The 144179-nt window shown below is 41.1% G+C and overlaps 4 protein-coding genes and 1 long non-coding RNA gene across 6 annotated transcripts; 4 read left to right on the plus strand and 1 right to left on the minus strand.

The window, feature by feature from the left end:
* The first annotated feature begins 10445 nt into the window (after positions 1–10445).
* Positions 10446–23712, plus strand: LOC134100451 (myosin heavy chain, fast skeletal muscle-like). The gene is made up of 40 exons (XM_062553648.1): positions 10446–10465; positions 10849–10890; positions 11835–12050; positions 12153–12296; positions 12892–13048; positions 13132–13159; positions 13300–13423; positions 13509–13601; positions 13922–13985; positions 14080–14178; positions 14258–14361; positions 14441–14579; positions 14975–15093; positions 15250–15399; positions 15502–15672; positions 15761–16061; positions 16172–16242; positions 16332–16419; positions 16504–16621; positions 16713–16836; positions 16943–17079; positions 18296–18551; positions 18658–18900; positions 18985–19161; positions 19240–19385; positions 19501–19591; positions 19670–20059; positions 20157–20402; positions 20493–20689; positions 20805–20988; positions 21076–21241; positions 21482–21606; positions 21696–22004; positions 22158–22361; positions 22462–22587; positions 22682–22852; positions 22958–23062; positions 23146–23241; positions 23370–23501; positions 23594–23712. The coding sequence occupies exons 3-40, from the start codon at positions 11847–11849 to the stop codon at positions 23612–23614; spliced, it is 5820 nt and encodes a 1939-aa protein (XP_062409632.1). The 5' UTR covers positions 10446–10465; positions 10849–10890; positions 11835–11846; the 3' UTR covers positions 23615–23712.
* Positions 23713–23854: 142 nt separating this feature from the next.
* LOC134100458 (uncharacterized) lies at positions 23855–101001 on the minus strand. 2 transcript variants are annotated; one of them, XR_009941275.1, is made up of 3 exons: positions 100945–101001; positions 98697–98808; positions 23855–24009 (listed from the first exon to the last, which is right to left on the minus strand). It is a non-coding gene; the product is annotated as an uncharacterized LOC134100458 (long non-coding RNA). The 2 variants fall into 2 exon arrangements; XR_009941274.1 differs by lacking the exon at positions 23855–24009 and adding an exon at positions 74192–74319.
* LOC134100452 (myosin heavy chain, fast skeletal muscle-like) lies at positions 32559–43286 on the plus strand. The gene is made up of 38 exons (XM_062553649.1): positions 32559–32767; positions 32875–33013; positions 33610–33766; positions 33850–33877; positions 34018–34135; positions 34221–34319; positions 34646–34709; positions 34804–34902; positions 34982–35085; positions 35165–35303; positions 35745–35863; positions 36020–36169; positions 36272–36442; positions 36531–36831; positions 36942–37012; positions 37102–37189; positions 37274–37391; positions 37491–37614; positions 37714–37850; positions 37998–38253; positions 38365–38607; positions 38708–38884; positions 38969–39114; positions 39219–39309; positions 39395–39784; positions 39883–40128; positions 40237–40433; positions 40549–40732; positions 40820–40985; positions 41103–41227; positions 41317–41625; positions 41763–41966; positions 42062–42187; positions 42282–42452; positions 42553–42657; positions 42734–42829; positions 42953–43084; positions 43179–43286. The coding sequence occupies exons 1-38, from the start codon at positions 32559–32561 to the stop codon at positions 43197–43199; spliced, it is 5820 nt and encodes a 1939-aa protein (XP_062409633.1). The 3' UTR covers positions 43200–43286.
* On the plus strand, positions 56137–72862 carry LOC134100457 (myosin heavy chain, fast skeletal muscle-like). Its single transcript, XM_062553653.1, has 40 exons — positions 56137–56185; positions 56556–56597; positions 57221–57436; positions 57539–57682; positions 57763–57919; positions 58003–58030; positions 58170–58293; positions 58379–58477; positions 58820–58883; positions 58978–59076; positions 63797–63900; positions 63975–64113; positions 64536–64654; positions 64811–64960; positions 65063–65233; positions 65322–65622; positions 65733–65803; positions 65885–65972; positions 66057–66174; positions 66271–66394; positions 66502–66638; positions 66928–67183; positions 67290–67532; positions 67621–67797; positions 67876–68021; positions 68137–68227; positions 68306–68695; positions 68794–69039; positions 69130–69326; positions 69436–69619; positions 69707–69872; positions 69976–70100; positions 70190–70498; positions 71319–71522; positions 71623–71748; positions 71856–72026; positions 72141–72245; positions 72317–72412; positions 72535–72666; positions 72756–72862. Exons 3-40 carry the CDS (start codon positions 57233–57235, stop codon positions 72774–72776), a joined length of 5826 nt encoding a protein of 1941 aa, XP_062409637.1. The 5' UTR covers positions 56137–56185; positions 56556–56597; positions 57221–57232; the 3' UTR covers positions 72777–72862.
* Positions 101002–103483: 2482 nt separating the features above from the next.
* On the plus strand, positions 103484–118598 carry LOC134100456 (myosin heavy chain, fast skeletal muscle-like). Its single transcript, XM_062553652.1, has 38 exons — positions 103484–103684; positions 103811–103954; positions 104042–104198; positions 104296–104323; positions 104450–104567; positions 104653–104745; positions 105083–105146; positions 105237–105335; positions 105420–105523; positions 105613–105751; positions 108131–108249; positions 108373–108522; positions 108621–108791; positions 108877–109177; positions 109288–109358; positions 109447–109534; positions 109620–109737; positions 109837–109960; positions 112880–113016; positions 113312–113567; positions 113670–113912; positions 113995–114171; positions 114255–114400; positions 114512–114602; positions 114681–115070; positions 115168–115413; positions 115504–115700; positions 115816–115999; positions 116087–116252; positions 116338–116462; positions 116544–116852; positions 117004–117207; positions 117356–117481; positions 117588–117758; positions 117859–117963; positions 118043–118138; positions 118260–118391; positions 118475–118598. Exons 1-38 carry the CDS (start codon positions 103496–103498, stop codon positions 118493–118495), a joined length of 5799 nt encoding a protein of 1932 aa, XP_062409636.1. The 5' UTR covers positions 103484–103495; the 3' UTR covers positions 118496–118598.
* The last annotated feature ends 25581 nt before the right edge of the window (positions 118599–144179 follow it).

A 144179-nucleotide genomic window follows, 5' to 3' on the forward strand; every position in this document is an offset into this window, starting at 1 on the left:
TTATAACGCATCCTTGCCGGAGCGGGGCTATGGACTATCCAAGTACTTTCTTAAGGCCGGTCCCGTAGCCACTTTGTATTTGTGCTGCCTATCATTGTGGCGTGATGTATGTACTATGTTCAGCTTGCCTGTGCGCTAGGGGGCAGCAGAGGGAGATCTCTATGTACTGGGAGATAGACAGATATGAGTTTACCCGGCTGCATCTTTATTGTTTATATACAAAAACCCAACACGACATGGTGTCAGAAGTGGTGTCTGAGTGAAAGGACAGGGACATTTTATGAGAAGAAAGCATAAAGTTCGGTGGAGAAGCTCAAGCCAAGCAGACTTAGCCAGCATGTCGCAACGAGGACAGCAAGCTGCCGAGCCGCATGCATGGGCAGGAACTGAACGCCCCTCCACAGGCTTCTGCTAAAGCAGCAGCAACGTTCTCAATAAACCCGCCAGAATCCTTCGACTTTTCGAAACCACATGACTGGGAAAAGTGGATAAGACGGTTTGAGCGCTTCAGAGTGGCTACCCAGCTAGCACGCACACGTTGAATCAACGTTGACATTGGTTGATATTAGTTGACAGCGTTGAAGGTTGAACTGCGACATTGATTACCCTGTAATTTAACGTTGAAGCCATGACTGGTTGTTTGCAACTAGTAGCGTTTTTCAAAAACACAACAATTGGGTTTTACTAAGTGTAACCCTACCTTACACCTGCATTTTTTTGTAAGACAAGGATTCCCCCCTATGACAAGAGCTATTTCCACGTTGAAAACATGGTTGATTCCACGATGCAACTAGCAGCGATTTTTTAAAAAGCAAGAATTCAGGTTTTTCATTAAGTGCTATGCCTGCGTTATACCTACATTGTTTCTAAGACATTCCTCTCGCGGCCTATGACAAGAGATTATTTACAACGATGAAATGCAATAACGTCACTCCACGACTGTTACTGCAGCGGCGAAAGGGTAATGCAACAATTTTTATTTTATTAATTGGCTGCTATGTGCACACACTCATGATAAGAGGGAGACACAAACACGCGCACAGGCCGGGGAAACAGAGAGAGCCGTTCAACAAGGGGACGATATCGGCGCTAGCCTACAATATAATCAGCATGGCACAGCTGTTCCAACAACATACAGTGAAACCTGCTACTCACCCATTACAAACTCACTCCTCTGAGTATTTAGCCTAGCTCAGCAAAGTTATTCACGATTTAATTGAAATCCAGCTTCCTAGTAAACGATTAGATGAACACAAGCGCTATCTGAGGTAAACATTTTCAGTCTCGAGTCTCGAATGACAGGATATAGCTAAGATAGGCTACACTTCCCAACTCCAATTGTTCCTTTTTAAATTTTGAAAATACAAATAAACAACAAACATATTAAGTTGCGGTTTTTTTTGTATATCCCCCTTTTATTTTTGTTTCACCAACTTTTCTTTTGGAAAGATCTAACGGGACCACTCCGTGGAAATGGACATCGGCGCTCCTGAGCGATGACTTGTTTAGAGGCAGGATCGTAGTAGGCATTGGAGACATTTCACAGAAAATGCAGATGGAGAGCAGGTTGGATCTGGCAAAAGCCATTAATATGGTCAGACAAGCAGCGGATATTAAAGGCAACAAACCGATTTGAGAGGAGATGCTGCTAGCCTACTAAACTACAGTGGATGTAGTGCACACTAAGAGAGCAAAACAGCAAGCATGGAAAAATAAAAGACAGCCAGCTAAACAGTACAAAGACAAGCACGAGGCACAATCAGGAGCAGAGCAAAAGTCATGCCCTAAATGTGGTAAGTCACATGCCAAATTCCAGTGCCCAGCTAAGAATGCAGACTGCCACAATTGTGGGAAGAGAGGGCATTCATTATGTGTGCTCAAGTCTACTAAAAGTGTGAGTGCTGTCATGGAAGATGATGATAAATTATATTCCTGGGAACCGTTGATGCAGGTGAACATGCGTGGACTGTAGATTTACAAGTAAGGCACACTAAAGTGAGGTTCAAGATCGATACGGGGGCCGACGTTACTGTCATACCAGAGCAGGTGTACAGACAGATATGCAGAGGCACCTCATACAACCTCACCCCAGGTAACAAAGCACTGTTTGGGCCAGGCTGTGAACCTCTATCGGTAGTGGGTGTAGTCAGAGAAATTCTCAAAAGTGGTGATAAACGCACCACAAAGGACATTTATGTTGTGAAGCACCTGAACACAGCTCTGCTGAGTAGACCTGCATCAGTTAACCTCAGACTCGTAGTCAGAGAAATTCTCAAAAGTGGTGATAAACGCACCACAAAGGACATTTATGTTGTGAAGCACCTGAACACAGCTCTGCTGAGTAGACCTGCATCAGTTAACCTCAGACTCATAGCCAGAGTTGATAGCATATAGACATGGACCATTTAAAACAGCAATACCCTAAGCTGTGTGGTGGGTTAGGTTTAGTTCAGCAGCAGTACACAATTAAGCTAAGACCAGATGCAAAGCCAGTGTCTTTGAAAGTGCCCCGCCGTGTCCCACTGCCCATGATGGGAAAAATAAAGCAGGAACTCCAGCGCATGGAGCAGCTAGGAGTCATCAGCTGGATCGAGCAGCCAACAGAGTGGTGCTCTGGCATGGTGGTCGCGCCAAAAAAATCTAAGGACGAAATACGGATCTGCGTAGACCTCTCTCCCCTCAACGAAGCGGTGTGCAGGGAGAAGTTTATCCTCCCATCTGTAGACCAGACGCTAGGCATGCTGTCTGGTGCTAAAATATTTTCAAAACTTGATACCAACATGGGGTTTTGGCAAATCCCTTTATCAAAAGACTGTGCCCATTACACCACTTTCATAACCCCATTCGGGCGCTACTTCTTTAATCGTTTACCATTTGGTATTGCTTCAGGTCCCGAACATTTTCAGAACCGGATGGTCACGGAAGTGACAGAAGGCTTAGAAGGAGTCGTCTGCCGCATGGATGACATCCTTATATGGGGTTCCACACAGGCAGAGCACGACACATGGGTGGATGCGGTTCTGCAGAGGGCACAGGCTGCTGGCATCACACTGAACACAGCCAAGTGTAAGTTCAACAAGACCAAGGTCAGGTTCCTCGGATACATAACCTCAGCCGATGGGATAAGCCCAGATCCAGAGAAAACACGTGCCGTACGAGAGATGGATCCGCCACACAACATCAGTGAGCTCAGGAGCTTTCTGGGCATGGTGAATCAACTAGGCAAAATTTTGCCCAACCTAGCCCGAAAAAACCACTCCGGTCCTGCAGTTGTATGACCCTAACAAAGAACTGAAAATCTCAGCCGATGCCTTGTCGTATGGGCTAGGTGGTGTACTTTTGCAGTAAAGCCAGGGGACCTGGGCGCCGGTGGTATATGCGTCCAGGGTGCTCACAAACACGCTATGCGCAAGTGGAGAAAGAAGCATTGGCCCTGACCTGGGCATGCGAAAGGTTCAGTGACTTCATCATAGGTATCCATTTTGAGCTGGAGACGGACCACAAACCCCTTGTGAGCCTGCTGGGTGGACAAGCGCTGGATTCCCTCCCACCTAGAATACAGAGATTCAGGATGAGGCTCATGAGATACAGTACATGTACACCATAAAGCACGTCCACACTCTGTGTTGGCGACAAAGTGCTGTCTAGACAACCTGAGTTCGCACATGACGCCCATAATGGAGAGGGAGAGAGAGAGAGAGAGAGAGAGATGGTGCGTGAGTGCCCGAAGAGTATCCAAGACAGAGAGCACTGGGTTGACTGGGCTGTTTCACTATATCAACCGATACGTTTTCAGTGTAGGCGGGCTTTTATCTCTTTTCTCCCGAACTAAATTAATCAGTTCAGTGTACAGTATATGGAACAGTAGCGTCATGGCAGAGTCGGTGCCCCTCAAAAAGTAACATTTAAGACTACACAAAAGTGTACCCTTGTCTCATAAGAGTAAAACATAATGATAGTCTTGCACACTGCACTGTTTGTAACAGTGACTTAAACCGTAAGTTTGGCGGAAAATGAAAATAAAGCTATTTTCTGAATGAAAATACATCAACTAAGCCGTGGAGGAAGTAATTTTCGCTCATCACGCAGTACAGAGCTAGCACTGGCAGGACCTACAGCCCAAAATCGCAAACAGTGGGTCAGCATTGGGCGTTCAGCCATGCGCTTTCAAAATCGCATTTTTAAACCACTAACATTGCTCAAAACAGCGGCAAACCTCGTCAGCAGCTTGCTCTAGGTGTCTACACATAAAACGAAGCACCAATCAGTCTGTACACTTTGGAATAGTCAGTATACACGTAGAATCAATTCGAGACCCCAATTCCATCTGAAGCACAGAAATGTCTCGCGAGATCTCACACGGAAGCACGGGACCTATTCCTACAGGTAGTCAAAATCGCATTTTTAAACCACTAACATTGCTCAAAACAGCGCCAAACCTCGTCAGAAGCTTGCTCTAGGTGTCTACACATAAAACGAAGCACCAACAACTTGGCTCATGAACCTGACGTTTATAAAAGAAAACTGTTATGAATATAACCCCTTCCAGCTCCTCACGAAGGAAAGTCCACGACCTCTCGTGTGAGATCTCGCGAGACATGTCTGTGCTTCAGATGGGGTGTTGCGGTCTCGAATTGATTCTACGTGTATACTGACTATTCCAAAGTTTACAGACTGATTGGTGCTTCGTTTTATGTGTAGACACCTAGAGCAAGCTACTGATGAGGTTTGGCGCTGTTTTGAGCACTGTTAGTGGTTTAAAAATGCGATTTTGAAAGCGTGTGGCTCCAATCCCCATCCACACCCACTGTTTGCGATTTTGGGCTGTCGGTCCTGCCCGTGCTAGCTCTGTACTGCGTGATGAGCGAAAATTACTTCCTCCACGGCTTAGTTGATGTATTTTCATTCAGAAAATAGCTTTATTTTCAATTTCCGCCAAACTTACACTTTAATGAGCACTGACGGAACTGACGTATCTTTGCCGCCAAAGTGTCTCAACGTTAACTCTATGGGATTTTTTTTAACTCTTTTATCGTAAATATCTCAAAAAGTATAAAGTTTATACATTTGAAAAATACATTCCTCATGACGTTGAATGACGTCAAACGGTTCAGTGGTTCTATTTTTTTTTTTTTTACATATACTTTTTTATTTTGTCAAAGGAAACATACATGTCCAAATAATAATAATGAGTAATAATAATCATAATGATAATTATAGTTTTAAAAAAAAAGACAAATAATAATTACAATTACAAAAAGGAAAAAGTGACAAATACAACCTTCGTGTATGTGTACAAGCGTGAAAATAAATAAATAAATAAATATATATATATAAATAAATAATAATAAAATAAAAAAAAACTTTCACTCACTCACTCACTCACTCTCATAGTCGCTCTCACACTCTCTCTCACACTCACTCTCACACTCACTCACACTCACACTCACTCTCACACTCACTCTCACTCACACTCAAACAATAAACAAAATACCAAAATACCAAAATACCAGCTTTGTTACCTCTATATCAGCAACTATATCAGATCATTTACCCCCCCTCACCCCCTCCCCATTCCCCCCTCTTTCCCTCCCCATTCCCTTTCCTTCATTCAATATATCTCACCAAGTTCTACTCTACTTATCTGATAAAGTTCCCATCTTTTCTCAAAAACATTATCCTTATTGACTATATTATGGGTTACCTTCTCCATTTCGTACATTTCTGCTACACTCTCCAACCATTTGCCTATCCTAGGTGGTTCAAGTTTTTTCCAATTTTTGGTTATTTGCTTAAGAGCTGTTATTCTCAAGACCCAGAAGATGTATAAATGTTCTTTTTCCAATGTTTGGGGCCGAAAGCCTAGCAGTATGTTGTGTTCCTTTATAGCACCCACTTTTTTCAATATTTAATAAGAAGAACAGGGATAACAGTACATTGCAAAGTGAGTTGGCAAAACCGGTTTCTATTTTTATGTTGAGGCGGCAGGGGGCTTAGTTTACAAAGTAACTAAGTACACACACACACACATCAACAGATTCACACGCACAGATAAACACACATCCACAGATTTCACACACGAACACACACACATTCACACACAAATATTAATATAACAGATATTGTACAAATCGGAGATACAGGAAAGCGTAATTTGTTTTTTGGTGGAGAGAATGTGCAGAACTGAGTGGCGGTCATATTGTGTAGTAATGTGTACCGCTATGCGGTGCGTCTAGTTACATGAGTAACTGGCTCGGATATTGCAATGGAACTTCACTGAAAGTGAAATTCAGCGAATAAGGAGCGATTAAGTTAGCAGATGCTTCTAAGGCTTAGTTCACACTGGCAGTCGAAATTTGATTTTTTGCTTATCTGGATTGTATCTAGCTTGAATTTTGGGTACTGAATGAATTTTGGGTTCTGAACGGCACAAAACCGCATGAAATGCAAAAACCAACGTCAGACTCAATTCATCATTTTATGGTGAAACATGGAAAACTGTTTCACCATAAAATTATGAATTGAGTCTGACGTTGGTTTTTGTTTTGCTGGTAGCCCTGGCGCACGCGCTGAATCAATCAATCAACCTCGTGACGAGGTATTTGCGCCGCAGCTACGCATAATAAGTTGGAAAATATAAAAAATAAATCCACTTTCATCCATGTCAACTTGGTTGTGTACAACTCTACACAGCAAATTCTGGTCTTTGGAATAAACTCTCTGGGAGTTTATATCAACTACATTTAAGTGTACATGTGAGACCATCGAATGTACTCTAGGGAGATGTTAAAGTAACTCTTTTCCGGGAGTTGGTTTTAAACTCTTTTTTGGAGTTAAAACTGAACACTTGTAGGTGTTAAAATACAACTCTCACCTGGAGTTAATTTTAGTGTGAACTCTTTCATGGTGTTACCGGTTAGGGTTAGGGATTTATTTAACACTTTTCAGAGTTAATAATTAAAAACACAAATAAAGTTTTAGGTGAAAATGACTACAGAAAACATTCATTATTTATTTCAATATTCATCTTTATTTTAAATTCAGAGGCTATATTCCAGTGTGTGCATGACTGATATGGAAGAAGCGTTCTGTCCAAGACTATAGAAGCTGGAAAACTTTTGAAGTTCCTGTGGCCAGAAGATATGGCTGAGGGTTTCCTTCACATGAGGTGATCCTCCAGGCTCTGGCAGGACTGAAACACAAAGACAAAGATCTACATAAGTCATTGATGTTGCATGAACCACAACGTTCACTGTCATCCAGAAAGACTCAGTTTCACATAGTGAGAGATAACTTCACAACACATGGACGTAAAGAACAATTTCAAACACTACTGCTGGTTAGCTAGGGAAAAGCTAGGTTTTCTTTTAGGTCTATGTGAAAAAGTTAGGTTTAAGGCGACAGTGTTTCCGCCATTTACGTTACAATGTTTCACGTGAGACTGACAGTAGCCTTACCGTGTCATCTCGTCGTGATTCCCTCATGGGTCCCCTTCTCGCATCCGTTACGGTCCTTGCCGTGTCGAGTCAACTAAGGAAACAACAAAGGTACTGTTCAGTACATTGATACGACAAGAAACTGCGTAGGCTAATGTTAACTTAAATACACAAAGACATCAGTAATGACGAGTATGATCACGCATGGTATGACAAGTCTGGGGGCTAGCTGGCAACTAAAAAAGAAAGTTCGGCAGCTTCAGCAGCTAGCTGCTAGCAAGTTTGGCCATCACAGTCTGACAAAATTACAAATGTAGGCTACCATTACATCCTGTTATCATCTTAAAGTCTTGCACAGCCTAATATAACATTCAAAGTAAAAGTATGGTAGGCTATTAACATTAGAAGTAGTAGTAAGAAGTAAAATCACACTTTTACCTGGCTCGAGTCACGGTGAAGTCCAAGTGTGCTGAGCAGAGCACGGTGACAAAGCTGTAAACTCAGGTGTAGTGTTGAATCAGGCTCCTCACAGTCCTCAACACCCAATAAATGAACACCTACATATTACACCACCAAAGAGTTACCCTGAACACAAGCTGTAGTTAAATGTAGAGAATAAACTCCCACAATCTAACACTTTAACACTTTTTTGTTTAACTACAGATTTTTGAACTCCAGAAATTTGCTGTGTACCTAATGAATCCAGGTGTGTGTAATTTATATCGGATCTGAGCATTGCACGCCAAGATCGGATATGATCGGATGTGATCACTTGCAATATTCAATGAGAACAGTCAGTCAGAGAGATCAGGTTCTGATCGGATATGCAAGACATCCAATTTCGACTGCCAGTGTGAACTAAGCCTAAATGTTTCACTTTGCTTCACATTGGGGTTTTGTCAGTATGTATTTTTTTTACTTATAACACATTTGACTGATCAGTGGTGCCTTCAAACTACACTGAACATAATACATAGTCTTATAATAAATACTGTATGACAGCATGGTGTTTCAACTATGGAGCTGAAGGCTGGTTACATATTTGGAGAGCCACCAGTCAAAACACCCTAATAGGCCTAAGCCAATAAGGTTAGTCGTAAAGGTTAACAATTTATAAAGTGTCACAAGGTTAAGGAAGTACAGTATACAGAATAAATTACTGCTTCTTATGGCTTGTGATACGTTTCAATTTAGTGTCAATTTATTTAACATATCTAGACAGTATCTAGACAGAGTACAAGAAATGTGTCAGGATCTGGACCAGTATGAGTGGCTTTCTGCCTCCCTGGTGACCATTTTGTTTGTGTTTTTTCCTCTTTTCCCATGTGCTCTGTGTTCACCTGTCTGTCGTCTGTCCTTGTCTCCGCCCTTTTCCTTATGGTCTGCACTTCTTGTCTTGTTAGTTTCCCCAAAGATCCTAAAGGCGTAGCAAGATACGTCGTCGTAGTTCATGTCTATGGGCGCAAAACGGGGATCACTTCCTCTGCATAAAGAGGCGCGTCATTGCGTGTCAGACATATTCATGGGTTTCATCAGGTCCCTTTCCACAGGTGTACAAAATCAAGCACTCGATTATCAATGCTTGATGATGTTCCAAAATAATCTTGCTGCTCTTTCAAGCCCTCTACATTTATTAGTTCTAATATGGAAGTAACACACAAAGCATACATTTCAAGGAATTGAATAAAAACATCAGTGGAATAAGGAAATATGTCGCTGCTCTCATTAAGTTACCCCAGCGCCATCTGATCGTCGTTAGCACAAATCAGGATTTGGTTCAGCTGGCTAATGTGTTGTCAAGGTAGAGCGTACGTACAGTAGCAACCGGCCAACATAAGCGGAATAAACAAGAGGGGCACACCTGATATAAAGTCGATTTTCTCCAGACGGGAATGCTCAAAAATGCTAAAAAGGTACCTGAAGTGGTCAAAAGGGGTTGAGGGTCATGAAACTGTGCCCAAAATTCACATTCCTAACTCAAGAGAATGGAGATTTTAGCATATAGTTGAAATTCTGATCTATGTCCATAGACTTCAATGGAACAGTTGCTGCCTCTGCTCTGCATAAAGGGGGATTTTGACCCCCCCTCTTGCGATTCGGGTTCCAGGAAGTGGCTTCTCATGAAGTATCTTGCTCCGCCCCTTAATGATCTTTGGTTTCCCTCCATTTTCTTCTCCCACATGTTCCCCGTTATGGTCTTGTTGGTTTCGTCCAGTCCTCTGTTATTCTGTTAATTAGACTGTGTATTTGAACCCCCATGTAAGTCTGTAGTGTTATAGTTTGGAGTTAATAAATCTGTCTGTCTGTGGTACTGAGTCTTGCACTTGGGTCCTATATCAAGTTCCTGACAAAATGTCACTGAATACCAGTCATTAAAAAGCTCTGCACTTCACTTTTGGAATACTGCCCTAAGATTCACTAGTTCGACCAGGGCCAAAGCACTTGACACAAGACACATGCCATGTGTACGCATGAATGCTTGGATGGCATAAATAGAGTACAGCACATTAATACCTGAAGGACATATTAATTACAAATTTATTTCAGGGAGCTTACAAATTAAAGGGAAACAACATTTAGTACAAACCACACCTTGCCCATAAAAAGCATAAAGGCATAGATGAACAGACTTATGAAGCAGGCCTTTTGGGGCATTACCCTTTAATTAAAACATAGGATAACAATTGCACTTGTATCACGCTACTATGAAATGATACACCAACTGTTCCATACCAGAGATACATTTTTATGGACATATTGCTCAATGTTCCCATAACATTAATTCCCCATTTTACCACAATGAGCATCTCCAGATATCAAATGGTGTTGCAACTTTTCAAATCCTAAAATTAAGCCACCTATTTTACTGTTATGTGTGACAGGTTGAGGTGATGTTTAAATAGATCCTAACACATAAATCAAAGACATCTTGCCTTATTAGAGCTCTGCTTAGTTGACAGAATACGGTCAATATAAGGACCTACTGGGAGTAGAGGACTGCAAGAGAGGCCAGGGGGTTCCAGTGCACAGTAAGTTATCCCGTGCTTTCACAGACAGGCAGACAGGAGGTGGGCCCTGTAGAGATTGTGTCATGGCAGACTGCATCTCTTCATCTACATTAATTACCTCCGCCAAGGAAGTTATGTTTTCATCGGGGTTTGTTTGTCTGTCTGTTTGTTTGTTTGTTTGTTCGCAAGATGACTAAAATAGTTATGGATGGATTTCAATGACATTTGTAGGAAAGTTCTGAAAAGACCCAAGGAAGAAACTATTACATTTTGGGAGTGATCCATATCACTGTCTGGATCCAGGAGACGGTTATGTTTTTCGCTTGGCGGAGGTCTGCACTCTCTGAGTGCTTTTCTAGTTTCTATACTGAAATACTTGACTTTGTATGTCTTACCAATTTTAGATACTCAACTGAGGAAAATTCATCTGGTGTTGAGAGAAAAAGGTAGGGCACTACATCTGATTTGTCTGAACAGCTAAACAATTAAAACAACCTTACTTGCCTTGTAGTGAACTAAATGTCTCGGAAGGCAATGATTGATTATTGGTATGAACGTTGACAAAGGTGTAGCTCCATCCAAAATCTTATTTGTCAAGAAATATTCAATCTTTGCAGCAGCTTCTGTCCAATATGCCTACACCATCAGCTATCAATTGTGCCTAGTTAGGATTGTAATGTTGACAAAAATCTTGAGAATGGAAGCTTATATTTAAACATCCCTACCCATAATTCACTGATATCTAAAAAAATCTTCAACTGGGAAATGGGAAAACTTGGAAAAGTTCCATCATCGTCAATTAATATGCTCAAAAATCAATTCAGTAGTTTTATAGATATTATAGATATCCATTCCATTATTATAGATATCATACGACTGCAGTGTTTCCCACAGAATTTAATTATATTTGTGGTGGTAGTGTGTTTGTGCGCAAATTTTAAACAAATTTGCGCAATGTACTTATGATGCTAACTGGATTTAATTGCGATTTAGCCAGTCGTCAACAACAGTAAACAACAACAATCCTTGCTGGATTTTTAAAAATGTATTCTTTAAACGTGCATGCATGTTTGTTGAGGAACAGAGAGGCTGCACAAAGGTGTGCAAAGCTTACAATGAAAGGAGTTCATCTAGTTTAAGTAGTACAACATAAAATCATTGTGTGGTGGTCAGTGTTGATATTGTGGTGGGCCGCCACAAATAAGTCAATGTATGGGAAACACTGGACTGTGTTGTATTTTGCTTTTGAATAAACTATACAGTCTGAGCACCCAATATACATTGATAAGCTCCATATGGAGGCCTGGCAAACAACTATGCTGTGCAAGTCTGATTGTTTAAAGTGTTTTATGTTGAAACTGTCTGCTCTTCATGTTTATGATCAATGCAGTAACCAGCAACCATGGGTGACGGTGAAATGGCCGCGTTTGGCTCTGCTGCCATCTACCTTCGTAAGCCTGAGAAGGAGAGACTTGAGGCCCAAACCAAGCCCTTTGATGCAAAGAGTGCTTGCTATGTCTGTGACAAAGAGGACTTGTACGTCAAGGGTACAATCAAAAAGAAGGACGGTGGCAAAGCCACTGTTGAAGTGCTTGAAACCAAGGAGGTACTTAAGAGAGGATGTTATAATTACTCTGGTGATAAAATGTAATTTTCATATTAAGTTTTAGCATACATCTCTTAAAGCTGTTTTTCACATTGGTTTTAGGAAAGGACAGTGAAGGAAGATGAAGTCTTCCCCATGAATCCTCCCAAGTTCGACAAAATTGAGGACATGGCCATGATGACCCATCTCAATGAAGCCTCTGTCCTGTATAACCTCAAAGAGCGTTATGCAGCATGGATGATCTACGTAAGCATTACACTTTTGACCAAATTAAGAAAAGAAAAGAAAAGAAAAAATATAGCTGCAAGCAGCAATGGGGGGTCTTGCAGTACAATCACAGAAATGGCATTGCAACTTTCATGGCAACTGGACAAAGAATGGCTGAGATATCAGCTTACTTCCTTTATTACAGTGCCTCTAAAGGCCAAATGACACCACTTTCCTCAAGATCTAATATACGGTTCAAATATTAATGCGCATCGATGTACAGTAGTACCAAGTTTGACACATTGGTGGCACTAGAGCACTCGAGGTTCAGACATGAAACTTGGTCCAATGAATCATGCGAATGTTCCCAGTCAGTGTGCCAAATTTCACAACTTTTTACCAGATGGTTTTATGGGCTGCCATAGACTGTACAGTATTATAGACTGCTATGGCAGCCCATAAAACTCTGTGGCAGAAGTATAATAATAGGAAGAATACTAGCAAAAACAATATGGTTCTGCAGCTTTCCTGCTAGAACCCCCAAAATAATAGGAATGCATAAAAAAAACAATGAAAAAAAAAAATGAAAATGAAAAGCTTAGAAACCAACCTTCTTTATTTCTCCATAATCTAGACCTACTCTGGGCTTTTCTGTGTCACTGTGAACCCCTACAAGTGGCTCCCAGTATACGATCAAGAAGTGGTGAATGCCTACAGAGGCAAGAAGCGCGTAGAGGCCCCACCCCACATCTTCTCTGTCTCTGACAACGCATATCAGTTCATGCTCCAAGGTATGCTTTCAATTTTAAAGCCAACACTGAAAAATACATTACCTATTTGATCCATTCATGTACATCTCTATTTTGCCCCACAGACAGGGAGAATCAGTCTGTCCTGATCACGTAAGTGTCAAAGTATCCCTTATAACTTTTTACAGGTTTTAATAAAGGGCTAAACTTTGCATAGCGTATACAGTACACTCTTCTGGTACACTTTGTAATTGTAATTGTGAGAAAATTGCCATATCTTCTGTTCAATACAGCGGAGAATCTGGTGCTGGCAAGACTGTAAACACCAAGCGTGTCATCCAGTACTTTGCAACAATTGCAGTGTCTAGTGGGAAGAAGGGAGCAGCAGATGCTCCACCAGCTCAGGGAAAAATTAAGGCAGGGGCCCCTTGCATATTTATAGGCTAATTATCATATAGCACCAGACATGAACTTCAATAACAATATATCTATGGACTTGCAGGGCTCTCTTGAAGACCAGATTATTGCTGCCAACCCACTGCTGGAGTCTTATGGTAACGCTAAGACTGTGAGGAATGACAATTCTTCACGTTTCGTAAGTTTAGTCTCTTTTTGTTGTTTTTAGACAAAATGAACATCTTAGAGCTTTTCTTTTAACAAAACACACTAAAACGTTATCTTATATCTATTAGTATTTTTTTTAACCATTCTCTGGCTTTCTACTTTCTACTCTACACTATCATATTTTACTTTTTGTATCAGTAAAGTCAGTATTCATTTTTACTCTTAGGTCTATTACTGAATATTTAAATATGTTTTTAATACTACTACTATTTTTTAGTAACTTGTAAGCTGCATTGGTTAACAGCTTCAGCTAAATAAAGACATGTCATTTCAAAATGTAATCTCAAACAGGGTAAATTCATCAGAATTCACTTTGGCACATCTGGGAAACTGGCTAGGGCTGATATCGAGACTTGTAAGTATAATGAAATAATTCATCTGTTTAAAGAAATATTTAATTATTGCCTTAAATGTATCAAATGAAAATGCATCCTTTCCTGCTTAACAAGATCTACTGGAGAAGTCTAGAGTGACATTCCAGCTTCCTGATGAGAGAGGCTACCACATCTTCTACCAGATGATGACTAACCACAAGCCTGAGCTCATAGGTAAGGTTAATATTTTCAACCAACATTCAAAAATCAATACATGTCATTCTGAATTCATAATATAATTTGACCCCTACAGAAATGTCCCTCATCACAACCAACCCCTATGACTTCCCAATGTGCAGTCAGGGTCAAATTACTGTGGCCAGCATTGATGACAAAGAGGAACTGGATGCCACAGATGTAAGTCTTCCACATAAGTATTTCCCCCCTTTGATTTCTTGAAAAAGCTCCAAAATAATCAAACAATTTATCATTTCAGGATGCCATTGATATCCTGGGTTTCAGCGGAGAGGAGAAAGTGACCATTTACAAGCTGACTGGTGCTGTGCTACATCATGGCAACATGAAATTCAGGCAAAAGCAGCGTGAGGAGCAGGCTGAGCCTGATGGCACTGAGGGTAAGTTACACTAATGGACCATTCACTTCTAGTAATAACTAAAGGGTACTCTACTCTCTAAAGGGTCACTGCTACTGTACACCATGCCCTAAAATGAAATACCGCCATGTGATTATATCAACATGGATATTCATGTATATTCATATTCTAAATGTCCTTCTGGATTAAGAAAAGATCAATCTTCATTTAAAGACAAACATTTACAAAACAATGGTCACTCTGATACCTTTATTTTTGTGAGACTTGTCTATCTAAGACAAATGTTCTGATTTAGGGAGAGGAGATTTAGGTGAACAAACTTGTTCCATAAGTTGTCCCAAATTTGTTTGGAGTGTGGAGTATGAAATTGGTTGCTACAAATGTCAAAATGCTACACTTTGGCACTTTTTTTTTAGATGCTGACAAAGTCGCTTACCTTCTGGGCCTGAACTCCGCTGACATGCTGAAAGCTTTGTGCTACCCAAGAGTGAAAGTTGGAAATGAGTTTGTCACCAAGGGTCAGACTGTGCCACAGGTATTATTCTAGTCACTAAGAGCTTCACAAGATCACAAACCACTTGGCAGAGTTTGGACAGAATTGCTGATAGTGAAATTACCTGTTTTTATCATATAAGCATTTTAGTTTTAGGTTTGAATATAGCATGACCGTTGTTTGAATATTCTGTTTCAGGTCAATAACTCAGTTTCGGCCTTGTCCAAGTCCATCTATGAGAGGATGTTCTTGTGGATGGTCATCCGTATCAACCAGATGTTGGACACTAAACAGTCAAGCCAGTTCTTTATCGGTGTGCTGGATATTGCTGGCTTTGAGATTTTCGATGTGAGTGTTATTCACCAATTCAATAGTTGTTCACCAACTATTTATTTCCAGTGACTCATGTTGTAATATTCTCCAATTATGTATGACATTTCTCCTACATAGTACAACAGCATGGAGCAGCTGTGCATCAACTTCACCAATGAGAAACTGCAACAGTTCTTCAACCACCACATGTTCGTTCTGGAGCAAGAGGAGTACAAGAAAGAGGGCATTGAATGGGAGTTCATTGACTTTGGCATGGACTTGGCTGCTTGCATTGAACTCATTGAGAAGGTCAGTTTCAATGAATCAAATGAGTCAAGCACTAGATTTGTGTCGTTTTATAATTCCTACTTTTAAAACTAAGCTCATTTTCCAACAGCCAATGGGAATCTTTGCCATCCTTGAAGAGGAGTGCATGTTCCCCAAGGCCTCTGACACCACTTTCAAGAACAAGCTGTATGACCAGCATCTTGGCAAGAATAAGGCCTTTGAGAAGCCGAGGCCCAAAAAAGGCTGTGCTGAGGCCCACTTCTCTCTGGTGCACTATGCCGGCACCGTGGACTACAATGTCACTGGATGGCTGGACAAGAACAAGGATCCACTGAACGATTCTGTTATTCAGCTGTACCAGAAGTCGGGAGTGAAACTCCTGCCTGTCTTGTACCCACCTGTCGTTGAGGGTAACAAAAGCTATATAAAGTATAAAAGCTAATATAGGAATATCCAGTCTATAAATTTTCTGTGCATTTAACTCAACTGTGGAAATTTTCACTTGTCTGTATGTCAACAGAGGCTGGTGGCGCTAAGAAGGGTGGTAAGAAGAAGGGTGGCTCCATGCAGACTGTGTCATCACAGTTCAGGGTATGCATTACATCAATAACACACATGAGGAGAGTTGAGAGTTGAAGGAGAGTTGAGTGTATGAGTGCACCTCATTCTTATCTCTACAGGAGAACTTGGGCAAACTGATGACCAACTTGAGGAGCACCCATCCCCACTTTGTGCGTTGTCTGATTCCAAATGAAATTAAGAAACCAGGTAGAGAGCTTGGCTGAAATTATACAATATATTGTTCTAAACCTGATATTTTCCTTGGAAATACACACCTCTCTATTTTAACAGGTCTTATGCAGAACTTTCTGGTCATCCACCAGCTCAGGTGCAATGGTGTACTTGAGGGTATCAGAATCTGCAGAAAGGGTTTCCCAAGCAGAATCCTATATGCCGACTTCAAGCAGAGGTGAACTGAGAAAGCCAATAATGTATTACACATGTTCAATACTTCTGGAGAAAAGTAATAACATTTATGTACCGGTATTTATTCTGTCTAGATACAAAGTGCTGAATGCCAGTGTGATCCCTGAAGGTCAATTCATTGATAACAAGAAGGCTTCTGAGAAGCTCTTGGGATCCATTGATGTTGATCACACCCAGTACAAGTTTGGACACACAAAGGTAGAGAGATTTCATTCTATTTCTTATCTGCTTACCATGAGTACAAACAAGAGCTAAGGTTTTTCTGTGAGAAATGTATGCTTATAGTTTATCCTTTATCTCTCAGGTGTTCTTCAAAGCTGGTCTGCTGGGTACCCTTGAGGAGCTGCGAGATGAGAAACTGGCTTCCCTGGTCACAATGACTCAGGCTCTCTGTCGTGCATACCTGATGAGGAGGGAGTTTGTGAAGATGATGGAAAGGAGGTACTCTTTTTTTTATTGTTACAAGGACTCAGAAGTATGAAAGATTGATATGTTATTAATGGTGTAACATGTATAGTCTTATTACACTTGCTACCCATTTCATGTAATTATAGTCCTGCATAAAAGGTTTAAGGCGAGACACGGCAGGTGAAAACATTGGATTTTTTAGCATCAGTCAATTTCGAGATTTTGTGCTAGTTTGCTACCTTAGCATGTATTCTACCACCCTACTACAACAACAAAGTCCGATTTGCACATTTAGGTGTTTATTTCACGAACTTTTGTGTGCTCGCGCCTATGTATTTCTCCACATTTTCTCAAAAGTTCCCATGCTAAAGTGTCATGTACTCCCGCGAACGTGATCCAAATCATATCGTGTGTGACTTCGTTTGAAAGCCCTATTTGTCCTGCATGACGCTATGCAATCCAAATATGGGCATTTCCTTTGTATTAGCAACCAATCGCGAAAGTTCAAAGACGAGTCTAAGCTGAGAACGCATTTCATTGGCTGTGTTTCAAGGCTGTTTTCTCAAAACAAGTTTTTCCCCACACGCCATGCAAAGGATCTCCACTTCTGCAGCACCTACATACACCAAACTTTCCAGTCTTATTCCTAACTATATTTGGAAGATATTTACAGAGGGATTTGTTGATATAGTATTCTTGGCATGATTTACATGACTTTTTATGCCTAAAATTAGGGCGAAAATCCACTTTTTAAGCCAACTGGCAGTATTTTCTGATTTTCTGGAAAACAAAAGAAGATATTCATAATCCCCTCTGTAAATGTTTTTTTATTTGATATATTAACACAACAAAAAAATAATTTTCAACCTGGCTTTTTCCAATGGTCAGATCCTTCGCATCAAAATATATGCAAATTAGCGCATATTTAATGAGATATAGCCTAATTAGCATATTTAAACATTAAATTAAAGAAAACTTGTAATACATTTTTTTCTCCTATTTATGTGAGTATTCAACTGGTAAAGTTTCATGAAGATATCTTTAAGTTTAAAATTTTCCCCTATTCACCTGTAGTGTCTCGCCTTAAGATACATTTCACCACATTTTTTGTGTAGGACTACAAGGAATTGTTACAGAAGTCTGAAAGATTGATATGTTATGAATAATATAACTTGTATAGTATTATTACACTTACTACCCATAGTATATAGAAGGTTTAAAGATACATTTCACCACCTCTCTTGTGTAGGGAGGCTATCTACACCGTCCAGTACAATATCCGCTCATTCATGAATGTCAAGACTTGGCCATGGATGAAGGTTTACTACAAGATCAAGCCTTTGCTGAAGAGTGCTGAAACTGAAAAGGAGCTGGCCAGCCTGAAGGAGGGCTATGAGAAAATCAAGGTGGACTTTGCAAAGGTAGAGGCCAGGAAGAAGGAGCTGGAGGAGAAGATGGTGTCTTTGGTGCAAGAGAGGAATGACCTGGCGCTGCAAGTGTCATCTGTAAGTGTATATTGTACCATTTCAATATTCACAATCATACCACAACCCAGTCTCAGCATTGTGTTTTCAATACAAATCCAGTGCTTTTATCTTATATTTACAATAGGGAAATGAGGGTCTCAATGATGCTGAGGAAAGGTGTGAGGGTCTTATCAAAAGCAAGATCCAACTCGAGGCCAAGCTCAAAGAGACAACTGAGAGACTGGAGGATGAAGAGGAAATCAATGCTGAGCTGACTGCCAAGAAGAGGAAACTGGAGGATGAGTGCTCTGAGCTCAAAAAGGATATTGATGATCTGGAGCTGACTTTGGCCAAAGTGGAGAAGGAGAAACATGCCACCGAGAACAAGGTCTGGATGTCTAAAAGACAGATGTGTGTCGGAAATAAATATCTAAGTTACACTGTTTACTGATACAAAACTATCTATATGCAGGTAAAGAACCTAACTGAAGAGATGGCCTCTCAGGATGAGTCCATCGCTAAGCTAACAAAGGAGAAGAAAGCCCTCCAAGAGGCCCACCAGCAGACACTTGATGATCTTCAAGCAGAGGAAGACAAAGTCAACACTCTGACCAAATCCAAGACTAAGCTTGAACAGCAAGTGGATGATGTAAGTTCTTAATAAACAGGAGTTCTACATTTTATTATATCATATCCCACAATCTCACCTCAAACTTCAAATTGTCAGCTTGAGGGTTCCCTGGAGCAAGAAAAGAAGCTCCGTATGGACCTTGAGAGAGCCAAGAGAAAGCTTGAGGGTGATCTGAAGCTGGCCCAGGAGAACATCATGGATCTGGAGAACGACAAGCAGCAGTCTGATGAAAAGATAAAGAAGTAATGCAGGGTTCCACTGAGCAACACTATTTATGCAAAAGGAATATTAATCAGAATACGACTACACACTTTTGTAAGCATTCACTGTCAATTATTTTACTTTACTGTGGCACAGGAAGGAGTTTGAAACAAGCCAACTTCTTAGCAAGATTGAGGACGAACAATCATTGGGTGCTCAGCTCCAGAAGAAGATCAAGGAGCTTCAGGTTTAATTATTCTCTAGCAAATCAAAATCTGAGCTTTTTTGCAATTTTCTGTTTTAGCAATATTCTTTTAATCAATAGGCCCGTATTGAGGAACTGGAGGAAGAGATTGAGGCTGAGCGTGCAGCTCGTGCCAAGGTTGAGAAGCAGAGAGCTGATCTCTCCAGGGAACTTGAGGAGATCAGTGAAAGGCTTGAGGAGGCTGGTGGTGCCACTGCTGCTCAAATTGAGATGAACAAGAAGCGTGAGGCTGAGTTCCAGAAGTTGCGACGTGACCTTGAGGAGTCCACCCTGCAGCATGAAGCCACTGCAGCAGCTCTCCGCAAGAAGCAGGCTGACAGCGTAGCAGAGCTGGGAGAGCAGATCGACAACCTCCAGCGTGTCAAGCAGAAGCTTGAGAAAGAGAAGAGTGAATACAAGATGGAAATTGATGATCTCGCCAGCAACATGGAGGCTGTTGCTAAAGCTAAGGTTGGTGAAATGTTAACCCTCATGTTTTCTTTTAAACAAACCAAATTATACAATGATTTGATTAATTTTTACAACGAATGGACATTTTCATAAACAGGGAAATCTGGAGAAGATGTGCCGCACCCTAGAGGACCAGCTCAGTGAAACCAAGTCTAAGAGTGATGAGGGTGCCCGTCAGGTCAATGACCTCAGCGCTCAGAGAGCAAGGCTTCAGACTGAAAATGGTGAGCTTGGCCGCCAGGTAGAGGAGAAAGATGCTCTTGTGTCTCAGCTGACCAGGAGCAAGCAGGCCTTCACTCAGCAAATTGAGGAGCTGAAGAGACTGAATGAAGAAGAAGTAAAGGTACGGTCACCTATGCATGAAAAGAAGAAATTGGATTACATAGATCACATTATGTGAAAGGCTTTAACACTCTCACTTGTTAACAAATAGGCCAAGAATGCCCTGGCCCATGCTGTTCAGTCTGCACGCCATGACTGCGATCTCCTGAGGGAGCAGTTTGAGGAAGAGCAGGAAGCAAAGGCTGAACTGCAGCGTGGCATGTCCAAGGCCAACAGCGAGGTTGCTCAGTGGAGGACCAAGTATGAAACTGATGCCATCCAGCGCACTGAGGAGCTTGAGGAGTCCAAGTATGTGCTAAAGATGCTAACAAGTCAATTTTGATGTTGATGTTGTCCATGTTGTTGCATTTTCTTGAGGAAAACCCCTTATGTCACTCTGACATCAATCTGTTGCTATTTTCAGAAAAAAGCTTGCCCAGCGTCTGCAGGAGGCTGAGGAGCAAATTGAGGCTGTCAACTCCAAATGTGCCTCTCTGGATAAGACCAAGCAGAGACTCCAAGGTGAGGTTGAGGACCTCATGATTGATGTGGAGAGAGCCAATGGTCTAGCTGCTAACCTTGACAAGAAGCAAAGAAACTTTGATAAGGTATTATCTCCACAACATTATTCACATGTGTAATGTAGGTAAAAGCTTAGTAAGTAAAAGCCTCACAACAAAAACTGTGTCTAAAAGGTCCTGGCAGAATGGAAGCAGAAGTACGAGGAGGGTCAGGCTGAGCTGGAGGGTGCTCAGAAAGAGGCTCGTTCGCTCAGCACTGAGCTGTTCAAGATGAAGAACTCTTATGAGGAGTCTCTTGACCACCTTGAGACCCTGAAGAGGGAGAACAAGAATTTGCAACGTGAGTCAATATAACCCAATACATATCCAAATGAAAAATATTTTAAAACAAAATATTTAATCAATTGGTTTGACATGGCAAAAACGTAATGTTTTTAGTCTTGAATTTAAACAACAAAAATAAACCTCATAATCCACATGTATAAAACAAGCTAAATCTATCTAAAGAACAAGCAAAGTACATAGAATGCAGTAAAGTGCTAGATAATATGTTTACTGTAATGTAACTGCAAAATTGCAGAGGAGATCTCTGACCTAACTGAACAGCTTGGTGAGACTGGAAAGAGCATCCATGAGCTGGAGAAGGCCAAGAAAACGGTTGAGACTGAGAAGTCCGAGATCCAAACAGCCCTGGAAGAAGCTGAGGTAGAAATTCAAACAGGCTTTCCTACACAGTGAGAAACAGAAATTATGATGTCGTTTTATATTTTGAATTCATTATTTTCTTTGTTAAGGGAACTCTTGAGCATGAGGAGTCCAAGATTCTTCGTGTCCAACTTGAACTGAACCAGATCAAGGGTGAGGTTGACAGGAAGCTCGCAGAGAAAGATGAGGAGATGGAGCAGATCAAGAGGAACGCCTTGAGGGTTACCGACTCCATGCAGAGCACTCTGGACTCTGAGGTCAGGAGCAGGAATGATGCCCTGAGAATCAAGAAGAAGATGGAGGGAGACCTCAATGAGATGGAGATTCAGCTGAGCCATGCTAACCGCCAAGCTGCTGAGTCCCAGAAACAACTGAGAAATGTGCAGGGTCAACTCAAGGTCAGTTATAGAATAATGTAGTGTAAAGGTACTATGGGATCCATTCTAACCGCCATCAGTATTCAATTGATACTACAAGTATCTCCATAAATAAATCCAAACTGTCTATTGGTCGCATGAGATCTCTCTTGTCATTCCATGTTTTTCTATTAGGATGCCCAACTGCACCTTGATGATGCAGTAAGAGGACAGGAAGATGGGAAGGAGCAGGTTGCCATGGTGGAGCGCAGAAACACCCTGATGGTGGCTGAGATTGAGGAGCTCAGAGTTGCCCTGGAGCAGACAGAGAGAGGCCGCAAAGTGGCTGAACAGGAGCTGGTTGATGCCAGTGAGCGTGTTGGCCTCCTGCACTCTCAGGTGGAGATATATTTTTACCTCGCATAAAATGATCCTTTCCATCGTACTTTCAAAAGATTGTTCAGCATTTAACATTCAACAAATTATTTCTTAATTATAGAACACAAGTCTGATTAACACCAAGAAGAAGCTTGAGTCTGACTTGGTTCAAGTCCAAAGTGAGGTTGATGACATCGTCCAGGAGGCTAGAAATGCTGAGGACAAGGCCAAGAAAGCCATCACTGATGTAAGCAGTGACATTTGTCTCTTAATTAATCCCTAATGTATCAAATATGTGAACATATGAGAACATATCCTTAAACAATCATTCTTCCATTTAGGCTGCCATGATGGCAGAGGAGCTGAAGAAGGAGCAGGACACTAGTTCTCATCTGGAGAGGATGAAGAAGAACCTGGAGGTCACTGTGAAAGATCTGCAGCATCGCCTGGATGAGGCTGAGAATCTGGCCATGAAGGGTGGCAAGAAACAGCTCCAGAAACTGGAGTCAAGGGTGAGTGGCTAAACTTTGGTGAGATGAAAATTGTTGTTGCACAGAATTTAGTGAATGAAATGAAGTTTTTGTTTGTGAATGAATGAAAATGTTGCTGATGTGAAGGTTCGCGAGCTGGAGGGTGAGGTTGAGAATGAACAACGGCGTGGTGTTGATGCTGTCAAGGGAGTCCGTAAATACGAGAGGAGGGTGAAGGAACTCACCTACCAGGTACAAACTTTCTTTAACTACTATTGAAATACATTTAACTTGTGGAGTACAATGATTGACAGATTCTTTTCTTTTCTTTTCAGACTGAGGAGGACAAGAAGAATGTCAACAGACTGCAGGACCTGGTTGACAAGCTGCAGCTGAAGGTCAAAGCCTACAAGAGGCAGGCTGAGGAAGCTGTAAGCAGTCTCTTATATTGCCTACATGGCCAACTATCTTGCTTTTGATATTAATAAAAAAAGAAAAAGAAAGGTTTGCTTTAGAACTAAAGCCTCTGTACTCATCAAACATATTTGCGCATTATTAGGAGGAGCAAGCCAACTCCCACCTGTCCAAGTTCAGGAAGGTTCAGCATGAGCTAGAGGAGGCTGAGGAGCGTGCTGACATTGCTGAATCCCAGGTCAACAAGATGAGAGCAAAGAGCCGTGATTCTGGGAAGGTAAAACTAATTTACCGCATCTCAATTTATCATTATAAGCCATCATATGTTCATATTCAATTTCATTTAATTCCTCCATTTCTTTTTCTTAGGGCAAGGAGGCTGCAGAGTAAATCCTGTGAAGTCTTCTGACCAGTCACTCATTTGGATTAATATTCTGATTACTGTGCCCATTCTGTAACTCCTACATAATAAAAGTTTCTTCAGAATATATGAGTACAATCTTTTTTAATCAGAATCAGAATTAATTGTGATCAGAATTTGCGTCATATTTTGATCTCCATATTTACATTTACAATCACTATGGAGTAATTGCTCCAACTCCCAACTCAAACTCACGTTTAAAACTGTGTTAAACTCCAAACTAGCGACAGAGCAATTGCCCTTTTAAGATGTCCTGGTGCTGGTTCTGGTCTAAGCAGCTTAGGAGGCGGCTGGGGCTCTGGGCAGGTGGTCTGGGACTGGGACTGGGACTGAAGCCATCCTCCTCTTCCTCCCAAAAAAGCTCCTAGGGCATCAAATAAATGTGTAGATCAGAATAAAACTTAAAACACTTGCCTGCTGGGTCCATAATTTAGGCCAGTCTTTCTCTAACGTCTCTGTAGGCTTTCCAACAAGACAAGTCAAGTTTATTTATATTGCGCATTTCATACACAGAGGTCATTCAATGTGCTTTACACAAACAAAAAACGAACAGTAATGGCAGATTAAAGCATAGGTGGGCAAGAACAAATAGAAAAAAAAATGAAACATAAAATGAAAGCATAAATGAAGGTAAAGTCATTTAACAATAAAGACTAATTAACAAGAAAACATAAAGGACTTAAAGTGGAATAATTAAAAGACAGATGCACGTCTGTTCTTAACAGATAGACAAGACCTTCACAGCCTTCTACAAGCCAGGGCAGGACAGGGTTGTTCATGAGCTAAAGTAGCATCGTACCCAGGTGATTTAGCAAAGATAACTTTTGTAGAAATTATCCACATTAATAGGGTAGCCTAATGATGATGTCAGAAGGGAATTCATGTAGGTCTACAGTAATCTGAAAACCAAGATTAATAGGAACAACACTGGCCTCTAAGTATACTTTCACTAAAGCCAATTCAATAACTAGGCATGACTGTGGCTAAATGTGCTTTAAAAACATTGGAAATGTCAAGTCAATTTGAATAAAATGCAAATAATGTTGAAATATATCATGAAATAGTCTAAGCTACTTTTTGTGGAGATCTGGAGTCTGGAATCTGAATCTGCCTTCACCTTATCCAGTGTAGATCTATTAATGAAATTAAATCAGTCAGTCAGTCAGTCAGTCAATCAATTGTCTTGAATATAACATTACAAGGAGGAGCAAGAATTATATTAATTGCCACACTTCACCCCAATTATAGCTATGGCAAACAATGATGAACAGAGAGACATCTGCACAGCGTTTTACATTCATGCCTGGAGTGATTTGGAATAGTGGACTGCCCCACATTCCATTCCTTTTCTAGCCTGACCAGCCAGACCCACATCAAGATGTAGGGTCTTGGAAATCACAGAATGCAGGGCTCAATCGGAGGGCTGGGATAAACAGTTGTCTTCCAAATTCCTACTCCACGCAATAGGATAGCGCTAAACGAATCATCTTCTTGTTTTCAAGTAGCAGGATGCTTAATGGTCCCAACTTCTTGTCGCAACTTCTGGTTGCAGGTCAGTTGTCATTATGTTAAGCCCGCCTACTGACTCTTTACACGATGTGATTGGTCCAGCCCTTGTTGAAAATGGCAAGCTCCCAAGTCAACAGAGAGTTGCTAGACTACCCCGTAGTAGATTTGCTGCAGCTAGTGCAGGGGTCGGCAACCTGCGGCTCTTTAGCGCCCGCCTGGTGGCTCCCTGGAGCGTCTTCAAAAATGTATGAAAGTGAATGGGGGGATATATTTTTCGTTTTAATACGATTTCTGTAGGAGGACAAACATTCTTAACGTTTTCCCATGCTGTAAAAATGTGCATAATGCATATTAAATTTCAACATTTCTATCAACGAAGATTTGATAGCCTGCAAGCTGCGACACAAGTTTCAGGGCGGCGCCGTGACAGGCAGGTGGCTGTTGTAAACTTATGGTTGTAAACAAACCGGCGAGCGTGTCACCATGGGCCATGGATCCCAAAGGGAAAAAGAGAAAGATAGCCGATGAGAACAGAGGATTTAAGGCAGAATGGACCGAATGGACCGAATCTGCTTTCATTGCCAATGCGGAAGGATTGCCTGCATGTTTGCTTTGTAATGAGAAGTTGTCGAACAACAAAAAGAGTAGGCTAATTTGGAAAGACATTTCAGGGAAGGCATGCTACTCTTGTAGCTGACTACCCAGTTGAGAGAAAAAGTGCGATTGTAGTAATTCGGAGAAATTTTGTTGCAACTCGAGAGATAATGCGTGGAAAACCGTTCACGGATGGTAATTAGGCCTACATGAAGTTAAACTTAAAGCACCAAATATAGTAGCGGAGGAGTCATGTGATGTGTCATTCTCTCCAGGATGCGCTGCAGGGAAAAACATGTAATCATGAATGCTCATTATGTATTTGTAGCCTACTTGGTCATTTTGATAGTAGGCTAATATAGCTAATACACTTACAGCCTGTGTTGCCTTCATAAGGCTTATATAAGGCTTTTAATTTTTTGCGGCTCCAGACAGATGTTTTTTTGTTTATTTTTGTCCAATATGGCTCTTTGAACATTTTGGGTTGCCGACCCCTGAGCTAGTGGCATCTAGATTTCTAGGCTACCGGAAACGGGCTTCCATGAGCGACAGAGCAATTGCCCCATTGGCTGCAGCTCTTATCCTTATTTGCATGCTTCTTCTGTTCTCAGGCTTGTGCCCCAGAAATAATTTAAAGTTTGACATCAACAAGGATGTTGTCTAATTGCCACCAGAAGAGATGAGGAACAAGGAGAGAGGAGAAATTATTGATATGTGAGGATGCAGTGATGCATCCTACAAATAAGTGTTTACAGTCAAGTTGCAGTGAAAATTCCCCTCCCATTCCTTCACGTCTGTCAACTTTCGGTTTAAACAATTTGGTAATGATTCTGAATTTAAAAAAAAAAAAAAATCATATTCAAATGCATTTAGCAAGATAATGATGGTCAATAGGCTTAATGAAATTACAATTATTCAAATTAAATAAGTGTTTTGATTACTGTATTTACAGTAGTCCTTAATTCTGTACACTGCATAACAATGCCCACCTAGGTGATGGTGCCCTGCCATTATATTTACGTCTCTTGTTTGATATGCAAGTGAGCAGGGCATTCTCATTTCATCTGTCTGTCCTTGATTCCTCTTTTCTCATTAGGCTGTCCCTCCTTGTTTCCTACACAATATTAATTAGAGGAGGGAGGGGCTAAGATATAAGAAAGGAAAGAAGGAAGTGAGAAAGGGAATGAGGATGTACAACGGCGTATTAGGGCCACGTATATATATTTTTTTCAGGGGTGGGGGGGCAATATTCCGAGAAAAAAGTGGCAAATTTGCGAAAAAAAAAAGTGGCAGATTTGCCACTTTATAAAGTCGGAAATTTGCGGATCAAATGGGAAGCTAGGCTATAAGCCAGGCAGGGTTTTTGTGTTTAATTGGTCGAATTCATCTCGAATTCCTAGCGAATTGTATAGCCTACTTTTAATGCATTTGTTCGGGGTTAATTTCTTCCTTTTATTGTGTGCTCAAAATTACCCTTGGAAGAGGAGTTGGGAAGGAGACTCTAACCCAGCTGTGTGTCTCAAGTTTGTGTAGCGCCGAGGCTGTAGGCTAGCCCCCTTGTCGGACTGCTCTGTCTGTTTCCCCTGTCGTGTGTGTGTGTGTGTGTGTGTGTGTGTGTGTGTGTGTGTGTGTGTGTGTGTGTGTGTGCGCGTGTGCGCGTGTGCGCGCGCGAGAGTTGTGTGATTGACGAGTGGACAAGGGATTGACTGATTTAGCAGTGAGTTTATTGTTTTTCGGGTGGACACCTCTTGCTGCCCCGTGTAGGCTAGCCTAGCATGTACAACGTCAGGAAAATAAATGACCCGAGTTTGGAATGACATGTCAGTCTCCCCATCTCCTATAACCTCCCATCCCTACAATATTTTCCAGTAAACTATCAAAAAGAGAATACAATCAGCTGTGTCGGCGTCACGCCTTTTTGCAAGCGAGCGATCACAACGCAGGGCAGAAACCACCGGTTACACTGTTACACACAGACTTTATAATGTGGCAAATCTTCGACCTTATAAAGTGGCAAATTTGCGTCTTTACAAAGTGGCAAATTTGCGACTTTATAAAACTTTGTGAAGTGGCAAATTTGCAACTTTTTCTCTCAATATTGCCCCCCCCACCTCTGGAAAAAAAAGTATACGTGGCCCTAATACGCCGTCGTAAGGATGTACAGTGAAAAGCATTTTTTACAAAATTACAAAAGTACAGACAGGGAAACTAGGCAGGACAGGAAAAAACCCTCATGCACTCTGTAAAATGATTCCTATGCATGATATGTTTGAGCAATAGTTCTATTATGTTTAGAAAATTAGTATTATTATTGAATTGTAAGAAATACTTTATGTAATTCAGATATTGCCCATATTTTGTGTTTTTAGTTGTGATTTGAAGTGATGAATCCATATAATGTCCGGAGCAAAATACAATAACTGCTGTCCATGACAAGGAGTTTTGTGCTTCTGATTTACTTCTCTTGTATCATGACTGCCGTTAGCGTAGCTAGCGTAGGGGTCATATAGTTGTTGTCAAAGGGTTTTTTTTTTATTTATTTTTTTATTCTTTTCGATTCCCGGGACATCGTAACACCGGGGTTCATGAAACTTGGTGGGCATGTAGCCCCAGGAGACTTTTACATAGACATTTTGTTTCGTCCCCGGGGGCCTCTCCACCCCAACCCCAGTTTTTCCTAACTACCTGAACCGTGGCACCAAGGATGACGAAATGTTTATGGTATGTTGGTCTCAAGAGCCCGCATCAACTTAGCTTATAACCATTTGTGAAGTCATTTGTGATTTGCACCCCCATGGTAAAAAATGAAAATGCCAGATAATATTGCTTTAATCGCCCCTATATTCAGATGAGAACTGCACCAAATTTCATGTGTATGATTAACCTGACACCCTTTTGGAGTATGCCACGTTTTGTGGAATTTCATCCATGGGGGGCTATAATAAATGTATTTATGTACAATAGTGAATGGTCCCCCCGCCACGTGGCTGTTCTACACGGAGGCCTAGGGTGGCCCGTGCGTGCCCCTGTAGCTATTCCCTGGCCACCCCAATGGCCACCCCTTGCTTACCAAATAAAACAATTATGTATTTATTACGATTTTACACGTGAACGTCAAAAGTGGAACTAATGCAACTACGTTCTACGAAAAACACTGCAGCCTGGCTGCCTCTGGTGTGCGGCGCTGGCGCTGCTCAGTGTATGAGAGATCAGATCAGAGAGAAGAAGACTAACGAAGAAGACGGAGCTATGATCTCTCATATTGCAGTAAGCAGAACGATTTCATCTCTTACGTGACTTGTTGTTCTTGTATGTAACTGTGTTACCATCAGACTGATAATAAATGAAGTTGGCAAATGTCTGATCTCATTATGTTTAGAAACGTAACCAAGCAAACTCATCCAAGCAGATGCGAATAGGCCTACAATGTCATAACTTGCGTTGCAATGCGATAACAAATAGCCTCAACATTTGTTCTATCTGCCTGTTAAGGAGGGATGGTTAGGAAACAAAATGTAATGCCTGCCCCTACGTTTTCTTCTTCTTTTTTCTTCTCCCAAAAGTAACATTTAAGACCCATCTCATTTCAGACTACACGAAAGATACCCTTAAGAGTAAAAAATACTTGTTTTGTTTGTAACAGTGACTTTAGCATTGTCCATGGTGGATTATTGAATGATTGCAAAATAGGCCTACTTATTGAGGTGAGTTAAACAAGTGTAATTTCATTTGCATATTATTCAGGCCGATACTAGATGGCTAAATGGCTATACAGTAGAAGGATACACGAAAAGCCCAAACAACCAAAATCTTCATATTTTATTACCAGAGTTTCTATCTATAGGCCTCCCTTATTTGGTATAGACTCACATTATTGAACAAACATATGCTATTCATCTGTATTTCAGTATCTCAGTAGGTTAAAGTATTTTTAGATACCTCCCTGAAATTACTTTTTGCAGGTTGTGATGTCTTCTTTATTGTTGACGTTACTGTTAAAATAGCGATTCCAATAAAGTGAGTATTGGCCAAACCGGTTCCCATTTTTATGTTGAGGCGGCAGGGGGCTTAGTTTGAAAAGTAACAAAGTAGGCCTACGCACACACACATCAACAAGGGTTCTTGTCAGTACTTATTTTACAACTTATTTTTTACTTCTAACACTTTGACTCATCAGTGGTGCCTTCAAACTACACTGAACATAATAGCCTACACAGTCGTAGGCTACTCGTATAATAAATATGACAGCACGGTGTTTCAACTATGGAGCTGAAGGCTGGTTACACACATTTAGAGAGCCACCAATCAAAACACCTTAATAGGCCAACATGGTTAGCCAAGATAAGGTTTACACTCGGAGGTCCGGGGGCCTTTCAGAAACTTTGAGGCAGTTTGCTGGCACATATGGTTATAGAAGACCTCGACAATAATGATATGAGTGTAAAAGGGGTGTTAGTTTTTAATTGTAATTTAGTGTAAACACAACTATATAAAAAACGATTTTCAGAGGTCCTCAAGCCTTGTAAAAACACTATAAATAGATATACCCATATTAGTTAGCATAATTAGTTATTAGACTATAAATATATATATATATATATATATATATATATAAAATACCCAACACTTATGAAGTTCGAACATTGAAAACAAAGGTGTTTGCTACATAAAATTAAGAAGAACATTGGAACATTGGAAAAAAGTCAGACTAAATTAAGTGGCTCTTTCAAATGCCAATTAAGTTGGATTGGCTTTATGAATGGGCCTATTGCAGGCGACAGGACTGAAAATCCTAGGATTTTCTTTTGTTGTTTTTACAAAGCGTCATCGATACATTTTCTTTTAAAATATGGAACTTAAATGTTTCTAGGACAAGTACTCACAGAGATTCAGGTGTGTGTTTGGAACAGTTTTCAAACCCCCGGGGAGAGTTAACAGCTATTTATTAAGTGTCACAAGGTAAAGGAAGAATACATAATAAATCATTGCTTCTTATGACTTGTGATACCTTCTTTAAACCTTCCATTTCTTTACTATGTCTATGTTGTACTTGTGATGCATCTAGAGAGCTTAGAAGAAATGTCACTGAACACCAGTCATAAACTGCTGTGCACTTCACTTTTGGAATGCTGCCCTAAAATTTATTAGTTCTACCAGTGCCAACACTTGTGTTACATGCCATGTAGAGTATATGCATCAATGCATGGTTGGCATAAATAGAATACAGCCCATTAGTACTTGAAGGACATATTAATTACATGTTTTCAGGGAGCCTACAAATCAAAGGGAAACAACATTTAGTACTCACATTTTAAAACACACAAGAAAGCCCTTGGCCATAAAAACACAAATACTTAGATGAACAGACTTTATCAGGCATTATCCTTTAATTACGATATATCATAACACTTGCATTTGTAGTACACTACTATGAAAGTAGAATGTACAGGCCAACTGTTTTATACTAGAAAAAATATGTATGGGCAACATAGCTCAATGTTCCCCTTCCAGAAATGTCTGATTCCAGTCTTTTTTCTACTCAATTAAAAATAGCCACTGATTTTACCACAATAAGCATCTCCAGATAGCAAATGCTGTTGCAACTTTAAAATCCTATTTCCTAATATATTCCATTAATCAATTGTTTGAAATGCACACAAAATAATTTCACAAATTGATTGACAAAAATGGTACAACATATATTAATTATGGCCCTCACTTTGAGGTAAGCTTTTTATGGTCGTGTGACAGGTTGAGGTGATGTTTAAATAGATCCAAACACATAAATCAAACACATCTTTCCTTATTAGAGCTCTGCTTAGTTGACAGAATACCGCCAATATAAGGACCTGCTGGGAGTATTAGAGGGCTGCAAGAGAGACCAGGGGGTTCCAGTGCACAGTAAGTCAATCCGTGCTTTCATAGACTGGCAGGAGGTGGGTCCTGTAGAGAAGGTCTCATGACAGACTGCATCTCTTCATCTCTAAAGCATGGAACTAAGCATGAACTGATACAATCGTGTATTTACATTATTACATTCATTTATATACTAAAATACTTCTCTTTGTATGTTTTATCATTTTTAGATACTCAACTGTGGAAAATTCATCTGGTATTGGGAGGAAAAGGTAAGGTACTACATCTGATTGATCTGAACAGCTAAACAATTAATACAAGCTTAATTGCCTTCAAGTAAACTAAATATCATGGAAGGCAATTACTGATTATTGGTATGAATGTTGACAAAGGTGTAGCTCCATCCAATACCTTATTTGTATAGAAATAATGTGCCTTGTTAGGCCTCTAATGTCACCAAATATCTTCAAAATGGAAGCTTACGTTTAGACATCCCCACTCGCCACCATAATTCAGTGATATCTTACTACAAAACCTTCAACAGGGAAATGGGAAAATTGGGAAAAGTTCCATCATTGTCAATTAATGTGCTCATAAATCACTTCAGTAGTTTGGATATTTGTGAATATTCAATGTGTTCTAGTATGATTGGGGATGGGATTAGATTTCAGGACAATAATTTACTATTTACTATTACTATTTAGATACAGTATCATATGACAGTTGTATTTTACTTTTGAATGAATTATACAGTTTGAGTACCCTACTGGATGTACATTGATAAGCTCCATATATGGAGGTCTGGCAAACAACTGTTTTTCAATGTTTTGTCCCTTAATGACTACCAAGGACTTTATTTGCAGTACTGTGTCTGTACATTATTATTATTTAAAGTGTTTTATGTTGAAACTGTCTGCTCTTCAACGTTTATGATTAATGCAGTAACCTGCAACCATGGGGGACGGTGAAATGGCCGCGTTTGGCTCTGCTGCCATCTACCTTCGTAAGCCTGAGAAGGAGAGACTTGAGGCCCAAACCAAGCCCTTTGATGCAAAGAGTGCTTGCTATGTCTGTGACAAAGAGGACTTGTACGTCAAGGGTACAATCAAAAAGAAGGAAGGTGGCAAAGCCACTGTTGAAATACTTGAAACCAAGGAGGTACTGTAGAAAGGATGTGAAAATTACTCTGGTGATCAAATGTTATTTTCATAGAAAGATTCTTTCATACATCTCTTTGTTAAAGCTGTTTTCTACATTGGTTTCAGGAAAGGGAAGTGAAGGAAGATGAAGTCTTCCCCATGAATCCTCCCAAGTTCGACAAAATTGAGGACATGGCCATGATGACCCATCTCAATGAAGCCTCTGTCCTGTATAACCTCAAAGAGCGTTATGCAGCATGGATGATCTACGTAAGCATTACACTTTTGACCAAATTAAGAAAAGAAAAGAAAAGAAAAATATAGCTGCAAGCAGCAATGGGGGGTCTTGCAGTACAATCACAGAAATGGCATTGCAACTTTCATGGCAACTGGACAAAGAATGGCTGAGATATCAGCTTACTTCCTTTATTACAGTGCCTCTAAAGGCCAAATGACACCACTTTCCTCAAGATCTAATATACGGTTCAAATATTAATGCGCATCGATGTGCAGTAGTACCAAGTTTGACACATTGGTGGCACTAGAGCACTCGAGGTTCAGACATGAAACTTGGTCCAATGAATCATGGGAATGTTCCCAGTCAGTGTACCAAATTTCACAACTTTTTACCAGATGGTTTTATGGGCTGCCATAGACTGTATTATAGACTGCTATGGCAGCCCATAAAACTCTGTAGCAGAAGTATAATAATAATAATAATAGGAAGAATACTAGCAAAAACAATATGGTTCTGCAGCTTCGCTGCTAGACCCCCCAAAATAATAGGAATGCATAAAAAAAACAATGAAAAAAAAATGAAAATGAAAAGCTTAGAAACCAATCTTCTTTATTTCTCCATAATCTAGACCTACTCTGGGCTTTTCTGTGTCACTGTGAACCCCTACAAGTGGCTCCCAGTATACGATCAAGAAGTGGTGAATGCCTACAGAGGCAAGAAGCGCGTAGAGGCCCCACCCCACATCTTCTCTGTCTCTGACAACGCATATCAGTTCATGCTCCAAGGTATGCTTTCAATTTTAAAGCCAACACTGAAAAATACATTACCTATTTGATCCATTCATGTACATCTCTATTTTGCCCCACAGACAGGGAGAATCAGTCTGTCCTGATCACGTAAGTGTCAAAGTATCCCTTTTAACTTTTTACAGGTTTTAATAAAGGGCTAAACTTTGCATAGCGTATACAGTATACTCTTCTGGTACACTTTGTAATTGTAATTGTGAGAAAATTGCCATATCTTCTGTTCAATACAGCGGAGAATCTGGTGCTGGCAAGACTGTGAACACCAAGCGTGTCATCCAGTACTTTGCAACAATTGCAGTGTCTAGTGGGAAGAAGGGAGCAGCAGATGCTCCAGCAGCTCAGGGAAAAATTAAGGCAGGGGCCCCTTGCATATTTATAGGCTAATTATCATATAGCACCAGACATGAACTTCAATAACAATATATCTATGGACTTGCAGGGCTCTCTTGAAGACCAGATTATTGCTGCCAACCCACTGCTTGAGTCTTATGGTAATGCTAAGACTGTGAGGAATGACAACTCTTCACGTTTCGTAAGTTTAGTCTCTTTTTGTTGATTTTAGACAGAATGAACATCTTAGAGCTTTTCTTTTAACAAAACACACTAAAACGTTATCTTATATCTATTAGTATATATTTTTTAACCATTCTCTGGCTTTCTACTTTCTACTCTACACTATCATATTTTACTTTTTGTATCAGTAAAGTCAGTATTCATTTTTACTCTTAGGTCTATTACTGAATATTTTTATATTTTTGTAATACTTGAATATTTTCCTCATTTGTAACTTGTAACCTGCATTGGTTAACAGCTTCAGCTAAATAAATACATGTCATTTCAATATGTAATCTCAAACAGGGTAAATTCATCAGAATTCACTTTGGCACAACTGGGAAACTGGCTAGGGCTGATATCGAGACTTGTAAGTATAATGAAATAATTCATCTGTTTAAAGAAATATTTAAATATTGCCTTAAATGTATCAAATGAAAATGCATCCTTTCATGCTTAACAAGATCTACTGGAGAAGTCTAGAGTGACATTCCAGCTTCCTGATGAGAGAGGCTACCACATCTTCTACCAGATGATGACCAACCACAAGCCTGAGCTCATAGGTAAGGTTAATATTTTCAACCAACATTCAAAAATCAATACATCTCATTCTGAATTCATAATATAATTTGACCCCTACAGAAATGTCCCTCATCACAACCAACCCCTATGACTTCCCAATGTGCAGTCAGGGTCAGATTACTGTGGCCAGCATTGATGACAAAGAGGAACTGGATGCCACAGATGTAAGTCTTCCACATAAGTATTTCCCCCCTTTGATTTCTTGAAAAAGCTCCAAAATAATCAAACAATTTATCATTTCAGGATGCCATTGATATCCTGGGTTTCAGCGGAGAGGAGAAAGTGACCATTTACAAGCTGACTGGTGCTGTGCTACATCATGGCAACATGAAATTCAGGCAAAAACAGCGTGAGGAGCAGGCTGAGCCTGATGGCACTGAGGGTAAGTTACACTAATGGATCAGTCACTTCTAGTAATAACTAAAGGGTACTCTACTCTTATTTATTTATCCATTCACTCATTCATTTTTGACTGATTCTCAAGCAGAACCATTGTCACTGCTACTGTACACCATGCCCAAAAATGAAATACCGCCATGTGATTATCAACATGGATATTCATGTATATTCATATTCTAAATGTCCTTCTGGATTAAGAAAAGATCAATCTTCATTTAAAGACAAACATTTACAAAACAATGGTCACTCTGATACCTTTATTTTTGTGAGACTTGTCTATCTAAGACAAATGTTCTGATTTAGGGAGAGGAGATTTAGGTGAACAAACTTGTTCCATAAGTTGTCCCAAATTTGTTTGGAGTGTGGAGTATGAAATTGGTTGCTACAAATGTCAAAATGCTACACTTTGGCACTTTTTTTTTAGATGCTGACAAAGTCGCTTACCTTCTGGGCCTGAACTCCGCTGACATGCTGAAAGCTTTGTGCTACCCAAGAGTGAAAGTTGGAAATGAGTTTGTCACCAAGGGTCAGACTGTGCCACAGGTATTATTCTAGTCACTACGAGCTTCACAAGATCACAAACCACTTGGCAGAGTTTGGACAGAATTGCTGATAGTGAAATTACCTGTTTTTATCATATAAGCATTTTAGTTTTAGGTTTGAATATAGCATGACCGTTGTTTGAATATTCTGTTTCAGGTCAATAACTCAGTTTCGGCCTTGTCCAAGTCCATCTATGAGAGGATGTTCTTGTGGATGGTCATCCGTATCAACCAGATGTTAGACACTAAACAGTCAAGCCAGTTCTTTATCGGTGTGCTGGATATTGCTGGCTTTGAGATTTTCGATGTGAGTGTTATTCACCAATTCAATAGTTGTTCACCAACTATTTATTTCTAGTGACTCATGTTGTAATATTCTCCAATTATGTATGACATTTCTCCTACATAGTTCAACAGCATGGAACAGCTGTGCATCAACTTCACCAATGAGAAACTGCAACAGTTCTTCAACCACCACATGTTCGTTCTGGAGCAAGAGGAGTACAAGAAAGAGGGCATTGAATGGGAGTTCATTGACTTTGGCATGGACTTGGCTGCTTGCATTGAACTCATTGAGAAGGTCAGTTTCAATGAATCAAATGAGTCAAGCACTAGATTTGTGTCGTTTTATAATTCCTACTTTTAAAACTAAGCTCATTTTCCAACAGCCAATGGGAATCTTTGCCATCCTTGAAGAGGAGTGCATGTTCCCCAAGGCCTCTGACACCACTTTCAAGAACAAGCTGTATGACCAGCATCTTGGCAAGAATAGGGCCTTTGAGAAGCCGAGGCCCAAAAAAGGCTGTGCTGAGGCCCACTTCTCTCTGGTGCACTATGCCGGCACTGTGGACTACAATGTCGGTGGCTGGCTGGACAAGAACAAGGATCCACTGAACGATTCTGTTATTCAGCTGTACCAGAAGTCGGGAGTGAAACTCCTGCCTGTCTTGTACCCACCTGTCGTTGAGGGTAACAAAAGCTATATAAAGTATAAAAGCTAATATAGGAATATCCAGTCTATAAACTTTCAGTGCATTTAACTCAACTGTGGAATTTTTCACTTGTCTGTATGTCAACAGAGGCTGGTGGCGCTAAGAAGGGTGGTAAGAAGAAGGGTGGCTCCATGCAGACTGTGTCATCACAGTTCAGGGTATGCATTACATCAATAACACACATGAGGAGAGTTGAGAGTTGAAGGAGAGTTGAGTGTATGATTGCACCTCATTCTTATCTCTACAGGAGAACTTGGGCAAACTGATGACCAACTTGAGGAGCACCCATCCCCACTTTGTGCGTTGTCTGATTCCAAATGAAATTAAGAAACCAGGTAGAGAGCTTGGCTGAAATTATACAATATATTGTTCTAAACCTGATATTTTCCTTGAAAATACACACCATTCTATTTTAACAGGTCTTATGCAGAACTTCCTGGTCATCCACCAGCTCAGGTGCAATGGTGTGCTTGAGGGTATCAGAATCTGCAGAAAGGGTTTCCCAAGCAGAATCATATATGCTGACTTCAAGCAGAGGTGAACCGCGAAAGCAAATAATGTATTACACATGTTCAATACTACATTTAGAGAGGAGAAAAGTAATAATGTATATGTACCTGTATTTATTCTGTCTAGATACAAAGTGCTGAATGCCAGTGTGATCCCTGACGGTCAATTCATTGATAACAAGAAGGCTTCTGAGAAGCTCTTGGGATCCATTGATGTTGATCACACCCAGTACAAGTTTGGGCACACAAAGGTAGAGGGGTTTTATTTTATCTGCTTACCATGACTACAAACAAGAGCTAAGGTTTTTCTGTGAGAAATATATGCTTATAGTTTATCCTTTATCTCTCAGGTGTTCTTCAAAGCTGGTCTGCTGGGTACCCTTGAGGAGCTGCGAGATGAGAAACTGGCTTCCCTGGTCACAATGACTCAGGCTCTCTGTCGTGCATACCTGATGAGGAGGGAGTTTGTGAAGATGATGGAAAGGAGGTACTTTCTCTTTTTTATTGTTACAAAGACTCAGAAGTCTGAAAGATTGATATGTTATGAATAATATAACTTGTATAGTCTTATTACACTTACTACCCATAGTATATAAAAGGTTTAAAGATACATTTCACCACTTCTCTTGTGTAGGGAGGCTATCTACACCGTCCAGTACAATATCCGCTCATTCATGAATGTCAAGACTTGGCCATGGATGAAGGTTTACTACAAGATCAAGCCTTTGCTGAAGAGTGCTGAAACTGAAAAGGAGCTGGCCAGCCTGAAGGAGAACTATGAGAAACTCCAGGTGGACTATGGAAAGGTAGCGGCGAGGAAGAAGGAGCTGGAGGAGAAGATGGTTTCTCTGGTGCAAGAGAGGAATGACCTGGCGCTGCAAGTGTCATCTGTAAGTGTATATTGTCCCATTTCAATATTCACAATCATAACATACCACTCCCCAGTCTCAGCATTATGTTTTCAATACAAATTCACTGTTTTTATCTTGTATTTACAATAGGGAAACGAGGGTCTCAATGATGCTGAGGAAAGGTGTGAGGGTCTTATCAAAAGCAAGATCCAACTTGAGGCCAAGCTCAAAGAGACAACTGAGAGACTGGAGGATGAAGAGGAAATCAATGCTGAGCTGACTGCCAAGAGGAGGAAACTGGAGGATGAGTGCTCTGAGCTCAAAAAGGATATTGATGATCTGGAGCTGACTTTGGCCAAAGTGGAGAAGGAGAAACATGCCACCGAGAACAAGGTTTGGATTTCTAAAGGACAGATTCTAGTGTGTCGAAAAATCTAAAATAAAATATCGAAGTTACACTAGTGTTTACTGATGCAAAACTATCTATATGCAGGTCAAGAACCTAACTGAAGAGATGGCCTCTCAGGATGAGTCCATTGCTAAGCTAACTAAGGAGAAGAAGGCCCTACAAGAGGCCCACCAGCAGACTCTTGATGATCTTCAAGCAGAGGAAGACAAAGTCAATACTCTGACGAAATCCAAGACTAAGCTTGAACAGCAAGTCGATGATGTAAGTTCTTAATAAGAGTCCACAAACAAAAATCCACATTTCATGCCATATCCCACACACTCACCTCAAATTTCAAATTGGCAGCTTGAGGGTTCCCTGGAGCAAGAAAAGAAGCTCCGTATGGACCTTGAGAGAGCCAAGAGAAAGCTTGAGGGTGATCTGAAGCTGGCCCAGGAGAACATCATGGATCTGGAGAATGACAAGCAGCAGTCTGAGGAGAAGATAAAGAAGTAATGCAGGACTCTGAGCAACACTGAGCAACCTTTTAATCGCGATACTACTAAACACTTCTGTAAGCATTCACTGACAATTCTTGTATTTTACTGTGACACAGAAAGGAGTTTGAAACAAGCCAACTTCTTAGCAAGATTGAGGATGAACAATCATTGGGTGCTCAGCTACAGAAGAAGATCAAGGAGCTTCAGGTTTAATTATTCTCAGCTAAATAAAAATTTGAGCTTTTTTGCAGTTTTTTGCAGTCTGTCTTACCAATACACTTTTCCCCAATAGGCCCGCATTGAGGAACTGGAGGAAGAGATTGAGGCCGAGCGTGCAGCTCGTGCCAAGGTTGAGAAGCAGAGAGCTGATCTCTCTAGGGAACTTGAAGAGATTAGTGAAAGGCTTGAGGAAGCTGGTGGTGCCACTGCTGCTCAGATTGAGATGAACAAAAAGCGTGAGGCTGAGTTCCAGAAGCTGCGACGTGACCTTGAGGAGTCCACCCTGCAGCATGAAGCCACTGCTGCAGCTCTCCGCAAGAAGCAGGCTGACAGCGTCGCTGAGCTGGGAGAGCAGATCGACAACCTCCAGCGTGTCAAGCAGAAGCTTGAGAAAGAGAAGAGTGAATACAAGATGGAAATTGATGATCTCGCCAGTAACATGGAGGCTGTTGCTAAAGCTAAGGTTGGTAAAATGTTAACCCTCATGTTATCTTTTAAACAAACCAAATTATACAATGATTTGAATATATTTAAACTACGAATGGACATTTTCATAAACAGGGAAATCTGGAGAAGATGTGCCGCACCCTAGAGGACCAGCTCAGTGAAACCAAGTCCAAGAGTGATGAGGGTGCCCGTCAGGTCAATGACCTCAGTGCTCAGAGAGCAAGACTTCAGACTGAAAATGGTGAGCTTGGCCGCCAGGTGGAGGAGAAAGATGCTCTTGTGTCTCAGCTGACCAGGAGCAAGCAGGCCTTCACTCAGCAAATTGAGGAGCTGAAGAGACTGACTGAAGAGGAAGTAAAGGTACGCACCTATGCAGGTCACCTATGCATGAACAAAAGAAATCGGATTACATACTGTAGATAACAATATGTAAAAGGCTTTAACACCTTCACCCTCACCAACAAATAGGCCAAGAATGCCCTGGCCCATGCTGTTCAGTCTGCACGCCATGACTGCGACCTCCTGAGGGAGCAGTTTGAGGAAGAGCAGGAAGCAAAGGCTGAGCTGCAGCGTGGCATGTCCAAGGCCAACAGCGAGGTTGCTCAGTGGAGGACCAAGTATGAAACTGATGCCATCCAGCGCACTGAGGAGCTTGAGGAGTCCAAGTATGTGCTACAGATGCTAAAAAGTCCATTTTGATGTTGATGTTGTCCATGTTGTTACTTTATCTTGAAGAAAACCCATTATGTTCTTCTGACATAAGTCTGTTGCTATTTTCAGAAAAAAGCTTGCCCAGCGTCTGCAGGAGGCTGAGGAGCAAATTGAGGCTATCAACTCCAAATGTGCTTCTCTGGATAAGACCAAGCAGAGACTCCAGGGTGAGGTTGAGGACCTCATGATTGATGTGGAGAGAGCCAATGGTCTTGCTGCTAACCTTGACAAGAAGCAAAGAAACTTTGACAAGGTATTATCTCCGCAACATTATTCACATGTGAAATGTAGGTAAAAGCTTAGTAAGTACAAGCCTCACAACAAAAACTGTGTCTAAAAGGTCCTGGCAGAATGGAAGCAGAAGTTCGAGGAGGGTCAGGCAGAGTTGGAGGGTGCTCAAAAAGAGGCTCGTACTCTCAGCACTGAGCTGTTCAAGATGAAGAACTCCTATGAGGAGTCTCTTGACCACCTGGAGACCTTGAAGAGGGAGAACAAGAATTTGCAACGTGAGTCAAATAAACCCAAAATCCATATCCCAATCAAAAATATATTTTAAAAATATATATATAATATATATATAATATTGTTTATACTGTAATGTCCTGCAATATCCATATTTGCAGAGGAGATCTCCGACCTGACTGAGCAGCTTGGTGAGACTGGAAAGAGCATCCATGAGCTGGAGAAGGCCAAGAAGACTGTAGAAACTGAAAAGTCTGAAATCCAGACAGCCCTGGAGGAGGCGGAGGTAGAAATTGAGACGAGCTCTGCTACACAATGAAAAACTGAATTGGTGATGTTGTTTTCTGTTTTAAATTCATTATTTTCTTTGTTTAGGGAACTCTTGAGCATGAGGAGTCCAAGATTCTTCGTGTCCAACTTGAACTCAACCAGATCAAGGGTGAGGTTGACAGGAAGCTTGCAGAGAAGGATGAGGAGATGGAACAGATCAAGAGGAACGCCCAGAGGGTGACTGAAACCATGCAGAGCACTCTGGACTCTGAGGTCAGGAGCAGGAATGATGCCCTGAGAATCAAGAAGAAGATGGAGGGAGACCTCAATGAGATGGAGATTCAGCTGAGCCATGCTAACCGCCAAGCTGCTGAGTCCCAGAAACAACTGAGAAATGTGCAGGGTCAACTCAAGGTCAGTTAGAGAAAAATGTAGTGTAAAGGTACTATGGGATCTATTCTAACCGCCATCACTATTCAAGTATCTCCATAAAAAATCCAACTGTCTATTGGTAGCATGACATCTCTTGTCATTCCATGTTTTTCTATTAGGATGCCCAACTGCACCTTGATGATGCTGTAAGAGGACAGGAAGATGGGAAGGAGCAGGTTGCCATGGTGGAGCGCAGAAACACGCTGATGGTGGCTGAGATTGAGGAGCTCAGAGCTGCCCTGGAGCAGACAGAGAGAGGCCGCAAAGTGGCTGAACAGGAGCTGGTTGATGCCAGTGAGCGTGTTGGCCTCCTGCACTCTCAGGTGGAGATAAATCTTTACCTCACATAAAATAATCCATCATACTTTCAAATGATTGTTCAGAATTTTACATTCAACAAATTATTTCTTAATTATAGAACACAAGTCTGATTAACACCAAGAAGAAGCTTGAGGGCGACTTGGTTCAAGTCCAAAGTGAGGTTGATGACATCGTCCAGGAGGCTAGAAATGCTGAGGACAAGGCCAAGAAAGCCATCACTGATGTAAGCAGTGACATTTGTCTCTTAATTAATCTCTAATGTATCAAATATGTGAACATATGAGAACATATCCTTAAACAATCATTCTTCCATTCAGGCTGCCATGATGGCAGAGGAGCTGAAGAAGGAGCAGGACACCAGTTCTCATCTGGAGAGGATGAAGAAGAACCTGGAGGTCACTGTGAAGGATCTGCAGCACCGCCTGGATGAGGCTGAGAATCTTGCCATGAAGGGTGGCAAGAAACAACTCCAGAAACTGGAGTCAAGGGTGAGTGGCTAAAGTTGGGTGTGATGAAAATTGTTGTTGTATAGAATTTAGTGAATAAAGTGAAGACTTCGTTTGAAATGAAAATGTTGCTGATGTGAAGGTTCGTGAGCTGGAGGGTGAGGTTGAAAATGAACAACGGCGTGGTGTTGATGCTGTCAAGGGAGTCCGTAAATACGAGAGGAGGGTGAAGGAACTCACCTACCAGGTACAAACTTTCTTTAACTACTATTGAAATACATTCAACTTGAGTACAATGATTGACGGATTGTTTTTCTTTCTAGACTGAGGAGGACAAGAAAAATGTCACCAGACTGCAGGACCTGGTTGACAAGCTGCAGCTGAAGGTCAAAGCCTACAAGAGGCAGGCTGAGGAAGCTGTAAGCAGTCTCTTATACTGGCCTACATGGCCAAATATTTTGCTTTTGATATTAATAAATAATGATAGGTTTGCTTTAGAACTAAAGCCTCTGTACTCATCAAACATATTTGCGCATTATTAGGAGGAGCAAGCCAACTCCCACCTGTCCAAGTTCAGGAAGGTTCAGCATGAGCTGGAGGAGGCTGAGGAACGTGCTGACATTGCTGAATCCCAGGTCAACAAGTTGAGAGCAAAGAGCCGTGACTCTGGGAAGGTAAATCTAATGTACCATATCTCAATTTATCATAAGCCATCATACCGTATGTTTATACTCAATTTCATTTCTTTCCTCTATTTCTTCTTCTTAGGGCAAGGAGGCTGCAGAGTAAATCCTGTGAAGTCTTCTGACCAGTCACTCATTTGGATTAATATTCTGATTACTGTGCCCATTCTGTATGTCCTACATAATAAAATGTTCTTCAGAATATATGAGTACAATCTTTTTAATCAGAATCAGAATTAATTGTGATCAGAATTTGCGTCATATTTTGATCTCCATATTTACATTTACAATCACTATGGAGTAATTGCTCCAACTTCCAACTCAAACGTTCACGTTTAAAACTTTGTTAAACTCCAAACTAGCGACAGAGCAATTGCCCCTTTAAGATGTAAGCATAGGTGGGCAAAAAGTAATGAAAAAAGAATAATAAAACACAAAAAGAAATCATCAATCAAGGTAAAGTCATTTAACAATAAAGACTAATTAACAAGAAAACATAAAGGACTTAAGGTGGAATAATTAAAAGACAGATGCACGTCTGTTTTTAACAGATAGACAAGACCTTCACAGCCTTCTACAAGCCAGGGCAGGACAGGGTTGTTCATGAGCTAAAGTTGCATCGTACCCAGGTGATTTAGCAAAGATAACTTTTGTAGAAATTATCCACATTAATAGGGTGGCCTAATGATGATGTCAGAAGGGAATTCATGTAGGTCTACAGTAATCTGAAAAGCAAGATTAATAGGAAGATTAATTACTGTGGCTAAATGTGCTTTTAAAACGTTTATTTTAATAAAATGTAAATAATGTTGAAATATATCATGAACTAGATGTACCGCAAAGTGTGTGCATGTGTGCGCTTGCTTTTGTGTATGCTTCTCTGTCTGTGAGTGTGTGTGTGTGTGTCTGCTTGTTTGTCTGCTTGTGTGTGTGTTTTATGTGTCTCTATGTGTAGGCTATATGTTCACTATGTTCACTGCTGTCACTGTCACTCCAATATCAGATCACACACACGCACACACACATACATGCAGGCACACTCTCTCTCACACACACACACACACACACACACACACACACACACAGGCACACACGACTCAACCAGCCGGAGCGTTCGGCGACAGTGGACTTTGAGCTACTTGTGGAGACTCTAAGAGCAAACTGTGAATTAGCCTACCAGTGGACTCTACGAGCTAACTGGATTACCTGTGGAGTGTGGACTCTACGAGCTAACTGTGGATTACCTGTGGACCCTACAAAGCTATCTGGGGATTAGCCAACTGTGGACTCTGCGAGCGTGTGGTCACGGCGAGCTAACTGGATTATTGTGGACACTTATGGATACGTACGTTCAGTCTTATAACGCATCCTTGCCGGAGCGGGGCTATGGACTATCCAAGTACTTTCTTAAGGCCGGTCCCGTAGCCACTTTGTATTTGTGCTGCCTATCCTTGTGGTGTGATCGATGTACTATGTTCAGCTTGCCTGTGCGCTAGGGGGCAGCAGAGGGAGATCTCGATGCACTGGGAGATAGACAGACATGAGTTTCCCCGGCTGCATCTTTATTGGTTATATACAAGAACCCAACACGACATGGTGTCAGAAGTGGTGACTGAGTGAAAAGATAGGGACATTTTATGAGAAGAAAGCATAAATTTCGGTGGAGAAGCTCAAGCCAAGCAGACTTAGCCAGCATGTTGCAACGAGGACAGCAAGCTGCCGAGCCGCATGGGCAGGAACCGAACGCCCCTCCACAGGCTTCTGCTAAAGCAGCAGCAACGTTCTCAATAATCCCGTCCAGAATCCTTCGACTTTTCGAAACCACATGACTGGGAAAAGTGGATAAGACGGTTTGAGCGCTTTAGAGTGGCTACCCAGCTAGCATGCACACGTTGAATCAACGTTGACATTGGTTGACATTAGTTGACAGCGCTGAAGGTTGAACTGCGACCCGGTAATTTAACTTTGAAGCCACGACTGGTTGTTTGCAACTAGTAGCGTTTTTCAATAACACAACAATTGGGGTTTACTAAGTGTAACCCTACCTTACACCTGCATTTCTTTGTAAGACATGGATTCCCCCCTATGACAAGAGCTATTTCCACGTTGAAAACATGGTTGGTTCCACATTGCAACTAGCAGCGATTTAAAAAAAAGCAAGAATTCAGGTTTTTCATTAAGTGTTATGCCTGCGTTATACCTACATTGTTTCTAAGACATTCCTCTCACATCCTATGACAAGAGATTATTTACAACGATGAAATGCAATAAAGTCAGTCCACGACTGTTACTGCAGCAGCGAAATGGTAATGCAACAATTTTGATTTTATTAATTGGCTGCACACACTCATGATAGGAGGGAGACACAAACACGCGCACAGGCCGGGGAAACAGAGAGAGCCGTTCAACACGGGGACTATATCAGGGCTAGCCTACAATATAATCAGCATGGCACAGCTGTTCCAACAACAGACAGTGAAACCTGCTACTCAACCATTACAAACTCACTCCTCTGAGTATTTAGCCTAGCTCAGCAAAGTTATTCACGATACTTCCTAGCAAACGATTAGATGAAAGTACGCTACAAAAAAAAACTATAAAGTCACCATGACCGATACAGTATACGGAAAAAAGGCCGATATATACTGTAACAGTCATTGGTGGAATTAAACTTACGGTACGATAAGTGTACCACTCCGTGGAAATGGACATCGGCGCTCCTGAGCGATGACTTGTTTAGAGACAGGATCGTAGTAGGCATTAGAGACATTTCACAGAAAATGCAGATGGAGAGCAGGTTGGATCTGGCAAAAGCCATTAATATGGTCAGACAAGCAGCGGATATTAAACGGCAACAAACCGATTTGAGAGGAGATGCTGCTAGCCTACTGAAACTAGTGGATGCAGTGCACAGCACACTAAGAAAGCAAAACAGCAAGCATGGAAAAATAAAAGACAGCCAGCTAAACAGTACAAAGACAAGCACGAGGCACTATCAGGAGCAGAGCAAAAGTCATGCCCTAAATGTCACATGCCAAATTCCAGTGCCCAGCTAAGACAGCAGACTGCCACTTGATGGGAAAAATAAAGCAGGAACTCCAGCGCATGGAGCAGCTAGGAGTCATCAGCTGGATCGAGCAGCCAACAGAGTGGTGCTCTGGCATGGTGGTCGCGCCAAAGAAATCTAAGTACGACGAAATACGGATCTGCGTAGACCTCTCTCCCCTCAACGAAGCGGTGTGCAGGGAGTTTATCCTCCCATCTGTGGACCAGACGCTAGGCATGCTGTCTGGTGCTAAAATATTTTCATGGGCCACCTCACAACCCTCCTCCCATGGCACAGTCAGTTCAACCAGGGTTATCTTCTGATCCCTGGTTGACCACAGCACTATGTCTGGTCAGAGGGTTGTTTTCACCACCCCACTGTAGCCTCCTCCCAAGATCCACCCTCATCTCCCAGGAGCTTGTGACATGAAGAAGGCTGGGTCTTTTCCTTTTGGTGGTCTGCACGGGCCTAGCTCCTTTCTTAAGGAAGGTGATGGCTCTCTGTGCGGTTGTGTGGGCTGGTCTCTTCTTGACCCTCTCCCGCTCAATGGTGTCAGCCAATGAGAGGAGTGCTTTGTCGTAGCGCCACCTATACCGCCCCTGGGTTAAGGATGTTTTGCACCCAGACAGTATATGGGCCAAGGTCCCCCTCTGACTGCACAGCTTACAAAGCGGATCCTCTCTTAGCCCCTATATGTGCAGATGTACTGGGGAGGGGAGGGTGTCATAAACAGACCGCAAGAGGAAGGAGATGCGATAGGGCTCCAGGCGCCACAGATCCCTCCATGTGACTTTGCGCCTGGGCAAATCCCATTTTGTCCAGGCCCCCTGGGAACCTTGCTTCACCGCTTTGGCTACTCGCTTCTCCTCCTCCCTACTCCTCACTTCCGCCTGCACCATGCCTCGCCTGGTTCTTGTGTTTGCACCTCTCCAGGTTTGGAAGGACCTCATAAGGATTAAACCTAAATGGTGCAACTGGCATGTCTATCAGGTTGGACTTCACTTAAAGCCTACCTTACATTGACAAACTTGGCAAAGATTTGGAAAATATTTTTTAAAGACTGCAGTCTCAGACCCTCTCACATCTAAAGACAATTCATTGAGTTTCTAGTCACAGTCTAGTCACAGGCCAGTCTCAGATTAGGATTTTGCAAAGACTGTGTGGGTCACTATTTACAAGACTGCTACTAGATTCCTTCAAATTATTTCCATCGTGCACTAGGCTACACGTCATCATCAACTGGGGCCGGTTGCACCAACTGGTCTTTACTAAGTCTGGTCCTAACTTAAATTGGTCTTTGTTAAAGGGATATTCCGCCATTTTTGGAAATACGCTCATTTTCCACCTTCCCTCGGGCAAAACAATCGATATTTACCTTGTTCCCGTTCATCCAGCCATTCTGTGAGTCTGGCGATACAACTTTTAGCTTCAGCCTAGCATAGATCATTGAATCGGATTAGACCATTAGCTTCTCGCCTGCTAGCTTCATGTTTAAAAGTGACTAAGATTTCTGGTAATTTTCCCATTTAAAACGTGTCTCCTCTCAAGTTAGAAAGTGCAATAAGACCAACTGAAAATGAAACCTGGCGTTTTTCTAGGCTGATTTGACATGGAACTACACTCTCATCTGGCGTAATAATCAAGGCAACTTGCAGCTACTGGCACTACTATTGCTTGTTGTCTATGGGGACTATTTTCAGATGCTGCATAAGATATCACTGCGCCTATGGTACGTTTGCAAGTTGCCTTGATTATTACGCCAGATGAGAGTGTAGTTCCATGTCAAATCAGCCTAGAAAAACGCCAGGTTTCATTTTCAGTTGGTCTTATTGCACTTTCTAACTTGAGAGGAGACACGTTTTAAATGGGAAAATTACCAGAAATCTTAGTCACTTTTAAACATGAAGCTAGCAGGCGAGAAGCTAATGGTCTAATCCGATTCAATGATCTATGCTAGGCTGAAGCTAAAAGTTGTATCGCCAGACTCACAGAATGGCTGGATGAACGGGAACAAGGTAAATATCGATTGTTTTGCTCGAGGGGAGGTGGAAAATGAGCGTATTTCCAAAAATGGCGGAATATCCCTTTAAGACCAGTCTTTAGACTTCAAAGGAACTCATATGATAGCCTACTCATATCATTTACTCAAGTCATTTTTTCGCGTTTCTGCAGCATTGTTTCATGTGTGACATCCCTATCAGATATAGAGTTGTTCTGCCACGTAGAATAAGACTAATAATTTATAAGAAATGAAGTAACAAATAATAATATAAGCTACAGCTGTCGCCTATTTTGCCCCTTCCTGTTTCGTGTTGGAGTGAGGTCACTATTGGTTTTTAATGTTCACGTCACTATTTGCATGAGCCACGACTGAAAAGACTTCCAATAATATCAAACATGTTTGATATTGTCGTAACGGCAAAACTAGATAAAGACTGACTCCGACGGACTTAAAACCGCTAAGATTGGCACCTTACACTAAACGATTTAAGGCTGGCTTACATTGTACGATTTTGGCTGGATCTCGGCTCACAGGATGCTGTCGGGGGGTAAGTCAGTGCTGATGCACAACGTTGCTGACAGGGAACCCATATAACTTTGTGTCTTAAAACCCGAACTATCCCTTTAAGACTGCGTGGCTAGACCCGGCGTAAGCCCTGTTGATGCAACCGGCCCTCAACATTAGTCGGGAGCTAATAACGTTAAGTTTTATTGTCGTTAGCTAAATATAGTGCTAAGCCTACGTTGACGTTAGGTTTGATTGTCTTTAACGATTGATAACATCACCTAGAGCTAACCGGTTATTGTAACGATAAGCAAATCAAGATAGGAGTAGGCTACTGTAGGAGACAAGACAATAAAGTTCTGTGGCATGGTTTCAACGTTAGATTACTTCTTAGTCACTAGTGTTACAGCCAGAAAGGGTTAAGCGGAGCATATTACAGCTTAATGAGCACTGACGTAACTGACGTATCTTTGCCGCCAAAGCGTCTCAACGTTAACTCTATGGGATTTTTTTAACTCTTTTATCGTAAATATCTCAAAAAGTATAAAGTTTACACATTTGAAAGATACATTACAAGACCTTTGTAGGAGTGTTTGAATGACGTCAAACGGTTCAGTGGTTCTAGAGCCTCTGATCGTTGATTTTGGTCGGAAGAATAATAATAATAAATATAGCTGCAAGCAGCAATGAGGGGGCCAAGCAGTAGGCAGGAGTAACCACGGCAACTTGACGCTGTTAGCTCAATGCTGCAATAAGAGATATGGCCGTAAGCCATCAGAGCAAGTTTCATGGCTAACACATCCTAAGTTCCAAGCCAACTTGCATTTCACCTCAATTTTCTTGAGTGTCCTCCTGATGGGGTCACGAGTACCAAGTTTGGTTTTGATGCGTGGAAGGGTTGCTGAAATATGAGCCCACTTCCTGTTTGGCAACTTCGCCACAAATTTCGATTGGCTGTTATGGGCGAACGGTAATACTTCTGAAGACAAAAAGCAATACGTTGGTGAGGCATAGTCTGAGGATGCTCTGTGTGAAGTTTTGTTGCGCTAGAGGGTTCGAGGTGCCGACATAAAATTTGGTGACATGAATCATGGGACTGTCCCTATTCAGTGTGCCAAATGTAACAACTTTTTACCAGTCGGTTCTATGGGCTGCCATTGACTCCCATGGCGGAAGTGTAATAAGAAGAAAGCTAACAAACACAATGAGTGCCTTCTAGGGGTGTCATGATTTTCCAAATCTTTGATTCAATTTAATTTTCAATTGTAAAGCCACGATTCGGTTCGATTTTCGATCTTTTTTATTAATGCATTCCGTATGTCATTACTATTTATTTATTCATTTATTTTTGCCCTTTTCCTATTCTGTTTCGGGGGGCTTTTATTTTGAAACCGTTCCAAACGTGAGGTTGTAAACAAAAGAAACATTAAACATAGACATGTGAGCAATGAGCATAGTGAAATTAAGCAACACAAAATGATAACTTGAATGTTTGTGCACACTCTGAAGAGGCACAAGGTTAGTGTTCATGGAATAAGTACTTATCAATGTGCATTTTAAGCCTTAAAGTCATTTTGGACTGTAGGCTAACTAGATCATCTTTTTACTTGCTAGTTGAGAAGGCGAAATTGGTGCTAGGCTAACTGACGTGAATAAACGCAAAAATACTTCCACACCCGTGATTTCAGAGTAACAAGAGGGCCTTCTATTTAAAGAGACCCTATGCAACTTTTTCATAAAATCGCTTAGAAATCGTTGTTTTGCTTGACTGACCGGTTCTATCGAAAACAGTAACATTTCCTCCCGCCCCCAGTGTCCCTATCCGCTATTGCAACCTTGCAGTTTGTTCAGGAGGCGATCGCTCCTTGTTTACATCTGGAAGGCTGAGATGCGTAAGGAACAAGAAGAACCACGCTTGTAATTTATATATTTATATATAGCCTATATATGTATAAACGCTAAAGCTGTCGGGGAAGCTCTGCAGAGAAATATGCAAGCATGAAACGACCGAAAATGAAAAACGAAACCGAAACCGGATATGAAATCGCCAATCCTGCATAGTTTCTCTTTAATTTCGGTCAGTTGATGTGCATTTTTTAACTACCTTCAGCCTAAAATTAGAGGAGTGTTGATGCTGCAGCTAAACACGTGTGTGGTTTTGTGTCTTGGGCATACATGCTGGACGTGACATTGGGGGTGTGGCTGCATCGTCGATTCTACTTTTGAGTTCGAAGTTCGAGATTGAGATGTAATTTCGATTTAAAATCGAAATCGTGACACCCTTTCGTAGCTTCGCTGCTTGGCCCCCAATTTTAAGAAGAACAGGGATAACAGTACATTGCATTTACAGTAAAGTGAGTTGGCAAAACCGGTTTCCATTTTCATGTTGAGGCGGCAGGGGGCTTAGTTTACAAAGTAACTAAGTACGCACACACACATCAACAGATTCACACACACAGATAAACACACATCCACAGATTCCACACATGAACACACACACACACACATGCACATTCACACACACAGACACACACACAGTTTTATACAAGCAAACTCACACATGCACACACAAATATTAATACAACAGATATTGTACAAATCGGAGATACAGGAAAGTTGACAAGCGTATTTTTTTTTGGTGAGAGAATGTGCAGAACTGAGCGGTGGTCATATTGTGTAGTAATGTGTACCGCTATGCGGTGCATCTAGTTCCATGAGTAACTGGCTCGGATATTGCAATTGAAAGTCAGCAAATAAGGAGCGATTAAGTTAGCAGATGCTTCTAAATGTTTCACTTTGCTTCACATTGGGGTCTTGTCAGTACGTATTTTTTTACTTATAACACATTTGACTGATCAGTGGTGCCTTCAAACTACACTGAACATAATACATAGTCTTATAATAAATATGACAACATGGTGTTTCAACTATGGAGCTGAAGGCTGGTTAGTGGTTACACATATTTGGAGAGCCACCAGTCAAAACACCCTAATAGGCCTAAGCCAATATGGTTAGTAGTAAAGGTTAACAATTTATAAAGTGTCACAAGGTTATGGAAGTACAGTATACAGAAGAAATTATTGCTTCTTATGACTTGTGATACCTACATTTAAGTGTCAATTTATTTAACATATCTAGACAGTATCTAGACAGAGTACAAGAAATGTGTCAGGATCTGGACCAGTATGAGTGGCTTTCTGCCTCCCTGGTGACTATTTTGTATATCGTTTTTTTTTTTTTGCTTTTCCCATGTGCTCTGTGTTCACCTGTCTGTCGTCTGTCCTTGTCTCTGCCCTTTTCCTTATATGGTCTGCACTTCCTGTCTTGTTAGTTTCCCTCCATTTTCTTCTCCCACGTGTTCCCCATTATAGTCTTGTTGGTTTCGTCCAGTCCTCTGTTATTCTGTTAAAGAGGAACTATGCAGGATTGGCAATTTCATCTCTGGTTTCGGTTTCGTTTTTCGCTCGTTTTATGCTTGCATATTTCTCTGCAGAGCTTCCCCGACAGCTTTAGCGTGTATATTTATACATATACTGTATAGGCTAGACATATATATATAAATTGCAAGCGTGGTTCTTCTTGTTCCTTACGCGTCTCAGACTTCCAGATGTAAACAAGGGGTGATCGTCTCCTGCAGAAACTGCAAGGTTGCAATAGGGCAGGGGTGGCCAACCAGTCTAGCATGAAGAGCCAAAAAAAAATCCACAAAACTCAAAAGAGCCGCACAACAAAAAAGGTGTCCATACTACAACAGCACAACATTAGGCCTACAGTTATAGCTCCTTTGTTTTTCATTTAAAGTAAGACACTTGGCAGATGCTCAATGATCATTGAAAAATGATCAGTAGCAAGCAACAAAGATCAGACACTCATCAAATTCCCCCTCACTGAATGACTTATTACCATGAGCAATGCTCCAACAACTGATAATGCAATGTGACCGTCAAGTGCAGTTAACTTTTAAAAAGAAAATAAACAAAAAGAAAACGAGTGACTGACGTCTATAGCCATTACCTTGTAGCCTACTTGCAAAAGTATGTAGGAAATGTTCTTTATGAATCAGTGGCATACCAAGTACCAAACTAATGTGTAGGCTAGAAACATATCACCTCCGCAAATGAGGTTATGCTTTCAATGGGGTTTGTCTGTTAAGCAAGATTAAGCGGAGGCGCGAGATGTTAAGCAGGATGCGCGAGGCAGAGGTTTGCGATCTCGGAGTGCTTTTGTTTTGATTACTTTGACATATTAACCAGAGGGGTTATGCTACAAAACGATATCAACCTCCTTTTCAATGGCACGTGTTCCTTCTACTTACGATTAGCTTCAGGGTATTCCTGATTGCAACAATAGCATTAAACCTGGCTGAGAATAAACACATCTGCTTCTTTTTGGCAAATTCCTATCCATATCATGACGGTAAATTTATTATTGTTATCTACTAATACTTACTTTTGGCAATAGGCTACTATCAAATTCTGAAAATAATTTTTATTTACCAGAAAGAAAGGCTATTTCAAAAATAAAAAGTTTAAGTACGAGGAGAAGTGAGAACATCAGTTGAGCAGCCGCGAGCCGCACGAGAGGAGGCAAAGAGCCGCATGTGGCTCGCGAGCCGCGGGTTGGCCACCGCTGCAATAGGGACACCGGGGGCGAGAGGAAATATTACCGTTTTCGATAAAACTGGTCAGTCAAGCAAAACAACGATTTCTGAGCGATTTTAGGACTATGAAAAAGTTGCATGGGTCTCTTTAACTAGATGTACCGCAAAGCGATACACAATATGACCGCCGCTCAGTCCTGCACATTCTCTCCACAAATATCAATCATGCTTTCGTTTCCATCGCCTACTCCATCCCCTACTGCAACTTTTATGTATGTAAATGAGTGTGTGCATGTGTGCGCTTGCTTATGTGTATGAGTGCTTCTCTGTCTATGAGTGTGTGTGTGTGTGTGTGTGTCTGCTTGTGTGTGTGTTTTATGTGTCTCTATGTGTATATGTTCACTGTGTTCTCTGCCGTCACTGTCACTCCAATATCAGATCTCACACACACACACACACACACATACACACATGCGCACGCGTGCACACACACACACACACACACACACACACACACACACACACACACACACACACACACACACACACAGGCACACACTCACACACACGCACATACCCACACACACACACACACACACACAGGCATACACAGGCACACACACAGATACACCAACAGAGAGAGAGAGAGAAAGAGAGAACACACACAGAATACACACAGATAACACAGAACACACACAGACAGAGAGAGATAGGAAGAAAGAGAACACACACAGAATACACACAGAACATGCACATTCACACATATACACACATGCAAACACACACAAGGGCACACAGAAATGCACCCACCCACCCACACACACAACCACCCACCCACCCACGCACACACACACACACACACACACACACACACACACACACACACACACACACACACACACACACACACACAGGCTATAGTACATCACACACACACTCACTTCTCAGCTATGGTGGTCCATCTACTGGCCGATGGGTATACAGTCCTGAATGTACACATAAATCCATTTATTGTGTAGCCCCCCATGAATGAGGGTGTCAGGTTAATCATACACATGGAATTTGGTGCAGTTCATAACATCTCATCTGAAGATATGGGCAATTAAAGCAATATTACATTGCATTTTCAATTTTTACCGTGGGGGTGCAAATCACAAATGACTGGTTATAAGCTAAGTTGATGCAAGCTCTTGAGACCAACATACCATAAACATTTTGTCATCCTCGGCGCCACGGTTCAGGTAGTTGTGTGGAGAAAAACTGTCATTTTTGGGCTTCGGGCGGGGGTGGAGTGACCCCTGGGGCCGAAACGATTTTTTTCCATAGAAGTCTACAGGGGCTACATGCCCACCAAGTTTCATGTGCTCCGGTGTTACGGTGTCCCGGGAATCGTTGACGAAAAATTCAGGATCGATGACGGGAAAAAAGAATAATAATAATAAAAAAAACTTTGACAACAACTATACAACAACATAATTAGTCTGTGTATTTGAACCCCCCTGTTCCTCTGTCCTTTGTCAGTAGGTCTCTTTGTTTGCGCATGTTGGTTTGTAAGTCTGTAGTGTGTAGTTTGGAGTTAATAAATCTGTCTGTCTGTGGTACTGAGTCTTGCGCTTGGGTCCTATATCAAGTTCCTGACAAAATGTCACTGAACACCAGTCATAAAAAAGCTCTGCATTTCACTTTTGGAATACTGCCCTAAAATTTGACTGATCGGTGGTGCCTTCAAACTACACTGAACATAATACATAGTCTTATAATAAATATGACAGCATGGTGTTTCAACTATGATGCTGAAGGCTGGTTACACATATTTGGAGAGCCACCAGTCAAAACACCCTAGGCCAGTATAGTTAGCAGTACAGGTTAACAATGTATAAAGTGTCACAAGGTTATGGAAGTACAGTATACAGAAGAAATTATTGCTTCTTATGAGTTGTGATACCTACATTTAAGTGTCAATTTATTTACCATGTCTATCTCGACAGAGTGCAAGAAATGTGTCAGGATCTGGACCAGTCTGAGTGGCTTTCTGCCTCCCTGGTGACTATCTACTTTTTTTTTGCTTTTCCCATGTGCTCTATGTTCACCTGAAGAGAGAGAGAGATGCCGCACACTCCGAGTTATAAGTACATTTTTTTCCTATATCAAGTTCCTGACAAAATGTCACTGAGCACCAGTCATAACACAACTCTGCACTTCACTTTTGGAAAACTGCCCTAAAATTCACTAGTTCTACCAGGGCCAAAACACTTGACACAAGACACATGCCATGTGTTCGCATGAATGCTTGGATGGCATAAATAGAGTACAGCACATTCATGCCTGAAGGACATATTAATTACACATTTATTTCAGGGAGCTTACACATTAAAGGGAAACAACATTTAGTACAAACCACACCTTGGCCATAAAAAGCATAAAGGCATAGATGAACAGACTTATGGAGCAGGCCTTTTGGGGCATTACCCTTTAATTAGGATATAGGATAACAATTGCACTTGTATCACGCTACTATGAAATGATACACCAACTGTTCCATACCAGAGATACATTTTTATGGACACATTGCTCAATGTTCCCATAACATTCATTTCCCATTTTACCACAGTGAGCATCTCCAGATATCAAATAACTTTTCAAATCCTAAAATTAAAAATGAATTGGTTAAAATACACACAAAATCTTTTTGCAAATTGATTGAAAAAAATTGCACCACTTATGGCCCTCACTTTGAGTAAGCCACCTATTTTACTGTTATGTGTTGAGGTGATGTTTAAATAGATCCTAACACATCAATCAAAGACATCTTGCCTTATTAGAGCTCTGCTTAGTTGACAGAATACAGCCAATATAAGGACCTAGAGGACTGCAAGAGAGGCCAGGGGGTTCCAGTGCACAGTAAGCTATCCCGTGCTTTCACAGACAGGCAGACAGGAGGTGGGTCCTGTAGAGATTGTGTCATGGCAGACTGCATCTCTTCATCTACTTTAATTACTTACGCCAACGAGGTTATGTTTTCATCGGGGTTTGTCTGTCTGTCTGTCTGTCTGTTTATTTGCTTGTTTGCTTGTTTGTTTGTTTGTTTGCAAGATAACTGAAAAAGTTATGGATGGATTTTGATAACATTTTCAGGAAAGGTCTCTAAAATGACCCAAGGAAGAAACTATCACATTTTGGGAGTGATCCATATCACCGTCTGGATCCAGGAGACGATTATGTTTTTCGCTTGGCGAAGGTCTGCACTCTCGAAGTGCTTTTCTAGTTTCTATACTAAAATACTTGACTTTGTATGTCTTACCATTTTTAGATACTCAACTGAGAAAAATTCATCTGGTCTTGGGAGAAAAAGGTAGGGCACTACATCTGATTTGTCTGAACAGCTAAACAATTAAAACAACCTTACTTGCCTTCTAGTAAACTAAATGTCTCGGAAGGCAATTACTGATTATTGTTATGAACGTTGACAAAGGTGTAGCTCCATCCAAAATCTTATTTGTCAAGAAATATTCAATCTTTGCAGCAGATTCTGTCCAATATGCCTACACCATCAGCTATCTACTGTGCCTAGTTAGGATTGTAATGTTGACAAAAATCTTGAGAATGGAAGCTTATATTTAAACATCCCTACCCTCCACCATTATTCAGTGATATCTAAAAAACCTTCAACTGGGTCACTTCAATCACTTTAGTAGTTTGTATGGTATGCTTTGGATATTTGTGAATATTCAATGTGTATTAGTATGGGATTAGATTTACTAATGTTACTAATTTTAGAGTAAATTGGTTCCATTATTATAGATATCATACGACTGTGTTGTATTTTGCTTTTGAATAAACTATACAGTCTGAGCACCCAATGTACATTGATAAGCTCCATATGGAGGCCTGGCAAACAACTATGCTGTGCAAGTCTGATTGTTTAAAGTGTTTTATGTTGAAACTGTCTGCTCTTCATGTTTATGATCAATGCAGTAACCAGCAATCATGGGTGACGGTGAAATGGCCGTCTTTGGCTCTGCTGCCATCTACCTTCGTAAGCCTGAGAAGGAGAGAATTGAGGCCCAAACCAAGCCCTTTGATGCAAAGAGTGCTTGCTATGTCTGTGACAAAGAGGACTTGTACGTCAAGGGTACAATCAAAAAGAAGGACGGTGGCAAAGCCACTGTTGAAGTGCTTGAAACCAAGGAGGTACTTAAGAGAGGATGTTATAATTACTCTGGTGATAAAATGTAATTTTCATATTAAGTTTTAGCATACATCTCTTAAAGCTGTTTTTTACATTGGTTTTAGGAAAGGACAGTGAAGGAAGATGAAGTCTTCCCCATGAATCCTCCCAAGTTCGACAAAATTGAGGACATGGCCATGATGACCCACCTCAATGAAGCCTCTGTCCTGTATAACCTCAAAGAGCGTTATGCAGCATGGATGATCTACGTAAGCATTGCACTTTTGACCAAATTAAGAAAATAAAAAAACATTTGAAAAACTAACAACTAATCTTTCCTTCATTCTAGACCTACTCTGGACTTTTCTGTGTCACTGTGAACCCCTACAAGTGGCTCCCAGTATACGACGCAGAAGTGGTGAATGCCTACAGAGGCAAGAAGCGCGTAGAGGCCCCACCCCACATCTTCTCTGTCTCTGACAACGCATATCAGTTCATGCTCCAAGGTATGCTTTCAATTTTAAAGCCAACACTGAAAAATACATTACCTATTTGATCCATTCATGTACATCTCTATTTTGCCCCACAGACAGGGAGAATCAGTCTGTCCTGATCACGTACGTGTCAAAGTATCCCTTATAACTTTTTACAGGTTTTAATAAAGGGCTAAACTTTGCATAGCTTATACAGTATACTCTTCTGGTACACTTTGTAATTGTAAATTACAAATATTGCAATATCTTCTGTTCAATACAGCGGAGAATCTGGTGCTGGCAAGACTGTAAACACCAAGCGTGTCATCCAGTACTTTGCAACAATTGCAGTGTCTGGTGGGAAGAAGGGAGCAGCAGCAGATGCTCCACCAGCCAGTGCTGGAAAAATAAAGGCAGGGGCCCCTTGCATATTTATAGGCTAATTATCATATAGCACCAGACATGAACTTCAATAACAATATATCTATGGACTTGCAGGGCTCTCTTGAAGACCAGATTATTGCTGCCAACCCACTGCTGGAGTCTTATGGTAATGCTAAGACTGTGAGGAATGACAACTCTTCACGTTTCGTAAGTTTAGTCTCTTGTCAAAACGCCTACCTCTATTTTGTTGTTTTTAGACAGAATGAACATCTTAGAGCTTTTCTTTTAACAAAACACACTAAAACTTTATTTTATATCTAATATTTTTTTTTAACCATTCTCTGGTTTTCTACTTTCTGCTCTACACTATCATATTTTCCTTTTTGTATCAGTAAAGGCAGTATTCATTTTTACTCTTAGGTCTATTACTGAATATTTTGATATTTCTTTAATACTTTAATAGTTTCCTCATTTGTAACTTGTAACCTGCATTGGTTAACAGCTTCAGCTAAACAAATACATGTCATTTCAAAATGTAATCTCAAACAGGGTAAATTCATCAGAATTCACTTTGGCACATCTGGGAAACTGGCTAGGGCTGATATCGAGACTTGTAAGTATAATGAAATAATTCATCTGTTTAAAGAAATATTTAATTATTGCCTTAAATGTGTCAAATGAAAATGCATCCTTTCCTGCTTAACAAGATCTACTGGAGAAGTCTAGAGTGACATTCCAGCTTCCTGATGAGAGAGGCTACCACATCTTCTACCAGATGATGACTAACCACAAGCCTGAGCTCATAGGTAAGGTTAATATTTTCAACCAACATTCAAAAATCAATACATGTATGTCATTCTGAATTCATAATTGTAGATGTGTTGAATCATGCACTTGACAATAGTAGTAGAAGCGAGGTAACTTTATTCAAACACACCCGTAGCTCTTCCTGACTGGAAACCTTCTACCCACAATTCCCGTAGACCCCTTAACGTCATCTCCTGCACATAGGATTTGGGGATGGTTGCCAGGTCAACCATCAACATAATCTACATCCCCCTTCTTAAAGACAGAGAACAGTCAAAAGAATCTACTTCATAACTATGGTTAGAATAGCTAACTCCTTATACTTTTAACAGGTCATATCTACTATAAGCAGGATGCATGGCAGTGCATAAGCATACAACGTACAGCCTCAATAGAGGTAGAACATTCACATTTACATTGGCTGACATCTTCACTACCTTTTTTTTTTTTTTTTTTTTTTTTTTTTTTTTTAGAACAACCAAAAGGAACCGCAGGCCGCTCGGAGGGGTACAGCCTATAACCAAGAAATATCAATAAAACTCATGTGTGGTAGGGGGAAAAAAAAACAGTCCATGTTTAGGCCTATGTAGTGTAGTCTTTGTAAAGAGAATTGGGCTTTGACCATCTCCCTGAACGGGTGATGACAGATTCTTGTGGCTGTGCCGCCGCCGGCTGGATGATATCAGGCTGGGGTTCTGGTGTCGGTTCGGAAGCAGTAGACGGTGGTGCCTCATCTGTCGTGGGATGGATGTAGGTCTCAGGTGTCTGTAGCAGGTGGCGTCTGTTTCTCACATACGTGCCATCTCCAGCCTGGACTTGATAACTGTTGGGCTGTTGTGCTCTCCCTAGCACTGTTCCTAGCCTGTCATATCCCCTGGTAGTCTGCATTCTTACCGTTTGTCCTGCTTGCAATGGCACGAGTGGTCGTGCTGACTTGTCATAGTATGCCTTTCCCTTCTGTCTAGCATGAGATAGGGCTGTGTGTATCTGTGTCTCCACCTTGGGCACATACATGGCCTTGGTCATGGGGATGAGTGTCTTGGTGCGTCTGGAAAGCAGCCGCTGCGCTGGTGACGGCAGCCCATCTCTTGGGGTGTTCCGTAGGTTGAGCAGTGCTGCATAAACGTCTGTGCTATCACGTGTGCATTTCTCGAGCAGGTGTTTGGCTGAGCGCACAGCCCTCTCAGCCAACCCATTTGACTGGGGGTAGTGGGGACTGCTGGTGACATGGCCGAAGTCCCATGCGCTGGCAAATTCTTGGAACTCCTTACTTGTGAATGTTGTGGCATTATCAGTCATAAGTTGCTGAGGTGCTCCATGGGTAGCAAAGTGGCGTTTCAATCTGGTTATGATGGTTGCACTGGTTGTGTTGGGGAGCTGGTCTATTTCGTACCAGCCAGAGTACGAGTCAACCAGCACAAGATGTTCTCTCCCGCCCCATTCGAAGATATCTGCTGCCGTGAGAGCCCATGGCAGGTCAGGTATGTCGTGCAGCTGTAGGGGCTCTTTTGTTTGATGTGGTCGAAGGGCATTGCATGGGGCACACCTAGAGACTTCATTTTCAATGTCCTGGTAGACACTGGGCCAAAACATGGTTTCTCTGGCCCTACGCTTTGTCGCCTCAAGGCCCGGGTGACCTTGATGCAGCTGTTTGACGTAATAGTGTTGCAGTGAATGGGGAATGATGAAACGCTGACCACGGAGCAGCAGGTTGTTGTGAGCTGTGAGTTCGTCTCTCATGGGATAGAACTGCCTCAAGTCATGTGACAATGCCTTTGATGAGTCAGGCCAGCCAGTTGTAATGACATCTAATAAACGCCTGCACAGAGGGTCTGCCAATGTCTCGCGTCTGAGCTCCTCAATTCTCTTTGATGAGAGTACCTCCACTGTCATGACATCATATTCCTCATCCATTTCGGCCTGGTCAGTGGAGGGCAGGAATGCACGGGAGAGTGCATCTGCAACGTACAGCTCTTTCCCTTTTTTATAGATGACATTGAGATTGTAGCGCTGTAGTTTAAGCATCATCCTTTGAAGACGTGCAGATGCTAGGTGTAACGGTTTTCGCAAGATAGTGATGAGAGGCTGATGATCAGTCTCAACAGTCACAGGCCGGCCATATATGTAGTCATGGAATTTCTGACAGGCATAGACAAGGGCAAGTAGTTCCTTCTCAATTTGTGCGTAGCGGGACTCAGTCTCTGTGAGGGCCCTGGAGGCGAACGCCACTGGCCCGCCATTCTGTAGACAGACGGCACCCAGGCCATGCTGAGAAGCGTCAGCAGACAGTACGACTGGGAGGTGGACATCAAAGTACTGGAGCACAGGAGGGCTGGAAAGGAGTTCCTTAAGCTTAGTGAAAGCCGCAGTGTGGTGTTCTTGCCAATTCCAGTCCACATCCTGAAGCAAGAGTTGACGTAAGGGCGCCGTGACTTCACTGTAGCCCGGTATAAACTTGGAAAGGTAATTCGTCATGCCCAGAAATCTTTGGATGCCATGTTTGTCCTCTGGGGGAGCCATCAGGCGCACTGCAGCAGTCTTGGCAGGGTCCGGTTTGATGCCTTGGTCAGTGAGCAGGTGACCTACGTATGAGACCGCTGACACTCGGAAGCGGCACTTGTCAGGGTTTAGTTTGAGGTTGATTGCTCGTATTCTGTCCATTACCTGGCGGAGGCGCACATCATGCTCTTCCCTAGTGCGGCCCCAGACCAAGATGTCATCGACCACAATTGCACAAGGTAGCCCTTCAAAAAGTTGCTCCATGCACCTCTGGAAGACCTCACTGCCCGTGGATATTCCATAGGGCATGCGGAGGAAGGCATAGCGACCCACTGGGGTCATAAAGGTGGTCAGCTTTGATGACTCCTCACTAAGTGGTACTTGCCAGAAGCCACACTTTGCGTCGAGGATGCTGAACACTTTGGCCCCTGGCATGTCAGCAATCACCTGGTCTACAGTTTTCATTGGATGGTGTGGCCGGAGGAGAGCTCTGTTGAGATGGACAGGGTCAATGCACAGTCTTATGCTACCATCCTTCTTGCATGCGGCCACCATTGCAGACACCCACTCAGTGGGCTCCTGAACAGGCTTTATGACTCCTAACTTATTCATTCTGTTGAGCTCGTCGATAATTTTGTCTTTCATGGCTAACGGCACCCGTCTGGTGGCACATATTGTGGGGTGCACAGAGTTATCCAAGCGCATGTGATACACCACAGGTAGTTTGCCAACAGTGGCACAATCAAACAGATCTTTATATTCTGTGAGCTCTCGGGCCTCCTGTTGGAGAGTGTGCACATTGGGTCCGAGATGCACAAAGCCTAGCCTGACGCTATCAATGAGACCCAATAAAGGCTTCACATTGCTGTCTACAACATGGAACTGCAGTGTCCCACACGTGAAGTTCACATTAGTGATGCCCATGGTTCTGATGACCTCACCACCATAAGCTACGAGATTAACTATATGGCTATTGTCAATGTGGGCATTTTGGTCAATGTCTAGGAGAGTAACTTTGGATAATACATTACACCGGGCTCCTGTGTCAATCTTCACTCTCAGTTGCTTGGCAGTGTGAGATGTTGACAAGACAGTGAATATTTCATCTCTCTCAGCTGATGTCTCCACACTTTCACAGTAGAATAAATCAGTTGGCTCATGTGCAAACTGTGTCTCGAGCGCACTAATTTTGTGCATGTGTTCCGCCCTGCGATGAGCAGGTGATCCACTTGATTGTGGTGGTCCTGGTCCTGATCTATAGGAGGTGCGTGGTTTGCCTGATCTGCAACATTTCGCAAAGTGATTCCATTTGCCACAAGCATTGCAGCGCTTGTTGAAGGCTGGGCAGCTGCTGCGGTCAGATGTGTGTCGCCCACTGCAGTTAGTGCAGGGGTTTTGTTGTACTGCACACACTTCTTCCTTCTGTGGTTCTTTACTGCTGGCCCCTTGTTTTAGTTCTTTGTTGCCTTTCTCTGATTGCTCATGTAACATGCACAATTCAATGGCTGAGTCTAAAGTCAGTTTCTTCTCTTTTAATAACTGTGCACGCATGCTGTCATTTTGAACGCCACATACTAACCGATCTCTAATCAGTTCATCATGCAACGTGCCAAATTCACACTTCTTCGCGAGCGTTTTTAACGAGGCTACGTATGACTGAATAGTCTCGTGTGGCCTTTGATTCGTTGTATTGAATGCGTGTCTGTCCATGATAACATTCTTTACGGGCAGGCAAATCTCTTCAAATTTATTTACCAGTATTTCGGAGTTTTCCGCATCTTCCTCTCTCTCAAAAGTGAAGGTGTCGTATTTATCTTGAGCATCGGGACCAGCGAGGTTGAGGAATGTGTATGCTTTCACTTTCTCACTCGCCGCTGACAAACCGGCGTTGCAATATATGTGCCACTCACGTTTAAACTTCACCCAGTTGTCGGCAATGTTTTCGTTGAAGATGAGGGGGTCAATTCGGCGAAGTCCTTGCGTCATTTTGAATACAGGCTGTCTTCTGACACCATGTAGATGTGTTGAATCATGCACTTGACAATAGTAGTAGAAGCGAGGTAACTTTATTCAAACACACCCGTAGCTCTTCCTGACTGGAAACCTTCTACCCACAATTCCCGTAGACCCCTTAACGTCATCTCCTGCACATAGGATTTGGGGATGGTTGCCAGGTCAACCATCAACATAATCTACAATAATATAATTTGACCCCTACAGAAATGTCCCTCATCACAACCAACCCCTATGACTTCCCAATGTGCAGTCAGGGTCAGATTACTGTGGCCAGCATTGATGACAAAGAGGAACTGGATGCCACAGATGTAAGTCTTCCACATAAGTATTTCCCCCCTTTGATTTCTTGAAAAAGCTCCAAAATAATCAAAAATCATTTCAGGATGCCATTGATATCCTGGGTTTCAGCGGAGAGGAGAAAGTGACCATTTACAAGCTGACTGGTGCTGTGCTACATCATGGCAACATGAAATTCAAGCAAAAGCAGCGTGAGGAGCAGGCTGAGCCTGATGGCACTGAGGGTAAGTTACACTAATGGACCAGTCACTTCTAGTAATAACTAAAGGGTACTCTACTCTTATTTATTTATCCATTCACTCATTCTTTTTTGACTGATTCTCAAGCAGAACCATTGTCACTGCTACTGTACACCATGCCCAAAAATGAAATACCGCCATATGATTATATCAACATGGATATTCATGTATATTCATATTAAGAGACTATTTATCTTCATTTAAAGACAAACATTTACAAAACAATGGTCACTCTGATACCTTTATTTTTGTGAGACTTGTCTATCTAAGACAAATGTTCTGATTTAGGGAGAGGAGATTTAGGTGAACAAACTTGTTTAATAAGTTGTCCCGAATTTGTTTGGAGTATGGAGTATGAAATTGGTTGCTACAAATGTCAAAATGCTACACTTTGGTACTTTTTTTAGATGCTGACAAAGTCGCTTACCTTCTGGGCCTGAACTCCGCTGACATGCTGAAAGCTTTGTGCTACCCAAGAGTGAAAGTTGGAAATGAGTTTGTCACCAAGGGTCAGACTGTGCCACAGGTATTATTCTAGTCACTAAGAGCTTCACAAGATCACAAACCACTTGGCAGAGTTTGGACAGAATTGCTGATAGTGAAATTACCTGTTTTTATCATAGAAGCATTTTAGTTTTAGGTTTGAATATAGCATGACCGTTGTTTGAATATTCTGTTTCAGGTCAATAACTCAGTTTCGGCCTTGTCCAAGTCCATCTATGAGAGGATGTTCTTGTGGATGGTCATCCGTATCAACCAGATGTTGGACACTAAACAGCCAAGCCAGTTCTTTATCGGTGTGCTGGATATTGCTGGCTTTGAGATTTTCGATGTGAGTGTTATTCACCAATTCAATAGTTGTTCACCAACTATTTATTTCTAGTGACTCATGTTGTAATATTCTCCAATTATGTATGACATTTCTCCTACATAGTACAACAGCATGGAGCAGCTGTGCATCAACTTCACCAATGAGAAACTGCAACAGTTCTTCAACCACCACATGTTCGTTCTGGAGCAAGAGGAGTACAAGAAAGAGGGCATTGAATGGGAGTTCATTGACTTTGGCATGGACTTGGCTGCTTGCATTGAACTCATTGAGAAGGTCAGTTTCAATGAATCAAATGAGTCAAGCACTAGATTTGTGTCGTTTTATAATTCCTACTTTTAAAACTAGCCTCATTTTCCAACAGCCAATGGGAGTCTTTGCCATCCTTGAAGAGGAGTGCATGTTCCCCAAGGCCTCTGACACCACTTTCAAGAACAAGCTGTATGACCAGCATCTTGGCAAGAATAGGGCCTTTGAGAAGCCCAAGCCCAAAAAAGGCTGTGCTGAGGCCCACTTCTCTCTGGTGCACTATGCCGGCACTGTGGACTACAATGTCACTGGATGGCTGGACAAGAACAAGGATCCACTGAACGATTCTGTTATTCAGCTGTACCAGAAGTCGGGAGTGAAACTCCTGCCTGTCTTGTACCCACCTGTCGTTGAGGGTAACAAAAGCTATATAAAGTATAAAAGCTAATATAGGAATATCCAGTCTATAAACTTTCTGTGCATTTAACTCAACTGTGGAATTTTTCACTTGTCTGTATGTCAACAGAGACTGGTGGCGCTAAGAAGGGTGGTAAGAAGAAGGGTGGCTCCATGCAGACTGTGTCATCACAGTTCAGGGTATGCATTACATCAATAACACACATGAAACATCTTTAGGAGAGTTGAGTGTATGATTGCACCTCATTCTTATCTCTACAGGAGAACTTGGGCAAACTGATGACCAACTTGAGGAGCACCCATCCCCACTTTGTGCGTTGTCTGATTCCAAATGAAATTAAGAAACCAGGTAGAGAGCTTGGCTGAAATTATACAATATATAGTTCTAAACCTGATATTTTCCTTGAAAATACACACCTCTCTATTTTAACAGGTCTTATGCAGAACTTTCTGGTCATCCACCAGCTCAGGTGCAATGGTGTACTTGAGGGTATCAGAATCTGCAGAAAGGGTTTCCCAAGCAGAATCCTATATGCTGACTTCAAACAGAGGTGAACTGAGAAAGCCAATAATGTATTACACATGTTCAATACTACTGGAGAAAAGTAATAACATTTACTGTATGCACCTGTATTTATTCTGTCTAGATACAAAGTGCTGAATGCCAGTGTGATCCCTGAGGGTCAATTCATTGATAACAAGAAGGCTTCTGAGAAGCTCTTGGGATCCATTGATGTTGATCACACCCAGTACAAGTTTGGACACACAAAGGTAGAGAGATTTCATTCTATTTCTTATCTGCTTACCATGAGTACAAACAAGAGCTAAGGTTTTTTCTGTGTGAAATGTATGCTTATAAATTGTCCTTTATTTCTCAGGTGTTCTTCAAAGCTGGTCTGCTGGGTACCCTTGAGGAGCTTCGAGATGAGAAACTGTCTTCCCTGGTCACAATGACTCAGGCTCTCTGCCGTGCATACCTGATGAGGAGGGAGTTTGTGAAGATGATGGAAAGGAGGTACTTTCTCTTTTTTTAAAGACTCAGAAGTATGAAAGATTGATCAGTTATGAATGGTATAACATGTATATTCCTATTACACTTGCTACCCATTTCATGTAATCATAGTCCTACATAGAAGGTTTAAGATACGTTTCACCACCTTTTTTGTGTAGAACTACAAGGAATTGTTACAGAAGTCTGAAAGATTGATATGATATGAATAGTATAACTTGTATAGTCTTATTACACTTACTACCCATAGTATATAGAAGGTTTAAAGATACATTTCACCACCTCTCTTGTGTAGGGAGGCTATCTACACCGTCCAGTACAATATCCGCTCATTCATGAATGTCAAGACTTGGCCATGGATGAAGGTTTACTACAAGATCAAGCCTTTGCTGAAGAGTGCTGAAACTGAAAAGGAGCTGGCCAACCTGAAGGAGGGCTATGAGAAAATCAAGGTGGACTTTGCAAAGGTAGAGGCCAGGAAGAAGGAGCTGGAGGAGAAGATGGTGGCTCTGGTGCAAGAGAGGAATGACCTGGCGCTGCAAGTGGCATCTGTAAGTGTATATTGTACCATTTCAATATTCACAATCATACCACAACCCAGTCTCAGCATTGTGTTTTCAATACAAATCCAGTGCTTTTATCTTATATTTACAATAGGGAAGTGAGGGTCTCAATGATGCTGAGGAAAGGTGTGAGGGTCTTATCAAAAGCAAGATCCAACTCGAGGCCAAAGTCAAAGAGACAACTGAGAGACTGGAGGATGAAGAGGAAATCAATGCTGAGCTGACTGCCAAGAAGAGGAAACTGGAGGATGAGTGCTCTGAGCTCAAAAAGGATATTGATGATCTGGAGCTGACTTTGGCCAAAGTGGAGAAGGAGAAACATGCCACTGAGAACAAGGTTTGGATGTCTAAAGGACAGATACTAGTGTGTCGGAAATAAATGTCTAAGTTACACTGTTTACTGATACAAAACTATCTATGTGCAGGTCAAGAACCTAACTGAAGAGATGGCCTCTCAGGATGAGTCCATCGCTAAGCTAACAAAGGAGAAGAAAGCCCTCCAAGAGGCCCACCAGCAGTCACTTGATGATCTTCAAGCAGAGGAAGACAAAGTCAACACTCTGACCAAATCCAAGACTAAGCTTGAACAGCAAGTGGACGATGTAAGTTCTTAATAAACAGGAGTTCTACATTGTATTATATCATATCCCACGATCTCACCTCAAACTTCAAATTGGCAGCTTGAGGGTTCCCTGGAGCAAGAAAAGAAGCTCCGTATGGACCTTGAGAGAGCCAAGAGAAAGCTTGAGGGTGATCTGAAGCTGGCCCAGGAGAACATCATGGATCTGGAGAACGACAAGCAGCAGTCTGATGAGAAGATAAAGAAGTAATGCTGGGTTCCACTGAGCAACACTATTTATGCAAAAGGAATATTAATCAGAATACGACTATACACTTTTGTAAGCATTCACTGTCAATTATTTTACTTTACTGTGGCACAGGAAGGAGTTTGAAACAAGCCAACTTCTTAGCAAGATTGAGGACGAACAATCATTGGGTGCTCAGCTCCAGAAGAAGATCAAGGAGCTTCAGGTTTAATTATTCTCTAGCAAATCAAAATCTGAGCTTTTTTGCAATTTTCTGTTTTAGCAATATTCTTTTAATCAATAGGCCCGTATTGAGGAACTGGAGGAAGAGATTGAGGCTGAGCGTGCAGCTCGTGCCAAGGTTGAGAAGCAGAGAGCTGATCTCTCCAGGGAACTTGAGGAGATCAGTGAAAGGCTTGAGGAGGCTGGTGGTGCCACTGCTGCTCAAATTGAGATGAACAAGAAGCGTGAGGCTGAGTTCCAGAAGTTGCGTCGTGACCTTGAGGAGTCCACCCTGCAGCATGAAGCCACTGCAGCAGCTCTCCGTAAGAAGCAGGCTGACAGCGTAGCAGAGCTGGGAGAGCAGATCGACAACCTCCAGCGTGTCAAGCAGAAGCTTGAGAAAGAGAAGAGTGAATACAAGATGGAAATTGATGATCTCGCCAGTAACATGGAGGCTGTTGCTAAAGCTAAGGTTGGTAAAATGTTAACCCTCATGTTATCTTTTAAACAAACCAAATTATACAATGATTTGATTACATTTTTACTACGAATGGACATTTTCATAAACAGGGAAATCTGGAGAAGATGTGCCGCACCCTAGAGGACCAGCTCAGTGAAACCAAGTCCAAGAGTGATGAGGGTGCCCGTCAGGTCAATGACCTCAGTGCTCAGAGAGCAAGACTTCAGACTGAAAATGGTGAGCTTGGCCGCCAGGTTGAGGAGAAAGATGCTCTTGTGTCTCAGCTGACCAGGAGCAAGCAGGCCTTCACTCAGCAAATTGAGGAGCTGAAGAGACTGATAGAAGAAGAAATAAAGGTACGGTCACCTATGCATGAAAAGAAGAAATTGGATTACATAGATCACATTATGTGAAAGGCTTTAACACCCTCACTTGTTAACAAATAGGCCAAGAATGCCCTGGCCCATGCTGTTCAGTCTGCACGCCATGACTGCGACCTCCTGAGGGAGCAGTTTGAGGAAGAGCAGGAAGCAAAGGCTGAACTGCAGCGTGGCATGTCCAAGGCCAACAGCGAGGTTGCTCAGTGGAGGACCAAGTATGAAACTGATGCCATCCAGCGCACTGAGGAGCTTGAGGAGTCCAAGTATGTGCTAAAGATGCTAACAAGTCAATTTTGATGTTGATTTTCATTATCATTTTCTTGAGGAAAACCCCATTATGTACCTCTGACATCAATCTGTTGCTATTTTCAGAAAAAAGCTTGCTCAGCGTCTGCAGGAGGCTGAGGAGCAAATTGAGGCTGTTAACTCCAAATGTGCCTCTCTGGATAAGACCAAGCAGAGACTCCAGGGTGAGGTTGAGGACCTCATGATTGATGTGGAGAGAGCCAATGGTCTAGCTGCTAACCTTGACAAGAAGCAAAGAAACTTTGATAAGGTATTATCTCCACAACATTATTCACATGTGGAATGTAGGTAAAAGCTTAGGAAGTATAAGCCTCACAACAAAAACTGTGTCTAAAAGGTCCTGGCAGAATGGAAGCAGAAGTACGAGGAGGGTCAGGCAGAGTTGGAGGGTGCTCAGAAAGAGGCTCGCTCTCTCAGCACTGAGCTGTTCAAGATGAAGAACTCCTATGAGGAGTCTCTTGACCACCTGGAGACCTTGAAGAGGGAGAACAAGAATTTGCAACGTGAGTCGAATCAGCCCAAAATCCATATCCCATTCAAAAATGTTTGTTTAAAAATCCAGATAAAATTGTTTACTGTAATATCCTGCAATATGCATATTTGCAGAGGAGATCTCCGACCTGACTGAGCAGCTTGGTGAGACTGGAAAGAGCATCCATGAGCTGGAGAAGGCCAAGAAGACTGTAGAAACTGAAAAGTCTGAAATCCAGACAGCCCTGGAGGAGGCGGAGGTAGAAATTGAGACGAGCTTTGCTACACAATGAAAACCTAAAATGGTGATGATGTTTTATATTTTAAATTCATTATTTTCTTTGTATAGGGAACTCTTGAGCATGAGGAGTCCAAGATTCTTCGTGTCCAACTTGAACTGAACCAGATCAAGGGTGAGGTTGACCGGAAGCTCGCAGAGAAAGATGAGGAGATGGAGCAGATCAAGAGGAATGCCCTGAGGATTACCGACTCCATGCAGAGTACTCTGGACTCTGAGGTCAGGAGCAGGAATGATGCCCTGAGAATCAAGAAGAAGATGGAGGGAGACCTCAATGAGATGGAGATTCAGCTGAGCCATTCTAACCGCCAAGCTGCTGAGTCCACGAAACAACTAAGAAATGTGCAGGGTCAACTCAAGGTCAGTTAAGGCTTAAACACACCAACCCGATAATTGGCCGTCGGGGGCGGTTGGGGACTCGAGTCTGTCTGATGTGTCCTGTGCTGTCGCCAGTCGTCATGGGCGTCGGGGTTAATTTTGGCCAGTTTTGGCTGACTTGACATGTAGAGTTGGCCAGTGGCCGTCGGCCTCAACTACCAATCTGATTGGTTGAGTCCTAACCCTTCGAAACATCTAGGTAGCAGAGGACTTCATTTAAACTAACCATTAGCCCTACGTTCAGCAATGTAAGTTTCGAAGTTTCGACCTAGGTTTCTGAACGTGTGTTATTTTACGCTATTTCCCATTCACTTTTCGTTTACCAAGTGAGTGTTTTGTTGGCATCACACACGAGCAATGGCAATAAAATAATACACACTTATATTTAATATTTAATTTAATCATAATTATATTTATATTTTCTTATTGCTTAATCAGAAAAGTTCGAAAACTAGTTCCGCAAATCCTGCATGATATCTACTCAGCTGACTCTGAAGCCTGCAGTTATGGGTAATGTATCACAATTTGTGCATGCGCATAACGTACAATCGGCGTCGGCGTCGCTTCGGTGTGTGCAGTGGCACTTTTTTTGACCGACCAGGGGAGACGAGAGCCTGACTGATGGTCCGACTGCTTTTCTGCCAACAGTCGGCCCGTCGGGTTGGTGTGTTTAGGCCTTTAGAGAATAATATAGTGTAAAGGTACTATGGGATCTATTCTAATCGCCATTAGTATTCAATTGATACTACAAGAAATCCAAACTGTGTAGCATATCTCTTGTCATTCCATGTACTTCTATTAGGATGCCCAACTGCACCTTGATGATGCTGTAAGAGGACAGGAAGACATGAAGGAGCAGGTTGCCATGGTGGAGCGCAGAAACACCCTGATGGTGGCTGAGATTGAGGAGCTCAGAGTTGCACTGGAGCAGACAGAGAGAGGCCGCAAAGTGGCTGAACAGGAGCTGGTTGATGCCAGTGAGCGTGTTGGCCTCCTGCACTCTCAGGTGGAGATATATTTTAATCTCACATAAAATAATCCTTTCCATTGTACTTTCAAAAGATTGTTCAGCATTTAACATTCAACAAATTATTCCTTAATTATAGAACACAAGTCTGATTAACACCAAGAAGAAGCTCGAGTCTGACTTGGTTCAAGTCCAAAGTGAGGTTGATGACATCGTCCAGGAGGCTAGAAATGCTGAGGATAAGGCCAAGAAAGCCATCACTGATGTAAGCAGTGATATTTGTCTCTTAATTAATCTCTAATGTATCAAATATGTGAACATAAAGGAAGTTAGTATGGGAACATATTCTTAAACAAACATTCTACCATTCAGGCTGCCATGATGGCAGAGGAGCTGAAGAAGGAGCAGGACACCAGTTCTCATCTGGAGAGGATGAAGAAGAACCTGGAGGTCACTGTGAAGGATCTGCAGCACCGCCTGGATGAGGCTGAGAATCTGGCCATGAAGGGTGGCAAAAAACAACTCCAGAAACTGGAGTCAAGGGTGAGTGGCTAAACTTGGGTCAGATGAAAATTGTTGTTGCACAGAATTTAGTGAATAACATTTCTAAATTTCATTCTTTGTTTGTGAATGAATGAAAATGTTGCTGATGTGAAGGTTCGCGAGCTGGAGGGTGAGGTTGAGAATGAACAACGACGTGGTGTTGATGCTGTCAAGGGAGTCCGTAAATACGAGAGGAGGGTGAAGGAACTCACCTACCAGGTACACACATTCTTTAACTACTATTGAAATACATTTAACTTGTGGAGTACATTGATTGATTTTCTTTTCAGACTGAGGAGGACAAGAAGAATGTCAACAGACTGCAGGACCTGGTTGACAAGTTGCAGCTGAAGGTCAAAGCCTACAAGAGGCAGGCTGAGGAAGCTGTAAGCGGTCTCTTATATTGCCTATATGGCCAGATGTTTTGCCTGGCATATTACAAAAAAAATATAGGTTTGCTTTAGATCTAAAGCCTCTGTACTCATTAAACATATTTGCGCATTATTAGGAGGAGCAAGCCAACTCCCACCTGTCCAAGTTCAGGAAGGTTCAGCATGAGCTAGAGGAGGCTGAGGAGCGTGCTGATATTGCTGAATCCCAGGTCAACAAGATGAGAGCAAAGAGCCGTGATTCTGGGAAGGTAAATCTAATTTACCATATCTCAATTTATCATAAGCCATCATATGTTCATACTCAATTTAATTTCCTTCCTCTATTTCTTTTTCTTAGGGCAAGGAGGCTGCAGAGTAAATCCTGTGAAGTCTTCTGACGATTTGGATTAATATTCTGATTACTGTGCCCTGTCAGTCACTCCTACATAATAAAAGTCTCTGCAGAATATATGAGTACATTGTTTTTTAATCAGAATCAGAATTAATTGTTATCAGAATTTGCAACATAGATAGATAGATAGATACAGTAGATAGATAGATAGATAGATAGATACTTTATTGATCCCCAAGGGGAAATTCAAGGTCCCAGCAGCTTAAGACACCACACACAACATACACCACAATGTAAACAGGATGATCAACAACAACAGCAAATCAACATGACTAATAAGAACAGTAAAATACTACATACTAAGATAAAGATGTGCATGAATGTACTAAGGATTTGTACTGTGATCCAGTATGAGGTGTGTGTCAAGTGCAAATAACAGTGCAAGGTTAAAGTCAAGTGACCAGCAATATACATGTACAAATGTACATGTAAGTATGGACAATCAAAAATGTAAGCATACTGTAGTAATATAACAGTTCTAGTATAAATATATGGACAAATAAGATAATAAATGACGTACAGTAGTCATACAAGAATAATAGCAGCAGTGCAAGGATAAGTCAGATAGGGGTAAAGGCATCAGCCATTGGTCAAGTATGAAGTTAAAAATATATGGACAAAATAAGAGACATAGTAATATGATAAGAGTAAGAGTTGTAGCAGCAGTGCAAGGATAAGTTTAAGTTTGATAGGATGAAGGTATCAGCCATTGGGGATGAAGGGAGGGGTTGTGCATATGAACAAATGTAGCCAGTAAAGCCAGTAAACATTGTCAACAGTACACAGTATTGTACAGAAATGCCATGCAGGTGTATAAGTGAGGATGAAGGTGCCTATGCAGAGAAGTCCAATGCCATGGTCTTGTTCACCCTGGGGGGAGGGGAGGAGGAGACGTGCTGCACTGAGAGTGAGAGGGGAGGTGTGAATTGAGCAGTTAAGCTAGCAAGAGCAGTGTCCAGGGGTGGTGGGACAGGCCATGTCCATTGAAGCTGGAACAGGGCAGTCAAACCTGTTGTAGAAGTGGTTTAACTGGTTTGCCCATTCCAGATCTCTCTCCACAGAGCTGCTACTCTTCCTCAGGCCAGTGATGGTCTTCATTGCATCCCAGACCTCGTTCATATTCTTCTCCTGCAGCTTCTGTTCCACCTTCTTCATGTAATCCTCCTTGGCCTCTTTTTGTTAGGCAGTGAGTTCACGTTCCCATCAACATCGATGGAACTGCAGGCTTAAATCTCCACTTCTTCGGCCTTATTTTGAGTCTTGCTCTACAGCCTCGAAAGCACCACAATTCCTCAGGGATATTAGCGTGAACATCACCGGCATGTTTTCGTAGTGCGAGCAGCTGTTTCTTTGTGTAAACAAGTTTGCTATCGCCCGAACAATGGTCAACTGGTCTAAACAGCTTAGGAGGCGGCTGGGGTTCTGGGCAGGTGGTCTGGGACTGGGACTGGAGCCAGAGCCAGTTGTCCTCACTGGTCTCAACATCCTTCTCTTCCTCCCAAAAAAGCTCCTAGGGCATCAAATAAATGTGTAGATCAGAATAAAACTTAAAACAATTGCCTGCTGGGCCCATGATTTAGGTCAGTCTTTCTGTAATGTCTCTGCAGGCTTTGCAACAAGACAAGTCAAGTCAAGTCAAGTTTATATACAGTACCCTCCAGAATTATTGGCACCCTTGGTAAAGTTGACTAAAAACAGGTATAAAAATAATCTTTTGGTGATTTATTGCACTCCCAAAAATGAAAACCATGAGGTAAAATCCATCCTGGAAGGGAAGCAACTTTATTCTAAGAAAAAGGAAAAATAAAGAAATAAATATTTTAAACAAAAAGACATTGCTCACCATGGAAGCCCTGAACCGCAAGTGAAGAATTTTTTTTTTTGAAATGCTATCTTGTTATTTCGAGATCATATCTCGCTATTTCAAGATATTATCTCATAATTTCGAGATAATACACATATGTAAAAAAAAATAAGATTTTCTTTTTTTTTCCTTCAGATATTATCTCGTTATTTCGAGATAATATCTCGTAATTACGAGATACTATCTTGTTATTTCGAGATAACACACTAAGTTAAAAAAAAAAAAAAATTGACCTTCAGATATTATCTCGTTATTTCGAGATACTAAGTCGTTATTTCGAGATATTATCTTGTTATTTCGAGATATTATCTCATTATTTTGAGATGTTACTTTTATCTTGAAATAACGAGATATTATCTCGAAATAACGAGATAATATCTTGAAATAACGAGATAATATCTTGAAATAACGACTTAGTATCTCGAAATAACGAGATAATATCTGAAAGTAAAAAAAAATATATATATATTTTTTTTTTATTCCCTAAGTGTGTTATCTCGAAATAACGAGATAGTATCTCGTAATTACAAGATATTATCTCGAAATAACAAGATGATATCTGAAGGAAAAAAAAAAAGAAAATCTTATTTTTTTTACATATGTGTATTAACTCGAAATTATGAGATATTATCTTGAAATAACGAGATATTATCTCGAAATAACAAGATAGCATCTCAATTTTTTTCTTCTTCACTTGCGGTTCAGGGCTTCCGTAGCTCACAATTATTGGCACCCCTGAAAAACTTAATGTACAAAATCTAACAGAAGCATTTTCCTATCTAATTGCAACTTATTTAAGTAAATCAGAGTGTCTGTAAACTTTCATATGTAGTAATGACATTTTTTTTCATGGGAATAAAATCACTCAGAGGCTAAATCCTCTAGTCATTGGTCAACATTGGAAAGACAAGAGAATACACTAAATTTAAATACAAAGAAAGTGTGTTGACATGTATTTTATATGTCTATGGAAACTAGGTATTTTGATGAAAATGGCTATACAGTATTTACACTTAAAATAATGATTTAAAAGGTTCCAATCATCTGGAAATGTGACAAACATGCTTGGACAAAAACCCATGGTTATCTTGCCTCCATGTACGGTATGGAAGATGGTATGATAGGCAGAACATTCTATAAGAACCACTGTTGGAGAGTTACAAACAAAGCTATCATCTTGGGGTCACCAAGTCCCCCAAATAATCTTCAAAAGTGACCTCACTGCTAATAAAACCAGTCCAGTCATTTAAAGGGATATTCCGCCATTTTTGGAAATACGCTCATTTTCCACCTTCCCTCGAGCAAAACAATCGATATTTACCTTGTTCCCGTTCATCCAGCCATTCTGTGAGTCTGGCGATACAACTTTTAGCTTCAGCCTAGCATAGATCATTGAATCGGATTAGACCATTAGCTTCTCGCCTGCTAGCTTCATGTTTAAAAGTGACTAAGATTTCTGGTAATTTTTCCATTTAAAACGTGTCTCCTCTCAAGTTAGAAAGTGCAATAAGACCAACTGAAAATGAAACCTGGCATTTTTCTAGGCTGATTTGACATGGAACTACACTCTCATCTGGCGTAATAATCAAGGCAACTTGCAGCTACTGGCACTACTACTGCTTGTTGTCTATGGGGACTATTTTCAGATGCTGCGTAAGATATCACTGCGCCTATGGTACGTTTGCAAGTTGCCTTGATTATTACGCCAGATGAGAGTGTAGTTCCATGTCAAATCAGCCTAGAAAAACGCCAGGTTTCATTTTCAGTTGGTCTTATTGCACTTTCTAACTTGAGAGGAGACACGTTTTAAATGGAAAAATTACCAGAAATCTTAGTCACTTTTAAACATGAAGCTAGCAGGCGAGAAGCTAATGGTCTAATCCGATTCAATGATCTATGCTAGGCTGAAGCTAAAAGTTGTATCGCCAGACTCACAGAATGGCTGGATGAACGGGAACAAGGTAATTATCGATTGTTTTGCTCGAGGGGAGGTGGAAAATGAGCGTATTTCCAAAAATGGCGGAATATCCCTTTAAGTAACAGTGAAAATGGCAGGAGTTACTGAATGATACCATGTCATTGTCTGGGAATGTGGTCTATTGTCAGATGAAATTAAAATGGCGCTCTTTGGCTAAAAACACTTTAGGTGTGTTTGGTGTACATAGAAGAATGACTATACTGAAAAGAATCCCAAGCCTAATGAGAATTATGGTGGAGGATCTGTGCGGTTGTGGGTCTGTTTTAATTCCCAAAGGCCTTGGGAACCTAATTAAGGTGCATGGCATCTCTGTCAAGGCCCTAAAAGTTGGTCATGATTGGATCATTCATCTACCCTGGAGATCCAGAGTTCTCGCGAAAGCACAATTTGAGTTGTGTCCGTAAGATACTCTGGCAATGAACAATGATGCACGTTACTTTTACCGCAGGAATCTGTGGTAACCAAAAAAGGAGTGGGCGAGCTAAACTGATGACGACAGCGCTAAAACTTTAGTTTTTGGTCGTAGTGTTATCCAATTGCGTTGAAGTCCAGAATCAGTCAGAGTAAACATTGGTCGTAGTGTTATCCAATTGCGTGCAGTGAGATTTTCAAATGCATGCTTGGTGCCGCCCCTCGAGTTAGGCCATTTTCATTATTCGTGGCCAGACCCTTAATCTGACGCTCACGCTTTCAGCATTAACCTCGCGCTCTCACACACAGGCAAGAAATGTCACTCCAAATCCATTCTTCTTTTTCTTCAATCTGTTTGTTATCAGTTGGTGACTATGTAGCGATTACCGGTGAAATGGTAAACCATAATAATAATGTTGACTATAACAATTACCGTGTTCATTTCAAATATTATTATTATCACGGTTGATAAATACGTGTGGAAACTGTGTTATTCTCCCAGCTTCACTCGAGCCTGTATTTGACATAGGCCTGGTGGACTTATTAGTGGAGTTATTTCGGATGGGTAAGAAGGCATCGTGACAAACGGTGGCGGTGGCAATACAATGCGTTACGTTTGTATCGGTTTGTATGAGTCGGATGATGGGGGTGCGCGAGTCATGTCAGAATGTAGGAGGGGGTGCGCAGGGAAAACAGTTTGGGAACCGCTGGTCTAAATGATGGATTTAACCACGATTCGGTGTAGGCTACACCTGCTTTAAAAAGGCGGAACATTTTCATCGCAAATGTGCGCTGTATCATATACAGTACCCTCCAGAATTATTGGCACCCTTGGTAAAAGTTGACTAAAAATAGGTATAAAAAATAATCTTTAGGTGATTTATTGTACTCCCACAATGAAAACAATGAGGAAAAATATACCCTGCAAGGCAAGCAAATTTATTCTGAGAAAAAGGAAAATCTCATAAAGAAATAAATATTTTTAACAAAAACAGCTTGCTCACAATTATTGGCACCCCTGAAACATATTATGTACAACATTTAACAGGAGCATTTTCCTATGTACGTAAATGCAACGTTTTAAAGTAAATCAGAGTGTCTGTGAACTTTCAGAAGTAGTTTGTGACGTTCTTTTTCACTATGGTATGAAAATGAAGTCACTCAGAGGCTAAATCCTCTAGTCATTTTTCAACATTGGAGAGACAAGAGAATACACTAAATTGAAATAAAAAGAAATTGTGTTGACATTTGTAAGTAAGAGAATGTCTATGGAAACTAGGTATTTTGTTGAAAATGCCTATATTTCCAGTTAAAATGATGACTAAAAGGTTCTAATCATCTGGAAATGTGGCAAACATGCTTGGACAAAGACCCATGGCTATTTTGCTCCCACGCACAGTATGGAGGATGGTATGATAGGCAAAAAAATCCATAAGAACCACTGTTGAGAGTTACAGACAAAGCTATCATCTTGGGGTCACCAAGTCCCCCCCAAAAATCTTCAAAAGTGACCTCACTGCTAATAGATTATTTAGACAGCATGTCAGGTTAAAGCCAGTAAAGTCATTTAATGAACAATGTAAATGGCAGGAGTTACTGAATGGTACCATGACATGTCTGGGAGTGTGGTCTATTGTCAGATGAAAATAAAATGATGCTCTTTTGCTAAAAACACTTAAGGTGTCTTTGGCGTACATAGAAGAATGACTATACTAAAAAGAACCCCATGCCTAATCAGAATTATGGTGGAGGGGCTGTGCTATTGTGGGGCTGTTTTAATTCCCAAAGGCCTTGGGAACCTAATTAAGGTGCATGGCATCATGAACACCAAGAAAAACCTGAACATTTTCAAAGGAAATCAAACAATCTCTGCCAAGGCCCTAAAAGTTGGTCATGATTGGATCATTCATCAGGTCAATGAACCAAAACAAATGCACAGATCAAAACAAATATGGTTTACTGAACACAAAATCAAGCTTCAGACATTGCCATAGCAGTCCCCTGATCTAAACTCCATAGAAAAACAGTGGGATGAGTCAACGAGAAGAATGCACAATTGTGGACCTAGCAATCTGGACGATCTGGGGAGGTTTTGTAAAGATGAATGGTCTTAAATCCCTTACTTTGTATTCTCAATCTTTATGGGGTGTCAGAGAAGAATATTACATGCTGTTTTATTGACAAAGGGAGGTTTAAGAAGGTATTACAAGTAGGGGTGCCAATAATTGTGAGTGACGTGTTTTTATTAAAAACATTTATTTCTTTATGAGATTTTCCTTTTTCTCAGAATAAATTTGCTTCCCTTGCAGGTGTGTATTTTTCCTCATTGTTTTCATTATGGGAGTACAATAAATCACCTAAAGATAATTTTTTAGACCTATTTTTAGTCAACTTTTACCAAGGGTGCCAATAATTATGGAGGGTACTGTAGCCTAGCCACTCTGCGTCTTTTTATGTAGGGCCTAGGCTACGTTCACATTAGATCCATTCCACTAACGTTATCAGGAGAATACCGTAACATTTTATTTTGAGCACTGGTTGTCACTCATTGGATATAACAGATATACCAAACTCCAAGACAAGTCAGAGTAAGTTAAGCACCCAGCCAATTAAATATGACCAAGGAAAAGGTGAACAGGTATCTCACAATGCCATGCCACGGTAGGCTACCTAAATCATAGAGGTTAACATTGCTGGACACTCATCTTTTCTATTACACCAGAAATATTTGTCTTTAGCTTTGTCAGTTTTTTTAACATTCATGTTATTTAATGAAAACATGTATCCTTGAACTATGCGTGACTATTTTTCTAAAACCGAATGAAGCCTACGTACGGTACTTCTTAAAGTGATAGGCACTCAATTAGACCTACACACCACTCCTGTAATATCATTAAAGACAAGTGTAATCAATATGAAGTATTCAAATTACTGAATATTTTAAAGGAATAGTGTGGTATTTTACACTTTAAGCCCGTTTTCTGTATTGCCTAGCATGAAAACGAGTGTTTGACACCGAAAGCTCGACGATTGAGCCTGTTTGTGGAATTAGGCAGCTTAGAATGGAGCTCTGTATGGCTTAACATTGCTCGCTTTGTGCATGGTCTATTCTGTCCTTAAAACACCCCCAAATGTTCGTTTTAAAAGTGTGCAGCTCACGGAGTGGTTACTGGTCTTCAACGATTCAACTTCAACTTCTATGGCAAGTTTAGCAGTGACATTCAAATTCTGTTGTGTTATATTAGGCACACAGGGTTGTGAGGTATCTGAAAAAGTACTTCCGGGATTTCGCAAATCCCTGATAAAAGATGATAGGAGATATATTTCGCTGCTAAACTTGCTATAGAAGATCGTTGAAGACCTAACCACTCGGTGAGCTGCACATTTTTTTAAAACAAACGTTTAGGGGAGTTTTAAGGCTTAAAGTGTAAGATACCGAATTATTCCTTTAAGCTATATGTAATTATGCAGATCCTAAAATGCTATAAATTGTTAAAGAGACCCTATGCAACTTTTTCATAGTCATAAAATCGCTCAGAAATCGTTGTTTTGCTTGACTGACCAGTTTCATCGAAAACAGTAATATTTCCTAACGCCCCCAGTGTCCCTATCCGCTTTTGCAACCTTGCAGTTTCTACAGGAGACGATCGCTCCTTGTTTACATCTGGAAGTCTGAGACGCGTAAGGAACAAGAAGAATCACGCTTGCAATTTATATATTTATATATAGCCTATATATGTATACACGCTAAAGCTATCGGGGAAGCTCTGCAGAGAAATATGCAAGCATAAAACGAACGAGAACGAAAACGAAAACGAAACCAGATATGAAATCGCCAATCCTGCATAGTTCCTCTTTAACAAAATGTATACACATTCTGAATTCAAAATATGAAATAGAAACAAGACAAGCCATTTTCTGTGTGTGTGGAGGGTTTGAGCAGAGACTAGGATTGCCATTGCTGTGAATGATCATATCCTGCTTAAGGCAATAAGGTTTTCAAGGAAATGTCATAGTGCTCCTAAATTTTTTTCTGTGCTCCTAGTGAAAAAGCTAAGCGTACAGCCCTGGATAAAAGTGTTTGCTAAATGAATAAATCTAAGTATAAAGGTTCTAGAATTAGCCATGCGGTGCATGTATGCACACTGTCAGCCAGGACAGCCAGGAAATCTGTGCGCTGATACTTAATAACAGATATCCTCCTGCGACTTTTGAAATGACCTTATATGGGGAAGGGTCTTAGTGATATAGTTACAATTTGGCAAACAGCTCTGCTGCCAGCCACCTTAACATGTGCAAAGGAGACAGCTTTATCATCGAAGGGGTGAGTAAATGAAATGTATTTTGAAATGTCTCTAATTATTATACACTTGCATGCACACAAGTGAAAAGTAAGTAGTAGATGGGATAGTTTGATAGGTACTTAAGATAGGCTAAAGATCAAGTTAAAAATGTATTGAACTATCTAACCCAGTAATGATCTTATAGTCTTAATATGGGATGATATGATAAAGTCTTGTTTAAATTGTTAACTTTCAAACTTGGCAATCTTGGTCGCTAAATGTCCATTCTTTATTTTAACAACATACTGTTTCTTTTATTTTTAGGCCACCATTAAGATGCTGCTTTGTACATTTGTGTTGTTCTTTGGGCCATAAAACATACCCCAGCAAGAGTGAACAATGGCTTGGTTTGGTCAGGCGCACATCGGAAACAGGAAAATTACAAAAAGACAGCTCAATTATGTGAAGCATTCAATGCGAATCTAAGGGGAACATTATTCTAAAATAGCAGGATCTATTTATAATGATTTAAGTGGGAATAGGATACTGTCAGTAGCAAATGCTTACAGTATGAGTTAGGATTGAGGATTGAAAGCTGGCTGTAACACTGTCAATCAATAATTTATGAACTGCTGACAACATGACAAGGAGAGAAGCTGTTAGGCTCACAGCACTGGGAATACCTCACCACATCACAGACTTAATTGTGGTCTTAAGTCATTAGCTCTTACACACAGTTGCTCAGAAAAGAAAATGTGTTATATAACCAGGGTTTCACCATACTTACCATACATACATTGTTTATTCCCTATACTGGACTGTTTGAACCTTCTGATACTACAAATGACTATACTCTACTGTAACTGACCCTAGGCAGAAGGGTTGGGCCCTTGAGTTGTGGATCTGTCTGAGGGTTCTTCCTAGCCTGGCAAGCCAAACTACACAGAAATGTATAGTCTGGGGTTGACCATTCACAGAGTTGAAGCCTGTGGGTGGGATGAACAGTTGTCTTTCAAACTGCCTCTGCACGTAATAGGCCAGCATTTGTGACCAATCGTAGCCGGTCGGCAAAACGGCAAAAACATCCTTCTTTAAAACGAATGACTTGAGTGCTTCTTTCTGCTTAAACTTCAGAGAAAAGCCCAAGTCTAACTCTTCCAAAGCCGATTCAAACGAGCGCGCTTCGTTAGCCTCATCCATCTTTTGTTTTTGGCGACATTTATTTTGACTGTCACACTCAAAGTGTGAACTTATCAAGAAAGAGGCAAATAAATGTTACACAGCTCTGCAACAGGTATAGGACAATGATAGACTTAGCAGCCTTAAAGGAGTCCTAGAATTCAAAACCACATTCACCCTGTTTCTGTTGAATTTAGGCTGCGAGCAGTGTCCAAAGGACAACACCAAAGACTTTACCGCGTCCCCCGCCTGCTTTCGTATGCAAATTGGGAAATAGAAACAGCCGTGTTGAAATGCTCCAATCTGAACAGAGCTCAGATAACACGTAATAGGCGCCCATCCCCCTTTAGATACACCCCCTCTCATTTGCATACCTTCGATTAATAATTCTTGTTAAACTGCTCTTACGATGCTAGTATCTAGATATGTGGTCTATGGCAGAGACGTTGTAATGCTAGCGTTATTACAGCTAACTTTGGAGAGTTACTATACTAAGAAATGTACTGATAAAACTTACCAATCTAACACATTCATTCTGTTGGGGAATCTGCTGCACTTCATCTTCGTCAGAACCTTCTTCTGACTCGGTTTATACATGTACGGCTGTATTCCTTATTTAAATCCATTGTTGATAGCTTTATCAAAGACTTTGGCTTTATTTATGGTTATGGTTATGGTTATGGTTATGGTTATTTAGCAGACGCCTTTGTCCAAAGCGACATACAGATAAATAACAATACAAATTAAATTAACAATGAACAATTATAAAATAGGGAGACTAGCAACATTATCAATAAAAACAATCATTTAAGCACTAACCTAATGAGAAATAAAACAATGAAATGAGAATAGCAATCAAATAAGTCACTCAGTTAATTATATATAGTACATATATATATATAGTTAGTTTTAACAACGATAACATCACAGGTTTCTTTGAACAATGACATCACAGGTTTCTTTAAACAACAACATAACATGTTTGTTTAAACAACAGCATCATAACATGCTTCTTATTATTTTATTTTTTTTTAAAAAACACGTTTATTTAGCACAGAAGCACAACATACTTATTTATTTACCAGCAGTAAACGTAGTTTCACTTTGCTCTAGCTTCAGACCGGTGGATTGAGCCAATCAACTTTCAGGACATATCGGCCAACAGACCAATCAGCGCGCATCTCATTTGAATATTCATGAACTTGCTGAGTGGGCGGGAAAAACAAACTGTTTCATTGCAAGGCTTATTTATGACCTTGTATTAGGCGATCTAGCAGTGCTCCTGGGGCGTTTTCAGCCCCACAAATTTACATATGACATTATTTAGGCTCAAAGATCAATTTGTAATGGTCAAAAAATGCGTTCTATGACTCCTTTAACGTTAACTTGGAAAATCAAGGAGAAACAGCAAATCAACAGTGAACAAAAACTAGCAGGTAGAACGTTTAAAATCTAATTGTCGGAGTCAGCGCTGTTGTGTTTGAAAGACAAGTTAGAGCCGCCAAGACCCGCCTTACGTTGCGTCTGATTTGTTTATATTGCGTGATGCCTTCTATGGTTGGTGAGATTTAGGCACAAAGGACTGATGGATTCGTTATTGCTGTCAGTCAATCAGAGCTCGAACTACGGCAAGGCAATGACCAAAGTTTATCATCATGAAAAAAAATATATAGTGCACTGAATGGGGAAATATTTTGCGTGAGAAATGACTTGGCAGCCCTGGTTGTGCGATACGGTCTCAAACCCAACTCGTCGAACGAGGACGCATGGTCCAGCCCCCTGGCGTCTTATCGGAAGCCGAAGGTGAGGGCTCATGGACTCCGTACACAGATAGAGCGTTCTGATTGGCTCGGCTGAACTCGATCCTGGCGCAGGTTTGTCCTCAACGGTGCGACCCTAGACCATCCCGCCAGGCAAAAATATTTTTGGCCGCTAGGGTGCGTCTAGATTTCTAGGCTAGGTTCTTCCTATATGTATCTCCAATTCTAGGGAGTTTTTCCTTGACCCTGTTACTCATGGGCTCTCTTTGAATGTTTAACACTCTGTAAAGCGCCATGAGACATGTGTAATGTTTTGGCGCTCTATAAAAAAGTAAAATTAAATTGAAATTGAAATTGTTATCCAGGGATATTTATAGGGGCCAATTCTGTCATAATCAGATGCCAACTGAATGAAACATTGTTAAATATTACTGGGGCGAAGCTTTGTAGGCACCCATTGTGTTTCTATATGGCACACTGTTTTAGCTCATTGTAAAATTTGGCACACTGATTGGGGACAGTACCATAATTAATTAAAGAGTCACTTCACCCCATAACTCCACCCACTTCACATTTCTGAAAAAGGCTTTCAAAATGGGCAGGACGTCCTGAAATTTGGAAGGGAGTGCAGCCCTGCTGCAGCCAATCAACCATGGTGATTTCGTGTCAATCTGGGAATGAGTGCTACAGACATCACAGGTAGGCTAAGCAGGGCAGCAGGTGTTGGGGCGTTTCACTCCTAATTTGTAACGACCCGGTGACGTAGTGTTGAACGAAAAGTGCAGGACAACGTCAGCATTCCAATAGTATTTTGGACCAACATGCCATGGCATGTTTCAACCTGTAGAAGGCGCGGAGAGCAATATCTCCAATACAAAATCATACGAAATGTTACTTTTGTCGAGAAACACGATTTTTGTCAATATTAACCCTGGTAATAGTATAGTTCACCACTTATAAGTATTTTCAATCAATCAACAGTTACCGTTTAAACAACCACCAACATGCCAACAAGTTGGACGTGCATTCACGCATGTAACGTTTGACCCATATACCCAAACAAAAATGAGGTATCATTGGAATCCTTGAAACAAGTATCAAACCCAAACTTAACATTTGGACTTTACACCCCATAAGTAGGATGCTCATGAAATGTGTTGACCTTTGACCTCTTATTAGCAAATTAGCAATAACATTGGCAAAAATTCCTTCTGGCTTGGAACTGTTTGGATTTAAAACTAGGGATGTCTGTTAATACTGTGGGAGATTTTAAGTCTGAAACATGCAAACTTGTGACATCACCGGATTCCATATTGGATTCAAAAACTCATGACTAAATCTACACGAATCTCACAAAAATTGTGTTTTTTTGCAGCCAAATCTAAAACTATTCCAACATAACAACCAGTCAAAATCATATCAAACAGGAAGTGAGCTCATATCTCAGCAATCCTTTCATGCATCATAACCACACTTGAAACATGAACTTATGACCCCACTAGGAGGACACTGAAATCTGGTTACCTCTGACCTCTAGGGCTTGCTGAAATTAGCAGACATGAAACTTGCAGTGACTGCTTAGTGATGGTGAATACTGTCATTAATGGTAACTACTGTCTTGAGGGGAGCTGCTCAACAGCTGTAACTACAAGTACTATGTGGTGCTAGTGCTAAATAGTATTACCAGTGCATAATATGTTTCCAATGTTCCATCCTTTACTCCTCTTTGCAAAGCATAGTCTTGCATTCTTTACCGGCCTTAGTTAAACAATGACAATGCAATAAAACATACACAGTCTCGCTGGTGTGAAGTGCTTGAACAGCAAACAAAATATAAAAATCATATGGAACTATGAGTCAATGAAACGCATATCTCCAAAGAGATATGTCTTTTGACCACTGCTTTTTAAGTTGCATGGCTGATTCTCTTGTTAGCGACTTGCTATGTCTATGCTGTATGGCTGTGCAAGATATTACAAGTTTGTTCACCTTCAAATTGGCTTCATAAAGATTATATTAAAAATTATAGTGTGATTAACCATTTTTATTGTGTACATTGTAATGAGTGCACAATTCTCAAATGATACATAATGTCTTAATCATGACCAATGAATCATTACCAATGTGTAGGTTGGCACCATGCATGGCAGCCTCCGCCATCGGTGTGTGTGTGTGTGTGTGTGTGTGTGTGTGTGTGTGTGTGTGTGTGTGTGTGTGTGTGTGTGTGTGTGTGTGTGTGTGTGAATGGGTGAATGTGTGGCATGTGCTTTGAATGCTTGGAGGATGCTTGGAGTCTATTTACCATTCACCATTAATAACAATAAATGATTTGTGTAAAAATGCATGTGTTCTAAACACCCCCACACACTGAATCAATTACTCACTCACTCATATTACTACAAGATCACACAATTGTCATATATACCACCAAGCACTAGTGTATGCATACCATGAAACTGATGAGTGCCATGAAGCACAATGGAGCAAGCCATTTTTTACATGTTTCAGTTACGCACTTTTCAGATTTGTGTATTCCCGTATTCCCGCTTCTGTCACACCCACAGCACACAAGTTCAAAATCGTGGCCATATGAAAGACATGATTTATTTAAAACAGAACCAGACTGATCCACCACCTCGTTAAATTAAGCTGATATAAAAACGTGGAACATGGACTTTGACATTGACCTTCTGAAAGCATTGAAAGTGACCATAAGTAAGCACGCCTATGTTTAATGTTTGTTCTGTTTACAACCTTGTGGTTGAAACGGTTTCAAAATAAAAGTGCTTTCAAAGTAAAAGCTCTCAAAAAAGAATAAGAAAAGGCCAAAAAAAAGGAAAAGTAAGTAAATAACATAAGGTATGCATTAATAATAATACTGTATGAAAAAGGCATGACCCCTCAATTTTATACATTTTCGTAACGTTTCTGAACCACAATAAATGGAAAAAAATATACATGCTGAAATGATCAAAAGTCATTGTAGTGGCATTGGGGTGGGGGTAGGGTGGGGGGTTAGTTGGGAGAGGCAGGGTAAGTGGGGAGCACCAAGGGACACCCAGGATGGCTTCAAACTACAAGGAACATAGTACATAATCTCATAATAAATGTGACAGCATGGTGTTTCAACTATGGAGCTGAAGGCTAGTTGCACATATTTGGAGAGCCACCTATCAAAACACTGTAATAGGCCAACATGGTTAGCCTAGAAAGGGTTAACAACTATCTATATAGTGTCACATGGTTGAGGAAGAAATTATAGCTCCTTGTAAGCTTCAATTTCTTTACTGTGATGTCTATGTTGTACTTTTGGTTATGCGGTGTGTCCAGGCAGAGAACATACAAGCAATCTGTCACTGAACACCAGTCATAAAACTCCTGTGCACTTCACTTTTGGAATGCTGCCGTAAAATTTACTAGTTCTACCAGTGACACATGCCATATATATGCATGAATGTGTGGTGGCCATAAATAGAGTGTAGCACTTTAATATCTGAAGGACAGATTAGTTACAGGCAATTTATTTCAGAGAGCCTGTAAATCAAAGGGAACAACATTTAGCAAACTGGTATTTACAAACCACACAAACATTAAAAACAGACAAGCCTTTGGCCATAGAAGCAAACTACATACAGCGCCCTCCACAATTATTGGCACCCCTGGTTAAGATACGTTAAAAGCCTTAAAATAAATACATTTTTTATTGTAGAAGCATACTCTCACACTGAAAATTGTAGAAAAATGTAACCTTCAACTCAAGAGAATTTTAAGGTGGGAAAAAAATCCCTGACTGAGAAATAATTATTCTTCATAAAATCACCTGTTCCACAATTATTGGCACCCCTAACAATTCCTAGGAAATAAATGTAATTTAAGTATTTCTGTCATTTCTACAGTAGTTTACAAAGTCAATCAGAGTATGTAGGAACATTTAATTAGTAATTATTAACATTCTGTTTCCCTGGGCTATAAATATGACGTGTGCAGGGATTAAAGCAAAAAAAAATCCTGAGCCTGAACTTTTTTAGACTCGCGCATGCGACTCTATACGACACTATGTTGGTCGATCGATTGGAAACCGGTTTACTTTTTGGAGTGTTTGCACACGACACAGGCCTTGTTTGTGATGTTGGACCCCAAGAAAGGCCAATAGGTGGCAATAGTAGTCCAACACACTACAATATGCTACATGTAGCATTTAGGATGTCTTTTTATATCAAGTTTTGCTGCTAATCTTTGTCTTTGACAGGTTACAAATTGACCTACAATCATAAGGTGTCATGTTGTCAGGATATGTGAAATTGGAAGGCAGGCATTTGAAGAATAAGATTTAGTTGCAACCATTTAAGTTAAGGTATTCAAAAAAAGACAATGATTCTCTTTCTAAAGAGTAATAACAGTGTTTCCCACAGATTAGAAGGCAATGTGTGGTGGTCGCCTCATGTCTGACTTTTTATCACTTGGTTTTCACATAATGTGAATTTATTTATTTAATGATTTTAACAAGATGTAAAGCATGCGCACACACACACTCACACACACACACGTGTAATTATTTATACATTCTGTATACTGACATTTCTGATATTCATAACAGCAAACTTTATGCAGCTTATAGCCTGCTATTCATATTACAACTCCACCTCTTAAATTCAGCTGTTTGATTGAAGCCTCAAAATATTGTAAACAAAGTAGGGGAGAGCAGGGTCAATTGAAACACTTTTCAGTTTAACGTCTTTTTCAAGACAGGTGAAAGGGATACAAATAATGTTGTCATATGATCAACAACTCATATGTGTCCTCTCTTAGTTACCAGTATAATTTCATATACACCTTGAGTGATCGCGTTGTTTTTTAACTTTGAACGTAAGTTGTCATTTGTTTCAATTGACCCGCCCTGTCGGGTCAATTGAAACACATGTGCGGGACGAATGAAACAGCATATTGTAAACAGAAACCATTCACTTTACTCTAGTTTTTATGAAACATACCTAACAACATACTTCTGTACTTGTCATGGCTAAAATTTCACCTGATTCTTCAAAATATAAGTAGGTCAAAAAATGTATTTTCCCATGTGCGTCAATGTCGAGATACGCGTTTCGATTAAACTCACATTTCTTCATTTTATACCATGCTGATGACTACATTTCCATCTAATTTACTTATTTCCCGTTGTAAGCCTTGTTGAGGGATTCACAATTGATCTTCCTCTTTTATTTTGAAACATTTTTTTTTTTTTGCATTGATAGTTCGGGACGATTGCAACAACTGTTTCAATCGTCCCGACAGTGCTAACTAACACTTAAACATATTTTGCTTCTAAACCTCAAAATGCTGACATTTAACACTTTCAGACATGTTTAAGTAATGATTCATCTCTCGTATGGTCATGTGATCATTGCATGAAACAATGAAGAGGAGTTGTGATCACAAAAAAATTACCGCACATAAGATTTTACTTGCCGCCCAGCAAACAATAATAAGTGCACTTTCAGTCAGAGATTATGGCCAGCACTATGCCTAAAACACATGTATGTCTCCAAAACATTCCTCACCTGTTAACCAGACATGCATGAAAACAATTAAAACTCACAGCCATAGGTTATTTAGAATGATGACTGTAACCGTCAGATAGGCCTCTGCTATTGAAGATTTGGAATAATTAATTTGGAATGTAATATGCTAAATAATTCTGATGTTTTCTAATCTTATTTGATTTGATGTCTTATAATTTGGTATAACTTTACTTAGTGTGATTACACTGTAGGCCCAACGTGACATGTTGTTTAATTAGGTGCATGTCACTTTAAGACACTTTAAGAAGAGTTTTTGGTTTAGAACGTGATTGAATGATACACGGCATGAGATGTTTGGATTTCCACGTTTTTTCCGGCCGTGTTGGTCGTGTCAATTGTATGAGTCGCCTATGAACTGTGCTGTTTGTTTGTCCAGGGATGATCTCGTTATGGACACGCGGTGTGCACGAAGGGGAGTCTGTCTGTCTGAGTGTGTATGAAAGGGTGCGTGACGCGAGTGACAGAGAGGGAGAGCAGGGAAAGGAAATTCAGCTTAACGAATGCTGCGTGTTTTTCAATAGCGTTAACAAATAAATAACATTTAAAAAAATCAAAAAGCAGTCAATGGCCGCACGCCGGAATTCCGGCACGGTGCCGGAAAACTTTAATCCCTGCGTGTGTCACAGACACCTTGAACCACAAGGGGAAGGGACATAGGGAGTCTGACACTGTCGGCAACGATTTAAACAATAATTAATAATTTATTTACAAATATACAGAAGTCAGTAAATGAAGAGCAATGAAAGATAAAGTAAAGTGTCATGCACGTCAGTAAGTGTATGTGTAATGCATAAAGTAAAGGCGATAGGCATAGCCTCCAGCTCCCAGCAACGACAAGCCAGACCAAGACAGAGAGGGAGAATGAGGCCTCCGGACACAGGCTATATTCTGCCGGCCATCTACCCGGAGCCACGCCCCTCAGACCAGATACAGATCAGACCTGCAGCTCCTCCTATAGGTCAAAGCACAAACATCAACCATATAGCTAGTGCTCAAGAGCACCCTACAGGCAGAGGGAGGGAGAGGCGTAACACCTTACGGCACGGCAAAGCCGGGGCGTCACACGTGACACAGAGGCCATTTCTCTTCAACATGGGAAAGACAAAGGAACACACTGTTCAAGTAAGGCAGATGTGTGTCGACCTTCACAAGTAAGGCAATGGCTATAAGAACATAAAAAGAAAATGTATATTGTGGTCTTAATCGTGGCCAAAACTGTCAGCTTGGGTCATTAATGAGTATTTACAGTTTTTCTCGATTGTTAACACACATTTTCTGAAAACATGCCTCATATTCTCAGAACTCTACACACAAATCCAAAACAACACACACAATGGGCAAAACTCCACAATTCTCCTGCAAAATGACACTTTACCTTCAAAACAATGTAATTTCTCCTCAAAATGCTCTTTTGTTCTCAAGAGACACACACAAACCATCATATATCAAGACATTTACAAGGACCAGTTGAACACTGCTGTGCTCAGTGTAAAACACTGCGATGAATTGAAAACACTTCTTCTCCATTCATTATAATGACTGGGCCTTTTTTTGTTCAGTGTTACACTACAAACAGTACTACAAACAGTAGATAAGCTGATACAGTAAGTTGATATGCTTACCCTATCAATATTTTGAAATATCTCATTGTTTTATATTATTTGTCTTTGTATTTCCCGTAATGTTATGCCGTTTTTTCTAGGACAATGCTCATGATTTCAGTTTCCTGTTCAGGAGACAGAAGCCCTTGTGTTGGTAATCCTTCGGCTGCCAAACAAATAGTAAAATACTGTAAACTGTGTAGGAATACAAAGTAGGATTACTTTCCCCAAATACTTGAAACATACTTTATTTTTACAGTCCTACAGAACAGCCCACAGGCAATACTGTACTACTGTGCTCATTGAGCTGTATTGTACTGTCCAGTACTGTATTGATACGCTGCACTGCAATGTTCTAGTGGCTCGGATCTCATCAGAGATTACGGTCCTTGGCCTCCCCATCCTCCTCCTCTTACTCTCACTCCTCTGGCTCTGCCTCTGCCTGTAGTACTACTGTAATACTAAAGCAATGATTGCTAATTGTAAGACTGTGTGACAGGAGTTTGCCCATCTGATGAGTCAGTGTGCATGGTAGGGCAGTTAGCTTTAGAATTTGAATGGCAGTGTGTTCTTTGTGAAAACAAGACATTTCCTTCATGAAAATTGTGTCTAATGCACAGAATTGTGTGTAGTGTTTTGAAAACAGTGTGTTATAGAACTGCAATTTGAGTGTAAAGCAGAAATTGTGCTTATAGTTCAGCAGAATCGGTTCAGGAGGTTGGTGCATGAGCTACATATTATGGGAATTGTGTCTCAAGTACCAGAAATTGTGTGTAAACAATTGAGAAAAACTGTAAGTGTTCCTCCACCTCAACATCATCTCAACGATGGGTATATTGATGACATGGTGCTCTTCTTTCTAAAAGACTGACATGAGGCGTGTTTCCATCACCCTGGCTCTGGGACTTTTTTGGGGGAAGGTACTTTTGACCGGGCCGCGACTGGCCTGGTCCTCTCAGACGTTGTGTCTCCATTACAGTGATGGCCCTGTATAGGGAGGGAAAGTGAAAACCAGCGCCCCAAGCGGTTGCGTTCCTATCGAAGAGCAGCTCCAATGTTAAGTCCCATAGACCGACTTTTCAAATAAATACTAGCTATACCAGAGATCTTATCCACCAAAAATATTTTTCAGTCTTCATACTGTAATAATCTACCAACTGTGAAAATATCAGACCCTATTTCGCCTTAATTAAAAAAAAACGTAATTGCTCGTTTCATTTCATAAATGGACTACAACTACAAGTGACGTGACACCCTTCCACGACATTACTCGCCTAGCATGGTTTGTTTATTAGCCTATTAGCTAGTTGGTTAGTTAGTAGACAATCACACTTACTACCAGGTCTTGTGTGAGTAGGAGCACAACACAAGTTATCCCAACATAAAGGTAATTACCACGCGGTTTACATCGCTCTCTGTTATTACAAAAATATGTAAAGCCTGCTTGTAGGCTTAGGTTGCGTGTACGAAACCGCTAGCTAGCAAGCGAACGTCACTCATTAGGCTACGGTGCAAAAGTTAGCTTGCCAGGTCGGTTAACAGGCTAGATTACATTAGCCTGGCACGCCCTTCCAGTGACGCAACGCCTTCAGGCTTTTGCTGCTGGTCTGGTCAACTGCTCATTGAGAAGGATTTCTGAGTTCCCGAAATCTGCGGAACTGCCCCCTTTGGTCGAGAACCAATCAACTTTGAGCAGCTCCAACGGCTCTGGGTAGAGGCGTGTTCAAGGCAGAGGAAAGAGTGTTGTTATTGGTTTAAACTCGGCAATCCGCTTTCTGACATCTACCAGTAGCAAATCGAGGCACTTAAAGGAGGCGGGTCAACCAGCGCTGGCAAGAAACCGTGTTAGCACAGGCTGTTGGTCAGACTAAAGTCTCGCAGAGCCTTTGAAAGTCGATGGTAATCAGGCTAAGATTACATGGTTTATTGTGTCCGAAAGTGTCTTATTGGTATCACACACAAGCAATGAGGTTAGTTTGTAACAACATACACGTTTAACCACAGTCCTTAGCTTCCTAGCTAGCAAACCTTACTAGCCCTTGCCATTAACTTTCTATATGTACTGTGCTAGCTAGCTCAGTTTACAGGCAAAGTGTAAAAGTATTACGTGTTGGAAAGTGAGTTTTATTGGCATCACACAAGCAAGGACAACAGCGAAAAGCTCTGTTTTGACTAGGAGACTGGAAGGACTAGAAGAGTTATTTTGACAAGTAGAGTCAAGTAGATCATCTTCTGCTTCTCATGTTGTGAAAAAATCCTCTAGCAACTCCTCACTTCAAATTTCAAGGTTCGTTTGTCGTGATCTGCTGATGTCACTGCCACAACCAATCTGCGTGAGGTAGCCACTAGTACCGCCCAGCGACTCTACCGGGCCGTTTTTAGTAGCTACCCTCCATCAGGTACTCCTTTAGTTCCTGTAAATGGCCCTGAAGACGGCCCTGTCGGAACCGCCCGGTCAGTGGAGACACGCGCACACGGCGAAGTCCCTGAAAAACGGCCCGATAGTTCCGATAGTGGAAACACGCCTATAGACAACATGCGGCACAGAGTTGCCGATGGAGGAGTCAGAGAAACAGAGAGAGAGAGACATTCCAACAAGGATACAGTGTTGCCTCCATCATGGTCTATGGGGGACATTCACCTATTATATAGGAAAGTGTCAGTGGATAAAGCTATCCTAGTACTTTGTTTCATGAGACACTACATGGATGAAATTGCTAGCCACCTCCTGGATATGATAGAGCTAAAGACTCATCTTTAATGGGATACACTTACTCTGGGAATTCATTTAAATCCAAAGGCAAGAAGAAAGGTCAGACAACATTCATGGGCTTCGTTTCTTGGATGTACTGTAGCAATGAAATCAACATCATTGTTTGAGTTTGTCAAAAATGTATTGACTGAAGTGGCAGGAGTATTTCTAGAGATAGGAAATACAATAATGCACATGGTATTTGGTTCATGTATTTTCGAACATTTGAGCACATGACAAGCTGCTGTAGGCAGCATCTGGTCTAATTTACCTCCGCCAAGGAGGTACATGTTTTCATCGGGGACCGGCGTTTGTTTGTCTGTCTGTCTGTCTGTCTGTCTGTTTGTCTGTCTGTCTGTCTGTTAGCAAGATAACTCAAAAAGTAATGGATGGATTTCGCTGAGATTTTCAGGGAAGGTCAGACATGACCAAAGGAAGAAAAGATTAAATTTTGGGACTGATCCGTAAGTGATCCAGAGGCATGTATTTAGCTTAGCGGTGTAATGGCATGGTATGGCCACGTGGTGGCGATCTGAATAGTTTCGGTTCAAATGTATGACAACCTAGGTAGAACAATGCAGGCGGAGGTAGCTGCGCTCTCGGAGTGCTTTTCTAGTTTTATCCTGTGCATTGCTGCACACTCTCATTCCCCTCTTTGACATTTGTTGTTCTTTCCCATCTGCTTTTGTCCTGACACATGATTTTTGAACATATTTGCTGCCAACAGTCAGACCTCGATTCAATAAGGAAATTGATGAGGTACTCACACAGTAAGATATTACCTTGTATGGGACAGAGCTGTATAGTTACATCCTGGCAAGCAACTGCTGCCAGTCAACATTCTGGCATGGGACAATCCAATAGGTAAGATACATTGTCATGACTTTTAAAATATATATTTGCTTTGAAGTTATGAAATGAATATGTAGTTGTCAAAATATATGTATGTGCCATCCATTGATGTCAAGCTAAAGGACTTCATCTAAGAACACATGTTTTTTTGAAGTTGGAAGGCTTGGTGGCTAAACATGTATTTATGTATCCAGTGTCAAATGTTTGTTTTCCAATTTCCGTATATTCCAATGTATGCTTATTGAACAGTAACTGTCATTTGTTTTTTTGCAGGTGTACATAAAAACAAACAAGTCTACATTTTTGTTGCTTTAATCAAACTATTTCTCTCACACTACAACATTATAATTAGACTGACCTACATCGTATCTGATGATCCCATATCTGCCAAACCTGATGACATTGTGGATATAAACAATGATTCAGTTAGGCCTGGAGAATTAAGTAATAATACTAACTGCCCATATAAAATGCTTAAATGGACGTGTTGAGGTGGCTATAACACTGGCAATAAATTAATCACTGGGGCGGCAGCGGTGGGGTGAGTGGGGGGATCTTGAAGAGCCGGTGATTTCAACGTATCTGAAATGTTTTATCAATGCCTAGCCGATAAATTGCAAATGCTATACATAGAACGTGTGGGGCTGTGAGCTAGAGTCTGACATCTACCCACACAAGCTCAGTAGGAACTATAAATCAGCTGCTGTCTGCAACTGCTCCTCTCTGCTGCCTTACCTCGCTTCTACGGTTGCATCACTAATACATGGTTTGGAACTGCAAAGGCTACAGCAGCTTTTTATTAGTTGCATGTTTGAGCTTTACAAGAGATACTTCTAGTTTAGAGTTTATTTCCAGTAGTAAAGAAGACTTTGATTGCTATCTTTCTTTTGCAGATAAATTACTATCTGTGTTCTTTACCAATGACAAAGTTATTATGACCGCCGCTAGCATAGCTAGCGAAGCGGTCATATAGTTGTTGTGAAACTTTTTTCCCCGTCATCGATCCTGAATTTTCCGTCAACGATTCCCGGGACACCGTAACACCGGAGCACATGAAACTTGGTGGGCATGTAGCCCCAGTAGACTTCTGTGGAAAAAATTTGTTTCGTCCTACATAACTACCTGAACCATGGCGCAGAGGATGACAAAATGTTTATGGTATGTTGGTCTCAAGAGCTTGCATCAACTTAGCTTATAACCAGTCATTTGTGATTTGCACCCCCCTGGTAAAAATTGTAAATGCAATGTAATATTGCTTTAATTGCCCCTATCTTCAGATGAGATGTTATGAACTACATAACATGTGTATGATGAACCTGACACCCCCTGGGATAATGCCAAGTTTTGTGGAATTTTATCCATGGGGGGCTATAAAATAAATGGATTTATGTGTACATTCAGGACTGTATACCTATCGGCCTGTAGACGGTGGTATTAACCTTCTGGAGTCTAAATGAAAAACTGTTCCAAACACACATCTCAATCTCTGCTAGTTTTTGTCCTACAAACATATAAGTGACACCATTAGAAACCTTTAATGAACTAGTTTCCAAATACAGTATATATGTTTTAAAAGAGAATGGTTGCTCTGGGTGCTGGATGCTACGGTCACACACACACACACACACACACACAAACATGCAGGAACACACACACAAACACAGACAAGCACAGGCACATACACACACACACACACACACAAATACACACACACAGACACATACCTACACTACACACACACGCACCAGAACACACATGTACATAACAAATTACACAAACACATGCACAAACACGCCCACACACACACACACACACACAAACATGCAGGAACATACACACACACACAAACACAGACAAGCACAGGCACACACACACACACACACACACACACACACACACACACACAAATACACACACACAGACACATACCTACACACACATGCACCAGAACACACATGTACATAACAAATTACATTAACACATGCACAAACACGCCCACACGCATGCACACACACACCCTCACACACACACACACACACACACATACAGATGCACAGTACACATACACACACACACACACAGATGCACAGTACAAACACACACACACACACACAGAGATGCACAGTGCGCGCACACACACACACACACACACACACACACACACACACACACACACACACATATTTGGCCACACAATTCATGTGATCAGTGCTAAAATCAGTCCCATGAGAGTGAACTGCAGGAACAGCAGTTGGGTAACCTTGTTCGTTCCTCTCCAGGTTTGATGTCGACAAATAATAGGAGGCTAACATTAAATTCGCTCTGTTCTAGAATCTTTGCTTCTAACTATCCAGTTAGATCACATCATGCCTACTTGTCATTTGTCTAGTGCTCTAAAAAATGATAGAGCAGGTTTTTATTGTCTATTTTGATTATTTGGCGATGGGTGTACACGACAATAACAACCAAGTAACAATCTTGCTTTCAGTACAAGAGATGATGAAGAACCAGGCACCTCCTAAAGCAGCGGTGGCCAACCCGCGGCTCGCGAGCCACATGCGGCTCTTTGCCTCCTCTCGTGCGGCTCGCGGCTGCTCAACTGATGTTCTGACTTCTCCTCAGACCTAAACGGTTTCCTTTTGAAATAGCCTTTATTTCCGGTAAATAAAAACTAATTTCAGAATGTGATAGTAGCCTATTGCCAAAAGTAATTTAATAGTTAACAATAATCATTTTACCGTCATGATATGGATAGGAATTGGCCAAAACGAAGCAGACGTGTTTATTCTTCAGCCAGGTTTAATACTACTGTTGCAATCAGGAATACCCTGAAGCTAATCGTAAGTAGAAGGAACACGTGCCATTGAAAAGGACCATTTATCGTTTTGTAGCATAACCCCTCTGGTTAATATGTCAAAGTACGGTAATCAAAACAAAAGCACTCTGAGATCGCAAACCTCCGCCTCGCGCATTCTGCTTAACATCTCGCGCCTCCGCTTAACATCTTGCTTAACAAACAGACAAACCCCGATGAAAACATAACCTCATTTGCGGAGGTGATGTTTCTAGCCTACACATTCGTTTGGTACTTGGTATGCTACTGATTCATAAAGCTTCAAACCTGAACATTTCCTACATGCTTTTGCAAGTAGGCTGGTAATGGCTATAGACGTCAGTCACTCGTTTTCTTTTTGTTTATTTTCTTTTTAAAAGTTAACTGAACACTTGACATTGATTGCATTATCAGGTGTTGGAGCATTGCTCATGCCATTAAGTCATTCAGTGAGGGGGGATTTGATGTGTGTCTGATCTTTTTTCATTTTCCAATGATCATTTATCAATGATCATTGAGCATCTGCCAAGTGTCTTACTTTAAATGAAAAACAAAGGAGCTATAACTGTAGGCCTAATGTTATGCTGTTGTAGTATGGACGCCTTTTTTGTTGTGCGGCTCTTTTGACTTTTGTAGATTTTTTTTTGGCTCTTCACGCTAGACTGGTTGGCCACCCCTGTCCTAAAGTGATGTACAGTATTAACTACAATCTATGTCCCTGCTGTAATTCCATGGTGGAATGTTTTTATTACCAACGTTTTTTTTGTGAAACGCTCTAGAATCTTTGCTTCTTACCTTTGCCAAGAAGAGTGAAGCAGCAACACTACAGTCTTGCGTAGGCCAATGACAACCAGGGGCTGCAACAAGTTATTATGGTGACACTTGACTTTCATTTTGTCAGAGCATCCTGTAGGTAAAATAAGAAAAACAGTTGTAAGATAGAAAAAGAACACCATTTTAAAGAGTTTTTTTTTATGACGTGTAAGATGTTTTACATTTACACCATTCACAGTGTAAGTAATTAGACACTCTTTACCAAACCACGTTATTTTATCAATAGTTCTTAAGTCTAGTGTGCCCAGAGACGGTTCATAAACTAGAGACTATCTTTGGTGTGCCTTTGAAAACAAGTGGAAAACAAAAAAATGAGTAAAAATCAAGGATTTTCTTCAAAAAATTAAGAATGTAGGGTGAGATAAGGTAAATTGGGACACTTTTTGGTAGATCACAAATAAAACTATTTAAAATGCCAAACAGGGTGAAAGTGAAGACTTTTATCACTTCATATGAGTCTTAGCAACATTTCTGTGCAGAAAATATGCTTCCAAATATAATATTTTTAAAGATATTAACCTTCAAAGACCACAAGACACCATACCTCAGACCAAGAAAGTGTTCAGGTAAAATGGGACACTCGGTCAGGTAAAATGGGACAGTCAGTTTAGAATTGAAAAATGTGCAACAAATTGTAGAATAATGACAATGTTTATTTGTATTTTTTAATCATTTAATGATAGTGTTCAGATGTGTGTGTGTGTGGGTGCGTGTGTGCACAAGCACAAGCGTGCAAGTGTGTGTAAGTGTGTGTGAGTGTATGGGCCTACTTTGAGTGTGAAAAGGCTAATATGCGGCTAATATGCTAACACCTTAACGCTAATGGCAAATGTAATGTAAAAGTGTCCCATTTTAGCAGATTTTTTTGTCCCAATTTGCCTGATGCACACCAAAGTCACTAAAATTCATTTTCCTTAAAAAGTAAAGGACATAGCCCAAAAGTTTTGATATTAATTTAAACCTCTCATGAAATAGCATACATTTCATGAGAATTTTGTATAATATTGTTTTTGTTTCAACTACAATATCCTTATGATCATTAAGACAGAATCGGCTTGCCATGGGGCTTTCCTTGCAATTATTGGGTCCACTGATGTTTTTAATCTTGGCACCTCCCATTTCTGATACTTTAGACCAATCAAAATGATTTTATTTGGTAAAGGACATATGTAGTGACAATATAATGACATGTTTTCTGATTGGCAGCTAATATTTAAAGAGATAAAGGTCTAAAACCAACTTTGTCCCATTTTACCTGATGTCCCAATTTACCTTATCTCACCCTATCGTAAATAAATACATTTACTTCCTTAAATACAGGGGGCATAAGTAGGCCTGTTTTGATCCCTATGTCAATTCCCATATAGGTGCAGGAGGATTTTTTTTTATATGCCTATGTTTTTATTTTTAAAGGCCAGCTATTTCATGGATCCAGGATACTATGCATCCTGATAAAGTTCCCTTGGTCTTAGGAATTAAAATAGCCCCACATCATCACATACTCTTCTTCACCATAGCTAGATATTGCATGGTGTTTTTTTCCAGCTAGCCTATTAGTCTGTTTGATGCTCATTGAGCTCAATGCAAATCAATGCGCGTCCTGCGTTCTACAGAGGGTGCATTAAACGTTATTTGCACACCTGTGACCTAGATCCAATTTGTTGGCCGTATCACACTGGAATAGCCTATTAATTTGGCAAACTCGTTGTGAAGTTTAAATGAACGGTGACGTTGCATCCAAGCTGTAGACGTTCAGAACATAACATTGTCGCACATGACGGTGGTTGATTTTAGCGGATGGCATATAGGCCTACTGTAGGGCAATTAAAATAGCGATGTTTCAAAGCTAAGGTTCATAGAAAAGAGATAGAACTGACTGGTTTTCATAGCAATCATCCATTTAGAACTAGTAACGGCAGTTTGTACTACCAGTTTAGAAATTAGTTGATATGTGGAAAGAAGTAGCCTAGTTCTACTAACAAGACAACATATTTGTAGCGATTTAAACCAAAGATTGTCTAGTTACATCGTCTCTGTTTAAACGTTTACACCATAACAGGAAATTAACTGAAAACAAATGGTAACAGTGGACTAAGTGGGATAATGGACTCCACGGCGTTCGGTCTAAGAAATAAATGCATTTTTAGAATGGGCCGTTTTACCCATAGACATATATCCTATATATATATATATATATATATGGTTTTACCTCTACATTCATATTGTGAACAGAACGCGGTGTCGCCCCTGACAAAGATGACTCGCGTGGTAGCCAGGCGTCAAACGTCAACTTGGCGCTGTGTTCAAGATTCTGAAGCAAGTGCTAAGACTCCGATTGGCCCAGAGAAGTATCAATTACAAGAATTAGCCAATAATCTTTCGCAATTCCAGCCTGCATTGCATACAGATCTAGTTTCAAAATCATCTACCTCCGTTAGTTGTTTTTTGAGAATATACTGTTAAACACCATAACAAGATGCTTTGATTATTTACAGATACTCTGTGTCATAGCCTACTTTAATGCAGTTTACCTTTGACTAAATATGACAAAGACTAAGAACATTTTGTCACAAGACTAAGACTAAATTAAAAATAGGTGACAAAATTAACACACACACACACACACACACACACACACACACACACACACACACACACACACACACACACACACACACACACACACACACACACACACACACACACACACACACACACACACACACCAGCCCAACCCCCTGACACGGAACATAATACATTACGCTCATGAGAAATATGATGACATGGTGTTTCAGCTATGGAGATGGAGGGTGGTTGCATGTATTTGGAGAAGCACCAATCAAAACACCCTACTGGCCAAGGAGGGTGGTTGCATGTATTTGGAGAAGCACCAATCAAAACACCCTACTGGCCAACATGGTTCGCCTAAAAAAGGTTAACAACTATTTATATAGTGACACTAGGTTGAGAAAGAGCACAGAAGAAATAACAGCTTCTGATGAAGCTGTCATTTCAAGCGTGAATTTCTTTACTGTGTCTATGTTGCACTTTTGATGCAGTGTGTCCAGGCATCTAGAGAGCATACAACATATCTGTCACTGAACACCATAAAACTGCTGTGCACTTTTGGAATGCTGCCCTAAATCGTAAGTTCTAACAGTGCCAAAACACTTGTGACATGAAAAGTATACGTATGAAAGTGTGGTGGGCATAAATAGAGTACACCACATTCATATTTGAAGGATATACAAGTGCATGCAATATATTTCAGGGAGCTTACAAATCAAAGGGGAAAAACATTTAGTAAACTGATATTTACAAACCAAACACATTTATTTGAAGTCATAAATCAAATAGAGGAACATACTGATGGGGTAAGCATTACCCTTTAATTAGGATATGATATATGATTTGTTTCACATTACTGTCAAAGTATACCAACTACAGTATGTTGATAGAGAAAACATATTTATGGACAACATTGTTTGATGTGTGCCTTAAAATCTTCTTATTCCAGTTTTTTTTCTGCTGAGCTAAAAATAGCCACACACTGTAGTTTAGGGTAGCAAGCATTCAAGGTATCAAATGTTTTTGCATTTTAAATCCTAACATATTCCATAAATTAATTGGTTAAAATATGCATAAAATCATTTCACAAATTGAGTAAAAAAAAAAAACCTACATATTTTAATTATGACCCTCACTTTGAGGTGAGAAACCTATTTTACTGGGGTCTGTGACAAGTTGAGATGATTTTTAAATAGATCTAAACACATCAATCAAACACACTTTGCCTTATTAGTTTTGCTTAGTTGACAGAATACTGTCAATATAAGGACCCGCTGGGAGTAGGGGAGAACTGTAGGGGGTTCCAGTGCGCAGTAAGTCATTCCGCAGACACAGGCAAACAGGATGTGGCTCCAGCTATTACAGAATATCTCATGGCAGACAGCTCTCTTCAGCTCTAAAGCATGGACTGCTACAATTTATGCATTCACATTACATTTATTCAATAGTAAATACTTGACTTTGTATGTTTTCTTTGTATCATTTTTAGATACTCAACTGAGGAAAATTCATCTGGTCTTGGGAGGAAAAGGTATGGCACTACTGATTAATCTTAACAGCTAAACAGTTCAAACAAGCTAATTTGCCATAAAATAAACAAAATGTTTCATGAAGCATTTACTGATAATTGGTATGAACTGTGACACAGTAACTGAATGGTAACTCCACTCAAGGTCTAATTTGAATAAACAAATTCAATCTTTGCAGCAGATTGTGTCTGGATTTGGAATTGAACGTGATTCAGGCAAACATACACCTTGACCACATTTTTGTTTTATACTACTGTGCTACCACATTTTTTTAAGCATTATTGCACGAGTGGGAGTGGTGTTGTTGGCCAATATTGCCACGGCTGTGGTTCGCCGTAGGCACGAAGCCGAACACGACCACGAGTGTGATAATGCTTAAGTATATTTATAAAAAATATATATATATTTATATTTAATGCCGTCTCGGTTAAATCAAAGCGAAGAATCAACCGCCGCGGAGTGATTATTAGCTGTGAAGAGTCACCAGTGGTGATATTGATAGAACGTGTCTCGTCCAATCAGCTATTGCTAAATCGTTCTACCGGGCCTAACTGTTGTATAATTTTCAATAGTGTTAACCGCTTTATTTGCAATACTGTGTCTGTGCTTGTCTGATTATGTTTATGTTTAATGCAGTAACCAGCAATCATGGGGGACGGTGAAATGGCCTGCTTTGGCGCCGCTGCCATATACCTTCGTAAGCCTGAGAAGGAGAGAATTGAGGCCCAAACCAGACCCTTTGATGCAAAGAGTGCTTGCTATGTGGTTGACAAAGAGGAATTGTACGTCAAGGGCACGATTAAAAAGAAGGAAGGCGGCAAAGCCGTTGTTGAAACGCTTGAAACCAAGGAGGTACTTTTGCTAAAGTACTGTGACTTTGAAGTGACTGTTCAAATTGATCTAATGATAAAATGTCCTTTTTCTTGTCTTTGTCAAGTTTCTTCTCTTTGTCAAAGCTGTTTTCTACTTTGGTTTTAGGAAAGGACAGTGAAGGAAGACGAAGCCTTCCCTATGAATCCTCCCAAGTTCGACAAAATTGAGGACATGGCCATGATGACCCACCTCAATGAAGCCTCTGTCCTGTATAACCTCAAAGAGCGTTATGCAGCATGGATGATCTACGTAAGCATTAACCTTTTGACCAAATTCAGAAAATGAAATAAAAAATTGAAAGCTGAGAAACCAATCTTCTTTATTTCTTCATTCTAGACCTACTCTGGACTTTTCTGTGTCACTGTGAACCCCTACAAGTGGCTCCCAGTATACGATCAAGAAGTGGTGAATGCCTACAGAGGCAAGAAGCGTGTGGAGGCCCCACCCCACATCTTCTCTGTCTCTGACAATGCATATCAGTTCATGCTTCAAGGTATGTTTTCTCTTTTAAAGCCAACACTGCATGACATTGATACATTGATTAATTTGTGTAGAACAAACCACTCTAAAATCTCTATTTTGCCCCACAGACAGGGAGAATCAGTCCGTCCTGATCACGTAAGTTGTCAATGCATCCCTTACATTTTTTTTTACAATTTTAATAGAGAGCTAAATCTTTGCATTATCTTCCATGTATTCTTCTGCTACACTTTGTAATTGTGCAATATATTCTTTTTGATACAGAGGAGAATCTGGTGCTGGCAAGACTGTGAACACCAAACGTGTCATCCAGTACTTTGCAACAATTGCAGTGTCTGGTGGGAAAAAGTCAGAGCCACCAGCCAGCAGTGGAAAAATAAAGGCAGGGACCTCTTGCATATTTATGGGTCAATTATCATACAGCAACAGAAATTAACTTCAGTAACAATACATCTATCGTCTTGCAGGGATCTCTTGAAGACCAGATTATTGCTGCCAACCCACTGCTGGAGGCTTATGGTAATGCCAAGACTGTGAGGAATGACAACTCTTCACGTTTCGTAAGTTTAGTTTCTAATATACACTCTTACCTGTTCTGTCATTTATAGACAGAATCAACTACTTAATGCTTTTCGTTGAATTCAGACGTATCATGTAGCTCGTTTTACATGCATTTGTATCTCTTTTCAAAAACATCCTCTGATTTCTATTTAAATCTCTACACTATCATTTGTTTTACTGTCTGTATTTTGTAATGGCCGTATGAATTGTTACTCTTAGGTCTATTAAAGAATATTTCCATATTTATTCAATACTTGAAAAGGTCTTCACACTTCTAACCTGCAAAAGTATCAGCTAAATGAATTAAATGTTATGTCAAAATCTAATCACAAACAGGGTAAATTCATCAGAATTCACTTTGGCACATCTGGAAAACTGGCTAGTGCTGATATTGAGACTTGTAAGTATATTCAGTCTTGGTGTTTAAAGAAATGGTCCATTATTGCCTTAAATGTTTCAAATGAAAATGCATCCTTCCCTGTATAACAAGATCTGCTGGAGAAGTCTAGAGTGACATTCCAGCTTCCTGATGAGAGAGGCTACCACATCTTCTACCAGATGATGACCAACCACAAGCCTGAGCTGATAGGTAAGGTTAATATTTCAACCAATGTCCAAAAATCAATACAAACAATTCTGAATTTGTAAATTCATTTTTTATCAACCCCTACAGAAATGTCCCTCATCACAACCAACCCCTATGACTTCCCAATGTGCAGTCAGGGTCAGATCACTGTGGCCAGCATCGATGACAAAGAGGAGTTGGATGCCACAGATGTAAGTCTTCCAATAATCCCCCCCCCCCCCCCCCCCCCTCTTAATTCTTAAAACAAAAAAACTGCAAATCAAATAATTTATCACTCTAGGACGCCATTGACATCCTGGGTTTCAGTGGAGAGGAGAAAATGACCATTTACAAGCTGACTGGTGCTGTGCTCCATCATGGCAACATGAAATTCAAGCAGAAGCAGCGTGAGGAGCAGGCTGAGCCTGATGGCACTGAGGGTAGGTTACAACACTCTACTGAATCAGTCAGTTCTAGTAATAACTAAAAGGCACTCCTATTTATTGAGGTAATTTCATTATGTTAAATTAAAGTTAAAGATGACTGCTCTTCAGCAGACACTTTTATTAAAATGTCACAGACTGGCAAAGGCAAATTTCAAAACTGAACTGTAATGTTGCCACTGCTACACCATCATAGGCGTAATTTGCGGGGGGGGGTTAGGGGGGTTATGACCCCCGCAAAAATCAGATCCAGCTAATATAACCCCCCCAATATCAAAAAAAAATAAAAAATAAATAAATATTATCAAATTATAAAATATTCTGAATGAATAACTTTCGTTTCTTTTCTTTATTCATTTCATTTTCCAGCAAGATAGTATCATTTTTTAAATATTCTGAAATGTACCCCCCTGCCCACCGACTACTTGGTATTACCCAACCTGCGTTCTCTACCGAAAGTTTGTTTACTATTTTGCGCAGTCGCTGGGATGAATGGTTGGAGAAAGCTCTCAACTCAGGTGGGAAGATTAAAAAGACATTGAAAGGCAGCCAGACAGCATTTTTTCCATTGTTGGTTGACACCAACCAAAAATAGGAAAAATCCTGACCAAATGGAGGTATACCCCTATTCTATTGCTAAGTTAGCTGTTAAATTAGCTGATCATTTGTTGACTGCAGTTGGCTGGCCAGCCCTATGAGCCTGACGGACGCAAAGTGCGTCAAACACACCCATTCTTCTCTGTTACATGCTCCGGGATAATTAGTCACAGCGAGATGAGACCTATATTGCACGAAAGAGCAGAACCGGGGCTTTCCAACGAGACTAGACACTTGTCTGTACAATCAAGTATGTAACTAAAATAAAATCATGAAGTTAAATCAAAGTATATCATATTTACAGTCTATATTGCTCTGCATTCACCCAGGCATCCAGTAGGCCTACTCTCGCTTGAATTACACGCGAACCCGTCATCGGAAAGATATGGCACGCATGTCAGATGAAAGAGGAGAGCTAGAGCTATCCACAGATACCAAATAGAACCTTAGGCCATAAAACAAAATAATAACTTCATTTAGCTCCACTTACCCCATGTTTTTGTGTATGTTCATAATCCAACGTTATCATGTGTTTCAGTTTCTCTATGGCAAGTCACGTTCATAATACGGTTTTGAGATCCTAACAAACTCCTGTATGGTATCCAATTCAAGACTCATATTGCATCCAAATTTGTTTGACAAATAAACACTTTTTTGCCTTTACTTTGTTCATTGCAATACAGTAAAAAATATTATAGAGAATCATCATCTGTGCACGTCATGTGTGCTACCACGCAAACAAGTCAGGTCAGATCAGCAAATATGGAGCACAAAAAGTGTCAAAAAGTAATTTCTCATCACTAAATAAAAATTGCCATTTATTTCTGGAAGGCACACTCCACGTATTTCTGTAAATTGCTCAGCCCCAAAGTAGGCTATACCCAATATGGTTCTTATTGCAAGTCAGGCCTACACAACCATGCAAGTCATGTCGAGCTGTCAGCTTGCTGTGGTGAGATACATGTCAAAATGTAAGAATGTGTATAGTATGCTTTTTAAATTTGTATTATTTAAAAATCTAAATCAAATCAATGCAAGTATTAATACATGTGGTAGATCTGGGTAGCCTAGACTGTGCTGGAAAAAAAACAACAATATGTAGCATGTGTGAATGGCACTTACAATGACCAGGATAAATGCTTCTAACTGAAAATGCCCTTAAAACAGCCTAGGGCTCATAGGGCTAGTGCAGGCGCGTACTTTATACACACAAGACGGTCCATGTGAGCACACTGAATTTAACTACTGTGTCATTATGGCACAAACAGTCAAGTGAACAGCTTAGCCTAGCCTAAATCATCATGATGTATTTCTAATAAAGGAACGGCAAATTAGCATGTTACCTTTTGCACAAGAAAATTATTAAATAAATAAATAAATTGATAAATATGCCGCAAGTTTAACCCCCCCAATGGTAGACCCAAAGTTACGCCCTTGTACACCATGACCAACATTGATATGCCGCCATGTTATTAATATCAACATATGTACAGTATATCCATGTGTATTCACATCCTAAATTTCCCTTGTAATTAATGAAGTATCTATCTTCACTTCAAGACAAGTCAATAATGTTCAAAACAATGGTTACTCAAATACGTTTATGTTTTTGCGATACGTACAATATAGCTTTTAACCTACATGTACCCTATCTTGGCCTCATTTACGGAGAAGAGATTGAGGTGGACAAACTTGTTTCATATGCTGACCCAAATTTGTTTGGAGTGTTGTGTAAGTTTTGATAACTTTACATTTAAAACACTGTTGCACTGTTTTTAGATGCTGACAAAGTCGCTTACCTTCTGGGCCTAAACTCCGCTGACATGCTAAAGGCTTTGTGCTACCCAAGAGTGAAAGTCGGAAATGAGTTTGTCACCAAGGGTCAGACTGTGCCACAGGTATCATTTCAGTAAAAACTCACAAACAAACCACTTGGCAATGGTTGGACAGAATTCATCGTATAAGCATTTTACTTTATAGTATAAACATAGCGTGATCATTGCTTTAATATTCTATTTCAGGTCAATAACTCAGTTTCGGCCTTGTCCAAGTCCATCTATGAGAGGATGTTCTTGTGGATGGTCATCCGTATCAACCAGATGTTGGACACTAAACAGCCAAGGCAGTTCTTTATCGGTGTGCTGGACATTGCTGGCTTTGAGATTTTCGATGTGAGGATAATTTAACACCATCTTTCATTCACAAAACAATTTCGTATTATTTTAGCTCTGGACATTTATATTCCAACTTTCCCATTTTTCAATCACAGTATAACAGCATGGAACAGCTGTGCATCAACTTCACCAATGAGAAACTGCAACAGTTCTTCAACCACCACATGTTCGTTCTGGAGCAAGAGGAGTACAAGAAAGAGGGCATTGAATGGGAGTTCATTGACTTCGGCATGGACTTGGCCGCTTGCATTGAGCTAATTGAAAAGGTCTGTTTTAATCAAAATTGTGATGTACTAGATTTATATTATTTCTTAACGACTTCTTTTAAAACCAGAAATATTTTTTTAACAGCCCATGGGTATCTTTGCCATCCTTGAAGAGGAGTGCATGTTCCCCAAGGCCTCTGACACCACTTTCAAGAACAAGCTGTATGACCAGCATCTTGGCAAGAATAGGGCCTTTGAGAAGCCCAAGCCCAAAAAAGGCTGTGCTGAGGCCCACTTCTCCCTGGTGCACTATGCCGGCACCGTGGACTACAATGTCACTGGCTGGCTGGACAAGAACAAGGATCCACTGAATGATTCTGTTCTGCAGCTGTACCAGAAGTCAGGAGTCAAACTCCTGCCTGTCTTGTACCCAGCTGTAGTTGAGGGTAACAAAAGCTATATAAAGTACAAAAGCTAATACAGGAATCTTTATTTTATAAACTTTCTGTGCATGTTACTCAACTGTGGAATTTTTCACTTGTCTGTATGTCAACAGAAACTGGTGGCGCTAAGAAGGGTGGTAAGAAGAAGGGTGGCTCCATGCAGACTGTGTCATCACAGTTCAGGGTACTATGCATATTACATCAATAACACACAAATGAAACATCCTAAAGAGAGGTGAGGGTATGATTGCACTGCATTCTTATCTCTACAGGAGAACTTGGGCAAACTGATGACCAACTTGAGGAGTACCCATCCCCACTTTGTGCGTTGTCTGATTCCAAATGAAATTAAGAAACCAGGTAGAGAGCTTGGCTGAGATTATACAATATATTGTTCTAAATGTTGTATTTTCCTAGAAAAATACACACTTCTCTATTTTAAAAGGTTATATGCAGAACTTCCTGGTCATCCACCAGCTCAGGTGCAATGGTGTACTTGAGGGTATCAGAATCTGCAGAAAGGGTTTCCCAAGCAGGATCATTTATGCTGACTTCAAGCAGAGGTGAACTGAGAAAGCAAATAATGTTTTACACATGTTCAATACTACATTTAGAGAGGAGAAAAGTAATAATGTATATGTACCTGTATTTATTTTGTCTAGATACAAAGTGCTTAATGCCAGTGTGATCCCTGAGGGTCAATTCATTGATAACAAGAAGGCTTCTGAGAAGCTCTTGGGATCCATTGATGTTGATCACACCCAGTACAAGTTTGGACACACAAAGGTAGAGAGATTTCATTCTATTTTTTATCTGCTTACCATGACTACACAGTGTTTCCCACACATAGACAAATTTGTGGCGGTGCGCCACAGATTCAGCACCGGCCGCCACATATTGCGTTTCGTTATTCTTTTATTTATTTATTTATTTATTCTTATTTTGAAACGCTAACGCTAAACACGCAGCATTCGTAAAGCTGAATTTCCTTTCCCTGCGCTCCCTCTCAGTCACTCGCGCATCAGTCTCTCATACACACACACGCACAGCCCCTACCCTCCGTGCACACCGCGGCTGTCTGTCTCCATGAAAACCAACGAGATCATCCCTGGAAGCGTGGTAGGTAGTGTTGTTTTTGGCGGCCTGTTTTGGTTTTAGTTTTAGTCTAGTCTTTGTGTCAAGCTGTCATTTTAGTTTTTATCAGTTTTAGTCACGTTCATACTCTTTTAGTCTAGTCAAGTTTTAGTCGACTAAAAGTATGAGCATTTTAGTCTTATTTTCGTCTTGTTTTAGTTGACGAAAACTAATGACTTTTAGTCTTGTTTTAGTCAATGAAAATTGGATTTTAGCATCTTTTTATTAATGCAATTCTATTTTAAGGGGTTGTTCCTCCATAGACTGGGTAAGACTGTTTTTAGTGGCAGGCACTATAGCACCAGCAAACTCTGAAACTATAGGACTGGATGAAATGTGCAGATAACGGTCTCCACTGATAAATATCACACTGGCTAACCTGGAAATGAGGTCCTATGTCCAAAATTCTGAACTACCCCTTTAATAGGAAATGATACATTTTGGTTAATTTTCATGGATTAAAAAAATAAAAAATATTACAGGTTACATAGGCACTGAACATTGACAGTGGAATCAGGTATGTTACACAGAGTTTGGTCTCCCCCTGTCACCATGAAAGGACTATTTGGAATATTCTGTAGACCTGCTGTTCCTTTTCTGAGAACAATTTAACTTAAGATCAAGTTGTCCTTAGGTTATTGAATGCTGTAAATGTGGATGCTATTTCACCATTAACTAGCCTAAGCGTGGTTACACACAATTGTCATCTTAATGCAGTGTTTTGTAGCCTATAAAACGCATTTCACGTTCATCACTCAGTTTTGGTAGGCTACAGGCCTATGCCTTGAGTGGTCGCTGCCCCTTTAAATGCGTGGGACTTTAAATTACGTTTTAACTCCATGCTGATTTTGTTGATGAACAGCACCGTCTTTGATTCAGTTTTTCTACCGTTTAAATAAACGACACACGCGCACTTGTGTGGTTGGTAAGGAATTGTTTTCAATAGTTTTCTTGCAATTCCCACACAACATTAGATAGCCTACTAAGCCAAGGTTCCATTAAAAATGTGTCTATGATTAGAACTTCGTTGCTGATCGGTGGAATAATGTTATTATTGTAGGCTATGACAGCGCCAGCATCAGCTGGACAGAAGCTTAGGCTACACACTAATCAAATCTGCAGTTGCCTGTTAACATTTTCATCTGAATTAGATCTACATGCGGAGGTGAGATAAGTAGCCTAGTGCAAAGTAGAACTGAGAGAGTTGCCAATCTAACGGACTGAACGTAGCCTATATTTCTTAGCTTATATTAGCGATAACGATAGGCTATACATCTACCGCTCCTTTGCTACATGATCAAGTATGATCAGATGAGTGACAGAAGCACCGGATATGACCAACAGGCCCACGCGAGAAACGCTGGTCCTCTGGTATGATAATCAGACCATGCAACCTGATGCGCCAGTGAAGTGAGACGCAAGAAACAGAAATAGGCCTACTGCAAAATAATAACACGGCTAAACGACACAAAATAATGTTATAACATTCAAGTCCTTCTGGTCTTCGAAAATGAAGAGAGATGTTAGCATGGTTTTTATTTTGTAAACCACATTTAGTCTCGTTTTTATTCGTCAACGATATTTCCTTATAAATTTAATTATAGTCATCGTCACATGGCCAGCATTTAAGTTGCGTCTCGTCTCGTTATAGTCACGTGAAAAAAGTTCGTTGACGACGATATTTAGTCATAATTTTCGTTGACGAAAGCAACACTAGTGGTAGGTCAGGTGGTCGCACTGATGCACCTCACGCTGCTCGGGTAGAAGCATAAAGTTCTCCCGCAACATTTGTAGTCTATGCGTGCAACTTAATTACCAAACAGTAGAAGTAAACTCATTCTCCTTGGCCCGCTCTCGTGCGTGCTCAATGGACAGCCGCCCTCCACATGCACATTTAATCCAAATAAAACATTCACAATCGTGGACGCATTGACGCACAGAAGACGACTAGCTAAATTACTGTTATATTCGGTTAGCATCATTAGTAGGCTATGCTGCAGACATTTGATTAAAACTCTTGCATTCAAGTTGACTGACCAACAATGTTTTTCAACTCCAAGACTTAAAAGGGCCTGTCCCAAGGAGAAAAAGTATTATCTTAGGCCTACCTTGAAACTTAAACACATGTGGGGAAACTGAACAGTCCAACCAGTAGAGTATGATAAGCTTAGCCTGCTATGTTTACAATATTTTGAGGCTTCAACCAGACAGCTGAATTTAAGAAGTGGAGTTGTAATATGAATAGTAGGCTATAATATGCATAAAGTTCGCTGTTATGAATATCAGAAATGTCAGTACAGGCCTATATAATGGAAATAATTACATAATATGTGTGTGTTTCAAACAAAGACAAGCTTCACATCTTGGTAAAAAAAAATACATTATATGAAAGGAAAGTGATAAAAAGGCGATGCAATGAAAAACATGGGTGCAACCCCCCCCCCCCCCCCCCGTCAGACATGGGGCGACCACCACACATTGCCTTCTAATCTGTGGGAAACACTGCTACAAACAAGAGCTAAGGGTTTTCTGTGAGAAATGTATGCTTATAGTTTGTCCTTTATCTCTCAGGTGTTCTTCAAAGCTGGTCTGCTGGGTACCCTTGAGGAGCTGCGAGATGAGAAACTGGCTTCCCTGGTCACAATGACTCAGGCTCTCTGCCGTGCATACCTGATGAGGAGGGAGTTTGTAAAGATGATGGAAAGGAGGTACTTTCTCTTTTTTTAAAGACTCATAAGTATGAAAGATTGATCAGTTATGAATGGTATAACATGTATATTCTTATTACACTTGCTACCCATTTCATGTAATCATAGTCCTACATAGAAGGTTTAAGATACGTTTCACCACCTATTTTGTGTAGGACTACAAGGAATTGTTACAGAAGTCTGAAAGACTGAAATTGATATGATATGAATAATATAACTTGTACAGTCTTAATACACTTACTACCCATAGTATATAGAAGGTTTAAGGATACATTTCACCACCTCTCTTGTGTAGGGAGGCTATCTACACCATCCAGTACAATATCCGCTCATTCATGAATGTCAAGACTTGGCCATGGATGAAGGTTTACTACAAGATCAAGCCTTTACTGAAGAGTGCTGAAACTGAAAAGGAGCTGGCCAGCCTGAAGGAGAACTATGAGAAAATCAAGGTGGACTTTGGAAAGGTAGAGGCCAGGAAGAAGGAGCTGGAGGAGAAGATGGTGGCTCTGGTGCAAGAGAGGAATGACCTGGCACTGCAAGTGTCATCTGTAAGTGTATATACAATATTCCCAATCATACCACTAAACAGTCTTAGTATTGTGATTGCCATACAAATCAAATACTGTGCTTATATGTTATATTATCAATAGGGAAATGAGGGTCTCAATGATGCTGAGGAGAGGTGTGAGGGTCTTATCAAAAGTAAGATCCAGCTTGAGGCCAAACTCAAAGAGACAACTGAAAGGCTGGAGGATGAGGAGGAAATCAATGCTGAGCTGACTGCCAAGAAGAGGAAACTGGAGGATGAGTGCTCTGAGCTCAAGAAGGACATTGATGATCTGGAGCTGACCTTGGCTAAAGTGGAGAAGGAGAAGCATGCCACCGAGAACAAGGTTTGGATTTGTAAAGGGTAATGTGTCAAAAATAAAATATCCTAGTTAAACTGTTTAATAATGCAAAACTATCTATGTGCAGGTCAAGAACCTAACTGAAGAGATGGCCTCTCAAGATGAGTCCATCGCTAAGCTAACAAAGGAGAAGAAAGCCCTCCAAGAGGCCCACCAGCAAACTCTTGATGATCTTCAAGCAGAGGAAGACAAAGTCAACACTCTGACCAAATCCAAGACTAAGCTTGAACAGCAAGTGGATGATGTAAGTTCTTAATAAACAGGAGCTAAAAATATATACATTTCATATCACATCCCACATGCTCACCTCAAACTTCAAATTGGCAGCTTGAGGGATCCCTGGAGCAAGAAAAGAAGCTTCGTATGGATCTTGAGAGAGCCAAGAGAAAGCTTGAGGGTGATCTGAAGCTGGCCCAGGAGAACATCATGGATCTGGAGAATGACAAGCAGCAGTCTGAGGAAAAGATAAAGAAGTAATGCAGGACTCCACTAATCAACATTAATTTTGAAAACTTTGAATCAGAATACATCTGTACATTTGTGTAAGCATTCACTGACGATTATGTTACTTTACTGTGACACAGGAAGGAGTTTGAAACAAGCCAACTTCTTAGCAAGATTGAGGACGAACAATCATTGGGTGCTCAGTTGCAGAAGAAGATCAAGGAGCTTCAGGTTTAATTGTTGTCTGGCGTATCAAAATGTAAGCGTTTTTGCAATTTTCTGTCTTACAAATACTCTTTTTACCAATAGGCCCGCATTGAGGAACTGGAAGAAGAGATAGAGGCTGAGCGTGCAGCTCGTGCCAAGGTTGAGAAACAGAGATCTGATCTCTCCAGGGAACTTGAGGAGATCAGTGAGAGGCTGGAGGAGGCTGGTGGTGCCACTGCTGCTCAAATTGAGATGAACAAGAAGCGTGAGGCAGAGTTCCAGAAATTGCGTCGTGACCTTGAAGAGTCCACCCTGCAGCATGAAGCCACTGCTGCAGCACTCCGCAAGAAGCAGGCTGACAGCGTGGCTGAGCTGGGAGAGCAGATTGATAACCTTCAGCGTGTCAAGCAGAAGCTTGAGAAGGAGAAGAGTGAATACAAGATGGAAATTGATGATCTCGCCAGCAACATGGAGGCTGTTGCTAAAGCTAAGGTTGGTGAGATGTTTACCTCATGTAATCTTTCAAACAAATAACATTTTTCAATAATTGGACCAACATTTGACTAATAATAGACATTTTCATGAACAGGGAAATCTGGAGAAGATGTGCCGCACCCTTGAAGACCAACTCAGTGAAACCAAGTCCAAGAGTGATGAGGGTGCCCGTCAAGTCAATGACCTCAGTGCTCAGAGAGCAAGGCTTCAGACTGAAAATGGTGAGCTTGGCCGTCAGGTTGAGGAGAAAGATGCTCTTGTGTCTCAACTGACCAGAAGCAAGCAGGCTTTCACTCAGCAAATTGAGGAGCTAAAGAGACTGAATGAGGAGGAAGTCAAGGTACTGATACCTTTGCATGAAATGAATTAATTGGATTGCATAGATCACATTATGTGAAAGGCTTTAACACCATCACTTGTAAACAAATAGGCCAAGAATGCCCTGGCCCATGCTGTTCAGTCTGCACGCCATGACTGCGACCTCCTGAGGGAGCAGTTTGAGGAAGAGCAGGAAGCAAAGGCTGAACTGCAGCGTGGCATGTCCAAGGCCAACAGCGAAGTTGCTCAGTGGAGGACCAAGTATGAAACTGATGCCATCCAGCGCACTGAGGAGCTTGAGGAGTCCAAGTATGTGCTAAAGATGCTAACAAGTCAATTTTGATGTTGATGTTGTCCATGTTGTTGCATTTTCTTGAGGAAAACCCCTCATGTCACTCTGACATCAATCTGTTGCTATTTTCAGGAAAAAGCTTGCCCAGCGTCTGCAGGAGGCTGAGGAGCAAATTGAGGCTGTCAACTCCAAATGTGCCTCTCTGGATAAGACCAAGCAGAGACTCCAGGGTGAGGTTGAGGACCTCATGATTGATGTGGAGAGAGCTAATGGTCTAGCTGCCAACCTTGACAAGAAGCAAAGAAACTTTGATAAGGTATTATCTCCACAACACCATTACAATGTGGAAAGTAGGTTAAAGTTTAGTAAACATAAGTGTCACATTAAGAACTATTTCTAAAAGGTTCTGGCAGAATGGAAGCAGAAGTATGAGGAGGGTCAGGCTGAGTTGGAGGGTGCCCAGAAAGAGGCTCGTTCTCTCAGCACTGAGCTGTTCAAGATGAAGAACTCCTATGAGGAGTCTCTTGACCACCTGGAGACCCTGAAGAGGGAGAACAAGAATTTGCAACGTGAGTCAAATCAACCCAAAATCCATTTTCAAAAAATCCAGATAATATTGCTTACTGTAATATCCTGCAATATGCATATTTGCAGAGGAGATCTCGGACCTGACTGAGCAACTTGGTGAGACTGGAAAGAGCATCCATGAGCTGGAGAAGGCCAAGAAGACTGTAGAAACCGAAAAGTCTGAAATCCAGACAGCCCTGGAGGAGGCGGAGGTAGAAATTCAGGCGGGCTTTGCTACATAGTGACACACTGAAATGATTTTCTCTTACAAATGTATTATTTTCTTTGTTTAGGGTACTCTTGAGCATGAGGAGTCCAAGATTCTTCGTGTCCAACTTGAACTCAACCAGGTTAAGGGTGAGGTTGACAGGAAGCTCGCAGAGAAGGATGAGGAGATGGAGCAGATCAAGAGGAACGCCCAGAGGATAACTGACACCATGCAGAGCACTCTGGACTCAGAGGTCAGGAGCAGGAATGATGCCCTGAGAATCAAAAAGAAGATGGAGGGAGACCTCAATGAGATGGAGATTCAGCTGAGCCATGCTAACCGCCAGGCTTCTGAGTCCCAGAAACAACTGAGAAATGTTCAGGGTCAACTCAAGGTCAGTTATAGAATAAAATAGTACAAAATTACTATGTGATCTAATCAAACCGTTACTACTATTAAATTGATAGAACAAATATCTCCATTAAAAAATCCAAACTGTATATTGGTAGCATGACATTTCTTGTCATTCCATGTTTTTGTATTAGGATGCCCAACTGCACCTTGATGATGCTGTAAGAGGACAGGAAGACATGAAGGAGCAGGTTGCCATGGTGGAGCGCAGAAACACCCTGATGGTGGCTGAGATTGAGGAGCTCAGAGCTGCCCTGGAGCAGACAGAGAGAGGCCGCAAAGTGGCTGAACAGGAGCTGGTTGATGCCAGTGAGCGTGTTGGCCTTCTGCACTCTCAGGTGGAGATGTTTTTTCTTTTTTTACCTCACATAAATAAATCTTTCCATTGTTTCCACAGTATTTCCAAGAATATGTAATCATTTAACTTTTAAAAAATAACTGTTCCAGCATTGAAATTATACCATGTTTTCTGTTTTTCCAAATTAGAACACAAGTCTGATTAACACCAAGAAGAAGCTTGAGGCTGACCTGGTTCAGGTCCAAAGTGAGGTTGATGACATTGTCCAGGAGGCTAGAAATGCTGAGGACAAGGCCAAGAAAGCCATCACTGATGTAAGTAGTGATATCATTTTTATTTTTTCATTCCTAATATATCAAATATGTAAACATTAAGGATGTTTTCATGCCACCTTAAATAAACAATCACACTGTCACCTAGGCTGCCATGATGGCAGAGGAGCTGAAGAAGGAGCAGGACACCAGTTCTCATCTGGAGAGGATGAAGAAGAATCTGGAGGTCACTGTGAAGGATTTGCAGCACCGCCTAGATGAGGCTGAGAATCTGGCCATGAAGGGTGGCAAGAAACAGCTCCAGAAACTGGAGTCCAGGGTGAGTGGCTAAACTTGGGTGAGATGAAAATTGTTGTTGTACTAATTGTAATGAATAACATGAAGACTTTGTTTGAAACAAAAATGTTGCTCATGTGAAGGTTCGTGAGCTGGAAAGTGAGGTTGAGAATGAACAACGTCGTGGTGTTGATGCTGTCAAGGGAGTCCGCAAATATGAGAGGAGGGTGAAGGAACTCACCTACCAGGTACACACATTCTTTAACTACTATTGAAATACATTTAACTTGTGGAGTACAATGATTGACAGATTGTTTTTCTTTTCAGACTGAGGAGGACAAGAAGAATGTCAACAGACTGCAGGACCTGGTTGACAAGCTCCAGCTGAAGGTCAAAGCCTACAAGAGGCAGGCTGAGGAAGCTGTAAGCGGTCTCTTATATTGCCTATATGGCCAGATGTTTTGCCTGGCATATTACAAAATCAAGTAGGTTTGCTTTAGATCTAAAGCCTCTGTACTCATCAAACATATTTGCTCATTATTAGGAGGAGCAAGCCAACTCCCACCTGTCCAAGTTCAGGAAGGTTCAGCATGAGCTGGAGGAGGCTGAGGAGCGTGCTGACATTGCTGAATCCCAAGTCAACAAGATGAGAGCAAAGAGCCGTGATACTGGAAAGGTAAATCAAATTAACCATATTTCAATGTGTTGTAAGTCATAGTATGTTCCCACTGAATTACATTCAATTTCTCTTTTTCTTAGGGCAAGGACGCTGCAGAGTAAACCCTGTGAAGTCTTCTGTCTTGTCCCTCAGTTGGATTAATATCCTGATTACTGTGGCTATTTTGAAACTACTACATAATAAAAGGCTCTTCATTATACTGTATATGACCTCATTGTTTTTAATATCAATCAGAATATTTAGCTAATTCTTTAACATGAATCCCTACTGACATTTTAATTCACTTAATAATGACATAATGAAAGATGCTTTTTAGATATCTGAAGGGAACTGAACATGCTTTCTTTTTGTACTCAATGCTCAGATAGATAGATAGATAGATAGATAGATGGAGAGAGATAGAGAGAGAGAGAGCGATACAGAGAAACTTTAATAATAGTTGTGTTGCACACAAGGAGATGTGAGTGAGCATGTCCAGCATTTTGATGGTCCCATGGCCTAACCTAGCTGGCAAACAACTGCTTGTGCTCTCTGTTTCATTAGGGGTCATCTAAGCCTACCAGTTTAAACATAGAAGCAGCCCATCCACAAATTAGCATTGGTCATTTGATTTAGAAAGAGTACATTTCAGTTACAGATGGTACGGGTTGAGAATGCTCCTTTCTTTCCCGCCCATCGGGACTCCCGAAGCATCGGGAAAACTGCAACCGCAAGGGGGCAACATAGACCGCCCTAATAATATGAAGGTTCGGCTCATGGAAAAACCCGAGGACACCGCGCTGGTGACAAGCGGAGAAAAGAGACATGACGCTCGGCATGTTAGATTGCAGTTGCAGAGTTTTCGAATGTTTACAGCCTACCTCACAGCTCTCTCACTCGACGTAGCCTATAACTCAGTCAGTCCAGCAGAGATGCCAGAGCAACGTTTTGGTCAATGGAGAGGGAGAGAAATGCTCCGCATATCTGTCTCATTTAATCATTAAAATTAAAGTGATGACTGGCGAAATTAATCAAACGACGTTTCAATAAACCATTGTTGAAATGAATGAAAATGGTTTTAGAAACATATAGGCCTATCAGAAGGAAATAGCCTTCAATTCAACCTGAAATACTCGAAAGGCAACCTTAGATTAATTCATGAATTCATTACGGTTACAAGACCGCATTTCCGTGAATAGGCTATTATTGTCAACGTCAAGGCGAAGACGAAAGAGATGGACAAGATGGACATTTTGGCAACATTTACATGCTAGGAATACTTAGAAATGTGTAGGCTATTTTAAAACGGAGGCATGTTCATTTTAACGGCGACGCTGGGTAGCCAGCACTTATCACAGATTTTGTCCCCACCACTTTTGACGACTGAAAATAAAATGTATTTAACAGAAATCTCTTTAATAGCCTACATGCCTATGCTTGTCACTTTACTTATAACCGTAGGCTGGAGAAGATCGCGCATTTTATAACATTGTAACAATGGATGGTCAGATATGCGATAGGGCAGTGAGGGTAATTAATTGTAACCATCGACTAGCAGGCCTAGCTCCGCAAAATAAGTTTCTAGCAACGTATGTATCGTATGCATGTTCATGTTGATTCAGAGATAGGCATAGACTACCATAGGCTGCTGGGCGTCAAGCTATATGACAGCATGTTATCATGTGGTGAATTAATAACTAACGTCAGTTTAACATGTCAGAACTTTTGATCGGCGTTTCAAGTACATCTGCCGAATAAAGCCTGTTAAGGTTCACATCCAACTGTGGCGCAAGTGGTTGAAGCATAGGAGTCGTGCGCCAGCGACCGGGGTTCAAAACCCAGTCGAGGCACCTCTCCGGAAATCATCAAAACAAAATGCATCGATTTATAAAAAAAAAATGAAAGACTTTATGTTTTGAGATTCATTTTATGTTTGCGATGTCTGCTGAAAAGAAAAGTTAATATGTTAATTCGTGGTTCAGCGCGCACTCACACACATTTTTACATTGACATAGTGTCGGGCTCAAGTGTCGTCCTCAGTGCCGCATATAGGCTATAATGTAGTGAACTGGTTAGACGAGTGTGGGGGAGGGGGAATGATCGCAGAAGACAATTGCTCTTCATGAAATGAATCTCACAGGCGGCTACATCACTTGCGAAATCGGACGTGGCACATAGCCTAATTATTAGGCTACTGGATAGCAAATCCATAGACTTTGTTATATCCTTGGCGGAGATAATAATTAGGCCTATCAAATTAAAAGCACACTACGACAGGTATACTTGTGTGATCACGCAACACAAGAGAGCATTTAGCGATGGGACAGTTGTGAATGAGTGCTTAACACCCTGGAGTCTAAATATCCCCGGGGGATTTGAAAAACTGTTCCAAACACACATCTCAATCTCTGCTTTTATCATATTATAGAAACACCATTAGAAGCCTTTAATCAACTCGTTTTCAAATATATAACCTATGTTTTAAGAGAATATGGCAATGATAATGGCACTTTCTAAAAACAATAAATTCTTAGGATTTGTCCTCTCACCTGCAGCAGGCCCATTCAAAAGCCCATCCACCTAATTTGCATTTGAAAGAGCCAATCACTAAAGTGACACATAGCCTAGGCTACTTTATGAGGTTTTTTTGACCCCTCTAATAAATTGCCTATAGTCCTACTACGATAATGGAGGAAGGGCTGCCTAACTGTTCCCCCTAAGAGTTTTTTCATAAGATAAAATGTTTACTCTATTTAAGATTAGGATTTGGTAGACAAGACAACCTCGGAAAAGTTCTTCAGATAAACAATGTTTTATTGAATTAAAGGAAAGAAAATGTATCGCCAGGGTTTCGGGGCTTGCGAAGGCATTCGTTGATCTTATCGATGCAGTCCTTGCGGCCACTTCTCCCCATCGTAGGAAACTTTCTGCTTAGTGTTGACAACACAAAGGTCTTGACGTTGTGTGGCAGTGCTTGCTTGCCCTTCGATCCATCCCAGTTGGTGGTTTTGCACCAGGCTCTGTAGTGCTCCTCTGTGGTGATGGCTCTGAAGAGCAGGCATCCGTATCTACCAACGTTGCCGCGACTCTGTTGGTGAATTCGAGCATGTTGTTCTGGGCCAACAGCAAGCAAAGTCACGTCATCGTGCTGAGAAGGAACTTGAATGCTGTTGTCGAATGTGGCAGAGAATACAGAAGAAGACTTTAACTATTACTTATATTACTTATATTGCACAGGTGTATAAAATCAAGCATCTAGATTATGAATGCAGACTGCATGGAGCTTAATTAATACACCTGTGGAAAGGGACCTGATGGGTTTCATCAGGTCCCTTTCCACAGGTGTATACAATCAAGCACCTTGATTATCAATGTAGACTGCATGGTGCTTGATTAATACACCTGTGGAAAGGGACCTGATGAAACCCATGAATACTTCTTCTTCTTCTTCTGTAGTATTTGGCGGCTGGACATGCCGGAGGATACCCAGCAACGCTTTGTCTGGCATCGCGTGAAAAGGGCTAATTGTGTCCTACTAACAACATTTGGTCAAATTAGAGAATACTTTGGGAGATTTTGTTTTCTTGCTATGTATGTTGTACCTTGTAGTCTGTCCACACAGTGTTAATTGGTAACACTTTACTTGACAGGTTCATTCATAACACATTCATAACAGCTGTCATGAACTGCACATGAAGCATTCATGACTGATTCATGAAATACGACTCAACATTCATACCAACACTTTCATGAATGTGGAAGACAAAACGACGAAAACTTGTCAAAATAAAAGTCCAGCAATCTAGTTATCCATATACAGGGTATTATGAATCCTCTCCAGCGTTTGTAAACATCTCATGAATATTTTATGAAGTCTACTTCAAATGTCACTTTACTATACGAGTTGTGAAGTATTCATCATACTGGGAAGTGACTGACCATCTGTGGACCTCTGAATGGTTGGACATTTCTGTTTTATACATCTATACAGTCATTGGTGTAGACAATTAATGCATTCTTCAGAGGTTACTATCATAAAATAAACAAACAGACAAACAGAAAACTAAATTCTCCTGGACACTGCACTTCCCCATTGACTAAGATGTGACATGATCAGGTTGGCTAAAACAAAAAAGACTTTGCGATTGTTGGACATTTATTTTGACAAGTTTTTGACATTTTGTCTGCCACATTCATGAAAGGGTTGGTATGAATGTTGAGTCATGTTTTATGAGGGACGAGAACCGTGACCACAAGTTTCAAAATAAAAGCGTGTTTGTTTATTTTCGGAATAGACACATATTTTCACCTTGGGATATGCAATAGAATGGTCTCTACCGAAATTGATTGACGTTGCAATAAGACATTGTAAATGATACATATCTATGGCTGTGGCTCTCTAGCTCAGCGGCAGAATCAACTTCAGTGACAACTTCACTGAAAGTGACAAAATGCGAGATCAAATGTAGTTTAGAACATAGATAGATAGATAGATAGATAGATACTTTATTGATCCCCAAGGGCTGAATCTTGAAGGACATGGAATCGTACAAGCGTACTAGGAGGTCAAATTGCATGCCCGCTACGCAAAATTCGTACATGTTGGCAGGTCTGCATAAACATTTCGGCATCCTCTGTGCCAGTTATTTAGGAAAGCGCGGGGGTGGAGTGGCCCCTGGGGACCAAATGCATGCCCACCAAGTTTCCTGTGCCCTGGTGTTACGGTGTCCTAGGAATCGTTTACCAAAAATTCAGGAAGTAGATGACGGGGAAAAAAAAGAAGACGAAGAAGAGGAGGAAGAAGAAGAAGAAGAAGAAGAGAAGGAAAAACGTTGACAATCACAATATGGTCATAATAAACTTTAGGAAGAATCGGTAAAAACTGTCTGACTTTGGAATGCTTCAGGTCTGGATAGGGTCACCCCTCGTCCTTGTCTAGCTTATGGTCATACTTATATCTAAAACCGATTTAACACCAGATTTCCCCTTTAAGATGACGTGATAAGAGGTGGCTATAACATTGGCAATAAATTATTCACTGGTAGGGGCATCTTAACGAGACCCTGATTTCAAAGCATCTGAAATATTTTATCAATGCCTGGCCAATAAATTGCTAATGTCATAAATAGAATGTGTGGGGCCGTTAGCTAAAGAGTCTGACATATACCCACACAAGCTCAGTAGGAACTATAAATCAGCCGCTGTCTGCAACTGCTCCACTCTGCTGCCTTACCTCGCTTCTACGGTTGCATCACTAATACATGGTTTGGAACTGCAAAGGTTACAGCAGCTTTCTAGTTGCAGTGTTAACTGCAGTTTACAGTTTATTTCCAGCAGTGAATTAAGATTTTTCTATCGCTATCTTTGTATTGCAAATACTGTATGACTATGTTTGTTCTTTATCAATGACAAAATTATTTAGATGAACTCCAAAACAAAGTCTGAACATTTTAGATAGCTGACCAAATGGTTTCAAGCAGATAGCAACCATCAATAGGTTTGTGTTGTGAAATCAAAAGATATGGTCCTTTGTCTACATTGTCAATGCTGGTAAATCATTTATTTATTTTTGCTTAAAATGGCAAAGAATGTCTGGGATTTAGCTGCTAGTACATATCATATCCACTTATAAGAAATCTTCCGCTTTTTGAGGAGATTTGGATTCGGCCAAACCTTGTTATCAACCAAACTCTATCCTACAAGCATTGCAGACACAATAATAATCAATTCAGCTTTAAGTGAATTAAAATCTTAAAATATTGTTGTAAAACAAACCAAAAAATTGAGAACATTTGCTCTGTTAAGAATTAGCTTTTAGATTTATTGACTCGTTTGTTTATTTGTCAGAGAGCAGACACACACATCCAGAGGCTAACAGGTGCCGGATTCCAAAAGCATAAGATAAACACAGCTGGGTCCGTACACTAAGCTCCAGGTACAGCGTGTTTTAATCAAGTAACGTTTCGGACGCACACCCTTCTTCAGACTAGCTTGTTTATTTGACCTTGGGCGTATATGTAACCATCTTGCTTTCAGTACATGAGATGATGAAGAACCAGGCACCTCCTCCTAAAATGATGTATTAACTTCAATTGAGGGGGCTGCCAGTCTAATGCCCCTGCGGTAACCAAACCAATAGACAGACCACCATGGTGGAATGTTTTTTATTACCAAAGATCTTTTAGCAAAACGCTCTAGAATCTTTGTTTCTTACCTTTGCCAAGGAGGGTGAAGCAACAGCACTACAGCCTCAAGGTGGCTGATGAGAACCAGAGGCTGCAGCAGGGTACTGTAGTGACACTCATTAAGTCAGAACATCCTGTAGGTAAAAGAAAAAAAACAGTTGCAGGATAGAAAGAGAATAACATTTTCAAGAGGTTTTACATTTACATCATTCACAGTGGTCTTTGTGGAAGTACCACAGCACAGACCTCAAACAGTAGTGACTGAATTTCATGGAAATGCACATAAATACATTAGAGTGGTTAAATCACTACCCTCACAGTGTAACAATGGACAAAAATGAGTTTTTCTGAATGAAAACACACCAACTTAGCCATTGAAGAAGTATTTTTCGTTAATCACGCCCTAAGAACTAGCACGGGCAAAATCTACAGCCCAAAAGTGCAAACAGTGGATTAGCATGGGGCCAAGAGCCAAACACTTTCAAAATCACATTTTTTAACCATTAATATTGCTCAAAACAGCGCCAAACCTTGCCAGCAGCTTGCATACATAAAACAAACCTGTAGCTTTCGTCCACACTAGCTCTGTAGTGCGTGATCAACGAAAAATACTTCTTCCACAGCTTAGTTGCTGTATTTTCATTTCATTTCATATTTTCATTTCATTTCTGCCCATTTTATTTCACCAATAACTGCTCAAATATTTCGTTGCATTAGTTCCGCTTCTGATGTTCGCATGTAAAATCATAATAAATTCATAATTGTTTTATTTGGTCAGCACGGGGTGGCTGTGGGGTTGACAAGGGACATAGCTACAGGGGCACGGGCCATTCTAGGCCTCCGTGTAGAACAGCCACGTTGGGGGACCATCCACTAAATGTACACATACTGTAAATATATTCATTATAGCCCCCCCATGGCTGAAATTCCACAAAACTTGGCATACTCCAAGAGGGTGTCAGGTTAATCATACACATGAAATTTGGTTCATAGCATATCATCTTAATATAGAGGCGATTCAAGCAATATTTGCATTTTATTTTTTTACCATGGGGGTGCAAATGACAAATGTATGGTTATAAGCCAAGTTGATGCAGGCTCTTGAGACCAACATACCATAAACATTTCGTCATCCTTGGTGCCACGGTGTAGGTAGTTATTTAGGAAAAACTTAAATTTTTGGTCAACGATTCCCGGGACACCGTAACACCGGGGCACATGTCACTCCCCCCCTGCGCTGCCCCCGCCCGAAGCCCAAAAATGAACAACCTGAACCGTGGTACCGAGGATGACAAAATGTTTATGGTATGTTGGTCTCAAGAGCTTGGATCAGCTTAGCTTATAACCAGTCATTTGGTTATATTGGTTTGATTTGCACCCCCATGGTAAAAATAGAAAATGCAATGTAATATTGCTTTAGTTGCCCCTATCTTCAGATGAGATGTTATGAACTGTACCCAATTTCATGTGTATGATTAACCTGACACCCTCTGGGAGTATGCCACATTTTGTGGAATTTCATCCATGGGGGACTATAAAATAAATGGATTTATGTGTACATTCAGGTATATACCCATCGGCCTGTAGATGGTGGTCTAAATCCCCCCTGGGGATTTGAAAAACTGTTCCAAACACACATCTCAATCTCTGCTAGTTTTTGTCCTACAGTAGAAATATGTCTGACACCATTAGAAACCTTTAATCAATTAGCTTCCAAATATATATGCTTTAAAAGAGAATGGTTGCTCTGGGTGCTAGATGCTACGGTCATACACACACACACACACACACACACACACACACACACACACACACACACACACACACACACACACACACACACACACACACACACACACACACACACACACACACACACACACACACACACACACACACACACACACAAACAAGCACAGGCACATGCGCACACACACACATACCTACACACACACACGCACCAGCACACACACACATATGTACATAAAAATTACACAAACACATGAACAAACATACCCACACACATGCACACATACACCCTCACACACACACACAGTACACACACACACACAGATGCACAGTACACAAACACACACACACACACACACACACACACACACACACACACACACACACACACACACAGACACATACCTACACACACACGCACCAGCACACACACATGTACATAAAAATTACACAAACACATGCACAAACATGCCCACACATATGCACACATACACCCTCACACACACACACACAGTACACACACACACATAAACACACGCACACACACACACACACACACACCTCACACACACAGTACACACACACACAGATGCATCGTACACACACATAAACTCACACACACACACACACACACACACCTTTGTGTACGTTTTGTGAGATGCAGCACTGTGTGAGACCACCGGGGCTGAGAAGTGAGTGTGTGTGTGTGTGTGTGTGTGTGTGTGTGTGTGTGTGTGTGATGTACTATAGCCTGTGTGTGTGTGTGGGTGTGTGTGTGGGTGTGTTTCTGTGTGCCCGTGTGTGTGTTTGCATGTGGGTATACTGTACAGTATGTGTGTATGTGCATGTTCTTTGTGTATTCTGTGTGTGTGCCTGTGTGTGTGTCTTTCTCTGTCTCTCTCTGTGGGTGTATCTCTGTGTGTGTGTGTGTGTGTGTGTGTGTGTGTGTGTGTGTGTGTGTGTGTGTGTGTGTGTGTGTGTGTGTGTGCATGTGTGTCAGTGTGTGCCTGTGTATGTGTGTGCATGTGTGTCAGTGTGTGCCTGTGCATGTGTGTGTGTGTGTGTGTGTGCGTGTGCCTGTGCTTGTGTGCTTGTGTGTGTGTGTGTGTGTGTGTGTGTGTGTGTGTGTGTGATCTGACATTGGAGAGACAGTGACGGCAGAGAACACAGTGAACATAAACATAGAGACACATAAAACACACACACACTCATAGGCAGAGAAGCACTCATACACAAAAGCAAGCGCACACATGCACACACTCATTTACATACATAAAAGTTGCAGTAGGGGATGGAGTAGGCGATGGAAACAAAAGCGTGATTGATATTTGCGGAGAGAATGTGCAGGACTGAGCGGCGGTCATATTGTGTATCGCTTTGCGGTACATCTAGTTTAATGATAGTGTTCAGATGTGTGTGTATGTGTGGGTGCGTGCATGCACCAGCACGAGCGTGCAAGTGAGTGTGAGTGTGATAGGCCTACTTTGAGTGTGAAAAGGCTAATGCTAACACCTTAACACTAATGGCTATTTTGGCCCAATTTGCCTGATGCACACCATGGTCACTAAAATTAATGTTCCTTTAAAAAGTAAAGGACAGCCCAAAGGTTTTGCTAGTTAAACCTCTCATGAAATGGCATACAGTACATTTCAATAATGTTTTGTATAGTATCATTGTTTCAACTATCCATATGGTCATTCAGACAAAATCAACTTGCCATGGGGCTTACCTTGCAAGTATTGGGCCCACTGATTTTTTAAATTTATTTTTATTTCTTAATCTGGGCTCCTCCCATTTGTGATACTTTAAACCAATCAAAATTATTTTATTTGGTAAAGGACATGTGCAGTAACAACATCTGTGATAGGTTTTCTGATTGGCAGCTAATATTCAAAGGTAGGGTATGGAATTCGCTTTTTTGGCGAAAATCACTTGAAATCCTATTCCTAACCCACTTACAGCCACTAAGTTGGAAGCACTGAAATGGAAATTAAACACGTCAATCATCTGTTGAACAGGCAGGGCTCGAAAAACTCTAGCCAATTATATTCTTTACCCACTAGCATCATTTCACAGCTCGTTCGTCAGTCTAACCGTGGGGGGGTTTGTGGAACAAAACAAATTGCAATTCTGATTTACTGTTTGCTATCTCAATTGAAATCCAAGTGAAATTCAAGAACTGAATTGGAATTTAAGAGCCAGTGTCAATTACTTCTGGAATTGTGCACAACCTTGTTTCTTACAGTGGAGTGCAAGACAAGCAGTTCTATAAGGCAGTATCTGGTCTAATTTTATCCTATGCATTGCTGCACACTACCATTCCCTTCTTTGACATGTTGTTCTTTCCATCAGCATTGGTCCTGACGCATAATTTTCAAACATATTTACTGTAACTCTAAACTGAGACATGAGCACCTGTCACATGTAAATAAATGTCATCCACTAAGTATACCACCAAAGTATACAAGGACGCATCCATTTATTTATAAAGTGGATCTCACCAAATAAGAATAAAATAAATAACTTTTTTTCTCACTAACACACAAACATGCAGCCCACTTGCTGAGCTTGGCTTCTCTTCTGCACCTGTTGCAGCTGTCACTCATGAACGTGTTGAGTTTGCTGGACAGAGACAGTTAAAATAAACATAGCAGCCACAGCAAAAATGTGGCAGTCACGCACACGAGCATGTTCAGACCGTATGTGTCAATAAGGAACTTGCGAAATCAGATCCTCCTCACAGTTAGATACCTTGTATGGCACAGTGTCTTAGCGGTACAGTGACATTCTAGCTAACAGCTGCTGGCACTCAACATGGTCTGTCATGGGACACCCCAGTAGGTAAGATAAATGATCATATCTTTCAAAATATGTGTTTGTTTTGAAGTTGTAAAACGCCTGGTGGTCAAATATTTGTTGGCAATTTATGTACATTTCAATGTATGTTTTATGTTTTAACAGCACACGATTTCTTCATATTTTCAGGTCAACATTGCATTCTACCTTTTTGTTCTGTTTTATTCAAGCATTAGACATATCAATACTACATCTGTATCTATCAAACCTGATTATATATTGTAGAGATAAACTATGATTCAGTTTGGCCTGGAGGACACAGAAAATAAATCTACTATAAAATGATGTACCTCCTAGTTATTTATTGCTAATCTATTTGGGTAATGACGCTAATATGCTTAGTGGAAGTGTTGAGAGGTAGCTGTTTCACTGGCAATAAATTATTCACTTGGGGGAAGTTGCTGATTTCAAAGCATCTACAATTTGTCAAGAATGTCTGTCCAATAAAACGTAACATCATAAATAGAACTTGTGAAGCTGTTAACCAAAGGGACTGACACATACCCCCTACACAAGCTTACTGAGAACTCTAAATCAGCTGTTGCATGAATGTGCTCCACTCCTGCTGCTAGGGTTTCACCACAATTAAAGGCTTTAGGAGTGTTAAGGCTGCACAGCAGCAGTCAGTGGGCTACATTTTCTTGTCCTTTCAAGACACATTTCTAATTTGATTTATACTGTGTATACACTATATTGCCAAAAGTATTGGGTCACCTGCCTTGACCCCCATATGAACTTCAGTCACACATATTCTTAATCCATAGGATTTAATGTGACTGTTCACTCTTTGCAGCTATAACAGCTTCAACTCTTCTGGAAGGCTTTCTACAAGGTTTACGAGTGTGTTTATGGGCATTTTTGACCATTCTTTTAGAAGCGCATTTGTGAAGTGATAAACTGATGTTGGATGAGGAGACTGGCTCTCAGTCTCCGCTTTAATTCATGCCAAAGGTGTTCTATTGGGTTGAGGTCAGGACTGTGTGCAGGCCAGTTAAGTTCATCCACACCAAACTCTGTCATCCATGTCATTGTGGACCTTGCTTTGTGCACTGGTGCACAGTCATGCACAGTTTTTTTTTTTTTTTTTTAAGTACACCTGTAGTGGTATATTATAATAGGCTATATATTATAAAGGTCGATATGATCACTTCTGTATCATGCTATTAATAACATGGATGAATCAGAACATATATTGGATGATAAGAGATGTGTTTATTCTAACATATCAAAAAAGTAATGAGAAAATTGGATATGGAAACATGTCTCTGCAGTGGGCTATAGGTGTAAAAGGGCTAAGCAGCATATGTAAGTGGTTTATCAGTAGAGTTTGACCTGCCTGACATTTGGAGATGGGCTAACTGGCGGACAGCAATGTGGAGATGGTCCTAATGTGTTGTGTTCCGATACATATTAAAACATTCCCACGTTAAAATTGTGAGCTCTAATTTGCAACATGGTGGTTCACCTCAGAAATGTATACATACAGTATGCATGTATATGTACACAACATGTCAAATAGACACATTAACACCCTACATTACAACCCGTGGCTTTCCTATAACCTTATTAACCTACTTGCTGGGTCAGATGTTGCCTGTGATTCTACACATGGTCAAAGGGAACTCGTGCTGTACGGAGACTGGAGAGGAGGTGAGGACTGTCTATCTATCTATAATGGAAATTAAACTTTGCATTAATCTTTCCCGGTTCCACAAGTGTAAGACTTTTTTTTCCCAAAGGAATAGGCTATATCAGATGGCATAGACAAAGTACAGATTTCAAGATGGCCTATCCACTTCAGACAAAAGTAGGCTACAAAGCGTTACACTGACACACTGGCAGAGGGCTAAGTGCAGGATCCTTGTGCATTCTGGTGTTCTTTCTCATATTTGTTTAAGAAGCCGCGACCTGATTGGTGAATAGGCTATTTTCAAATCAATGTTGTAAAATAAATAGAAATTAATTAAACAGAATAATCTGGCGGGCCAAATAATATTGCCGAGTCTTAAACCACTGCAGAGAGAACACTTTATTTCTCTTCTTCCTGCCAGATGCCTGATCCACCTGGCATGATGTAAAAACATGATATGGAAGAACTGATTTAATCAATAACTCACATCAGTGATCATCTTATAGGTTCATATCTTCTTCCTGTGATCTTTCACAGATGGCCAATTGCCCAAATAGCAGACCATCTCTAATCCTTAATCCTGGCATAGGCCTTTTTTCCAAAGACTGGATTGGTGAACCTGATTTTGTTAGTTAAAGTTTTTTCTTTGCTGTTTCTTGTTGGCTAGGGATTACTCGGGGAGAGTGCCTGGTGATATTCCTTGAGCAATTCCCTGTATTCAGCTCTAAAGCATACTATATTAATTGGTGTTAACTGGCGTTAAAATAGCTATTTTAACGCCAATTGTATTACCTTTTTGAAAGGACAGCATGAAATGTCAACCATTTTCTTTTTTTTTCTTGCAGTAGAATGCCACATTGTGACCAGCAAGTGTAAGATTCAACTTCTCCTTCACCATCCATGTCTGAGGTTGGAAAAAATGAAAAGAGAAGTCAATATGGGCATCTTTATCACCCAACTGCAAGGATAACATGGGTTATATCTGGAATACAGAAATTCATAGTTGACATAGAAAAGGGTTAAGTTTTGAATGCTGAAACACTGTCTGAATAACTACCACACAGCAAACTGTATTTTAGTACACGTTATCTGTTGATTTATAGTTTGACTGTCAGACTATAAAACCCACCCACACCAATAGCTGCTATAAATAGTAATACACCTGTAACTTCAACAATATAAACGTCCACACTGACTGAATTTATTTAAGTTTTTAGAAAAGGTGTAACTCTCGCTAATTTCAAATAATTTTACTTCTCTAAGTGATGAATTTATAAGGGGACCATCTGCTATTGGCCAGTCACCAAGCTGCAATAATTAGCAAACAGGTCCGTAAATGTAGCCTCTTGGCTACATGGTGCTATGACATGTTTGTAAAATGGCAGGTTAACCTTTAGTACACACTCCCTTGGTCGTTAAGGGTAGCCTAAATTGCTTGGCATGCACAGTGAGTGACATGCATTCGGTACTGTTGACAAGCCCATAATTTTAACATGCTCACGCTCATGTTCAACTTGGCATCCTCGCCAAGATAAACCCCCCACTAGTTCTTGTTATGGTCTTATGGGTTTATGTCTTCTTCCTGTGATTTTTCAAAGATGGCCAACTGTCAAAATGTACAATGTAGTCTAGCAGGCCACATTAAATGAGGCTGGCATACACTTTCCTGTCTAAAGGCCCATCACACCAATAACTACTATAACTACCAACTAATTTTAACAAAATGATCGTCCACACTGACTGAATTGAGTGTATATTAATCTTGAGCAAAGCAGACACATGGAAGAGAGTGAATACATCATCTTATAGAGGTGAAATCACTGCCTCTTAATCTCTGTTGACAATTAGATTTTGTATAAATCATTGGACAAATGTCTCCCTGTCTGATACCAAACTGAACTGAGACACTATGGGAGGAAGGCTATGCACAATGAGTGACATATTCAGTGCTGTTGACATGCCCATAATTTAAGATTGATGACCATGTTGGGCTGTTCTTGTGACACGCTCATGCTCATATTCAACTTGACATCCTTGCCAAGCAAAAACTCCACTAGTTATTTTATGATCTTATAGGTCATATCTTCCTCCTGTGATCCTTCAAAGACCTGTGGATTTTGATTAACTGTTCAATAATTTGGAAAATCACTACTGCAAAGCATGGAATACGGGTGGGTAGTCCAATCAGCTGCCTTTTGACTTGAAACAAGATCCAATTCAAGATTGACTCCACCAAACTCTCTTGACTGACATAATTGTGGCAGAAGAGGGGCAAGAAGCCCAGTTGGGTAGAAGCAGAGAAATAAATACGTTCCCACCATATCACAGTACACCATACAGGCTTTTGGTGACTGACAGTGCAAGAAAATAAAAAATCTCTGAAGTATGAATACTGTACCAAAAAATGAAGCAGAAGAATCAATAGCCTACTGGTTTGAACTTTCCCTCTCAGTGGCTTTTCGAACACACAGAGAGTTTTGGCAGTGGCAACTGGTACAACACGGTTTGCCTTCAGCTGTTGACTTTAAACCAGCCAATCCCTAAATAGCTCAGGGGTGTGTTCCAAAATGTCCGGAAGATTGACTTGGAATCCGCTTCCCCTCACCAGTGCCTCTTGTACCCTACTTTATCCACTGATGATTTAATTATCTTGATTAACTCTGTTTTATCTCCCCTTTCAATATTGTGAACAGACCTCTGAAGTTCGCCTTCAAAAAAAAAAAAAATCTTTGCCCAAATAAGGAGATCTGGTATCTTGAGATTTTTTTCTATGGGAAAATAACATGGGGATTTTCAATTATCACACCTATTAAACTCTCGCGGGTACAAAGAAATTGGAAATGCAGACGTTTTGCACTACAAAGTTTTGTCCTCTGCCTTCGAAGGAATATTTTCGGCACACTTTGATCTTTGCTACCCCAGAGCTAACTTGCAATGCAACTTGACATAGTTAGCTTCAATTAACACCCAGATCTCCTTGGGCAAAGATGGCAGCTTTGGATCCTTTTTGTAGGCAAACTTCAGAGGTCTATAACAATATAGACTACACTCATTTGGGTGTTGGATGACTCTGTACTGTAGCCTAAACAATTTGTGATTCTCCTGATCAGAAGTTGCAAGGTGATTCTGCATAGACCAGGTGCGATTCTCCCTAGCGATTTTACACGATTTTAAGACCATAACATTTTTTGTTACATTCATCTATCATCTGCTAATATATTTAATAATAAAAACACAAAAATTAACAAACACTCCTGAACATATTTTAGAAAGGCATTGTCTCCCTCTATGCAAGTGCAATCACATTCCATTCACACACCTAAACAGGTTTATTGGATATGCTTGATATGCTTTTTACATAGATAACCTACTGTGTGTTGGTACCTACTGCATTTCTCTTCTATCAAAGATTTTCAAGTGGTTAACAATGTGTATGCTAAGGCTACACTAGAGGCAAGCTTTTGCTGGCTCCATAATGGCGTAGTGGGCACATTTGCAGGCCTTGAGTTTGACATGTGTATAGGGCATGTAATCTGATTCTTTCATCACATATGCACTGTAAATATGAATTGAACAGTTAGGTGAACATGAATAAAAATAGAGTAAGGTCAATTAGTGGGATTTGTGTTCTCTATATCAAGAAAGGCAGTCGATTCACACCAACACTGTTCAGTATACAGTAGCTCTAGGGAAAGGCCACACATAACCTGCATATTCCCACAGTACATACTTTGGATCATATTCATTTAAGACAAATTGGTTTAGTCACTGTAACCTTGGTTGGAGAAATGTTTTTTCATGGAGCGTATATACAGCATGTTTGATGTTTGTATGACCATTAAAATGTCAACTAGAATCTCAGGCCTAAGTAATTCAGTATCGTCCCACATTTTTCTTCGCGCTTCAAGACATACATATCAATACAGCTCTGTCACTTGGATTTTCTGAGGAACAGAATTCAATCAGTCAAGGTTAGTAATGCTACTTCATCATCTCTCAACACTAGTGCCCCACACGACTGTGTGTTACCTCCTCTGCTTTCCTTCATCTACAGTATACTAATGACTTGATATCTCACCACCACTCAATACCGCTGACTGGTGCAGCAAAAACAGCCTCCATCTGGGCGCTTCAAAGATGAAGGAAATAGTTGTGGATATGAGGAGGAGGCCGAACATCAATGCACCAGTTAATTTCTTTACTCATACACCAGCAACCATTTGAAATGGGAAATAAACACCACTCACGTAATCAAAAAAGAACAACAAAGAGTCTATGTCCTAGGCTACTGAAGAAGTGTTATGTACTGTAAGCAAACACCTGTTTCTATAAATCCATCATAGATCATCGTCACCTCATCACTGTCTGGTAGCTCCAAAAGGAACAAATTAGGTTTGTCATCAAAGCCTCTGACATATATTTGACCTGTGGCTAAACCACGCCCCCGAACGCGACGAGCCAATTCTCGGCTTCCACGTCCATTGAAATGCACTGCAGTTAGTCAGTTTTCATTCGTTTTTATCTGGTTTTTATACCACTGCTTGGTCAAATTTCCTATTCATGAATAGCAGTCACGTGACATTTTACGTCATCCGCTCATTTTCGAGCTGACTGCCGCCATCTTGAGTACCTACTGAGTACCGCTGAGTACTGACGAACGTCAGCTAGCTTGCCGCAATTTGCTGATAGGTATCTTAGTGTAGTGTTTTTTTTATATTGGCGTTCATACTGGTTGAGTAAATGGCTACGAAGGACAACATTTCCCCACCTCGACTGCCATGAGAAGAAACGTTACTTTGAAAAAATAGCATCGTTAGGCTGTGATCCCTACTCATTACCTGAGGCGGTCTTCCAGCCTCTGTCCGCTGCTACCGAGCTAGCTGCTACCACTGTCATTTAACGATATGTATACCTAATTCATAATCCGTCGCCGTACACTGGTGAAAGCCTCAAAGCATACAAGAGTACCGAGGCATATCGGTACTTTGTCGCAGGCTGGGTCCTTGACCCGAAAATCTGGCACCTTAACAAGAAGAAGATGTTCCTCGTGAAAGGAAAGGTAAGTGTTCTTTTAATGCCAACTTTGTAGCTAGCTGTTAGCCTAACCACTGAAGACTAGACTAACTTCTAGCAACGAACAACAGCACGAATGCACACTTTGCTGCAACAACAACCCACCCCCCAAAAAAACATAACGAAGAAATGTTCTTGTGCTTAAAATGTAAAGCGTTGTATTTTCATGTTTTGGGGAGGAAATAACAGACATGTCTTTTTCTCACTCCTTCGTCCTTTTGCGTGTGACTCCTATCTGACTTTCTTTCCTACTGTGTTGGAAGTCACTGTTTTAGACGTTTTGTTGAAAATGAAATAGCACTTAACATGTAGGTCTGACGTAATTTGTTGCATAACCTAACAGATATATCTTTCAAACGAACAGTCAGTGGCCATGATGGTTTTAATGAATCTGTTGGCTTCTTCAACATTCATCAAGTACAGGGATTCCCTAACTGTGGTAACGTTGTGCGTACCACCGGTGATACGCGAGCTGCTTCTAGTGTACGAGAGATGAAGAGGGCTATGCGGAGAGTTGTTAAAAATGAACTCTTTTTGCAATTAATTCATGAATAAATAAATGATTTTGAATAATGTCATAATGATATGGAAACATGGGAACAAGGATATCAACAAGGATATCAATTTGTAAATAAAAATAAACTCTGTAGTAGGCTATGTCTCTGCAGTGTCTACATTTGCGGAGGGGTGGGGGGGGGGGGTGGTACATTCGTCTGGATTTGCATTGGTATACTGTAGTTTGCTGATGAAGTATGCGGAATCTGTCTAAACAACACTTCTTTCTCTATTTTTCTAGATGGGGAAATGTGAGTGAGCCAACAGCAAGAACACAGTTCACAGCATTGCAAGATCATCACCACACCGATTTTCAAGTAGAGACAACAGGCCTGATCATCAGCACATCACTGCCATGGATCGGTGCATCGCCGGATGGAATTGTGACCTGTGCTTGCCACAGTAGAGGTGTGCTTGAAATAAAATGCCCTTTTAGTCTTAAAGATCGTTCTGTTATCAACAGCACCTATACTGACCCCGACTGATTCTGTCTGATGGCAATGGACAATGGAATAATAGCCCTTAAGGCTAATCACAAATACATGGCACAAGTCCAAATGCAAAGGCACATTGCCGAAGTCCATTACGCCGATTTTGTAGTGTGGAGTCCCACTGAAATATTTATTCAGCGCATTCAATTTGACGAACAGTTTTTCAATGACGCATACAACAGAGTAGAAAAATGTATAAAAACTAGGATTTTGCCAGAACTGCTTGGGAAATATTACACTGTACCACGTCCAGTGGTTTCCCCAACCTCAGAGCAACAGCCCCATTCAGAGTGCTACTGTGGTGAACCAGCTGGAGATCCAGAGAATGTCGTATTCTGTGCATCTAAACAGTGCAAAAGAGGGCACTTTCACAGGTCTTGCTTGCAGTTGACAAGAGTTCCAAAGGTCTGGAAATGTTATGAGTGCAGGAAAATTAATGAAAATGAAACACAGTGTTTGTTCAGATTGACTACACACATACACATGTAATGGATGCCAGCTGGCTTAGCTGTGTGTGTGGCACGTTGGTAAACCTCACTCCCCGACACCTCAAGAGTGCTGCTGGCATGACAGCTAGCAGCTTGGACTTTAAGCTCGATTGTTAGCACGCTTGACTCCCTATCTGAGGTGCTGCTGTTTGCAGGTTCAAGTCCGAGTGTGTGCTGAACCGCGCTGGTTTGACACAACGCAGGTTACACTGGTGCCATGAGCTGGATCAGAAGTGAGGTTTAGAGGGGCGAGTGTAACAGATGCCAGGTAGCTTAGCTGTGTGTGTGGCACGTTGGTAAACCTCACTCCCTAACGCCTCAAGAGTGCTGCTGGCATGAAAGCTAGTAACCTGGGCTTTTTGCTCGATTGTTAGCATGCTTGACTCCCTATCTGAGGTGCTGCTGTTTGCAGGTTCAAGTCCGAGTGTGTGCAGGGCTGAACCGCGCTGGTTTGACACAACGCAGGTTATACTGGTGCCATGAGCTGGATCGGAAGTGAGGTTTAGAGGGGCGAGTGTAACAGATGCCAGCTGGCTTAGCTGTGCGTGTGGCACGTTGGTAAACCTCACTCCCCAACACCTCAAGAGTGCTGCTGGCATGAAAGCAAGCACTCCTGAGGTGTTGGGGAGTGAGGTTTACCAACGTGCCACACACAGCTAAGCTACCTGGCATCCGTTACACTCGCCCTCTAATCCTCAATCCCGATCCAGGTCACAGCACCGATGCAACTTACGTTGTGTTGAACCAACGCAGTTCAGCCTTGCACACGCTCGGACTCGAACCCGCGAACAGCAGCACCTCGGATCGGGAGTCAAGCATGCTAACAATCGAGCTTAAAGTCTAGGCTGCTTGCTTTCATGCCAGCAGCACACTTGAGGCGTTGGGGAGTGAGGTTTACCAACGTGCCACGCGCACAGCTAAGCCAGCTGGCATCTGTTACACTCGCCCCTCTAAACCTCACTTCCGATCCAGCTCATGGCACCAGTGTAACCTGCGTTGTGTCAAACCAGCGCGGTTCAGCCCTGCACGCGCTCGGACTCGAACCCGCGAACAGCAGCACCTTGGATCGGGAGTCAAGCATGCTAACAATCGAGCTTAAAGTCTAGGCTGCTTGCTTTCATGCCAGCAGCACACTTGAGGTGTCGGGGAGTGAGGTTTACCAACGTGCCACACACACAGCTAAGCCGCTGGCATCCATTTTACATACACACACACACACACACACACACACACACACACACACACACACACACACACACACACACACAAAATACGGTAGACGGTTACTCCTGAAGAATAAGGCTTTATGCTTTAGGTTGTATTAGTTAATTTCCTGTAGTCTTGACAGCAGACACACGAACACACATAGATATGGTATACTGTTACACTGTATCAAGGTTTTTGCATATGATTCAAACTATTTGTTATTTTGCGGTCTTTGATTTGTATTTAATTATTTTGATGGGAAGTTCCTCCTATTGCCTTTTAACTGGTTTGTGGAGTGTGTAAATCAGATTTCAGTGCCCTGTCTAGTGTCCTGGCAAATTGTAAATACTATATATGTCTGGAAAGTATACTATTACATACAATCCCATATCCTGCTAAATTAATGAATAAACTGTGACAGTGACACTGTTACTGGTCTTATTGTTCTGTTTTTAAGAAGTTTGACATTTAAATAAATCAATTATTTGTACTGTATCAGCCATAAACAGTTTCCTGTGTGTATTATTAATGTTACAAACACAATCGATACAATTATTCATAAGTAGGTTTATTCAATCTGGTGGAACAACAGGACGGCAAAGGTTACAGAGGGCACAGCACACTTTTACCATCTTGTCCAGAGGTGTGAGTCCATCTGGGGTTGAGTAGCACAGTGTTATTGGTATAATTCCTTGCAAAATGGTGTATTTATTACGAACTAGGCCTATAACTCTCTCCACATGGATGTGCACTGCTGTCAGTCCCCGTGATGACTCACTTCAGCTGGGTGAAGCTGCTGTTTCCCCTTAGTAAATGACGGTATCTTGAGTCGAGCATTAACAAGACCCAAAGAGTCCCAACCACCGCCACATACTTTTTTTTTTTTCGTTCTCCACACCCATTAAATATTGACCTATTAACATATAGAATTATTTAAGTGATAATAATGAGAAAGTCATGTTGTTGTAGAAAATACATGTGTTAAGAAATACGGTGAATATGATGCTGTTTAATTCATTTATAAATGGTGCACTGTCACTTTAAGACTCTTACTGGCTCCACTCTGGCTGCTATGCCTGCCCTCACTCGTCACAGTTTAGTGGAGCTACTGTTGTCTTTGCGTTTTTCTTTTACGTTTCTTTTAAAAAGGAGATATATCAGTTATCAACAATGCAAGCCAGCTGGTGCTCTCTCTCCCTTTCATGCGCACTCAAACACGTTCCCAATTACGTTATGAGTAACGTTATTATTAGCCTAACATAAGGCAAATTAGATTTGCTGCGGAGATTTCAAAGAGTAGCCTATCATCTACAGTGTGTGACATGCTGTTTTGATATTGATATTGTAAATGAACGTTCTCTAAGAAGAGTGTAAAGCATTACTTTATGTTAACCACAACATCGTTGCTGGGAAAAAATAGCAAATAGCAAATAGCCAATGATAACCTAGTCCTAGTGCGTGGCGAGCCGGATCTATGATAAACTAATGCATGCTCGGCGGCCCGCATTGAAGTGTATCTCGGGAAGTAGTTTGGACACCTGATGGCAGTCCCGCGGCCCAAAGGTGCAAAACTGAAAGTTTGTTGCGGCCCTCGGTGGGGTGCCGGCGGCACCGTCTATACCGTTCTAATTAGGACACAATTTTCTTCTATCACTCACCACCAGCCAAAGTAGCTATAGTGAGGGTTTTTTTATACCCGCCAAAATGAATTTTTACCCGCATTTGGCGGGTTGGCGGGTGTTAATTTAGGAGCCCTGAACGTATCGCCGAATCAAGTACTCAATATGGCGGCATAGAAGTTTGACAGGTGATTGACGTCAGGTTAGAATGCGTTTGTGACATCAGCTGATATTTAAGAATTGTGATGCGCTGTTTGGAACGTGCATTATTTTTCTATATACCGCACGGCTATGAAGTAGTTCCCTACTTTTGGGCTTATTACACTTGAATATTAATTCGCCAATGTCAATGTAACGGTAAAAACAACAACGTTGTATCTAAGACAGCGGCAATATAAACGAAAGTGATAGTAGCAGTGGTATAAGCGGGATAATCAACTCCGCACCGTGCGTTTATAGGAAAATAATGCACTTATCGAAGTGTAAAGTCCCCTCCGCCTGCGGCGTCGGGTCCTTATTAGGCTACCACTTCGAACGTGCATTATTTTCCTATAAACGCACGGCGCGTCGTTGATTATCCCTTACTTATATGTTTTTTCTTGACATGTTATGTTTTAAATGGTCAAACGGTATGAATGGGGTACACATACAATTCTGACACAATGTATCCCGAGAGGCTGGGCGACGGTGTGTTGCCTATTTTTTACCCTTTCCCAAGCCACATTTCAACCGAGATCAGCGTTAAAGCGTTTGCAAAGTTCGATAGACCACAACAATTTCCACGCCTTTTTGTTTTTGGGGGTTCGGTCCGCGGTTTCATACTGAAAGGCAGCATATTGGCAGTCAATTTTACGCCGGGAATATTCCTCATGTAGGGGTACACTATTGCCCTCTCTCCAGTGTATTTAAGCGGTCGATGTGCCATGGTGGGCAGAAACGTCGATTACACTAGCCTACATTACGTCCAACACCTCAGGAGATTTAAAATCTGACTGATCAAAAGCAGCAATGAGACAACACATGCCCATGTTTAAATCCACAAAACTTGCAGTCATATAACGTTGACTAGCACGGAATGCAATTGGTTGTCATAGGCTATCCTCCAGCGATAAAACAAAGCAGAATGAGTTCTGTCCTATCAAGCTTTTACATGATCAACTGATGCTAGCCAGATGCCATTTAGAAGCTAGCGAACATAGCTAAACGAAAGGACAGTTAACTCTTACCTTTATGGTCTACAAGTTATCCAGTTATTTCCGTCATGCATTATTCCCGATATGAGCTAGTAGTAGAGCCTTTAATTAGCGTTCTAATTTGTTAGTGTGTTTTGCTGGGTCTGTTATGTGCTAGTTGTTTGTACTTTGGCAATCGTATGACTGTTTTAGCAGAGTGTTAGCAGCTAGCTTGATTAATCAAACTGGCGGGGTTTTTTTTGTTAACGTGTGCATGCATGCATACATCACGGTGCCACTACGGTAGCCCATGCACATATCACTACATTTCCCCCTTAAAGGAACACTTCACCTTCGTTTCATATTAAACTACGTTCCAAGACGAGTTGATACATACCTCTCACGTTTCAATGCGTGCACTCACTGGCTCTGGCACGCGGCGCAACTTTGATAGCACTTAGCTAGCTCAATGCATTCATTAGGATCCAAACAGAGATGAACGACATAGAACGTTCTATGTCTATGGAGATGAAGTTAGAAGCGACCAAACACCTCCATGTTTTCCCTATTACAGTAGTCACACGACCAAGTATGGTGAGACAAAATAAAACGTGGTGCATTTCTAAGCAGGTAGGCCTAAGAGGGATAACTACAAGTATATTGTGTAGGATAGGATGACTTTGCCTGTGCAAGCGACCAAACACCTCCATGTTTTCCCTATTACAGTAACACGAGTAGTCACACGACCAAGTATGGTGAGACAAAATAAACGTGGTGCATTTCTAAGCAGGTAAGAGGGATAACTACAAGTATATTGGCCCTTTCCGAAACGGATCCCTACTCACTTCGACTCGGTTAGCGAGTGAACTTCCTTTTCAAGTCCACTCGTGGGTGCGGAGAACACTCGCATTTGAAGGGTTAGGGGGTTAAAACAGCGCTACATTTCGGATGCGCTTGAAGGGAGAAGGAAGTTGACGTCATATTCGTTTTCATAGAAATTATGAAGCCAATATATATTAAATCGCCAATTAAGATGTTCTGGACACCCCTATGTATTAGGATATACATCCCTCTTTTCTCCTTTCATTACTATGAGTGAGGAGTTGCATTTTATGCTTTATTTAACATCAAATTATAAAAGTGCAGTAAATGCGACCTGCACATGTGTTCAAATATTACAGCCTACTTCTGTACGATCTTGCACATTTTACTGAGTATCAAACTGAACATGAGTTGTTACAATGTAGCTTAAATCACGCTTTTGTCTGTAAATGCCGTCATACGGACCAAAAAACAACTGGCAGGGAGATGCACGAGCTGCACGAACACTTGAAAACGGTTGCACCTGCGTTTCAAGTCAGCATCGATGCTGACTTGCTCCTGGAGGCGTGGTAGCCCCTCTCCCTAGGCACTTCACTCGACTCAAAATTCGTTTCGGATGATACTTAATGTGGCGGACCCTCGCGTGAACGCGCAAACGAAGTGGAAGTGTGTAGTGTTAGGATTTAGGGGCTGGTTTCGGAAAGGGCCACTGTGTAGGATGGGATGACTTTGCCTGTGCATCTCTTTCCTGAACCAGCTGCCTATCAACAGTAGCCTGACTCTCGCCAGACCCTTGTAGTTCCGCCATGCTCCACCAGAGGCGTTTCGCTGAGCTCCACACAAGGGTCTGGACGCGAGGGCAATCCAAACCCCTGCCACAGTGATCAAAAAATGAGCAGCCAAGCAGGACCGCCGAAGCGAGTGTTTGATTCAAATAACAATGGCGGCACGCAGCGAGGAGTCTTGTGCTGACATTGATTCTGCTATTTCAACCGTTTTGTCGAATCTATCGAGTATTCATTCTTTCAGAGAATAGTTTTGAAGACATTTGTTGGTGGCAAGGATGTTTTTACTCTTCTTCCGACCGGGTTTGGCAAGAACTTGAAGAAGCCTAGCACGTCATTCAAGATAACAGGCAAGTGGTTTATCAAATCACATTCGAGGATGTTTTACAAGGACCCGCCTTCAGAAATATATCTCCTATCGAGAAGTCCCAGATCCTTGTGTGAAGCAGACAGCGAACTACAGGATCTGGCGAAAGTCAGGTTATATCAACAGGGGCAGGCTGTAGCTTATCGTCCCACATGGGAAGTGTAATTCTGATATGTCTGGACCGGGCTGTTTCAGGATGTGCTTGGCCGTCTGAACAGCTCGTTCTGCAGCACCGTTTGCCTGGGGAATAGTGGGGGTTAGTTGTGTGTAAGTCTCTGCTTATATATAAAATGATGGCCACTCTCACGTGGTTGCTGCTCGCTCACCTGAACAGTCTCGTCCTCGCCGTGTTGACCAGCTGGCGCCTGTTCCGCCTTAGGACTCCCTGGTCGGTCTGGACCAGGTAGGATCTCGGAGCATGGTGGTCACTCTGGACTGTCCCTGTCGTCGTCCAGCCAGACTCATTGTCCAGTTTCAGCACCACACTCGACCCTGGGTTGAGAGGCGGGAGCGCTTGGGCACCATGACGCCTGTTGTAGGCTCGCCTGTAGCCTTCCTTGGCCCTGGCGTCGGCCTGTCTGACCGTTTGGAAGTCTGGCCATCTGGGAGCCAGGACCGTTTCAAGAGTGGGCAGTGTTGTCTTTATTTGGCGACCCAACATAAGCTGCGCAGGGCTGGCACCTGTGGCTTGTAGGGGTGTGGCTCTGTAGCTCATAAGAGCCAGAAACGGGTCAGCCTGCCGCAGGATCCTTTTGGCCGTCTGTACGGCTCTCTCAGCCTCATCATTTGACTGAGGGTAGTGGGGGCT

This window comes from Sardina pilchardus, chromosome 14, assembly GCF_963854185.1.
Source record: "Sardina pilchardus chromosome 14, fSarPil1.1, whole genome shotgun sequence".
NCBI classification, from domain to species: Eukaryota; Metazoa; Chordata; class Actinopteri; order Clupeiformes; family Clupeidae; genus Sardina; species Sardina pilchardus.

Coding starts and splice junctions, on each gene's coding strand:
- LOC134100451 (XM_062553648.1), top strand. CDS start 11,847: ATGGGTGACGGTGAAATGGCCGCGTTTGGCTCTGCTGCCATCTACCTT. Junction 14,179..14,257: donor CCACAAGCCTGAGCTCATAG/GTAAGGTTAATA, acceptor TGACCCCTACAG/AAATGTCCCTCATCACAACC. Junction 22,362..22,461: donor TTGGCCTCCTGCACTCTCAG/GTGGAGATATAT, acceptor TCTTAATTATAG/AACACAAGTCTGATTAACAC.
- LOC134100452 (XM_062553649.1), top strand. CDS start 32,559: ATGGGGGACGGTGAAATGGCCGCGTTTGGCTCTGCTGCCATCTACCTT. Junction 32,768..32,874: donor CTTGAAACCAAGGAGGTACT/GTAGAAAGGATG, acceptor GTTTCAGGAAAG/GGAAGTGAAGGAAGATGAAG. Junction 34,710..34,803: donor TAGGGCTGATATCGAGACTT/GTAAGTATAATG, acceptor ATGCTTAACAAG/ATCTACTGGAGAAGTCTAGA.
- LOC134100457 (XM_062553653.1), top strand. CDS start 57,233: ATGGGTGACGGTGAAATGGCCGTCTTTGGCTCTGCTGCCATCTACCTT. Junction 63,901..63,974: donor AGGAACTGGATGCCACAGAT/GTAAGTCTTCCA, acceptor AAATCATTTCAG/GATGCCATTGATATCCTGGG. Junction 66,175..66,270: donor TATGCTGACTTCAAACAGAG/GTGAACTGAGAA, acceptor TATTCTGTCTAG/ATACAAAGTGCTGAATGCCA.
- LOC134100456 (XM_062553652.1), top strand. CDS start 103,496: ATGGCCTGCTTTGGCGCCGCTGCCATATACCTTCGTAAGCCTGAGAAG. Junction 117,482..117,587: donor CCAAGAAAGCCATCACTGAT/GTAAGTAGTGAT, acceptor ACTGTCACCTAG/GCTGCCATGATGGCAGAGGA. Junction 118,139..118,259: donor AGAGGCAGGCTGAGGAAGCT/GTAAGCGGTCTC, acceptor GCTCATTATTAG/GAGGAGCAAGCCAACTCCCA.